General features: G+C 45.9%; 9 protein-coding genes across 20 annotated transcripts in view; 3 read left to right on the top strand and 6 right to left on the bottom strand.

The window, feature by feature from the left end:
* Positions 1–1484: 1484 nt before the first annotated feature.
* Positions 1485–23984, bottom strand: LOC308124376 (zinc finger protein 646). 2 transcript variants are annotated; one of them, XM_080487309.1, is made up of 5 exons: positions 23829–23984; positions 15821–18582; positions 12799–13911; positions 10875–11737; positions 1485–1596 (listed from the first exon to the last, which is right to left on the bottom strand). In XM_080487309.1, the coding sequence occupies exons 2-5, from the start codon at positions 18355–18357 to the stop codon at positions 1586–1588; spliced, it is 4524 nt and encodes a 1507-aa protein (XP_080343435.1). In that variant the 5' UTR covers positions 18358–18582; positions 23829–23984; the 3' UTR covers positions 1485–1585. The 2 variants fall into 2 exon arrangements, with proteins under 2 accessions (XP_080343435.1, XP_080343434.1); XM_080487308.1 differs by lacking the exon at positions 1485–1596 and adding an exon at positions 1717–3687.
* Positions 23985–26474: 2490 nt separating this feature from the next.
* On the top strand, positions 26475–30008 carry thoc6 (THO complex 6). Its single transcript, XM_080487376.1, has 13 exons — positions 26475–26616; positions 27045–27136; positions 27224–27288; positions 27379–27482; positions 27564–27601; positions 27678–27726; positions 27861–27932; positions 28008–28110; positions 28187–28236; positions 28322–28384; positions 28460–28570; positions 28654–28782; positions 29832–30008. Exons 1-13 carry the CDS (start codon positions 26602–26604, stop codon positions 29910–29912), a joined length of 972 nt encoding a protein of 323 aa, XP_080343502.1. The 5' UTR covers positions 26475–26601; the 3' UTR covers positions 29913–30008.
* Positions 29969–42396, bottom strand: med15 (mediator complex subunit 15). Of its 6 annotated transcripts, none has more exons than XM_080487327.1 (18): positions 42235–42396; positions 41115–41208; positions 40309–40360; positions 39553–39576; positions 39281–39436; positions 38773–39104; positions 38168–38524; positions 37451–37540; positions 33492–33617; positions 33288–33400; positions 33061–33188; positions 32741–32875; positions 32227–32290; positions 32072–32138; positions 31776–31933; positions 31540–31706; positions 31366–31464; positions 29969–30343 (listed from the first exon to the last, which is right to left on the bottom strand). In XM_080487327.1, the coding sequence occupies exons 1-18, from the start codon at positions 42300–42302 to the stop codon at positions 30207–30209; spliced, it is 2367 nt and encodes a 788-aa protein (XP_080343453.1). In that variant the 5' UTR covers positions 42303–42396; the 3' UTR covers positions 29969–30206. The 6 variants fall into 6 exon arrangements, with proteins under 6 accessions (XP_080343453.1, XP_080343454.1, XP_080343451.1 ...); XM_080487328.1 differs by having other exon boundaries at positions 37451–37537; XM_080487325.1 differs by having other exon boundaries at positions 39538–39576; positions 42235–42389.
* A 2189-nt stretch (positions 42397–44585) lies between these two features.
* nr1d1 (nuclear receptor subfamily 1, group d, member 1) lies at positions 44586–51735 on the top strand. Its single transcript, XM_080487341.1, has 8 exons — positions 44586–44806; positions 47708–47980; positions 48058–48146; positions 48570–48714; positions 48810–49516; positions 49611–49796; positions 49880–50090; positions 50922–51735. Exons 1-8 carry the CDS (start codon positions 44749–44751, stop codon positions 51140–51142), a joined length of 1890 nt encoding a protein of 629 aa, XP_080343467.1. The 5' UTR covers positions 44586–44748; the 3' UTR covers positions 51143–51735.
* Positions 51736–55189: 3454 nt separating this feature from the next.
* Positions 55190–58481, bottom strand: LOC308124400 (keratin, type I cytoskeletal 50 kDa-like). The gene is made up of 8 exons (XM_080487354.1): positions 57281–58481; positions 56771–56853; positions 56491–56647; positions 56253–56414; positions 56044–56169; positions 55887–55961; positions 55480–55649; positions 55190–55395 (listed from the first exon to the last, which is right to left on the bottom strand). Exons 1-8 carry the CDS (start codon positions 57782–57784, stop codon positions 55281–55283), a joined length of 1392 nt encoding a protein of 463 aa, XP_080343480.1. The 5' UTR covers positions 57785–58481; the 3' UTR covers positions 55190–55280.
* Positions 58482–64448: 5967 nt separating this feature from the next.
* Positions 64449–67688, bottom strand: LOC308124406 (keratin, type I cytoskeletal 13-like). The gene is made up of 8 exons (XM_080487364.1): positions 67621–67688; positions 66719–67159; positions 65930–66012; positions 65699–65855; positions 65438–65599; positions 65208–65333; positions 64905–65125; positions 64449–64640 (listed from the first exon to the last, which is right to left on the bottom strand). The coding sequence occupies exons 2-8, from the start codon at positions 67115–67117 to the stop codon at positions 64544–64546; spliced, it is 1245 nt and encodes a 414-aa protein (XP_080343490.1). The 5' UTR covers positions 67118–67159; positions 67621–67688; the 3' UTR covers positions 64449–64543.
* A 1407-nt stretch (positions 67689–69095) lies between these two features.
* LOC308124284 (uncharacterized protein) lies at positions 69096–82487 on the bottom strand. The gene is made up of 14 exons (XM_080487207.1): positions 81926–82487; positions 75033–75115; positions 74642–74798; positions 74337–74498; positions 74015–74140; positions 73713–73933; positions 73498–73557; positions 71166–71553; positions 70791–70873; positions 70434–70590; positions 70123–70284; positions 69711–69836; positions 69408–69628; positions 69096–69247 (listed from the first exon to the last, which is right to left on the bottom strand). Exons 1-14 carry the CDS (start codon positions 82403–82405, stop codon positions 69160–69162), a joined length of 2514 nt encoding a protein of 837 aa, XP_080343333.1. The 5' UTR covers positions 82406–82487; the 3' UTR covers positions 69096–69159.
* Positions 82488–91332: 8845 nt separating this feature from the next.
* LOC308124375 (uncharacterized protein) lies at positions 91333–103333 on the bottom strand. 2 transcript variants are annotated; one of them, XM_080487306.1, is made up of 9 exons: positions 102696–103333; positions 100975–101103; positions 99745–99827; positions 99507–99666; positions 99242–99367; positions 99017–99157; positions 98630–98853; positions 92068–98498; positions 91333–91928 (listed from the first exon to the last, which is right to left on the bottom strand). In XM_080487306.1, exons 1-9 carry the CDS (start codon positions 102903–102905, stop codon positions 91837–91839), a joined length of 7596 nt encoding a protein of 2531 aa, XP_080343432.1. In that variant the 5' UTR covers positions 102906–103333; the 3' UTR covers positions 91333–91836. The 2 variants fall into 2 exon arrangements, with proteins under 2 accessions (XP_080343432.1, XP_080343433.1); XM_080487307.1 differs by having other exon boundaries at positions 99242–99343; positions 102696–103310.
* Positions 103334–105052: 1719 nt separating this feature from the next.
* LOC308124387 (MBT domain-containing protein 1-like) overlaps positions 105053–108435 on the top strand; it is an 8506-nt gene continuing 5123 nt past the window's right edge. For 2 of the 5 annotated variants that reach the window (XM_080487335.1, XM_080487332.1), the window contains exons 1-7: positions 105143–105327; positions 106586–106853; positions 106967–107100; positions 107186–107288; positions 107758–107837; positions 108064–108181; positions 108265–108399. In XM_080487335.1, the coding sequence (XP_080343461.1) occupies positions 105187–105327; positions 106586–106853; positions 106967–107100; positions 107186–107288; positions 107758–107837; positions 108064–108181; positions 108265–108399 (979 nt within the window). In that variant the 5' untranslated portion in view covers positions 105143–105186. Of the gene's footprint in view, positions 105477–106585; positions 106854–106966; positions 107101–107185; positions 107289–107757; positions 107838–108063; positions 108182–108264; positions 108400–108435 lie in introns of all 5 variants that reach the window. The other 3 variants (XM_080487333.1, XM_080487336.1, XM_080487334.1) reach the window with 3 other exon arrangements.

Here is a 108435-nt window from a genome sequence, read left to right as displayed (position 1 = left end):
AACACTAATGAACAACCATTGTTTGTCAACATTATGAAAAGCCACAATCTGTGAACACTCCCAAAAAACTATTGTCTGTCAACAGTCCGGAAAACAATCATCTGTGAAAGCTCCCAAGAACCATCGCCTGACACTTCTGAAAACCACTGTCTGTGGACAATTAAGGAAGCCATCGTTTCTTGGACATGTTGCGTTTATCAACTCATGAAATTGGTGTTTACTTTATTATTTCCGTCACATCGAATCCTTTATTTAGAAAAAACAAAACATGAAACACATTTTATTACATTCTTGTGTAACTGAGTAAATACTTCCCAACACATTTAATCAACATTCAGAAACTTCTGATTGAAACAAACTCCGACACATTTTAACAAGTTTCTTACAATCTAAATATTTTACTAGGATTTCTGAGCGTTTTTTTTTCCCCTTCCAAACAAAAATTCTCTATATATTTATGAAAAAAAAAAACTAACAAAAAAAGAAACAACCTGAGAAAAAGTTAAATTTTTCTCTTTTTGGATTATGATTATTCAAAATTTGACCAAATTCATGACTCCACAGAATCCGCCTTTCTTAATTTCACAGGTGAAAATAGAGTTTTAATGGATTTTTGGGGGGGTTCGTTTTCAGAATTCTTTTTTTTTTTCCCTTTTAGGTTAAATGTTTGAGAATTTTTTCCGAAGATCATTGATTTGTATCAAGAGTTTTAAAACAGCACTAACAAACAAAATGCTAAATTCAATCAGATAAATTTTTTTTTTTTTTACATATAATTAAAAAAAAGTAAGAATAATATTTAAAAAAAAAAAAATTGTATATATAATAATCATTTGAATTCTAGTGAAAATTAGAAGTTACGTTGAAGTTTCTCGTGGTAAAACTGGTATATTCACCAAAATCTAACAAATATCTAATAAATGATGAATCTTTACATTTTCTTTTTTTTTTCATAATTACAAACACTTTATTTTTTCCTATGGTCGTCTCTTTTTGAGGATTTTCCTCGTGAGAATCACAAACTTTATTTATTCCAAAAAAATCTTTAAAAAAAAAAAAAACCAACATTGAGACTTTTGGGAAAACTTTCAGTTTTTTTTTTCTCGTTTGGAGGAAACTTGAAACAGCTGCCTGAGTTCGAAGCTGCCAACCAAGTTCAACATGAAGCTCCGACGGCTCCGCGTGGTTCATCTGGTTCAGTCAGGCCGAAGTCTTCATCATCGTCATCGTCGTCTGAATGCTCATGTGAGCTAACGTTAGCTAATAGGCACCAAGGCCAGAAATACAGAAATGGAGTTTTCAGGGACGCGACGCAGTGAGATCTCCGTCCACCAGGGGGATGAAAGGTGAAGGTCAGTGATGCGTTCACCGTCTGTGGGAAACGGTGAATTTTTTTGGAGTACAAAACTCCAAAAATCCAGAATCCTTCGAAGATTCGTTGTTTCATAATAATTCTATGAAAATAATAGTTCTTGTGATCCGCTGCAGCTCTTTAGAGTCTCCTGAACAAACTTTCTCGCACCGATGACGCAGATTCAGGCTCGTCGATTAATCGATGACTCAGCACATTGTTAAACGTCGCGTTTCATCTCACAACTGAAAAAAAAATGAAAAGTTTGAGAAAGCTAGATAAATGTTTAACGTGAAATAAAACGTTTGTTAGAAAGTGAAAGTCTGCACACGAGCAGATTTAATGTGTTTTCTTTTTTTAATGAGGCGAGTTAGCATGACTCAGCATTTTCTCATTGGATTCAGCTTTTCAGAATAAAAAAACAACATGAATTATATTTTTGTGTTTTAAAGTTTGGGTATGATTTTAGCTTTTCTGATTCAAATAACATTTTTTTGATTTTCTTTTTTCAGTTTTGTGTTCTGACACTCATAATTTGTTATTTTCCAGCCTTTATTATTTTTAAATTCTTGATTTCTGGTTAAATTCTCATCCGTTACGTTGTTTGTTGTCAATTAAATGGAAAACGTTTCTCTTGAGCTTCTCGTTTTCATGTTACAAGACTCAAAAATCTAGGTTTAATTAAAAACAAACATGAATAAAATATGTGTTAAAAGATTAAAAGAAATTAAGCGCATCAAAACACCAGGAAACTTATTTTGATTAGTTAGCGCCATAATTAATGATGAGTTTTTTTTCCTCACACATCAGAAAATGTTTCTATTTATTAAAAAAAAAAACAAAAAAAAAAACCTACAAACTGAAATGTTCTCATGAAATAGAAAGTTTCAGACTTTTTGTGAAGTTGGAAAATGAAACAGCTGCTGGAGCCCAAAAACGTTTCCAGAGTGAACTGCAGGTGAGCGAATGAAACGCCTCCCCAGACGTCTGCTGAGTTTCCATTAAAACACCCCAACATGTAAAAAACCACAACCCACAATGCACCTGCCGCCGCCTGTGAAGCACCCGTCCAAACAGTTTAAGAAGCGCCGAGCCGCTTCGTAAACTTTTCCCACCGTCCAATAAAAAAGCTGGACGGAGCCACAAAGTCACAGCTCCAGTAAAGTTTCTACAAAAAAGAAACAAATACGTTTACGAGCTACACACCAAAGTCGTAAAGAGCTGAACGCCAATCCTGGCGGGAAAAGTTCACGGCAGCAAATCCTCCGAGAGTCTGAGGTTTTTCATTTAAAAGAAACATAACGTTTGTATAAAGTCAACAACAGTCGGCGTTTGGATAAAAAAGTTGGGGCACCTCTTCACGCAGCGACGCTAGCTGTCCCGCCGCCGTCGACCACAGGCATCAAAGTCAATGCTGGGCCTGTGTTGTCATGGTTACCGACAAAACCGGCGACGACTCTTTGGTTAGCTTCGGGAAGACGTGACAAGAGCTGAAATTTTGACTACCTTGTTGCCATGACGACCACATCACAGACATACACAGACAGCTGCTGTTTGATCCGTGATCAGAAAAATGTTACTTCTACGTCTAAGAACAATACAAGTTCCACATTTTCCGACTATTTACTTTTGCGACTTCAAGAGAAACTTTTCGTTGGTGTGTCTCGGGAGTCAAACATGGTTCCCTTTGATGAGAGTCCTGTTCCGTTCCGTCTGACCCCCTGACGTACACTTTCCCTGTGCACTTCGTCTGCTGCCATCAACCAGCACTAGAGGGCGCCACTCGGTTCAGTAGCAGTTGGCGGTTCATGACCGTCGCCGCCTCCGTCGCAGCAGCAGGAGTCGGTTTGCGGTTCATTTAGGGGGCGGAGTAAACGGAAAGGGCACAGGGCGTGGCAGCGCCAGGCAACCGGGTGTTCAGAATGGTCTGGTGGCGACAGTGAGGAAGGCAGATGGCGCCGCCCGTGGCAGCGTCGGGCTCCTCCAGTGCACCTTCATGTGGTGCCTGAGGTTGGACTTGGAGGAGAAGCGCCGGCTGCACTGCTGGCAGGTGAAGGGCTTCTCCTTGGTGTGGATGCGGCGGTGGCAGATGAGTGCCGTGGACACCCGGAAGGACTTCCCGCATTCATGGCAGCGGTAGCGCTTGGGCTCGGTGTGGATGCGGCGGTGGTTCTTCAGGGACATCAGGTTGGGGAACTCCTTCTGGCAGGAGATACAGAAGTAGGTGCCGGTCTTGTGGCTGTTCTTGTGGTTGAGCAGGGAGCTGGCGTGGCGGTACGCCCGACCACACTGACCGCAGACGAACTTGCCGGAGCTCGAAACCGCCGGACTCAGATCTGAGAGGAGAGAAACACCAAGTTTCAGGTCAGAGTCACGACAGACCACCAGAGTCAGACATCATTCTGCTGAGCAGGGCGCCGACAGTCCACACAAACCGAACTCCATTCAACAACACGCTCAGAGGATTCTAACCGAACCTCTGAAACGGGCCAACGGACCGATAACGCCGGTCTCATGGTTCTGCTGTCGTCAGTCCAATCAAAGCATCTTGGTGTTTGGCCATAGACGTGGAGAATCCACCTGCACCTACTGGAGCCTGACAGTCAGATGATTATCGCCCCCTGGTGGTGGGAGTAATGATGAAGACACCAAAAGCTAGAGAATTTAAAGTGTGCTTTCACAGCTTTCTGCTGCCGTCTGCTGGTTGAAACAGGTCATTACATCTATAACCAGTTGAATTTGATTAAACATGGACTTAATTACTTATTGTGGCTTTGTAATTTATTTATTTTTCTAAACTGGCCCAGGGACCAATTCGACTTGCAGTTCAGGTCTCCCTCTGGTGGTAGTAGGAATAACGACAGCAGGACATGAAGTATGAAGAGGAAGTTTGTGTCCAGGGGCAGCACGGGATTAAGAGCAGGACTTTCACCCAGGGGAACCATGTTCGATTCCCAAGTGACACCAACAGGAAACACAAGTAACATGTTGTTTATCCCTAAGAAAACTACATAAATCACATCAAACACGTCTTACAAATGAACAGAAAACACCCCAACCTTTTTCCTGGAACTTAAATTACATAGTGACGTTTTCAGATATAATTGAATTCTGGTGCCTCTGTTCTCAACTGTACCTCCTGGAACTAAATGTTCGTCTGTGTCTCCCTCTAGTGGAGGTAGTAATGATGACAGCAGCAATGTAGGGAGGCAGCGGTGTAAATGTCACCCAACGTGAAATCTCACCGTTAACGTAGCTCCCAACAGTGTCACATCCAGTTTTCATGGAAGTTCAACTAATGTCACAATGTTCATTACAATTTCCACATACATTTTAGTTTTCCAGTCCCTGTCACAACAGCAGTCTGTCGTTACCATGGCGACAAAGACCCTTAAGCTAACGAGGACTCTCCGTGGTCCGGACAGATCGACACGCCTGGCGGTTCCTAAAGTAGGAGCATGCGGGAGTTTCCACCGACGATGAACGTAGACTTCTGAGACGTTTTGTTGAAGATGGGCTCCATGTGAGGATTCTTCCGCCGCTGAAACTAGTCCCTCTGAGCGTTGACCGTTTGGATTTCAAAGGCTGAGTGGTCAGGTCGTGCAAGAGTTCATCGTAAAGTGACCACCGATCGGTCGGCCCCCATAGAGTTTCTGAGCGGCGACCAGCTGCAGCTCCTCCTCAGGTCTCGACGTCTCATGGCGACAGTCAATTACTCACTTTGCACTTCACGAGATTTAAAGCTTTGACTACAGTTCGGACACGTCAGTCTTTCCAACACGAATCCTGTATTTTCTGATTTTAATGTTCACTTGTAACACTTTGTTAGAGAAGAAAATAGTTTGATTCAGAGGAATATTTGATTGAGGAGCAAAAATAATAACGCTAATGACCCAACGTTAACACTTATATTTCAACCTACATATATTTAGAAAACTATTACATTTTGTATTTGGTATACCTTTAAAAAAATTACTTTGTGTTTTATATGATTAAATCAATGTTGCGGTTGACAGTTTACATATACCATACTTTGGAGGTATTATACGCTATCAGTCATAAGTTTTCAAACGCCATAATTTTTCCAGTTATTTGCTGCAATTCAAGTCGTAAAGTCTGGTGAACAGCTTCAAATGGCACAAAGGCAAGCGGTGAAATGGTAAAGCTTCAATAAAGGTGTTAAAAACCGAGAATGTACATTTCAGAATTTTTCAATTTTCAGGGAACAAGAAATGCGTTAACAACTCAAAGCTGTTGTGCAGCAAATCGCCGAGTGCTGGACGACAATGTGTTGCCACGACCTCGGAAGCATCAGTTGAACTGTTTTGTATCGCAGAAAGTCGTGTGCTGCTTTAAAAATGGCGAGGAAAGGGCGATTACCAATGGAGATCAAAGAAACTCAATACTTTCAGGAAGAGTTCTGGCGGACTCAAAGCTACGATCGAATCACAAGACAAGACTCTGGGAGTTAACAGCTTGCGTGATGAGGCGGCTCGCAGCAAGCCGAGTCGCAGCAAGAAGGAGAAAGGATGGTTCTGAAGTGTGAAGGTCTGGGGCGGTTTCTCTGGGTCTGGGCTCAGGGACTCGTCCAGAGCGAGAAGCTCCCAGAAACCGAAAAGGCTCCTACAGCATTCGGCTGGAACATGCAGTCGTCTGTGGTCTGAGCCTAGATAGAAAACGTATTTCGGGTCTGTAGGATGAACCGCTGACCAAGTCCAAACTACGCCAGAACATTAAAACTTTAAACTGAATAACTAAAAAAAAAAAACTGGAAACATTGGGGTGTTATAAAACGCTTGACCTGTAGCTTGTTCACAATAAACTGCATTTAAAATGCTTTGTCATTAGGTATTAATTGAGGTAATATATGAGATACCAATTTATTTTGTGATTCAGGTCCAGTAGTGTTCAAACAGACCAACACCACCCGTCCATTGCCATCCTCCTTCCATCCTCAACCACCCCCGAGCAGTCGCACTCATCCCAGTGGTGATGGGGTGCTTTGAGGAACTAGTCCAGGGTCACTTCACATCATTCCTGCCTGCAACTTTCCACCTCCGCCAGGTTTTACAGGGTGAACAGGTCCAGAGAAGATGTGTGGGACTGCCACACTCCGTCAACATGTCGATCCATAGCTTCACGTCTGCTCAATGGCAGAGGGTCAGAGCAGGCTATAATATATCCACGACCCCCAGAACCGGGGTTCCACAGGGCTGCGTGCTGAGCCCACTGCTTTACACCCTCTACACCCACAAGTGCAGTAAAGCTTGTAGACGACACCAGGATGGTGGAGCTCAGCGAGCAGCTGGAGCAGAGAGAACAACCTGCTGCTCAACGCCCGAGTCCGAGGAACAGGAAGAAGAAAACTCATGTTCCGCCACCACTGTTGAGTGTGTGGACGGAGGACGAAGACTTTCTGCTTCCTGCAAGTTCACATTGAGAAGGACTTAGCAGGTCCTCATGCTGCAGGTTGAGGAACAGCGCCACCCAGACTGCTGCTGAACAAATGACACTTTGCACTGCTGCCGTCAGGCTGCAAAGCCGATGAAAGCTGATTGGTCAGGAAGGAGGGTCTGGTAACTTACTAATAATACTAACTTCTTGTTAGAGAAACTTAAAAGGCGTTTCAAGCAGCCTTTTTTTTTTTTTTTTTTAATGCTTTGATGAATTTCTTCTTTTTATAATAAACTTTAATAAAGACAATAAGCCACCTAATGAATCATAGATGTTTTCAAAAGATTTTAAATTTTTCGTCACTGATAAAAACCGTCCAATCACGACCCGCCCTCCTCAGGCCCTGATTGGTTGGGGTGAGACATGAGTGGTAATGATTCGATAAAGGTGGAGTACTTGAGTCGTCTTGCAGTACCAGCTGGCACCAGCAGGTGGTGTATGGACGGAGAAACCGCAAAGCCAATTGCTACATAGTGCTAGAAGTACCCAATCGGATGAGACTGACAGTGACTCAACAGCACCACCCAGTGTCCAAAAGCTCTACTTCAGAGAATATCAATCAAGCCGGTTATTATGAAGGGCTGTCAGTTTAGCACAATTAACTTTTAAATAATGTGTTAAAATGTCTTTGAGGTGCACCTGTGTGTATGGTCTCTGATGCTTCATTAACCACTTTGATTCTTCTCCATCACACCTACAACTAACTTGGGCTTAAAAATTAAAAATAGCATGTTGAGAAAAGCCCCCCCCCCCCCAGTGATTAAGATAAAGTGGTTTGCAGTTCTGCCCTCAGTTTCTTCACATTCTCGCTCGCTGGGACACGTTTAAAGGTTTGAGTGCTGCAGCGGCCTGAAGGAGACAGCACAGAGCCAGAGTTTCAGCTATTTATTCTCAGTACTCAGCAGTAAGGGTTATAGTATATGGACAAGTTCTGTTAAGAAATGAATTATCAAAACATAGTTTATAAAAGTGTATAGTAAGCATTACATATATATGCATGGAAACAAAACGTTAGAACTTCAAAACAAAACGAGGTTATAGTCGTTCCAAACCGTTTCTTCTTCTTCTTGGGTGTCTAACAGCTACGTGAGATGCAGGCGGGAAAGTGTCCAAACACAGAAGACTGAAGAGGAGAAACGAAGAGGCGGAGAGTACAGGTACAGTTTGTGTGACCCAGAGCACACGGACTCCTACAGCACAGCACGCTCACTGCACGCCGTTCACGGATTAAAACGAGCACCGCCGCTCCTGGACACGCCCACACGGGCCGGGGCCTTAAGTTAACTCCAAACAAACACCAATAAATACATGGGCTTACCATGGGACATAAAAAAAGGGGGGTGGAGGGTTGGGGTACCGAGGATTCGAGTTCCTCGATAGAAACACAGTAGAGTCAGAGTCCATTGGCTCCACAGCACAAAGAGGAGGAGGAAGAGGAGGTGCGGTTACATCGACACGGCTCTAAAGTCACACATCCTAAAGACTAACGCGGTCCAATACACGTGTTAATAAGAAGAGTCATCGCATAAATACATCTGATCCACACACACACACACACACACTCACGGTTCTCCAGGATCACAACCAAGACTTTTCAAGAGTCAGATCACAACGTGAATCTGAGATCAGATCAGATCCAGATTCGCGTTGTGGTCTTGACCTCCAGGTCACACATGTGGGCTCAGACTGCAGCTCGGACACAGACCTCAGGACTGGTTTGCAAAGTGATTATTATTTACTCTTCTGATGAGCTTGGATTGAAAATTTAAAAAAAAAATTTAATAAAAGAGCCTGAAAAGTTTGTGGACGTTACCTGACAAACCACGTATTTCAGGATCGTCTCACTTCAACGATATTTTAAAACAAATTACCTGTCCCAGGATTTCTCTCCGTTTTCATGCGTTTTACAGCTTCAAGTTACTCAGATACACTGAAACAAGAAAATAGTTGGACCAACTTAAATCAGTCACGTCAATTGGTAATATCTAAATGAATCAAGTTCTTCCAACTTAATCAAATTCATTTAGATATTATCAAGTGAAGCAATTCAATTAAGTTGGTCCAACTATTTTCTTTACCCAGTGGAGCATTTCTAGAATATTTTTAAAAGTTTAATGTGAAATATGTGCAACTTGATTTTGAAAGTTTGATGGCTTTTGTCTTGCAGTTTTGAGTGTGCATTATTTAAAAAAGGTTAAAAGTATGACTTTAATTAGACATCTGATTGATCCACCGGGACGACATGAAATTATTTAAATTCATCAAAGAAAATTTTGGATATTTCTATGACATCACCGGGTGGCACGTAAGCTCCACCCCTATGTTAGCAGATGGGTCAAAGTTTATACGTCATATCTAAAAAGCAATAATAATAATAATATTAATACCTTATTAATACCGTTGTGGAAATTTCTTTACCAAGTTGACCCATTGGTGGCCGGCCACAGTATGGAGTATTTGTAAAAAGCTTTCAAAATAAGATAAATAAGATAATCTGCTCCAATGATGTCTGAGGATGTAGGCGGGTACTGAAGTTAGTATTTAACCGGCTAACTACAATAAATGTGTCTAATTCTATGCTGTGAAACGAATTTGTCACATCACACATTTAACCTTCAAAAGAAAGATGAAACAGCTCGTAAAGATATTCTGTTCAGAGTAGATTCACCCGTTACAACAATTTTTACTCAGAGCACTTTGGTTTTTTCCTTGAGCTGTTCATTATTTTAAGTGTCTTTTAATTAGTGTATCTATAGTTTAACTGCAGGTGGTAGAAATCTGAGTTTGACAGAAGCTACAGCCCTTTGAAATTAATTTTACGTCAAAAAAACAAAAAAGGAACCGTGGATTAAACTGACTCACTGCTGCCACCTAATGCAACGGAATGGCATCACTTAAATTTTCCACTTGAACCACATGAAACGCAGGAAACAGAAAGTATCATGTCGGACCACTTTCAACTTATTCTGAGTTTAACTGAAGGGAAACTTAACTGAAATTCGAAAAACATTAAAAGAAAAAGAAAAAGGAAAAAAAAAGTTTCCTACTTTGATCTGAGAATGAGGTACTGGTGAGTCCACATGTGTGACACACACCCCCACACACATACACACCCACACCCACACACACACCCAAGCACGCACACTCTCCCTTTTAGAAGCAGCCCATCATAGCGTCCGTCTTCAGTTCCCATGAGTCACGGCTGCCTCCAAAACAGGAACGGTACAAAATGTGTGAACGTGGTGAAAACACGGTGACGAGGGCTTTGCATCCACACAAACAGCCTCAGAAACCCAGTGCCAACGGACCAATCAGACGCGGCCACAGCCCCTCCCACCCCCACGGAACCCACAAGTCTCTACGAGCCAGTCCAGGTGCAGCTCGGTCTTGTGGTCCCCTTAGGGCCAGGGTCCACAGTGGTGGGGGTCATTTAAGAGTTACAGGGCAACATGCAGCGAAGGGGGACAGGGCAGCTCACAGACTACATGAGGTTTACAGTCCAGTCTGCCTGTCAGTCAGTACGTGGGGCTGCTCTGTCCTACCCGGCACTCCAGAGATTGGCCTGCCCTACAGGGGCCTCCAGGTTAGCACCATGTCCTACCTGGGCCTTGTGGGGCGTCCTGACCTATTAGGGCCTCATGAGACGTCCTGCCCACAAAGAAGCTCCGTGCCCCTCCGAGGCCTTGCGGGTGCATCCTCGCCAGACAGGGTCTACCCAGAGTGTCCTGCCCTACTGGAGCTCTGTCGGGAAGCCATGTCTTACTGTGGCTTTGTGGGAACATCTCTATGAAGTGTGTGTGTGCACATTCACTATTTGCGGTCCTCTAGTTACGTGTAAGTCCGTGCAGTTCTTGTGTCAGATTCTGCCATCTCACACACACACACACACACACACACACACCACAGCCACACATGGACAAGGGGACAGAGGAAGGCGAGCGGGATGAAGGCTACGCTACGTTTTGGCACATCCAGAAACCTTGACAAGTGACTGCCCGCTTCCCCACAGCACCCCACCACCTCCCCCGCCCTCAACCCTTAGCTCATATGAAGGGGCCGCCGGGCATACCCAGGAAGTTGGGCGCACCTATACCCATGGAAGGGGGCGCCGTGGAGCCGCTCCAGTGCACCTTCATGTGGTGCCTGAGGTTGGACTTGGAGGAGAAGCGCTTGTCGCACTGCTGGCAGGAGAAGGGCTTCTCCTTGGTGTGGATGCGGCGGTGGCAGATGAGTTGGGTGGAAACCCGGAAGGACTTCCCACAGTCGGGGCACTGGTAGCGTTTGGGCTCGGTGTGAATGCGGCGGTGGTTCTTCAGGGACATCAGGTTGGGGAACTCCTTCTGACAGGAGTTGCAGAAGTAGGTGCCAGTCTTGTGGCTGTTCTTGTGGTTGAGCAGGGAGCTGGCGTGGCGGTACGCCCGCCCACATTGGTCACAGACATGAGACTTGACGACCTGGCCGCCGCCTCCTCGGCTGCGTGCTTTAGCCGAGCTGCCGGGATTGAGTCCTTGCTCTTGCATCAGGGTGAGGTCAAGGCCGGACCCCCAGCCCAGCTCCTGGGAGCCTCCTGGTCGGGGCTGCTGGGGCCTGGGCTGGCGGGGCTGTGGCGTTTGACCGTGAGTAATCTCCATGTGGAGTCTGAAGCTGGCCTGCGTGGGGAAGGCGCGCTGGCAGGACCGGCAGGTCAGCTCCCGCTGCTTTTGGTGGACACGTCGGTGGTTGTACAGCTGAGAGGAAACACGGAAGGCCTTTCCGCAGTCGTGGCAACGGTGACGCCGTGTCTCTGAGTGGATGCGGCGGTGGTTCTTCAGGGCGAGCAGGTTGGAGTACGTCTTGAGGCACACGGCGCAGTGATAGATTCCGACGGTGTGGGTGTTCTTGTGGTTGAGGAGGGAGCTGGCATGGCGGTAGGACCGGCCACACTGATCACATCTGTGAAGAGAGGAAGAAGGAGGTACCACAGGGAGGGAGAAGGTGGGGAGAAAAGGGAGATTAATATGCAAGACTGACATCTAATATCACAAATTCAGGTGAAAATAAATGTCAGTAATTGGTTACCACTTTTTATTTATAGATCAAGGCGTTAACTAGCTATCAGCTAAATGTTAAACATACAGGTATATGATCTGAAATCCGGCTTAAAGCTTCTACAGAAGACTACAAAGTGGTGTACCATTTAGCGTTATGGTTACTAAACATGTCAAGCAGGAGAGGACTTCTGAGTGGGTGAGGGAGGGAGGGACATGGGAGGAAACAGCTGGGGATCATGTAGGGGAGCGGGAGGTATCTGCTGCTTCCTGCACTGCACAAATCAAGCAGCGTCAATCACAACTGGACTGATTCAAAGACCTTCTACCTCTGAGGTGGTGACTCGAGTCCGAATGTCATGATGAAGAAATCAAATGAGCCCAAAGAACCTCGACCGAGTTGTCTGTAGCAGTTACGTGAAAACTTCTTTAGAGAAAGATGACCTCTGAACATGTGCAGTGCAGCTAGCTCCAAATCCTCCCTAACTCTTCCTCTCAACATCAAAATGCAGCAGCCACAAGAGCAGATTCTAGACTGATAACGGGGCACTCTTCGAACAAACACAAACAGGGACTCCAGTCAAAATCAGAACAGAACACACAACATCAGTGCTTTCAATTTAATATACGACACATAAAATGCTACTTCAGTCTGTGGTAAAGACGTCTAAGAAAACAATGCATGAAAACAGTACATCTGAACATTAAACGTTTGACTGAAAGGAGCCTAAAAAAACCACAGTGTGAGATATATGCTAACTGAAAGCAAACGGGGTTGACTTATCTGGTCTCTCCACTAATTCAATTTGTCCAAACTTCAGAAAAATCCGAATTCCGGCACGCGTATGGTCCCAAGGAAGCCGGATTGGAGATCATATACCTGTAATAGACATGTAGAGACCTAAATTTATCTTCACTAGTTGTTTTTCGACTTCGAAGAATCACAAACAACTGACAAGAACTCACGTGTACCGACACTCTTCGCCCTCTCCCGTGGGTGCAGTGGCCTTCCTCCTGACATCCATGCCTACCTGGTTGTCCCCGCAGCGGTGCCTGGCCAGGCCCGACCTCCCCTGGAAACTCTTGCCACAGTTGGGGCAGCCGAATGGGGTGGCCCCCTCCTCATGGACCTTCTGGTGGTTGCGGAGAAATCTGGCCAGCCGGAATGCTTTCCCACACGTGTGGCAGATGTGCTTTTTCCGTTGCGTGTGGATGCGCATGTGGTTGCGTAGCGCCATGTAGTTGGTATAGGGCTTGTCGCAGAAGTTGCACCTGAAGTTGCCCGTCTTGTGGGTGTGCTTATGGTTGAGAAGGGAGCTGGCGTGTTTGTAGGCACAGCTGCACAGGTCGCAGGCGTAGGGCCTCTCATCAGAGTCCAAGTCCACGGAGCTTCTCTCCATGCTGATGTTGGTGGAACTGTTGGTGGAAGAGGATGAAGGCAGGTGCTGGGCCGGGCAGTCATGGGCTGCAAGCTCATCGGCAGTGGCAAAGCCTTCACAACACCCATCGCACTCAAAATCCATCTGGGCTCCAGGGCCCTGTGGCCCTTTGCACAGGCCGGCTGTAGTGTGGGTGGCAAGTTGCCTCTGAGTGCGGAACCCTTTGCCACACTCCTGACAATTGTGCTTCTTCTGGGCAAAGTGTAGACGGAGGTGGTTTTTCATGGCCAGCCTGTTGGGATATGTGGAATTACAAACGTTGCAGTGGTACTCTCCAATCTTGTGGAGGTTCTTATGATTGGCCAGACTCCCTGCATGACGGTAGGTCTTTCCACATTCTTCACAAGCAAAGGGCCGGCGTCCACTCTCAGCAGGATCAAACTTCTGGGGCCTGGAGGTGCCAGCTGAGGAATAGGGCTTCTTGAACCCTGGGTGACTGTACTTGACCCCCATCACCTGGCTCTTTGAGGACTCTCCCCTCATTGCCTGCATCTGAGAGGGGCCAGGCTGCTGCTGAAAGCGAGAACCATTTGGGCCGGCTCGAACCAGACCTTTGGCCCGGTGTTCCTCATGGAGGCGTAGGTGGTTGATCAGCTGCTTTTGGATCTTAAAGGCTTTGCCACATTCTTCACACTTGTGCCTGCAGAAGAGTGAAGAACACAACATGACGTTGGCTTTCCCTCACATCAATCTGAGATAATATGCTACCTGACAAGTTTCATTTTGTATCACACTTAATTGTTACTCTGCATTGTGCAATAACTCAAGATAAAATTTCAACGTGAACGTGTTCACACCGCAGGAAAATGCGACCTAATTCCGATTTTTTGTTCACAAGTGACCCATATCCTGTGCTAGTTGTGGCTGTGTGGAAGCTCCAATTTGGATTTTTTCACACCAGACCCAGGCCTCCATCATATGCGGCACCAATTCGGATAGGGATACCAATGCAACTGCCTCATCATTGACGTGCCTGATGTCAGGTATAGGCGCCGGAGAAAGCGGCTCCACCAGAACCTTAAAAGCTGTTCTCGTTTTTCCTCATAATCCTTCTTCGCCCCCTCATCATTTCCTAGATTTTGTCGGCTTGTATTTAACAACCACTTGAAAATGAATATACGCGCTGATCTGTGTTGCCAGAAATGGCGGGTTTCCACAAATTGGAGAGCCAAATTCTCTTACCTTTGGTTTATTTTATGTATTTGCGTGCTTATGGTGTTTTCTTTGTTACTTATTGTAGTTTTACAGTTTTAACATGATTTCTACACAGGCTGAGATTTGGCCAGGTTTTTATTGAGGTGTGTGGGTTGTACATTTTTTAGGCTGGAAACAGTGAGTGACATCTGGCAACCCTGGTGCTGATCGGTATGCCATCAATTTTTACTCCTGTAAACAGCGTGCTCTGTGTGACTTCACGTTGTCTTCTGCGCATGCGCTCTGGGGCTTGAGAACTTTGGTCCAATCACGTTCACACAACAGTGATAGAGGTCGCCTTTAAAATGTACCATTAATGACCCCAGCAAAAAATCCAATCCCAGTAAAAAAATATATGAATAGAACATCAAGACCTGCAGTGTGAACATAGCCATAGAGATGCTGTCTTTCTAAAATGTTCATTGAGAAAAATGAAAACAAGGCAACTTTTAGACCTTCATAAAAGAACCAACATATTATCAATTCATTGGCGCAAAGCACAACCACATCAACACAACATATGATATTATCCTACTTCTGCACGCTGGTTGTGCAAAGGCTATTGTGTCAACATTTACCCTGAGACTCTGTGATCTGGTCTGAGAATAAAGCACAGTTTATCACCACAATGAGCTCACAAGACCTGCATCCACTTGACTTATTACAGGTTTAAAGGCTTCAGGTAGTTAATGGAAGATGTTGAGTCTGAAAACATGGTGCAGGGATTAAAGACTTCAAGTTGATCTAAATACACCAAATGCATTTAATTGACCATGTTGAAAAAAACCACCTTCCCGTGGGCTCACCACCTGCAGGAAGGTTCTTAAATGGTGCAATGTGATCTGGATGACAGTGCTCAGACTGTCACCCCCGCGACCCGGAAACGGAGAAGCGGAAGAAAATGAATGAATGAATGAATGAATGTTGTAGAAAAAATTAAATGTCGAGAAAATGGGTCACAATATGTATTTCAGTTTTTTTCAAGTCATAATAGTTAACATAAATATTTGTTTCTGTCCACCCAGCAACAACTTGTCATCAGACGTCAAGCATAACAGAGCTGATCACGTTCCGCACCAATTCATGGAATATAAATTGACATGGGTTTGACACATTTGACAAACAGTTATCTCACAATAAAAAAGGCATGAATATGCATTAGTTACACGTTTAAAATTTAAGCAATACGTTCACAAATTCCTTTCACTATTTTGAGATATTCTGGATATTCCTACATAAAATCCATTCACAATTTAACACATCTCCATGAGACAGGGGCTTCTCGATGATGTCAAAAATGGGGATTTTAAAGGAAACATCTTTCATTAAGAACTAAAAATAAAGTGAGGACCTACCTCTTCAGGTCAAAGTGAGTCCTTTGGTGATTCTTGAGAGCCAGCAGGTTGTAGTAACGTTTCTGACACACCAGGCAGCGGAAAACTCCAGTTTTATGGGACTTCTTGTGGTTGAGAAGTGAACATGGGTGTCTGTATCCTCGTCCACATTGGTCACACTTATGGGGTTTGTCACTTTGGTCAACCATTGGCCTACGCCCATCGCCTCCAACATCCCGGCTTCCTCCAGCAACCCCACCACTGACCCCCTCTCCTCCAGACATCCCTTTGGCTCCATTCAGGCCTGACTTGCTCAGTGAAGTGGCTCCATTTTTTCCAGGGCACAGGTGGGTGATTAGGTGGTGGCGGTCAGCAAAAAACATACCACAGTCAACACAGATGTGGTTGCGGCCATCCATTTTGTCATTGCCATTGGCTGGACCACCGCCGATACCCTGTTGCTGGCCATCCGGCCTTTGAGGACCATGAACTAACTGATGATTCAGGAGATCCTGTTTCCTGGAGAAGCTCTGGCCACAGGTGGAGCAGATCATCCTCCACTCTTGCCCCAGGTTGGATGGTCCAGGCCCTGTTGGGTTATTGGCATGACTGCGCAAGTGGCTTCTGAGGGCTCTGAGGCTGGCATAATGGTTGCCACACACAGAGCACTGATACACTTCTCCATCATCGTCATCGTCTTTCTCGTTGCTCCCCATCCTCTTGCCTCCACTTTGAGAGTACTGTCGCTGGCTGCTGCCTTGTTTGAGGCTGCTGGACCCCCCAGAGGGCAGGGATGTTCCACTGGAGCTGTGGTAATTCATGTTCCCCATGAACCCATTGGACATGTTGCCCTGCTGCGGCTGCTGCTGGCCACGGCGGGGACACATGTGCGACTTTATGCCTGCTACATCTCCATACATCTCACCGCAGTCGGCACACACGTGTCTGTCGGCCTGCCGGTGAGCAGAGCTGCTCTGGGAAAGCGAGCTGCCATCAAACCTATCGTGAAACTCCAGGGAGTCCAAGCCACTGCTGTGGCCTCCATCGGGAACGAAGTGACTACCATCACCCAGGTTTCCTGGCAGAGAAATGGGAGTGGTGGCCCCGCTGCCTTCCTGGACATAGCTGTGCTGGGAGTCCAGGGTTAGGGGCTCAGGAGATAGCCAGTCATTGCCGTCATTGTTGATGGACTGGTTGGAAGAACGCCCCTTGTGGCTTCGCAAGTGGCTGTGTAGGGCTGCCAGGTGGGGATACTGCTTGCAGCAGATGGTACACTGGTAGTGGCCTGTCTGATGGCAGCGTTTGTGGTTAACCAGGCTCCCTGCATGCCGGTAACTCTTGCCACACTCCCCACACTTAAAACGGCGCTCTCCATCATCTGGAGAATTAGGCTGTGGCACCCGACCTCCAGCAGAAGAGGACACCGAACCCTGTGATCCAGAACCGAGACCGCCTGAGTTGAGGATGGAGCTGTCTTGACCATGGGAGGCGGGGTGGGGGTCATGGGTGAGATAGTGGACTTTGAGAGTCTCCAGATCTGGGTGCCCCGCGCCACAGTAAGCACATGTATAAATGGGATTATTGACTGGGGGGCCCATTATGGGGTCATAGGGTCCTCTTTTCTCAGTGGGCAGGGGAGGTAGGGGCAGAGGGTCTCCCAGGGCTGGGGTGTATGCTGGGGATCGGACCGCACTCAGATTGTGCGGCATGATGCCTGGGAAACTGCGGTGCAGGCCAAGGGCAGGTGAGGCAGAGTTGTGAAGCAGGATGTGTTCCTGGAAGTCGGCCTTATTGGGCAGAGTCACCTGGCACAGGTGGCAAAAACAGGAGGCAGTGTCGACGCTATGAGACTGGGAGCTGGCGCTGCTACTGCTCAGCATAGAGGCCCCGGGGGCCTTGAACTTCGAGTGAGTTCTTTCGTGGCTGTTTAAGGAAGCCAGGTTGCTAAATTGTTTAAAACAAACAGTACACTTAAAAGTTCCTTGCTGGTGACACTTCTTGTGATTCACTAAGCTACCGTGATGCCGGTACGTCCTGTCACACTGGTCACACTTGAAGGGTCTGTCCCAAGCGTCGTCGGATTCAGGCAAAGTTTTCTTTCGGTGGTCGTCTGACACGTGGCTTTGTAGGACACTATGTCCCATACCACTGTTATTCAAATGGGAGCGTCCAAACCCGTCGGAGAGGTCCTGGGCGAGGCCGTAGTCCCTCTCGTCGTGGCCTGCTTCTTCAGACGCCTCCTCGTTCTCCTCCTCTGCGTGGGCACTACTGGGGGACAAAGTATGGATTCGGAGGTGGTTCTTTAAAGCTACCGCATTGGGCAGCGTACGAGTACAAACTGGACACTGAAATGAACCCACCTCGTGAGACTTTTTATGATTGGCTAGGCTAGCTGCGTGCTTGTAAATCCGGCCACACTGTTCACACTCGAAACGTCCGCTCTCTTCTTGCTGATAATGTGCTTTCATATGCTCTAATAGACTTGGAGTACTCGGGCAAACCATATCACATTCTTTACAGGGGAAACCCTTGGCACGACTCATATCATGCATTGCCATAGTACTCTACAGCAAACTGAAGGAGGGAAATCACGGTTCACAACAAAGCAATGAACGGTGATGTGAGGGAGACAGGGGAGGAAACTGGGGGGCTTAGCTAGTCAGCTGTGAGCGGCGGTCGCGGCCATTTTCCCCCCCGAGAGCCGTTGGTGCTGGTGCAGTCAATCTGGGCCCACCTTGAGAGGTGGTGGGCCTGCGGGGGTCACACTGGCCAATGAGGAGTCACTGCAGAAAGAAGAGGGAGAAAACAGACAGAGGTTACCGAATGAGCAACAAACAAGCTGTTTCACATTAACTTCAGTCCAAACTGCTAACAATGCCAACTCACAATCAAGAAATAGATTTCTAAAACACTCTCTGAAGTAGCCTCTAAATTGAACAAATGTGTTTCTGTAAAGCTATCGATACACCAAGTACCACCACTAGTGAGGCGGTCTTATATTCGGGATCCAAGGAAAAAGAGATATGTTCTTTTTTGTCTTTTCTTTAAAGAATAAACCTAATTTGATTTTTTTTTTTTTTTTTTTTTTTTTTAAATAGAGGGATCACTACAACAAAGTGGCTTAAAAGTAGGTCAAAACAATCACCTGCACAGGAGGAGTTATGAGGGTAATTTTAATCTGATGGTAATTAATGCAGGGACTTAAAATAATTGTCAAGCTGCTAAAAAATACAGTCACTGAGAACAACGTACGAAGATGGAGAGAACAAAAACTGTCACAAGTGATGGTACCAGGGTCCTAAGAGTGATTTACATACATAGATAGGAGAATGAATGTATACTGACCAAGAACCAGAAAGACTGAACATAATCAGAGCAATTATTCAGCTGAAAGCATAGAAAATCTCCTAAAGTGCTCAACATCATTATGACTGAGTTTAAAGTCAGTCTGGGCTGGTGGAAAAGATTCATGTGGTATAATGGACCAGCTTAGCAGAGAACAGTGGTCCAGCTAGGACTCAAGACTACACTGAAAAGCTGCTGTCTTTACACCTTTATGTCATCAGTCCGAGGAAAAACCACCCAGACCCCCTCGAATCAAAGATAAAAACACACAGACCTCTGGAATCAGAAACAAACAAAAAAAGCATGCAAACCCACTGAATCAGAGAGGAAATGCTGATCAAACATCTTTAAAAACAACAACAAACATGCCAACATCTAACACTGCAAACAAACAAGTCAGTGATTGAGAATTTTGTTCACACATGTTCAATTTAACATGTTTCAGTAATCAATATTTAAATAGTGTTGATTTGCAAGAGATATATTAGTGGTTTAGTTCGTTTTTACACCTGCTGTAATAACACACACCTTTGTTGACATAGCAAAGAAGAATCCACCATCACAGAACACCCCCCCCCCGCCCATTCAGAGATTAAACACACTCAGAGGCCGTTTTAACAGGCTCATCAGTAATCTGCAGCACACAGCAGGAAGCCGGTCATCTCATTAGAACACACTTTTAGAGCTGCACGTGTCCACAAGTTATATAAAAAAATAAATAAAAAATCTCATATGGGACTGAAGTGACCTCTTCACATCACGAGCATGAGACAAAAGACAACAAACATGACGCACGGCAGCAGAAAGTTTACAAAGAGCTACTTCAGGAGCGACAAGAAAACCCTCAACACAGCTAAACACTGTAAGAAAGACTGACATCCCACACGGGCTCCTACACTGAACCGCCAACAGCAAAACGAACACTGCAGTTTAATCCACATTCAACAAGATGAGAGCAAATGTTTTGAAAGTAACAGGAAGTTTGAGTCTGACGTCACTTTGTATGTGTAAACTCTGAAACAGTTTGCATAATAAGCTGAAACGTGAACCAGAGTTTTACTGAAGTGAATAAATCAGATGTGACTATTCCAGGAATCTGATTACTCCAACTCATCGGATGTTGTTGCTCAACGAGGAGTCCTGAGTTTGTAACGACAGACGGAGGTTTGTTCATGTGTGATCACATCTGCAGCCTCGCCGCTGCACAAAGACCAGGAGGAGCAGGAGGAGGAAGAATAGAAGCAAGCGGAGCAGGAGGAGGAGGAGGGGCAGATGACAAGCAGGCGGAGCAACTGTGGAGAGGAGGCTGGCCTCAAACATAAGGAGAGGAAACCAGAGGAGTGGGGGAGGGGAGGGTGACCGGAGAGGCAGACAGAAAGGTGGGGGCGAAAGAGTGGAGGAGACTATTGCGGGAGAGGAAAGAGGTACAGACGAGAAGGAACGCAAAGATGAAGACAGTTTAGACAGAGAAACAGCAGAGTGAGAGTTTCCTCCTCATCTGTTCTGGGTCAGGTTCTGTCTCCATCTGAACCTCCACCCGAGTCCCGATTGGTTCTCCGACTGTAACCGGCGCCGGTGATTTGCTACGTTAAATGTGACACTGTATTACCAGTGATGGCCACCAGGGGACTCACTATACATAGGTGGGCAGGTTGTTATTCACCACAAGAACAAATCAAGCTGCTGCTGTGGGTTCGTCGCCACTCTGTTGCTGTCAGTGACTCCTGGGAGATTCTTGCGTGTAAATTCTGAATTTTGAGTCAAACTTTGTTTTAACATTTCTCTAGCTACACATTACTGTACTGTACATTCCCCCCCCCCACCCAAAAAAATTAAAAATCAGATTTTCTAAGGAAAAATTTGAGTTTTGATTCGATTTTTCTCTCTCAATGCACTTAAAAATTATTTCAGACATAATATATTGTCATAAGCGCAACTTCGTTGCTGTGATTGTCGTCAGGGAAAAAATGCATATAAACAATCACTAAATCAAAAGTAAATGATCTATCATTTTACAAATTCAAGCTTTTACCAAGGGTTAAGCAAAAGTGCAACAGTAGCTACAGAAACCCACAAGGAATGGTAGAACGGAAAGCAAAAAATGTTAAAAGAAAACTGTGTGTGGAGAAAACTCGAAGTTGCAAAAATAAAAATCGTTTTTAGCTACAAATTTGATGAATTGGTTAAATCGTTTTTTTTGCCCAGCCCGACTACAAATGAACCAAAATCCTCTCAGATCCAGTTAAAGCATTGATGCTGTTGTTATGCTAACGCTGTGTGGTTATACTGCGACAGCTGCTTCGTAAAGCTATAATGACTACATCGTTGTAATAAATGTCGTTAATGCTAATATTGATGCAAAGGGTGTTGCCAAAGACTAACAAATATGAATATTTGATGTATATATATGATGTTTGGATGATTTGATATTTTGTCTTGTTCAAATGAACTCATTCTGTTGTAACAGTTAAGCCTTTCAGATTGAAGTAATACCACCTCTGAACACAAGGCGGCAGTGATTTTTTTTCTTTTTTACGGGACTGATCTACTGGGAAAATAACAGATTTTCAGGTTTTAGTGACTCAGTTTAAAACTTGCTGCATAGCTCATGTACTATTAAAACGAGATTTTAGTTCAATTGTGCAGATTTTTTTTACAACTGAATGAAGTGAATGGTTAAAACAAAATGTGCTAAAGCTGGTTGTCCATCAAATGTCCCTCCAAATATCTGATTTTAAACATAAAGCAGAAAGACAAAGCTAGAAATATGTGAAACAATAGGGGATTTTAGAGACTCACTCAGCATCATCATTGAGTAAAAACATAAATCTGGTCATTTTACCCCTCTGTGGTAAGAAACAGATGGTATTTTGATTTATTAACACTAACAAGACATTTTTAGATCCTTTCAGACTTCAAGAAATCTTTGATAACTTTTTATTTAAAAAACAAAATCTTGAGTTTATTCATGACATAAATTAACATGATTTTAAATCCCTAAGCAGCAGTGCAAGTCATTAATATGAACTATGATGGTCCCAGAGGAGATCCCTGTGGCATGGCACCCGACAAATGTAAGGGACTCTTCAGAAGACAAAAAAATTTAAACTTAATATGCCCCCCCCCCCCAAAAAAAAACTAACAAACAAACATGTCAATGCATATTCTCATTTATCTGGCATCTCAAAACAACAAAATCAGATCACCTGGAAGATGCTTCTCTTCTTATCCAAGTGGCTTCAACAATTTATGCTATTCACAAGACTAGATTTTCTAGTTCAATTGGATAAAGATTGAATTTATTTCCCCCAAAGACCAATTCCAGCTGACCTGATTCAATTGTTTTGAGGGACCAAGAGAAGATTTTATTTAGTGAATATCAAAATCTGAAAGTTGTTTTGAGATAAAGTCTAACTTAGACTCCATCATTCATTCAGTGGTTGTGTTGCTGTTTGTTTCCATGTGTGGTTGTGTTTCTGTTGTTTCCATGTGTGGGTTTATTGTTTGTTTCCATGTGTGGTTGTTTCCAGTTTATTTACATGAGAGATTGTGCTGTTTCAATGTGTGGTTGTGTTTCTGTTGTTTACATGTGTGGGTTTATTGTTTGTTTCCATGTGTGGTTGTGTTTCTGTTGTTTACATGAGTGGTTGTGTTGTTTGTTTGCATGTGCCGTTGAGTGGTCGTGTTGTTTGTGAGTCTGCCATCCTCGTTTTGGCGCTGAACTGCAGCGTTAGAAAGCCGCGCGGAGCCACGGTGCTCGGGACACTTTCTCTCCGCATGTAAACAAACCGCGCGGCTCCTCATTCTCGCCGGGAGACTCTCCGCGGAGGGTCCGCTGACCTTCAGCCGCCTCCTCCCGCTTGGGTTGAGCTTCGGGGGGACAAAGCGGGGCGCCCGGGCCGACATTACCTTCGGCCGAATCCCCCACTTTCACCGGGGAGCGACGCCCCGCCGCCCCGGCCGCGGAGAGGAGCGGCGGGAAGCGATGGGGGGGAGGGGGCGTGAGCCGGGCTAAGAGCTGCGCGGCTGGAGCTGTGCTGTGAGGCGGACATGATGCTCCACCAGCGGGTCTTCAGCCATCAGCCGCTGAGACCCCGTTTCATGGGAAAATGGCTTTCCAGCAGCAGCGAGCCATTTCCCCCCCCCCCCCCCCCCCGCTAGCGGGCTGAGCCACCACCGAGCCCCGATTGAATAAAATTAATAATAAACGGGTTGCAGGGGAGGATCCAGCCGATCCCACCGGTACCGACACGACGCAGAACCGGGCCGCGGTGGACCCGGGCCATCTTGACCACATTTCGAAGCGTTTCGGGGGGACGCGGGAGATAGGCAGGCGGCCGAGCTATCGCTAACGCTAGCGCCAGGCTAGTCCGTTAGCACCCACCCCCTCCGCCCCCCCTCCGCGAAGACACAAACGGAGAGAAAAATGGAAGTTCAGGGCAACAAAAACACTGGAAAAATACAAAAAACACGCAGACCCACGCACTCCCCGCACCCACAGCCCGTTTTTGTACCAACACATCCACGGAGGCTCCTCTCGGGGAGAGCGAGCGCCGCTGCACAGATTAGCATCGCAGCTAACCGCGGGCTAGCCCGGAGCTACACAAAGATCTCGACAAACACACCGCGGCCCCCCGCTCACGGAAAACCGCGTTTTTACAGCCGTTTAACGCGCCGCACTCACCCCTCGATTGGCCTCCGAGTCCGCCGGGTGACCGATGCACTGCCTGGGGGTGCAGAATGCGCCACTCTCACGGATTACTCATGCTTATTCGCCTGGCGCTCCGGTTCAAACACCGACTTTTGCTTCTTGGCTCCGTCCCCTCGCCGCCGCCGCTTCAGCTGCATACTTCCTGCCGCTCCGCCGCTAGCAGAGCGCGACGCGGCGCGGCACGGTCACGCCAACGCGTCATCATGCGCAGAATTAAATGTGGAGATTTTTTTTTTGTCGCCTCTAACTGGCAAAAATGCGGCCCGTCCGTGGGTCTGGAACCGAGCAGAACCCAATCGAACTGGGCCGGACTGGACTGGCGTCGGAACCCAATGACAAGCCGAGGTCATTGTATGAGCTCACCGCGCCAGCCGGCCGATAAAACCCGCATACATGACCAGGAAAGACGCTGAAAACCACAGAAATATCTCCTAAATTAAACATAATCACCTAAAAAAAAACGTCCTGGAGATAAATGACCTCAGAAAGCTGAACCCTCATTTAAAATGGATCCAAAATAAAGCAATGAGAAGTTCACAATCCACCTGAACACATTAAACCACCGATAAATATCCTTTATTATAATAAACCTGCTATAAAACATTAAAGAGAACCACAAAAAGGCGTTGTACTATTAAAAACGGTGATAACGACCATAAAGCATAAGAAAAATTACAACAAGCAATAACATGCAACATATTAAGACGTTGAAAGAATTACAACAAACACAAACTAACCATCAACATTTAAAAAAATCAACATTATCATACTTCACAGACTAAAAAGTACAAAAGACAAGAAACTCAGCACAGAAATCTAAAACAAACATAAAACATAAAAACAACTAAAGATCCACCAAATCACAAATTGAACAAAAATAAAAACAGCAATAAAAGCATGGAAATGATTCAGAACAACACAAAACAATCACAGGCCACAAAAACATAAAGTACCATAAAATCAAAAAATCAACAAAAAGAAAAAGAAAAGGAATCAAGGAATTCATAATATAGCAAGAAATGAATAGACACAAAAGACTTTCAAAACAACTTATAACAAAGAATAACTGATAAGATGCAAGAAACAATCCCACAAACCTGCCCTGAAATAGAATACAAAACAGAAAAAAAATAGATAAAAGGAACTACATAATTTTTTGGGACATTTTAGAACGTTACAGTATAAAGTCTCGGCCCAATAAGCGTTAAACAAGATGATAGCAATAGAGAAGATGAAGATGAAGACGAGGGAGTTGTTGATGATGATGATGATGAAGGCGATGATGACAGCGATGATGACAGCGAAATTGACGATATTGACAATGATGATAACGTTGGTGATGATGACAATGATAGAAATAGAGATGATGAAGATGAAGGTGATGGAGATGATGAGAATAAACAAAAACTATGATGATGATGATGATGATAGCAATGGAGATGATGATGATGGTGTTGACAACGAAGGTGATGATGATGATGATGAAGATGATGATGATGATGATGATGATGATGATGATGATGATGATGATGATGACGATGATGGTGATAATGACGATGATGAATATAGCAATTGAGAGCAATTGAGAGGATTTAGATGAAGGTGATGGAGAAGATGATGATGACGACGACAACAACAATGATGATGATCGTTACGATGATAGCGATGGAGATGACAGTGAGGATGATGATGGAGACGAAGTTGAGTGATCCACATAGACGAGTGACACTGAGACCTTTTAATTCAAACGGTCACAGCGGCGCAGTGGTTAGTGTTCTCGGGTCATAGTGAGAGGTCGTGGGGTCAAGACCTCTTCTTTCTCTGTAGAGTTTGCATGTTGTGTGTGTGTGTGTGTGTGTGTGTGTGTGTGTGTGTGTGTGTGTGTGTGTGTGTCCTGTGATGGACAGGAGACTTGTCCATAAATGTATCCTGCCCTTGCCTGTAGTATGCTGGGATCAGCTCCACAACCCTGGATAAGAGATACACAGATAGATAATTTCAATGGAGCTGAGATGATTAAAAAAAAGAATAAATAAAATAAACTTCCTCTTTGAAAGAAATGATGAATTTACAGTGTGTTGACATGAAGTTTGCTCAGAAGACGTACAGGGACATAAGGTGGGAGAGGATGCAGCAGTGAGTTGGTCCTGAGCCCTGCAGGAGCAGGAGCAGTAGCAGTAGCAGTAGTCGAGGCCAAACGCTCGCCTCATACGCGGAGGTAGAGGTGAAACAACGCCCCCTGCTGGTGGTTCATGAAGTGTTCGAGCAATGTGAGATGTTCAGCAGCCTGAGTTCTTTCTTCTCAATTACATAAACTTCGTTTCAAAAAGCTTCAGTCTCTTCGGTTCATCTTCTGCATTTAATGTATTCACTTTATTTTACAAAAAAGGGAAGGATCACTTGTAATATCTGTATTAAACGACGAAATTATTCTGTTTGTTGTTCGGTGGTTCCAAATAAAGAAAAAAAAAACAGATACAAAGTTTCAGTCCTCCGTGTTTTTATTGGGGATTCGAATGCATTGAAGATGCTTCTATCTTGCTTCTAAAAGGCTCAAAATAATAAAGCATTTTCCGCCGCTTCCTTCAGACTACATATCCCAAGATGCAGCAGTCTCTCGCGACGTCATCTTCCCGCTTCTCACGCCGTCGCATTCCACTAATGGCTGCAGATTTTTGAGTTTTTCCAGTGTTTTTGTGCGTGTTTTCTTTGTTTTAGTGCAGGTGAAGGAGACTGAAGGAGCAGGATGGGTCCAGTCGAGGTGAAATAATCCCACGACACACATACAAACACTGCTGGAGGATTGTTTTGGAGAAAAATGCTCGCTCTTTGTTCGACAATGTTGCACATTTTCATTCATATACTGATCTGCTTTGTTTTCATACAGTGTCGATTTTTTTCTACTGACTATAATTCAGCTAATTTGACCGTAAACGGACCTTTTTACTGAAGCTGAAGCGAGCCTACTGCCTACTGCTTATTTAGGCTTGTGCGGAAGCTCCATGTATGTTTGAGTGTATAGTGGGTATATAGTCACTAAGCAATTTCTTTTGTTGTAACATTGACTCATGGCAGACTCCATTAGAAGTTAATCTAATTGGGCAACACAATGATTGAACATTTCGAAAAAGAGTCTCATGTTGTTTTCAAGTGTTGGTTGATACAGTTATGGTGTGTGTGTGCGTGTAGCTCCTCCACATGTCAGTCTTCTCCCAGAGTTTCTCCCCTTGTGGTCGATTCCTGGCTGCTGGAAATAATTATGGAGAGATCGCCCTGTTCAGGTGAGATGAAACAAACACACTGGAAAGGACTCCAGCAGCTGAATTGTGAAGCTTCAGACTAATTGTGTCTGTGTGTGTGTGTTTCAGTCTGTCTGCAGCTCTGAGTCCAGACGCCTCCGCACTAAACCATAAACCAGTTCTGACCTTCACAGGTGAGCTTGTTCTCAGACCGCCTGCAGCTCTTCTGCATGTGTTTTGAGGTTTTTCGTTCTCTGCGTTTACGTCCTTCCTGCACGTTTCAGCTCATGAGGGTCCGGTGTTCTCTCTGCTGTCCACCGACTCCCAGCTGCTGAGTGCAGGAAACGGAGAGATCAGCTGCTGGAGCTGGAACGAACTCATCAAGAAGGTCAGTTTAAGCTCTTTGATCTCAAACTCTGAATGAGCTGACCTGTGACCCCCACTGACCTCTGACCTCTTCTCTCCTCAGAACGTCAAACCTCTGTGGACCAAAAGACCCAACTACAAGTGAGAAGCGGGGTCAGAAATTCCCGCTACAGGTAAACCGTCTGCTCACTCTGACGTCCTTTAAATCTGTGTGCAGGTCCAGTTTAGAGATCCCAGAGATCAACTCCATGGTCGTCAACACCAGAGTGAGAAACACACACGTCTTCAACACACACACACACACACACACACACACACACACACACACACACACACACACACACACACACACACACACACACGGGCACACACAGAGTGACACTGTTGTGTGTTTTGTCAGGACAACAGTCTGGTGGTTGGAGGGGGAGACAACAACATCCACATCCTGGACCTGGAACATGGAGTCTTTAAGGTGTGTGTTCCGTGTTGGCAATGTGGTATTGTGTGTGTGTTACTATGGTAACTGTGTGTGTGTGTGTGTGTGTAGTCGGTCCTTCAGGGTCACACAGATTACATCCACTGTGTGAGTATCAGAGAGAGGGAGGGGGAGATCCTGTCCGGGGGCGAGGACGGCGCTGTGAGGATCTGGGGTGAGTGACGGCTGCTTTACTGAGGATGAAGGTGGTGAGGATGAGGATGGTGATGAAGGCGATGATCTGTTCACAGACTGCAGGACGAATCGGAGTGTTCACTGCATCGACGTCTACAAGTACGAGGTGAGAAAAACCTGCACTTTGTTTATCTGTCTGCTGGAGGACCGGGTGTGTTCATGTCGGCTGAAACAGGAAGTGTGTGTTTCAGGCGTGTGCGCGGCCTCAGCTTGGTAAATGGATCAGCTGTCTGACCACAGATTCTGATTGGATGGTGAGAAAATACACACGGTGCACTGAAGTCCCACTGGGCCGGAAGACATGCTGATTTGTACTTTTACTTGTGCAGCTGTGCGGGGGGGGTCCGTCTCTGTCCCTGTGGCACCTCCGCTCTCTGTCCCCCACCTCCGTCTTCCCTCTGAGGGGCTGCCAGCGACAGGTCGCCTTCTACCAGGACATGGTGAGGACCACTGTGCGATGCCTTCACTGGGCTGCCTTGTATCAATGTGCGTGAATATGATGCGTTTGCTTGCTGCTCCGTAGATCCTGGCGGTGGGCGACGGTGCGTTTGTGTCCCACTGCCTGTTGGGCGGAGAAGTCAAGAGTCAGATCCCCTGCACTCCTCAGAGCCTCAACACACTGCAGCTCAACACCAACAGCAACGAGCACCGGGTGAGAACCTGAACGCAGCTATGCTGCCTTCAAAACCACTTTGGCATTTTTTTTTCTTCTCCCCTCACCAGGTTGTTTCCAGGTAGAGCGATGATTCTTTAACTTCAGGTACAAATTATCCGCTGAATGCTACAGAGTGTACTCGACTTCATGTACCAGTGTAAAAAAGAATGCTTCACCACCAGTAAAACCAGTTTTAATAACCTTTGAATACAAATGTTGTCCTTTGTCTCAGTGCATAGAGCTACGAATACAGCTTCTTAAAAAAAAATAAAAAACTGAAAACTAATTTCAGCATTATGCCATTTTTACAACACAAGGAATTACAGTAGCTTTAAAAGGCCCTGTTTACATGATGTTTTAAGTGAAAACGCAGAGATTGTTTCAGAAGTTTGGAAAATGATGTAATGGCACGTTACGCCACTAGTGGGAGCAGCTTGTTTTTGTAATGAAACCACCTACACACTCCTATGGACAATGAAGTTGGATTGTTGTTACGGTGACTGTCGACCATGAAAGTACCCAGTCCCAGGAGAATATGGACTGAGAGTCATGACACGACAAAGGAAAACATTATCTATTGAGCATCTGCAGATGAACTAACTGCTATGGCGCATGAACAGTAGCAGTGTATCAGGAAAGGTGTTTTCCAGTCGGAGCGTTTTCAGTGGCTCCGAGCAGCGTTGTCGGGGGAAACATTCACCCAAAACTCAACAAACTTTTCCGTTTTCACCTGAAAACTGTGTAAACGGGGCTTCATTCTTCCACTTTGTAATCTCCGGCCGTACGTTTCAAACCCATGCTTTGGAGGAAAGTCTTTTAATGTATTTATTTTCCACATGAGTTCTTGCATGCATTTATCAGTAATGTTTTCATCCTGAAACTGACAAAGAAGTTCTTAAATGAAGGCGTAAAACCAAAGTTGTTTGACATTTTTAACTGCGTTTTAGAGTCAAGCTGTTGAAAGCAGTTACTATCAAGTATTCCGGGAGTAAAACCATGAAACGGAGGGATTAGTGTTTGATAAGAACGGTGTGTGTGTGTTTCAGGTGCTGACGGTGGGCGGCAGCAGCAGCCACGTCGATGTGTTCACCAACGTGTCGTACAAAGCGTTCTCGCTCAGCTTCTGAGGACAAACTCAAAATAAAACCTTTTTCTACCAAAAAACAAACCAACTCATTGTTTTGCTCTTTGTGTGAATGGATTCTGCGTTCGAGGGTTCAGACTTCGTCTCCGGGGGAAAACAAACAGGAGACAGACTGAACTCTGGAAACTGCGAGTCAACACTTTTATTGTTGTCATGGAAACAGGAACCGTTACAGAGCGGTGCTGGTGCGTTCAGGGAGCAGCGGGACAGACGATGGCGGCCGACGCCGCGTGCTGAGAGGAAACATGCCGAGTCTGGAGGTGAGGTGGGCGGGGCTTCAGGTGGCGGACAGACAGGCCTGCCGGACGCTCTGGGCCCAGGCGTCCAGCAGCTCCGTCACAGAGTGTTTGTCGGGGAGCTGCAGCAGCTTGGACGTCATGTTTCTGTGGACCGACTGCAGGAAGGAATTCGCTCCTGAAAGGTCGAGAACGAACGGCGTCATTTTATGTTTATTTACATTTAAAGTTATTCTGCCAGAAAAAAATCTTAACAATCTACTTCCCATTAAAAGGTCTCACTTCTGCACAGAGAATTAACCAACACACCAAAACAAGACCATCACCACTGGTTGACTAAATCGATGAAACTGTTTACGTTTCACTAACTGACGTCATCTTGGGAAACCTGCCGCAAGGGTTTCTGGGATATCAAAGATGGCGTCAGCTCCAACGACGATAAAACATTTGACCGATTTTGTCGGGGGGAAAAAAAAGCCATTCTTTCTCAAAAGAAACAGTTTTCAAGCCACGAGAAAACTCTTAAATGCTGTGAAACAAAGTAAATCCTTTTGCAAATAGAGATCTTGTGTCGGGATTTTTGCTTCGTGGGTCTTCGGGAGTTTCTGTGACGTTAACATGTCACCAAACCCGGGTATCTTCCGCAAAATATAAATGCCGGAAATACGAGTGGAAAGAGGAATTCCCTTCAGAAAGGTTTTGACAACAAATTAGATGTACGTCAAAAATAAAACTGGCTCCAAATTGTGGTTTTTCTCGTGTGGTAGAGGAACGTTTAAAAAATAAGGCGTCTCTTTCTTGAATAAAGACCACCTCATTTTTTCGGACACATTTCCTGGAAAACAAAAACAAAACTGGTTTGATATTCAGACCAATACCTACAACTGAAACTCTACATTTAACATCGTAAACAAACAAAAGTACAACTTAATTGTAACAACAAAAATGACCTAAAACAATAAGAATGGCTTTATAAACAACTACACTGTTCCAATCAACACTAAAACCTAAACAGGAAGTAACCATGTGAGGACATGGCTGCTTGTTTTATGTAAAGTACAATTAAAAAAACCCATTAAAAGTAGATAAGACACTAATAATTAAAGGCCATGTGATACAAGTGTATATATAAACCAACTAAATAGTGACTTGGAGACTTTATGTTGGGACAGACGATGTGTGGCGTGCGGCTGCTCTCACCGTACAGTTCGCCGTCGTCGGCCCAGAACGGACTCTGGAGCGGATAGTCGGCGGGAACGCTGAGCTGCAGCGGCGGAACACTCGGCAGGTTTTTATCATCTGGAAGAGGACAGAGACTCGTGTGAGCGTCTGGCCACGGTGTGGGCGGGGCCATGGTGTGGGCGGAGCTCTCACCCAGCCTGCAGACCAGGTGCACGGTGCCGTTGTTTGAGCAGAAGGACGGGTCCAGGTTCACCAGGAACTTGACGTCGAGACGGGCGACCTCGCCCTGCAGGATGTTGGGGATGGTCTGCCGCTCGTCGTCCTCGTGCTTCCTCTTCCTGCCCGACACGTTGGGACCCCTGGGGACGGCGACACAGTGAGCCTACGTCACACGGCGCTCCGACTGCCCCAGAGGAGGGGGAACCTACGTGATGGGCGGCCCGTGGATGGCGCTCATGGCGGGCGCGAAGGTTCGGTACAGCGAGTGGTTGAAGACTGGCGAGCGGATGTTGGCCATTACTGCGTCGAGCAGCGGCTGGCACAGGTACTGCTGCTTCGTGGGGACTGGAGGAGGAGGAGGCGTGGGCTGGAGGGGCGGAGACGAGAAGGTGGATGTTGAGGACAGACTTATCGGAGGACATGAGTGGGAGCGAGCCGGCTGATGCTACAAGGCTAACGTAGAGTTCGGTATAATAAAAAAAACCCCAAAAGAACAGGTTGTTACCACGGCCATGTCGTTCTTCAACTTCTCTAAAGCGATCTCACATTTCTGTAGCGTCTTCAGAGGACACCTGCAGGACACACACAATGAAACAGTCACTTTAAACTGAAAGGCTGTCACTGAGGGTGTGTGTGTGTGTGTGTGTGTGTGTGTGTTACCTGGTGTTCGGATCTGTCAAGATGTTCAGTAGACTCTTCATCTTACTCAGGTCCTTCTTTCTGTCTGAAAACACACACTGCAGTTTTTACAAACATTTCATCGCTGTGCAACAGCTGGTGATCGCATCACTTCCTGTTTTCACTGTTGCTTCTCACTCCAATCTTATCTACTGGAATCTTTCCAGCTCAATCTGGGCTCGTTCTCACCCCCTGAATGCAGATCGTTTCTATACTTGAGGACATCACACTAATTACCATTTACCAGCAGCCTCACTCTTAACATTTCCTAGCTTCGGTCCTGATGGCGAGGCTGACGAGTCCGTTTGAATGAAGACTTTGCTCAATTCAGAGTGAAACTTCCATTGTTGTGCCTGTTGATTTACTGTGTCGTGCAGAAAAACAACCGACTGCAGTGGTCATGTGTAGGAAAGCGTTCCTTTCCTGATGTGTCGTAAACAAACCGCCTCAACACGACCACGTTGGTGTGAAACAGGAGCTCAGACCAGCAGCTCACCTTCGTTCTTGTCGATCTTGTTGATCATCCGTCGCAGCGGCTCAATATATTTGGAGAGCTGCTTCAGTTTCTCCATGTACTGCTGGTCCTCCAGAGACGAGGCTCCGGCTGGACTCATCACCGAGCTGGGGTTACCTGAGGGGGCGGGGCCACAGAGGTCAGACTGGGGTCGACTCATGCACACAGTCATACAGTCACACCGCTGGATTACTGTCGTGTCAAGATGAGCTGTGTGGGTCAGTCTGAGGAAGATGCTCTATTATCCATTAGCCGAGATCAACTACGTGACACCAGCTGACAGGTGAGGTGGGCGGAGCTACCGGGGGTGTTGAGCGGTCCGGGGGAGGGGACTCCGTAGTTCTGTGGGGTTCTGGAGGTGGCCGGGCTTGGGGAGGGCTGAGGGGAGGGGCTGGGCTGGAAGCCTCCTGGCGACGGCGTGGGACCCGAACTGCAGAGAGGAGGCGCAGAGCGGTGAGCGGACCGGCGTAGGAAGGAGGTGGGGGGGGGGGGCACAGAGGAGGGAGGACCAGCGCCCCCCGTGTCTTACCTGGCTGAGTTGGGCTGAGAGGTGGGCGGCTGCGGCGAGGGCTGTGGGGGAGGGGGCATGGACTGTGGCGTCTGCACCTGGACCGGCGAGGGCATCATGGAGTGCTGCTGCACCTGTGGAGGCGAGCGGGTGGAGTATGGAGAAGGGCGGTCAGGAGCATGTTTCCACCATCAGGTAGCAGGAGGTCAGAGTCTGGACGAGTACCTGCTGCGTCATGGCCTGGGCCCCCACAGCGGCAGCGGCTGCTGCAGCAGCGTTGGGCGGAGGGATGGACGGGTTGAGAACCGCTCGAGGCAGCCGTGCAGGAATCTGCATCCCAGGACGAACCAGCTGCAGAGAGACACAGAGGCGAGAAGACATCCGTCCCATTACACCAGGGGTCTGCAATCTGTGGCCTTTCTGGAGAGGCTCCCTGAACCTTTCACAAAGTTAGACTCAAACACTTGATTTTGTTTTCATTTTATTGACACAACAAAAGTCATTTTCAAAAGGACTTTTAAAAGAGGCATAACTAAAATGCTAAAATCAGCTAAAACCACAAAAAATGGGGTTAAAAAAAAAAAAAAAAAACTCTGCTGGAACAACTTTATGAAAAATAAAATTTTGGGGGAAAAAACTGCAAAAAAAAAAAAAAAAAGCTAAAATAGTCAAGTTTGATTTGACAGAAAAGATTTGGCTCAAGCTCCAGTTACACAATATCACCACGACGTGGCGTAATGTGAGATTTGTTCTGAATAACTGTGCTATTTCTCTTGCCTCTTATTGACACGTGTGAGACTGTATAACAATTCCTGATTTTTGTTTTATCCAGCACACGTATGCATGCACGTGTACGCACGCACGGCTTCACAACAGATCAGTTTGTGACTTCTGTCCTGCGGCCCACAGGTAAAAATCTTAGACCATTAAAATTGTTATTTCAAAAGTAATTTTCAAGACTTTATATTGTTAAAATGAATTCTCTACAATATGGGAGCCTACAGGTCTGATCATCTGGCCCTGTTTGATAACATCCGAATACCAGAGTTTGGGAGGGTTACTTGTAAAAATGGAATCCATTATTAATGACCTGTTGAAAAAATTGAAAAACTATTACAAAATGACAGTACCAACTAATTTGAGTTACTTTTGGATTACTTAAATACAAAACATACATAAAAATGAGAGTAAAGAAGATTTGTCACTTGATCAGTAAATTTATTTCGAGAAAATAGAGAAACTGGAAATCAAAAGTATTCTTAAAATCAGGCGACAGTATTGAAATCAAAAAAGTACAAAAGGAAATCAAAACAAGTAAAGTGAACTGAAGGCACTACAGCTACTTTGAAGAACACATCATTATCCAATTCACAGAAAGGAGTCATTTTAATCTCCAAACAAATAAGAAAATGAATAATATTAAAGCCACACACTAAATTTGATGACCTGCGATTTAAAACAAGGTCTTAACATCGCACAACAATATCAGAATCTTCAAAGCAGCTATTTTCTTTTTTTTTTTATGGACTGGTGTTTCCATGTGAACAAACTGCAGGTTTACTTTTAATCCAAACCCAACCCGGGACAAAACCTTCTGTTGTAACGAAGCAGCGCGACTCGCTCCACGTCGTCGTCAGACATCCGACTCCGAGACGCGATAAAGACGTTTCCTCCGTACCTGAACAGACGTTCAACTGGAGCGCTGGACTGCAGCGTGGTGTTGTACTTCATGAAGAGCTGCCTCACCAGAGGAAAAGCATGCAGGGACTCCGTGGGCTTCGCGGTGTCGTCGAGGAATCTTCTCATCTCTTTTTCAGCGGTGCTTTTATTGGACCGGCTCTTCAAGAACACAAAGAACTCGTCATCGTTCTTGTCGGTGCCGTCACGTTCATCTTGAGGAGACGCTCGGGATTCCAAAGATTTTGCCTCGTCAACCATTGTTCGATGCATCTCCTCTTTCTCTTTAGCGGCGAGCCAGCAGGAGCCGAACTTTGGCGTGGTAGCCGTCGCCATCTTCGCATCGTGGCTGCTCAGTACAGCGCCAAAGTGCCTGTCGATCGCCTCGGTGAGCGCGGTGATGATGCCGGACGTATGGGTCGCGTCTGGCAGCTTGTCGGTGAGTTTAGACTTCAGGCTCAAGATGGTTGGAATGAGGAACCCAAGGTGGCGCTTCTTCTCGCGCAGCAAAAGATCGATGGACTGAGCGAGCGGCTGTAACGCCGCCACATACTCCCTGAGGAAGGTCAGCTGGTGAGGGCTCAGCCTCTTCACTCCCAGAAGTCGTGCAGCTGCTCTTCATTCAGCTCAATCACTTTGGAAACGGCTATATATTCAAAACACCATCTTGACACACGGAATGGAAACCTTCATGTTTGCAACGTCTTGAGCGGCTTCTGCCGCCGCCGCCGAGCTGCGCGTCTTCTTCCAAATGGACGCACACTTGGTCATTGCTCTTCGGTACACTTTGCGGGAGGGACCTTGTGATGCTGCTTCGTGCACTTCGTTGGTGGCGATAAGGCCGAGCGTGTGCGCGGCGCTTCTGTGATGAGGCGGGAGGATCAAACGAAGCTCTTCATCTCTCCCCTTCTTGAGAATGGCGCCCACGTCCACGAACTGGATTCTGTCTTGCACTTCCTCTTCTGCTGCCTTCTCACTTGTTTGAAACTCCTGGAACACTTTACCAAAGTTGCTTCCACTGTCGGTGACTGTCGCCGTTACTTTGTGTTGGATTTTGTACTCGGCGTGGATTTCAAAGAGTTTTGCCGCAATAAGATCAAACGTGTGTCGTCCCTTCAGCCGCACACAGGCCAGGGCCGCAGACCTCCTCTCCATCGTCTGCTCCTCAATCCAGTGACATGTCACACCAAGGAAGCTTCTGCTATGAGCCGTCCACAAGTCTGCTGTGGTGCACACGTACGTCACTTTCTCAAGTGTTGAAATCAAAGCTTGTGTCATTGCAGAGAATTCCCTGTCGACACGCTGGACGAGAGTCTTTCTGCACATGACGGTTTTGCCGCTGCCGATTCCCTCGACGAGCTTCTTAAATGAAGGTTGCTCCACCAAGGACAAGGACTGAACATCATCAATGATGAATTCAAACACGAGCCTATCGACAACGCTTTGGGATGTGAAGTGTTGCACGATTAGACGTTCTGGTCCCGCTTCATGTTTTGCTTCGTGGGGTTCCTCACTCATCTCCAACTCACCAGTGTCTTCATCAGTCAGGAGCAGGTAACTTTGTGGTTCCTTCTAGAAAATACAAAATTCACAATCAATGAAAGTATTCAGCTGTGAATCAGACCAGAGGCTATAACCCAAATGAAATCCTGGCGGTGTGGGTCGATGAGCTGGATGTTGCTCCAATGCAGAATCTTTATCCATATCAAGCCTTTGTGACGATCTGATTGAGGGGGTCGACGTCCATGTAGAGCAGCGGTGGTGACAGTACAGCCACTTGATGTTAACTTGAGCGATCCGCGTTGAGTCAACTTCCAGCATCGTCTTCCACAGTCCCCTGGAGTTCTTTATGAAGTTAATGTTCCAAACATCCCAGTATCCATGTGTGGCACCAAGTTGTCGACTTTCATGTAATTAATCCAGACGGTTCACAGGTTGGTCAACCAGTTGCTGGAGTTTGGCTCCTGTGGTATTAGTACCAAGTCCTTTCTGTGCCTTGCTCATGTACTGGGCCATGTGCCCGTTGATCATAACTGCTATGATGCCTGACATGGGCTTCCATGTTGTGCAGAGACATGTTATGGATGGGACGGGTCCCTTTCTAGGGGAGTCTTTCATGATTTGGACAGTTGTACTCTGGGTTAACCACTGTGGATGGATCCCATCCCTTAGCAGATGGTTAAAAAAAAACAAAAAAACAATTTTTTCTTCTTTATGATTGGGATCAGATTCTTAAAGATTTGTACGTCTTTATTCTGTGACGGACACATTTATAACTGCGACTCTTCCACCATCTGCATGCTTCCATCTCCAACATCGCAGTGATTTTTTAAAATTCTGCATTTAATATTTTGAAGCACTATGAAGAATCTGCAAACACAGCTGGTGGCAGATGTGTGGTTGACAACAATCAAATGGAAACCGCTCTGTTTTTATCGTTTCAGAAGGTTAGATTTTACACAGCAGAGGCTCTGGGCCCTGTGAGGGTGTGGGTGGTGCTCACTCACCTGTCCGGGTACGGAGGCTGCATTGAGCTGTGCCTGAGCCGCCGCCTGCTGCTGCTGGGCCTGCTGCTGTTGCAAGGCTGCACGGGCCTGCTTTCACACACAGACACAAAACACACTTTATTATCATGTACACCCATGTTTCCTCCATTTTTTTATCAGTAGCAAATGAAAATGTCACAAATGGGACGGATACAGATGTGGCTTCTGTCTGTTTTGATTACATGTGTAATTTGATATGTATGCAGGGAGCTTATGGCTGTGTCGCAAAAAGTAATACCAACTGCAGGGGCAGTGTTGAGCAGTATAGCTCATATGCCACAGGAGAAAGCAACAAAGAAGACTACACCACAATCAACGTTACTCAACAAAGAAGCTTCAAATGTGTTAACAGTTTAGAAACTTCCTCAATACCAAAGCTAAAACATTACAAAGTATTTCCCCAAACCAATATTTATATACTACAAGAGAGAGAAATACTTATTTTAGCAGTTTTGAACCCAGTTTGGATTAGAAATGTTAAACCAACACGATGCACTGCCCTCCACTGGATGATTGTTATAAACCCATGTACTAAGTTAAGCGAGTAAAGGGAGCAAATTTGGATCTTGAGACGACCCCTGATGTAGGTCTCCACCCTACCTGAAGAGGACAGCACACCATGGACTCAGACTTGAAGCTCAAAGGAAAACATCGCCTACAAGTGGGAAGCAGCCTCACCTGGAAGGCCTGAATCTTCAGCTGCTGCTGCTGCTGTTGGCTCAGAGAGTTGATGGGGACGTGCTGAGTGTTGCTCATCTGTCCAGCCAGAGACTGAGGAGCCATGCCGGGCTGCTGCTGCTGCTGCTGAGAGTGTGGAGGCATCTGACCAGGCTGAGCCTGGACCTGCTGCTGCTGCTGCTGCTGCTGCTGCTGCTGCACCATGTGCTGGATGGACTGAGCCTGCACCTGAGCCTGAGCCTGAGCCTGTGCCTGTGCCTGTGCCTGTGCTTGCGCCTGTGCTTGCGCTTGAGCCTGAGCCTGCTGCTGGAGCTGCAGCTGCACCATCTGCTGCTGCTGCATCCTTGTTTGGTGCATCTGTGGAGACATGAACGAGCCACCGCTGTCAGTGTACAGAAACATGTGAGCTCAGAGCCGATCCAGCGTGCTCCTCAAGTCGCAGATCAAATCAGTACGTCAGGATGGAGCTGTGAGCTCATAGGTTGAGTTCAAGTGTTTGTACGTCTGTTGAGGTGTCTGTTGGCGTGTAGCGGTACAATCAGGTGCGCTCAGGTGTCAGCAGGTTGATAGTTTTATTTGGTACACAGTTGTTTTGAGGTGAGCACCTGATTCTGCTGCTGCTGGTTCTGTGCCTGCTGCTGCTGGTTCTGGTGCTGTTGCTGCTGGTTCTGGTGCTGTTGCTGCAGCTGCTGCTGTTGCAGCTGCTGCTGCTGTGCCCGGAGCTGCTGCTGCACCTGGAACTGCTGCTGGATGGCGGCGGCGTTCTGCTGCTGCTGCATGGCACTCTGCTGCTGTTGCTGTTGCTGCTGCTGTTGCTGCTGCTGCTGCTGTTGCTGTTGCTGCTGCTGTGCCTGCTGGAACTGTTGGAACTGCATAGACTGCATGGACTGCTGCTGTTGCACCATCTGCTGCATGGGCATCTGGCCTGGGCCTCCAACTGAAGCGGGAGCAAGAGGCAGGTGAGTACCGATCAGACGCGCACCCACACGAACAGACACACACCCACACGCGACGTGCTGAAGCAGAGAAGAAGAGCAGCCCTGATCAGACGCAGCGAGCATCCACCGGACGCTCTGCACATTTGCAAACACGCCACACCGAGAAAACACTCACGGGCTTGTGGGTTTCCAGCCACCCCTGCCATGGCATGCGGGCCAATCTGCATCGGCCCCATGGCCCCCATGCCCCCCACTGGAGCGCCGGTGGGGCGAGGCCCCATGCCAATGGCACCCGGGCCCCCTGTCAGGTTAGTCAGGGCATTCATGGGATCTAGCAGAAGGGTAGACAACAGACAATATTACGCAGCTCCGACATGCACAGCAGGTAGAGATAGAACAGAGGGCAGAGGGCGGAAGAGAAAAGACCATGACCAGAATTCGCCTTACCAGGACCTCCAAGAGCCTTCTTATCTGTGAGGAGACACACAGCGACAACTCTGATTACAGCAGGCTCAGGTGTCTGAGAGGAAAACTTCTGAATAAAACATCAGCTTCAAATCAGAGCCACAAAACCCAAGAAGGACTCGGGTACTGGATCAGTTCAAATGAGAGCCACAAGCCACACTTTAAGCCTTAAAAGAGTCTGAAAGTGAAAGTAAGCTGAATTTCATATTTATTTGCAGCCAAGTTCATGAAGTTCTAAACAGTGGTTATTTTTCTAAATCTGAACTCCATGTTGGGCATTGACAAAAATGTCAACCACATGTAATACAAAGTTTTATACCTGCTTAAAAACGGGGTTTTTTTCTCCATATAAAATTATTTTGATGTGCAGTCAGTGATCGTCTGTTCCAAGGATTTTTACTGAGCAGTTTCATCATAAAGACAAAATGTAAAAATGCACCAAAATCAATCTTCTCATCCATCATTGGGTTGATGATACGATAAATGATCAGAGTCATGAGAGAACTGGATAATAGCATTTTTTAATGGCACGTAATGCAAAATGGTTCCTAAAAAGTTCAATTGAATGGTGATTTACTACGCTGTAATACAAAAAAAATACAAAGAGTATTTCACGACAAAAAAGGTTTAAAGAAATGCGTCTATGCTCAGTTTAACGTACACACATGCGGTTTGATATTTTCTCTCATTTCGTTTGTGTAAATTCATTGTAATCTGAGTTTGGAGTTTCACACTCACGGATGTCTCTGAAGTGGATGATGAGTCGAGCCACCAGTGACAAATATTCCTCCTGAAGACAAAACATCAGCACAAAGACACTAAATCAGAAACTAGGAAAAGTATTTTTTCAAAATATCATCACTTTCACACTCTGCTCGACAAGTATGAAGAAGGTGGCTCCCGAGCATGTGCAGTTGTATTCAGGGAGCATTGCAGACTCAGTCATCCAGTTCACTTGACAACAATTTGATGGAAACTGTTTGATTTTTCTAGTTCAAGAAAAGTTAAACATTTTATATCAACCATAAGACATTAAAGAAGTTGTAGTTGTCATGTAGGGCCACTAGATGGCGTAACTGTAGGATATAAACATATTTGCACCTTTTAGCTGCTCTTCATCATCATATATATCTCAGTAAGCAAAGTCTCTGATGGGAGACAATGGTGAAGTAAATGGTAATTGCACTTTGTTAGATTCACTGTGTAATCCTCCATTGTTATTGATCTTCTTGCACAAGTGGAGCCGTTTCCAGTGCCATCATCATCATGTAAACAAGGCACGAAATCACTAAAAGGTTTAACAGTTTCTCCTGTAAAACTGGGTCTAAACTCAGCTGAAAGAGACACTGAATATTCAGGTAATGGGAAATACATGCTGCAGAGTTGCAACTTACAGCCTGAGTTCTACGACTAGTTCCACCTGCAGATCAATTTAACGTGACAGGACAGTTCATCCAAACATATCAGACTCAAACAATCTGAACTGAATGAAACAAAGAAAAGAAATAGGCTGCTGGAAGGCGCACAGATCCTGAAAGACTCACCCTGGTTTTGGCTTTGACATAAACATGGTTCTCCATGTCTGTGCTGGACTTCTGTGTGGTGTTAGCAGTTCCTGCCTTCCTCATGGCATCCTCTCTACAAGGGGAAACACACACAGCTGTTAAAGCAGTAAAAGGGTTTGTACAGTTGCACAGAATGTTTTTCTCAACAAATGTTATCAACTCTTGGGATCTATAGACAAGACAAATCCAAACATTTTAATTGAAAGTGAAGTATTAGGAATAAACGTACTCTCTTAATTCAAGCTGCATGGATATATTCTGAAATATATCATTTTACACACATATAACCTCTCACATGGCCTGTCCCATACAGAGTAATCATGTTAGATTGAATGTCAGACACTGATGGTTTACGCCACCAATGTAATCCATGATTTATAAAAATTAGAACTCCTCCCCTGCTAGTTAAATCATTTTAATAGAAGTGTATGCGCATTATGTAACTGTTACACTCCTTTAAGTCATTTTCACCTCCAAAAATGTGTTTTCATGTAACAATTGTTATCCCATGTATTAGGGTTCTATTGCTAAAAACTAGTCTGGGAAAAGGTAACCCCTGATTACCACAAATCCAAATAAAGGAGACACTAATTCACTCATATGAAGTGACAACATTGAATGTGAATCTGAGTTTCGTTTGCGAAAACAGTATGTTTACTGTGCGTTAGAAATCATTATTTTTACTGAAATTCCCAGCTCCAACTGGTGGTGTCAATAATACAACTTCTTTACAGTGATTTTCTCCTGAATATCGTGCAGATTTCTCTCAAGGAATGACGAAGATTGATTCATGATTTCAACAGCAGCTAACGGATGAAAGAGCGTCTGTAGCTTTAGCGGCTAATCGTGCTAAGACTCAAAACAACAATTTCCACGTGCTTTAGCGCAGGAATAAAGAGCTAGCCGTCACTTTCCACGCCGTGTTTTGTATCGCTATGTTGGACTTTTGCTCGGTGTGTTTTCCCATTTAGTTAACGAATTTTTAAATCCCACATTGACGCGCCGTTCCTGCTTATCTGGGCTAGCGGTTAGCTTAGCTTAGCTCCTGAACCCCAGAGAAACACCTCCAAAAAGAGTCAATGAAACGGGTTTTTCTCACATCTGAGCGACGACTTTCTGTCGGAACTGTGGGCTCCTCCAGTCGCTGTCCGGTCCCGGGACTTCCATGACAATATTTCGGATCTTATGACGGATTTCTCTTCTCAAACTTTCAATGTTTTCTCTTTCCCTCCGTCCTTCTTCGGCCGCTCGCACCGTATTGACGACTGCGTGGTTTCTGTTTAAGAAAGGTACCGCCCCCTGCTGGCATCCCTTGTACGCTGCATTTAATAACAATCCGCTTCCTGCTGGTCGCTTCAGTACACTGCAGGTAATACAGTTTTTTCCATTTGCTAAAACACAATTTTGCAAACTTGGCTGGTTTCATCAAAACACTTAAAACAATTCACAAAACCACACACGCAAACTGTAAAATACCTCATATATCCTACAAAATGAAGCACTGCAACCAAAACTACACACAGAATTATCAAAATCAAACTTCTGTACCAAGTGGCACACACTTCATTCATTTTTGTCTGACTAACTACACACTGTTGGGCAAAATGAAAAACAATAATCTTTAGTATACTTTCCAATAATACTTAAATAATTCAAACTGTAGAAATGTCTTCATATTGTTCACACGCACAGAAGCATTTGCAGATACACACATGCTGTTGATACATTTACTTTTTTAATTTTCCACCAAACTAGCCAGAGCATACCTTTCACCACAGTGCTGAAAACCACCCAATATGGTGTTTTCCAGTACACTGGGAAACAATGTTACATGTAGTGTACTGCGTACTGTAGTAAATATTGTACCTCCACATGTGCTCGTCTTAGCTCTTTGCTCTTTTTAAAGTTTTTCTCAAAACTCACATTATAAAGTAGTTTCATTCTCATTTCGTTTCACTTGAGAATTTGAGCCAATGTGGACAGACTGACTTGTTGAATGTTGTTGAACATGGTGTTGTTGTGGTTGATATGGCTTTGAATTTCTTATAATCTGATTTCATTATTTTCCAAAATCAAATTTACAAATTACAGAAACTCCCTCTTTCTCTTCCTCTATCTGCAATGTTGTAAAAAAAAAAAAAAAAGGTTCTCAGCTATGGTCTTGAAACAGTGTTTACTTCCTGATTGAAGTGGTAACAATTAACCATTGTGGTGTTTCGCCAAGTTTAACATATTTTTGTCAAACATGTGACTTTATGTCAGATTGTTGTGTCTTATGCAGAGAACCGTGTTCAGTGCATTAATAAAGTCCCATTTTGAATTGCAAAATGTGTGTAAGCAGATAATGTGTTTAGAGTTTTGAAGACTTAAGAAGAAGCTTTGCTCTCTGTGCGTCATTATTCACAATTGTGCTTTGCATGTCATTTTAGTGTGTTTACAATGGGAAAAAACGGTAACAATCTGCCCTCTATTGGCCGCTTCAGTACATTGCAGGTAATAACAATCCGCCCTCTGCTGGCCGCTCTGGTACACTGTAGCTGTAAACTGCACTTAAGAATACAAAATGTATTAATAATTTAATCATTGTATTAATTCCAAGAGGGAAATCCTTTTACAGCGTTGCTCCCCACAGTATGGAATATAATAAATAGATCAGGCTGTAAAAATATCAAGTATAATATGTAATTGGCATTAAAAACCCAACAGAAACACTATTTACAAGAAAGACTTATAGAGTGTGATGGCCACAGGAAGGAAGGATCGTTTTGTGTCTTTTTTGTGTTGTTTTTGATTTGTTTATCAGTGTAAATTTTTTGGGAGGCTTCTTGCTCATCTGCATTGGACGTTTCTGTGCCGTTTTAGACATTTTCTTATTGAGTGTCTCCTGTATGTAATTGTGTGTGTGTTCAGTTAATTATCAATGATCTTTTTAGGGGCCATTTGTGGCATTGTTGTCTTCATTTTGTTCCTGAAACAAAATACACTATGTTCTGAATACCTTACACACATTTCTATAATGTATATTTTGCCTGTTTGTGTATGTATGTTTTTTTTTTTCTACTTTTTTTATTTCTTTAATATTCATATCTCCTTGTATTGTACAATGTTGTGCTGCCGTGAATTTAACAAACTCTTCCTGGAAACAGTAATATGCCTCTTTTCACGTAATGTTGAGAAAACATGCCACTAAAACTAGACTTCTTGCCTCCATTTCCCACAATCCCCCGCGCGCAGCACAGCGCTGCGGCAGCTCCACGTGCTCGGTGGTTTAAAGGACAGGCGGGGCAAGTAAAGTGTGTCACTGGGGCACGAGGCGCTCCCCGCCGGTCACATGGTCCCGTTTTCTGCCGCGTGCGGCCGCAGTGGCCCCCGCACCATCACCATCATCGTCAGCGTGCGGCTGCGCGCGCGCACCGCTTGAAAGAAAATTTACGTACAGAGGCAGCGAGTGCAGCAGACGGAGGATCATCAGCGCGAGAAGCACTAGAACCGACAGACAGACCCACGAACAGAACCGATATCGCAACCGGGAGCAAAACGATGGAATAGCGCCGTTTTTCTTTAGTCTTCTCTTTGGGTGACGCGGGGGAACGTGGATCTTTAATCAGCCGCGATGACTACCAGGACAAACAACAACAATAACAACAACAACAACAACAACAACAGCACAGGTAAACAACCCGGTGACACACGGGTGTCATCCTCACCCCGGTCGTCACCCCGTCACGCTAAGATCAGACACGCGCGCCTCCGGACGCCGTTTCTTTGACTTTCTAAAGTGCGCTCGTGCGTAAAAGGTGGCCACAGTGGCGTTTAGGGATGTTTGGTTCATTTTTATTCAGGTAATCTTCATGGTTGCGTGTTTGTATGTTTGTTTTTTGCTTTTTGATAAATGTCAGATGGAAGCGCAACGCGTCAAAACGCACCCGCCGCGCCGCACGAGATCGCAAACAGACGCCGCGTCGCGTTGCCGCTGCAGCGGCGCCTTTCACAAGCGGCAGACGGAAGCGTCAAACCGGTTGCTGTTGCAAGGTGGATCAGCCGATCCGACCCGGTTCGATGGGACTGGCATGCTGGCAGTTTCATTTCACCCGATGCCGGTGACGTTTGTGTGTGTGCGTGTCCAGGTGCGCGTAGCGCAGTCACGGGGCCGTTCACCGTGTATCCGCCCCGTGTTCTGAGGAAACCGGGTCACGGTTACAGTCGGTGGGTCTCTCCGCGTGTATGCCTGTATGTATGTATTAGCGCGGGCACGTACGTGCGCGCCGGCCTGTGTTTGGGAGCTTGTGCCGGTTCACATGGTGCAACAAACTGAGCCATGTGCGCTTTGTTTTCACTGAGGTGCGCGCGCTATGATTGGCTGCTGCTCAGCCTGAGCTCATTACATAACTCTCCTCCCTCCTGCTTCTGCTGCTCCTGCCTCCTTTAAGGAGCCATCATGAAGCTGATTCATGTATAAATACCTCTACTAATGGTGTAAGAGGTTTTTGCTCCATGGCTGCATGTGTGTGTGGGTGTTGTTGCCATGGCACCAGGCAGCCTCTTTCTGCTGTTTCACTTTATGAGAATGTATCAGTGGGATGCTTCGTAAGAGTTGTAGTTGATCCCTGAAATGTTACATGTGACTGCTTATCTCATAGATATGGGCCAACAGATCTACTGTGAACACAAAGTTCAAGTCCAACCTCCACAACACAACAAGGTCCATGTCACGTCCTGATGGTAACATCACATCTGACAGCAGTAATGTGGGTGTAAAGGTGGGGCGGGAGCAGAGCCCCATCAGAATATAATGTACTGTAAAACACGGTGGAGGCGCCATCATGCCCCGGGTCTGCTTTACTGCCTGTGTTACAGCAGCAGAATTTACATTTATTAATCAATAGTATACTGTGTGTATGGACAATACCAGGCACCCTCTGCACACCGTCATCAACAACCAGAGGAGCATGTTCAGTGAGAGACTGCTTCTTCCCAAATGTCGGACTAACAGACTTAAGTCCATTGTCCCTCAGGCCACCAGGTCTGTACAACTCGTCACTGGGGAGGGGGGGGACAGAGGACAGAGGGGAAGGAGCAGTAGCCGCTACCCACCTCACCATCCTACATCTCACATACCATAATGCAAAACTGTGCAATACCCAATTGTCTATTCACTGCAAATGATCATACTTGTGCAATAATTCTGTCTGTAACCACAGAGCAGTTTAACGTTCGGCCACTTTCACTCCTATATTTTGTGAGGAGTCTTATTCTTTTTGCCATTTCTATATTTAGTTAGAAGCGGATCCTTCTTTTGACAACATTCCAGAAGCTTTCTGAGACAATCACAGACTGGATGCCGGCCCACCTGGTGGTTCTGGTGGTTTTAGTTCTACGTCGTCATGTAAACCTCAGGTGTGCATGTGTGTGTGTGTGCTTGTGTGGGTGGCTGATGAATGGCGTGAACGTGAGAGCTGGTGAGGAGGAGGAGGGGGAGAAGTGTGGAGGCGGCGCCGACAGCAGCCAGTCAGGTGGCTGTGCGCAGGACTCACGTGGCTGGAGGGCGTGACCACAGCGAGCACACGAGCCTCCAGACCAGCTCACCGGAGGAGTTGGTGTGTGTGTGTGTGTGTGTGTGTGTGTGTGTGTGTGTGTGTGTGTGTGTGTGTGTGTGTGTGTGTGTGTGTGTGTGTGTGTGTGTGTGTGTGTGTGTGTGTGTGTGTGTGTGTGTGTGTGTGTGTGTGTGTGTGTGTGTGTGTGTGTGCGTGGGGTGGATGGGAGGTGGGGGGCTGTAGACTGTCATGAAGCTGCTCAGTGTGACTGTGACGCAATTACACAGAATGCGTCTTTACAGTCTGAATACAAGTACACCAGACCATGAAGGACCTGACTGTGTGTGTGTGTGTGTGTGCAATGCATGTGTACAATGTGTGTATACCCACTGTACTGTGATGGGGCACAAACGTGTGGCTGTGACACGTGCAGACGACCAGCTGCACCCAGAGATGAGGAGGAAACACACACACACACACACAAACACACTGGGAGTTCGCACAGACACTGTTTGCACATGTTTGCACCTAGAGGGTCTTTTTAAATAAACCATGGGGGGGGGGGGGGGGCTTTGTTCTCAGATTTCCTAGAAAGTCTTTGTGTTTTGAACTTTCACTCCGAGCCCGTCCCCTCCTGTCTGTTACCATGGTTACATTAGCAGAGACACATAAAAGCCACAGTCCCCCCCCACCCCCCACCCAACTGAGCAGCTGCTCATGCTTTTGTACCTTTTCGGACGAATGTTCATCCTATGTTTAATCGCACACATCGAAGAAAACGCAAATACTCTCTTCTGATGACTCGTGAACAACTTAAGACTTCGGTGAGACTCAATCCAGTTTGAAACACGAGAGCTTCCCAAGACAGAGAGACAAGGGTGGAGTTTGGAGGAGCAGTTTACAGGAGTCAAGTTCATTTGAGATGAGCCACGTGGGTTTATGAAAGCAGATGCACTGTTTTCACTTTCACAATAACGAAGTTCTTCAGTTATAAATTCTACGTCTCACACCTCCTCCCGTCGTCCTCTCTCTCTGCAGGAGGCGTGATCTCCTACGTGGGCTCCTGTGGAGGCTCACCGAGCAGAACCAGCCCGGTCTCCATGTACAGCGAGAACTCAAACTCTCAGCCCTGCTTCCCCTCCTTTTCCACTCCTCCGTCCCTGAGCAGCGGCAGCAGCAGCTCGGGTTCGGCCGGAGATGACGGCTCCTCCTCCGCCTCCTCCTCCTCAGCGGGGGGCTCTCCTCGCGGGCGGGACGATGGCTGCGGCTCCCTGAGGGCGTCGCCCACCAAGTCGGTGGCCAGCTTGAGCAGTAAGAGTTTGAATGATTCCTTTGAGGCGGATCCAGACGAGCCCGTTCGGTTCTCATCCTTCATGTTTGTGTTTCAGAGCTGAGCGGCTTGATGCTGCTGTGCAAAGTGTGTGGAGACGTGGCCTCGGGCTTCCACTACGGCGTCCACGCCTGTGAGGGCTGCAAGGTCAGGCCCTCCTCCTCCTCCGTGTGTGTGTGTGTGTGTGTGTGTGTGTGTGTGTGTGTGTGTGTGTGTGTGTGTGTGTGTGTGTGTGTGTGTGTGTGTGTGTGTGTGTGTGTGTGTGTGTGTGTGTGTGTGTGTGTGTGTGTGTGTGTGTGTGTGTGTGTGTGTGTGTGTGTGTGTGTGTGTGTGTGTGTGTGTGTGTGTGTGTGTGTGTGTGTGTGTGTGTGTGCGTGTGAGAGATGACGTTGCCCTGTGTGTATGTGATGAAGGTGGGACGAAGATGTGCATGCGTGATGAATATGCAGGTGTGTGAGATGCAGGTGTGTGTTTGATGAACTTGTAATGTGTGTGTGATATCTGTTCGTGATGAAGTGTGGTGTGCGTGATGATGGTGTGTGATGTGTGTGTCGCTGTGTCTCTCTGCAGGGTTTCTTCCGACGCAGCATCCAGCAGAACATCCAGTACAAGAAGTGTGTGAAGAACGAGAGCTGCGTCATCATGAGGATCAACAGGAACCGCTGCCAGCAGTGTCGCTTTAAGAAGTGCCTGTCAGTGGGCATGAGCCGCGACGGTCAGTACTGTCTGCACACACACACACACACACACACCTCAATGTGGTGGCAACATTAACACCACCTCCTCCTCCTCCTCCTGTTCCTCTCACAGCTGTTCGTTTCGGGCGGATTCCGAAGCGGGAGAAGCAGAGGATGCTGGCAGAGATGCAGAGCGCCATGAATAACATGGTCAACAACCAGCTGCAGAGTGACTTCCAGCACGCCAGCCTCTCTTCATCCTGCTCCTCTTCTTCCTCGTCGTCGTCGTCCTCCTCGCCGTGCCCGGGGGTCACCATTGCTCCACAGCCTCAGCCCTCGGCCCTCCCCTTCACCCCTTCATCCCCCTCTCCTCCAGCAGCGGCCTCCTCTTCCTCCCCTCCTCCTCCTCCCCAGCCTTCTCTTCTGGCCCAGCCCCTCTGCCAGAGCCCCTCTTCGACCTCACCTCCGAGCCCCGGTGTTGACTCCACGATCAGCGCCATTGCCCGTGCCCACCGCGAGACCTTCCTGTACGCCCCTGACAAGCTGTCCAAGCCACTCGAGAAGAACAACCACCATCGCAACGGCGAGGCGGAGCTTTGGGGGTCCAACCACTGCCCCAACGGTTTCCATGCCAATGGCCTGAACACCATCTATCGCCATAACAACAACATAAGCACCGGATGCTACTTGACATCCGAGCAGCGCAACACCACTCACCATCACCACGGCAACGGGAGGCGGGTCCTGCACAACAGCAATCTGATTGGAGGAGGCCGATTCCCCGATCATGTGACTCAGGGGCAGAGCTGTGCGGCGAAGAACCACAAGGACATCGTCTTGGTAAGAGCCGTCAGCGCACGCTCTGATTGGCTGAGTCCCGTTAGGTGGGAGGAGTTTGACGATCAACCTTCTGACTGGTGTCCTCTCTTCGCAGGCATGTCCGATGAACATGCAGCCTCACGCCGACCCGTCGAGGAGCCCGCAGCAGATCTGGGAGGACTTCTCACTGTCCTTCACGCCTGCCGTGCGCGAAGTGGTGGAGTTCGCTAAACATATACCGGGATTCAACACGCTGACGGAGAGCGACCAGGTTACGCTGCTGAAGGCCGGCACCTTCGAGGTACGCGGTTGTGACGTCCTCGCGATGACCAGGCAGGAGAAGACACCCAAGATCTGACCGGAGGGTCCTCTCTATCCTCACAGGTGCTGATGGTCCGTTTCGCGTCGCTGTTCAACATCAAGGAACAAACGGTGACCTTCATCTCAGGTGCCACGTACGGCCTGCAGGAGCTGCGGGCAATGGGAATGAACCAGCTGCTGGCTGCCATGTTTGACTTCAGCCACAAGCTGGCGGCGCTGGAGCTGAACGCTGATGAGCTGAGCCTTTTCACCGCCGTCGTCCTGGTGTCTGCAGGTACTACACATAAAGAACACTCTCCATAGGCCCCGCCCTGCCTGTTTGTTGCTGCTATTTAAGAGTGAAAAGAAGAAGATTCCTGTTTATAGCCAGAAATCATTCTTCTTCTTCAGACAAAAGACCAAAACATCAGTAAACTACAAAAGCATTAGATCCAACTAAAGAAATTCGTCATATTTGCAGTCCTATACCTGTGTGTTATCCTCCATCTTTGTAGTCCTATACGTGTGTTATCCTCCATCTTTGTAGTCCTGTACTTGTGTGTTATCCTCCATCTTTGTAGTCCTATACCTGTGTGTTATCCTCCATCTTTGTAGTCCTGTACCTGTGTTATCCTCCATCTTTGCAGTCCTATACCTGTGTGTTATCCTCCATCTTTGCAGTCCTATACCTGTGTGTTATCCTCCATCTTTGTAGTCCTGTACCTGTGTGTTATCCTCCATCTTTGTAGTCCTATACCTGTGTATTATCCTCCATCTTTGTAGTCCTGTACTTGTGTGTTATCCTCCATCTTTGTAGTCCTATACCTGTGTTATCCTCCATCTTTGCAGTCCTATACCTGTGTGTTATCCTCCATCTTTGTAGTCCTATACCTGTGTGTTATCCTCCATCTTTGTAGTCCTATACCTGTGTGTTATCCTCCATCTTTGTAGTCCTGTACCTGTGTTATCCTCCATCTTTGCAGTCCTATACCTGTGTGTTATCCTCCATCTTTGTAGTCCTATACCTGTGTGTTATCCTCCATCTTTGTAGTCCTGTACCTGTGTGTGATGCACCAGCCCAGTGCAGAGTTGTTGTTAATTCTCTCCATCCGTCTCTGTGTTCCAGACCGCTTGGGCATCGAGAATGTGGTGTCAGTGGAGAAACTGCAGGAGAACCTGATCCAAACTCTGCGCTCGTTGGTCAACAAGTCGGCTGTCGCCCCCGGCAACAACCACGCCAACCTGGAATCGCCGCGATTCACCAAGCTGCTGCTGAAGTTGGCCGACCTGCGCACGCTCAACAACATGCACTCCGAGAAGCTGCTGTCGTTCCGCATCGACGCCTGAACACAGTGATCGGTGACTTTTTTTAAATTTCAGCCCGATCGAGTCCAGCGTCATGTTCCCTTTTACATAAAATCCTCACGAACGACTCGGAGACTTTAAAACGTGAACGTTGACCGTGAAGGAAACAGGATTCACCATGAATCTCTTCCAAGAGGACAAACCACATCCGCAACTTCCACACCAGCTAACCTAACAGCACCAGCCAATCAGAGGCGCAGCAGCTCCGACAGACAGCTCCGCCCACCAACGAGGCTGTAATCCAGATGTTTGTATAAAAGATGTAAATAATATTCAGACTTTAGACACAAACTGTACGAAGTGAATTCTGCGGTATTTTATTCTGTGTGATCTGTTGTAAAAACTTCTATATATATATATGTATAAATATGCAGAGAGGAATCCCTCTGTCTTTGTGTTTTTCTGCTGGGCTGCAATAACGGCTGCTTCATTTTTCACTTTATTCTTCTGAGCTGAGACACAAATAGTTATTTTTAGTACTGAAAAATAAGTCACAAACTGAGGCCGGAAGCTAAATTAGCGCTGGAGCTAACAGAGTTACCTATAAAGCTGAAACATTCAATTAAAGCAGGATTAAAAAAAAAACTAGTTATTCAGAACTTTATTTGTTCAATAATTGATTGATTGATGAGACTTGATAAATGAGGTTTAGCGTTCACATTTTGATTTCCTGTACAGAAGAGGCATTATTTGGGTAATTATTTCAGTGGAAAGATGATTAAGTTAATTTACTGTCGAGATTGTTTTGTGCATAATGAAGCAGGTGGAGTAACGTATGAGACTATCTGAACGTTGTTACACTGAGATATGATTGTCTTGAATAACAAAATGCTCAGTCCAAACAAAGGAGGTGTTCTTTCAATACATTAAATCATAACAAGGCGAGGTTCAGGACACTCCCAGTATCATGTAAGTATCTTTAGGCTGAGGAGTCAAACAGTGGACCCTCCGGGGCTGGGAGGATGTGGGTCGACCTGCAGCAGCGTAACCAACTTCTTCTCTCTGATTGGCCGGTTTCTAAATGACATCACACCACAGCTGGCCAATGAGGAGTCAGGAGGAGCAGCATGAGCAGTGTCCCACTTTGAATGAGAGGTGGCTTCTTACATAATGACTTTAAATACAGAACACACACACACACACACTACTACTACAACTTGTATGGTGTGTGTTGTATTTTACTACTGAAGGCTGAAAGTTGTGTCAATCCTGACTTTTATACTAAATCTCTCAATCTGTTTTAGATTAACTCGTCTAACCTAATTGAATCTTTGCATTAGTGTGTTTCCCAGCTTGACATAGAGGCCTTTAAAATAGCCTGTTTGAAGGAATCGGATCATTTTCACACATACAAATCCTTCAGACATGAAGGGATGAAGTCTGAAGATAAATGTCCACAATGCAAATATAAAAACTGATAAATTTCTTGTGAAAGGCAGTGGGGTGGATCATTGAAGTGACGTTAATTCTAAATACTTCCTTTAATATGTGCCTAAATACAGTATCTGTTAGTGGTGTAGTATGTTTGTGGTTTCAGGAAAGATCTTGGCCGTCTGCCACATGTACAAAACCAGAAAGACGATTTAACTCTGTCCATTTCAAAAGAATCATTAAACATATCGAGCGCCACCCTTTAAAACACTTTGCAAACGTCCACAGTGATCCCAGCTGCCTCGTCAGGTTGAAAACCCTTAATTAAACCATGCTCGTCTTTCCAGAACGATTTTTAGCTTAAGTCGATAGTAAAAGTCCTTCAACAGATCAGGAGCCTTGGTTTTCTGCACTGATTCGTAGAAGCTCTCACTTGGTCCAATGATTGTTTACCTTTTCAGTCTGTTAGCTGTTTGAGATGCTTGTTTCTTTACCTTTTAGCCTGCTTGAGTTTTCATCACCGCCTGAATGGAAGATGATCAGCTTATCAGGGGGACATTTAGATTCAGATAACAGCTGGAATTGCCAACAATAACTGATTTAACATTATGATTTCCACCTTTGACAAACACAGTGGGAAGCTAATCTCCTGGGTGGGCCAGTGAACAATGGATGTTCGTGAAAGCCACTTCCTCCTCATGTAGTAATCCTATCACAGGCACACGGCGACCTCCTTCATCCGTTATGCAATTCAGCCACTCCTCCAACAGCAGGATAAAAACAAACCAGGACAAACCCTCCTTGAGGCAGTTGAATGTGATCTTTATCAGTGAGGTGGGTCTCCTCCGGGGTAAGCGCATTATTTGTCCCTACATAGTCGTTGGCTTTTCACAACGAACCACAAGAGGGCGCCACATTACAGGACTTGCATCAAACATTGTGGCTCATGCCACGAAGTAACCAGTTGACTGAATTTGTGACTCATGCTGAAAAATGAATAATTGCACTTAAACAGTGGTGTAATGAAGACGTTACACCAGTCAAAAGCACATGTGGCGTCAGTGTCGCACAAAGCATGTTAGTCGCTGTTCAACGAGATCATTCAAGAGCTTCATCCATATGGAAATGTTGAACGTGCTGCTTTACTTACACATCCATGGAAAAATAGGGAGGAATTGTAGATTGAAGAATTCCAGTTATGGGCAAAAAAAAAAAGGAACAACTTGACATTGAAATAGCTATCGCAGCCACTACGAGAAAAATACAGAAAAGTGTGAGCAAATGAGTACCAAGTGTAACCAGAGCCTGACATGTTCAAACCAGATCAACCAGTCAACAGTCCCACGTCTTCATTTCTTATTGATCCGTCTTGTTTTATCATTTCAGGCCCTGATTTCAATTCACGGCTCTCCTTTACATGCAGATACCCCCAACATGCTTTACATAATCTGTCACAGGCATACAAACGCCACACAGAAAGACCCTGGCTGGTATTCAAACCTATGACATTCTCGTTGTGACGTGAGAGAACGAACCACTTCTCCACCAGAACAATCCCAGCAGAAAATTCTTTACAGTTAATCCACACAGACTAGAAGAGGATATTAAAAGAATAAAATATTACATCAAATGAGAAAGAATATTAAATAATACTAATATGCACAGGGGAGAATTTATATTTACAAGGCACATGGTAAATAAATATATACACAGTGAAGGGTTTGACAGTTCTAAATTATTTCCGGTGCTCCTTTTACTGTCAAGACTTGGAAAAAAAACCCCATCATGCTGGATAGAAACGAGTAAAACTCGCCAACAGAAAAGAAGAAAGAAAGTAAAAGTGATGAAAAAAAGAGTGAATGACAAGGAGCAAACAGGCAGCATCACGTGACGCTCATTTCATTCATTAATTGTTATTAAAGCCGTACCTTCATTTATAAAGGACTTATCACCTCCTGCTTCGATTTAAAGACCAGCTTGGAAAATAGTTTCATTTTATAGACATAATCCTTAAAAAGTGTAGCTTTTACGGCTTCAGCTTCATCTCTCGAGGTTTCTTCCTCTTCAGCTGGAGTAAGAGTCTCTGGACTCGCGAGCGCCCCCTAACATGAGGCAGAAGAACTGCCTGCCTCACCTGCTGCCTCTGAAAGATCACTGAGCATTCAGTAAAGGCAGAGTTAGCAGCTCATTTGGAATCCAAACGTTTTAAGTTTTATTTTTCCATGTTGCGTTTAATGGTTGCACGCCCCCCCCCCCCTACGTAACAGCACCAGACTATTGACTCAATCTGAAAATATAACTGCAAATTATGGTATCTTTTCAAACTAGAACTGGTGAAATTTCTGCAGATTTGAGTCACTTTGACTTTATAGTGTTGAATTTTAGAATCACCACTAGACAATTTTTATTCAGAATTCTTTGTTTCAATAGGATTTTCCTCTTAACTGTGAATAAACTCATGTATAACTAAAGTATGTGACCCATTCCTGTGCAGTCAGTGCATTATTAAAGAGCGGCTTGTTTTGTGCCTTCTGCAGTAAAGACTAGATACTGCATTTAGCATGCACGTTGACACTAAGTCTAATAGGAGCCGTCAGTTTTAAGTGGAGGCTCCTGCTGTTCGCACATTACAATAAAAAAATAAATAAAAGACAGAAGCATCATGTTTGCTTGGACTCTCGTTTTATTGTCGGTTCAGAGTTTCTGCTCAACAGTGCTGAAGAGAAGGTTTCCGATTGGCTGGCTGAGGTCAACGGCCCAACACGGTGCTGGTAGAGCTGGACACCACCTTTCCGTCAACCACCTCCTCCATCACGGTCACCACGCGCTTGGTGGTGGTCCTGGATGAGGATCCGGACGACAAGCTGTGGAGCAAAGGGAGAGCAGATCAGCCAAGTTGCATCTCGCCGTATCTTTGGTTGAAAGGTGTGTGACGGGTGGAACCTCACCTGCCGCTGGTGCTGCTGCTGCTGATGCTGGCCTCTCCGTCCAACAGTCTTCGGTACTCTGCGATCTCCAGCTCCAGACGGGTCTTGATGTCCAGCAGCATCTGGTACTCGGAGGACTGACGCTCCAGGTCGGCCCTCAGCTGAGCCAGCTGCTCTTCAAGAGATGACACCTGGAGGAGGGGGCAAAGGTGAGACCCTCAGTAAGAGTTTAAACCGTGACGAGAGAGTCACAGCGACCTCCAGTGGTCAAAGCCACCAAGAAACAATCTTTCCAGTTTTTCTGATCTGCTGAGTAAGTTGAAATATGAGTGAGGATGAGCGCCTTCCTCTTCTTCATCATTGCTACCATCACAAGAGGGAGCCACAGCTGACCTTCTGACTCCAGAGGTACAGTGGGATGCTCTCACCTGCATCTGGTATCCGGAGAGCTGCATGGCGTACCGGCTCTGCGTGTCGGCCAGAGTTCCCTCCAGAGACGCTTTCTGCACGGGGAAACAAACAATCAGGCACAGAGCGGTCATGTGGCTCGCACGGGGCGTGAGTGCAGCGGTTCGTGAGACTCACCATGCTCAGCTGGGACTGCAGTTCGATCTCCAGCCCCTGCAGCGTTCGTTTGAGCTCTGTGATCTCCGATCGAGACGTCTGCAGAGTCTCTGTGTGCGTGATGACCTCCTTACTGAGAGACTCCGACTGCAGACAAACACACGTCACATTAGGGATTTTTGTATCTTTCAAGTCTCATCCCTTTTCGAAAGTGATGTCACGGCACTCACTTTTGACGTGAACCAGGCCTCCAGGTCCCTCTGGTTCTTGGCGGTGACACCCTCGTAGTACTCCCTGATTTCAGCCATGACGGCAGACAGGTCTACCTGGGGAGCGGCGTCCACCTCCACGTTCACCTGCCCGGTCATGTGCGTCCTCATGGCCAGCAGCTCCTGCAGGAGGAGGAAGAGAAGGGGTCAGACACCACCCACCAAAATCAGAGAAGCCTTCACCTGAAGCCACGCCCACCTCCTCGTGGTTCTTCTTGAGGAAGATCAGCTCCTCCTTCAGGCCTTCGATCTGCATCTCCAGGTCGGTCCTGGCCAGCGTCAGCTCGTCCAGGACCCTCCTGAGCCCGGCGATGTCGCTCTCCACCGACAGACGCATGGCCAGCTCGTTCTCGTACCTGCAGGGGGCGCAGCAGAGTCAAACCTAAAGACTTCACAGCAAAGCTCCAAATATGACCGACAGTGAGTCAGTCATAGCTTTGCTAATGTAATCAGATTTGTTTGCATGGTCCTCGACTCACTTCAGCCTGAAGTCGTCAGCAGCCAGACGAGCGTTGTCAATGCTGAGGTGAATCGATCCGTTCACTCGGACTGCGCCCTGGATCTGAAAGAATTGGAATAAAATTAGATGATCCTTAAGTTTCTCTCAAGCATTTAAAAGTGAATAATGTCAGGAAAAAAAAAACAAAACACTCGGGCCAGATGCATTTTTGAAATACAATTGAACCGTGAATCCGCTGCACAGAAACGTCAGAGGAATTCTGTCGTCACTGAGAAACAGCGGAGTTAAACACTAGATGCAGCCCAATCAACTTTCTAAACATCCAAACTCGTTTTTCTGCCGTTTTTAAACTCTTTGTGCATTAAAGGATTTATTTTGTCACCCGTTTCATTGTGCATGTTTGACTTGTTGATTCATTCTAGTGTTTAATTCTAAAACCTGTTGAGTCCATGAAGTTAAACTTGAACTTTTGACGACACCCCCCGCCACCATTCAGACTCCGTTTCCCCATCACGCCCCGGGGCCTCACCTTGTTCTGCAGGTCAGCGATGGTCGCGAAGTAGGCGCTGTAGTCGCGTTTCGCGGGTCCGACCTTGCTGTCCAGGAACTGTCGGATCTTGAGCTCCAGCTCGGCGTTGGCCTTCTCCAGAGCGCGCACCTTCTCCAGGTAGGTGGCCAGACGGTCGTTCAGGTTCTGCATGGTGAACTTCTCGTTCCCGATCACGCTGTCATCACCGCCGGACAAGCTGTAGTTCATAGAGTACCCGCCGGCGCCGCCGCCACCGCCACCGTAGCCTCCACCGGAGCTGTAGCTCCCGCCGCGGGACACGGAGGAGATGCGCACCCCGGAGCCCGACGCACCGCCGTACACGCTGCGGGCCTTGCTGGCCACGAGACCACCGCCGAAGCCGCCACCCATGCCAAAGCTGCTCCCGTTCATGATGATGCCGCCACCCATGCCGCCGGAGGAGCTGCGCGTCGAGCCGCCGGAGCTGCGCGTCGTGGTGGTGACGGAGCGTGCGTACTGGGACATGATTGAGGCTGAAGGTTGTGCTGTGGCAGGAGGACGCACAGAGAGGAGAGTGAGGAACAGCTCCTGCACCTCCTCCTTTTATACCCCCCGCGAGCTGGCGATCAATCATCAGGCGATGGCGCGCCCGCGGAAAGGTATGCGCACCGGAGGGGTGGCGGCCGCGGGTGCGGCGGGGATGGTCCGCATAAAAAATGTTAACCTTTACACAGAGCTAACAATGAAGAGCTGTGCTCACCTGTACCTCCTCCTGTGGGCTCGGTGACCTTTCCCCAAGCAGCGCGAGGAAGAGGAGGAGGCAGTGAAAGTGTGGGCGGTTAATTACAGCTTGTTAGAAAAACTTCCAATATAGCAAGGAGTCATTTTCTGCAAAGTACAAAGCAAGAAAAGTAGGAACACGCGGTGCTGCAGAGTGCCAGTTAAAGTACTTAATTTAGATTATAAATACTGGAGAGCAAACCCCTGCAGAGTACTTTTATTTTAAAAAGAGTTTCTTTGTGTGAAGGTTAATTAGAAATGAAGTCAATAATCCTCATGAGGGAGAACATCTAGGACATCCATTGCCGGGTCACTGTCTTCTAAGTTTAATGTCTCTCTTTTCTTTTCTTTTCAAGCTCGATGAAGACTTCATCATTACATCCAGGCCTGCTGAAGCAGAGGGACAAAACAGGACCGGGCTTGGACAGCACTGATCTAAGAGGAGAACTTTTACACCAGGGACATGTTTTCAAGGCCTCCTGCTCCAACTCGCCTGAATTTAATCAATGAATCATCATTAACTCTGCAGATAATGAGTTAATTATTACAGTCCGGTGTGTTGAAGCAAGGGCACGTTTAAAACCGTGCAGGGCCGAGGCCCGGGCAGTGGTTAGTGCTCTTGCATCACAGCAAGGGGGTTGTGGGTTCAAGTACAACCCGGGACCTTTCTGTGTGGAGTTAGCATGTTCTTCCTCTGTCTGTGGGGGTTTCCCACCTGACCCGAAGGCTTCGTTCACACTGCAGGGAAATGCAACCTAATTCTGAGTTTTTGCTCACAAGTGACCCATATCTGACCTGTTTTGTTTGCATATGAAAGCTCCATTTCCGATTCTTTTTTTTCCACACGAGAGCCAGGCCTTGTTCATATGTGGTACCAATTTGGATATTTTTCTACATTTGACTGCCTCGTCATTGACATGTGACTGACGTTACGGATCAGCGCCGGAGGGAGCGGCACCACCAAAATATGTCAAATCTGTTAAAAGCTGTGCTCTGTTTTCTTAATTCTCCTTTCCTTCCTCACGTTGTCTCGATTTTGTGGCTGGTATTTAACAACCACTTGAAAATGGATCTACAAGCTGACCTGTGTTGCCAGATAGGGCGGTATCCCCCAATTGGGGAGCCAAACTCTCCTATCTTTTAACTTTATGTCACGCAATTGTGTGAGTATAGCATGTTAATTTGTTTTTTTAACTTTATTTTATGTTGAGCATTTTTACGTTATATACAACAAAAACCAAACATTGACCAAAAAGATAAAATACAAAAAGAGAAAAACAAACAGAAGATAGTAGGGATACACCTGTATTCATATTAAATTAAATTAGGGATTCCACAGCTGTGCAGTGTCATCGAGGCCTCCCTACTGTTCTTTATTACACATATGATAATTTGGTATATGATGGATGGATAATATAATAGGATGGATGGATGGGACCAGGAGAGCCCATCCTTGATCCAGGAGGAGTAGGAGGTTGACCTTGAGATAAGAAGTCGTTAACACAGACCCTCTCCAATGCTACATGGTCATCATCCACATTTAAAGTTATTTAACAGCTTCAGTAACACAAGTCTTGGTCCATGTTGGGATGAAAACTTAAACGCAGCTGGCGTACCTACAGCTATACCTAACATCCATCACCCTACACACACCTAGAACTCAAGCTTGTCCATCATGTGTGATCCATCCTCGGTATGGATGCAGACTCCAACCCTCGCCTTCGCCGTTATCAAGGTGGATTGAGGAACAGTAACTTTCATTCCAAAGCGGTTGGCAGCTCGTCGTTCCATTGGTCTTTTTACAGCCTTGCTGTCGTGTGGAGACAGAAACACGTTAACCTTTCTAGCTCTATTACCTGTGATTACACACGGCTTATCCCCCTCCTCCTGCAGGATCCTACACGTCCGAGGAGTAACATTAGAAAGGTCGCCTCAGATCAATCCGCCTCGTGTGTCTGAGGACTTGTCTCACTGTGAAAGTTCCCCTGTCCCCCGAGGATCTGTCTCGGAGGTTTTCGCACTGCAATTTGCAAAAACGGCTGATATTGTTAAAGTGGTTGTTAATTTGGACCCATGAATAATAAGTTAGGGTTTTGGTAACTTTAACAAGCGTGTGAATAATAAATGAAACTTAATGGGCTTTGTGAAAACTATCTCGGCTCTCTTCAGATTAAATGAATTTGGAGCAAAGTGACATAAAGCTCTTTGTCACCCTGACTGGTGGACCTCCTGGTCCTCCTAATCCGGTCCTCTGTGTTTCTGTCATGTGCTGGACGTCGGTTCGTTGGCATTGTTTTTAGTGTTCGGTCCAGTATTCCTCTGGATAGAAGCTATATTTTCTTCATCAAAGTGTGAAAAGTAAATATTTAAAGCCACTGCTCTCAGACAAAGTCCGGACGTCAGAAAATACAAGATTCGTGTTTGAATGACCGACGGGTCCAAAACTAGTGATTTTAATGAAAGCAGTGACTATGGGCGACCTTTTACAGACTCCAGTCGTGTCGAGACAGAAACAAGTTCACCTTTACAGTTCAGACAGTTGCCTTTGATTGCTCACTGCTCCTCCTCCTGCAGGATCCAACACGTCTGAGGAGCCACCGAGACGAAGGACACCTGGGATCCATCGGCCTCACCTTCCTGTGGGTCTGAGGACTCATCCCGCTCTGAGAGTTCCCATGTTAGATGGTCTGACTCAGGTTTTGGTTTTTGCATCTCTGGCTTTACAGCTCCTCCTCCATCATTTCTTCCTGCAGCTTCTCCTAAATGATGCGTGAATGAACTTTATTGCACAGCAGAGTCGACTCTGGTCTCACAACACAAGGTGACAGATTTGACTCTTAACGTGACGCTTCTGCCGCTGCAGGTGTAGCTGGTGGACCTCATGGTAGATTACTTGGTCCTTATTGTGTTTCTTTCTTCAGGATCCTTTAAACTCACCGCGGGGCAAAGACAACCCACATTTTGTCGCTCTGTAGCGGGTCGATTAGAGGTTGATCTCTGGCATGATGTGATCTGATTTATTGTCCTCCTCCTCCACCTCCTCCTCCTCCTCTTCCTCCTCCTCTCTTCACACCTGTTCCTTGAATAAACCTTTGAATGAAACAGTTTCAGATGAATGTTATCAGACCTGTTTCTACGCCCTGCTGACCTTCATCTTCCCCTGGACCACAGCCAGCTCTGATGAATGATGCAAAGCTTTCTCAGGTTCTGCATGCCGCAAACGTCCGCGAGTCCGAGTGACACCCGAGTGATGGATGATGGATGAACATTCTCCAGCTTGTTGTTGACACTGTGGAGAGGCGATCTCAACTCGGAGGAGCCGATCTGGACGTGGGGACTGGAAAGGGAGAACAGGTGGGATGGAGTCTGCGTGGTGAAGTGATCCACAGGAAACCCCCTGAACCTCGCACACGGGGGCGGAGCTTGAGGGGAGCCCTGCAGGCACCCGGCGCCCAAAGTGCTACAGCCTCTCCTGGATTTGGCCTTTATGAGTTTACTCACACTTCCCGTCATCACCCTGCTTGTTTGTGACTGAGTCAATAAACTGATGGAAAAAACCACTACCTCCTGTAGCCTGTGTTCTCTCCCACTTTCTCTTCTGTAGTCTCTCTCTCTCTCTCTCTCTCTCTCTCTCTCTCTCTCTCTCTCTCTCTCTCTCTCTCGTTTAGTCTGGACATTAAGATAAGATCAACCTTTATTAGTCCCACTCTTCATTAATTGCACAATATGGACGTCCTCAGACAGACCTTCAGACAAACCACTTTCACCTGAACACGTCTGAGACTCGATGTCTCGTCTCCTGTAATGGATTTTTAATGTCTCGGAGAGAAACCAGTTTGTTGGGGCGTCTCCACATTCATTTGAACCCTGCTGACAGATGAGCCCAAATCACTCTCTCTCTCACACACACACACACACACACACACACACACACACACACACACACACACAGAAAATGTTTCTTCTCAGTTAAATATTTTATAATTTTGTTTACTTTTAACGTGTAAAATGGATCATGTAAACAAAACGTTTTAATAACTGTGTGTGTGTGTGTGTGTGTGTGCGTGTGCGTGTGTGTGCATATGAAATGTAGCACCCAACAAAAATGAAGTCTCATATTTCTGAGCAGTGATGACTATTGGACAGACTCCAGTATAAGGCATACTTCACCATCTCCAGAACTGTCACTAGAACCTGTTTTACAGTTCGACAGTTTCCATCAAGTAAAGCTTTGTGAGTTTCCAAAAATGGGAACTCCTGGAGCTGGAGGACTGGAGGGCCGGAGTCCTGCATGTTTCCCCAACAGTCCCGTGCGCCAACACACCTGAATTTAATGATTGAATCCTCGTGGCGCTCTGCAGACAGTCTGATAATGAGCTAATCATTACAGTCTGGTGTGTTGAAGCCAGGGCAAGTCCAAACTGCAGGACTGGAGCCCATCCCTGATCCATACCAGAAGCATGTACGTCAGGTCCAGTCTCAACGAGACATTGTTTGCTTCATGAATGTGATGCCAGTGTCTCTTCCTCCGGCTTCATGAGCAACATCACACAGAGTTTAGTTCATCTGTAGATTTTCACGTCCACCTCGGGTCCGGGGAGACGCTGAAGAATTAAGATTAAAAAAAATTTATAATTCAGCTGGAGTCTGACGATAGACTGACTCTGGAGACATTTCCTGACAGGTGAGAGGAACAGAGAGAACGTGTTGGGACAGACTGGGAGGTTTACGAGAATATAGCCAAAACATTAATTAAACTCAACATCGTGAAATGGATTACAGTGGATCTTCAGTGACAAAAGTACAATGGAATTTGAAAGTGACATCATCGATTAAGATATCCATCCATCCATCCATCCATCCATCCATCCATCCATCCATCCATCCAACCCACCAACCAACTCTCAAATACCAGCTCAACACAGTCCTCTCTAATAGGTTTTTTCTAAAAGGATTCATGTTTAGTCAGCAGAACTTTGTTTGAGTGTTTCTTTTAAATTTGAACACATTCAACTAAATTCTATGATCCTTCAATTTATTTGGAATTACTATCAGAAAGGGACATTTTTGCAAACATAAAACAAAAGGTAGGCGAGCCCTACCAGACTGTATGAAGTAATACTGGGTAGAAAATATTTTATATTTTATTTAGTTTTTTGGCTTGACCAAGTTTTTAACTTGACCTATACTAATAAGTAAGGGTTGATATCATCAATAATGTCGTAGGGAAAGCACTGTAGTTGATCATAACCATATTTAAAACAATGTCAAGGCTTTGAGTTAGTTATTTCATTCAATATATAACAAAAAAAACAACAACAAAAGACTTGCAATCCTCTGACAACTGACATGTCAAGATGCACCACAACACTGTGCATATAAATCTAAAATCATCACACCTCTGCTGTTACTCAGAAGATTATGTAACTGCAGAAACACCCACAAACAACTAACCGGGCAAATTGCAATATTGTTCTGGTATTATGTGACCTGTATCCTTAAAACTCTTGCAGAGTATAGTGATGAAAATGTCAATATTTTCGCAAAAGCATATCAAATACTACATAAGATTACTACAATCTCAACATAAAGCCAATTTCAATGAGACCGTCTGGTGCAAAAGACAGAGAAATGTTCCCCCCATAAAACACCATTCAAAGTGCAATCAATGTTTTATTTGAATTTCTTTACGATTTGCTTGGTGGTTTGTCTGGATCGAAGCCTCTTGCGAACCGGTTTGGTCCCACGGGGCCTTATGTTTGACACTCCGGCACGAGAAGCTTTCTCGACTTCAGTATTTTCCATTCTCGTGGGGTGATCTGGACCTGTGAGCTTAACGAGGACACAGCGCCATCTGCTGTTCTCAGTGGGAAAACACCACAATGAAAAAGAAGGAGGCGTGCAGAAGAGGTGACGTCACGATGCTTTGTGATTCGCAAACCAAAATATTTTACATTTTGTTATGATCTACTTTGTGGCAGTAAGGAAATGGTGTCCTCCGTAAACAAAGTTGTTGTGTTGTGACTTTTACTGTTGTTTTATTTGCATCGAATCTTCTGGGACACTGAACTTTTGCATTGAGTTTCCATTAAAATCATACATTATATTGGATAATAGAAAGTTATCTCCGTGAGAATGTGTGTGTGTGTGATTCCTAAATAAGATTTTCTCTAAAATATTTTGTTGGTTTAGGAATATTCTCAGGTGGTTTTTTTCTGGAATCAAGAAGATGTTGCTCATCAAAACTAGTAACACATTTTTTTTTTAAAACATTTTCATTTGAGTGCTGCCCCCTGCTGGTTAGTTTTTATTCATTCATAGTTTATTTTTGTTAATAAATGGGGAAATCTTTTTTTTTTGCTTTGAAAAACCCCAAACTTAAAAAAGAATCAAAAATAAGACAAACCCTCAGAACTGAACTTTTATTTAGTTTATGTTAAACCAATCACACAGACACTGGTTCCGTTTCTGATCCTGGTCCTGGTCCGGGTCCAAGTCCTGGTTCTAGTCTTTGTTAAACTTGTTGGTGGACAACACATTTCCATCAGAGTCGACTTCCTGCACGATGGTAACCACTCGAGTGGTCTTTTCTGAAGCAATGCTAAAAAAAATAAATGTAAAGGTCACTTTATTATTGTCATTCAATTAATTTAATTTAATATAAACGAGAATATTTTCAGTACACTGCTAGTAATAGTAATATTGTTGTAGCAGCATCAGACGCATTAGAATGAAACACACTAATACTACATTAATGTGAACTGTAAACCACTAACAAAATGTTGAATAATAAGAGTCTTCGAAATGCTACATGAGTAAAATGTTATATGGGTAAATGTAGAGGTGATCCCTGCGGCGCCCCCACCTGGTCAGCTCTCCATCCAGCAGACGCCGGTACTCTGCGATCTCCAGCTCCAGCCGGGTCTTCAAGTCCAGCAGCACCTGGTACTCCTGCTGCTGACGCTCCAGGTCGGCCCTCAGCTGAGCCAGCTGCTCCTCCAGGGCCAACACCTGCCTCTGGTAACCCGCCAGCGCGGTGGCGTAGTGGCCCTGCGTCTCAGCCAGCGTGTTTTCCAGGGAGGCTTTCTAAAAGGAGGGGACAGGAAGTGAGTCAGCGGGGGACAGGAAGTGAGGAGGGAAGGTGAGAGGAGGTGAGAGGAACACGTACCATGCTGAGCTGTGATTGGAGCTCGATCTCCAGACTCTGCAGCGTGCGTTTGACCTCTGTGATCTCCGAGCGAGACGTCTGCAGAGTCTCTGAGCTCACGGCGGCCTCCTTACTGAGTTCCTTCGACTGAAATGCAAGAAGGGCCACATTCAGACCCGGCGGTAATGTGCTTTTCAGACGATTAGATCGTAACGACAGACTTGTATCCAGAGCGTTTATTGGATGCTGACCTTGGCCTGGAACCAGGCCTCCAGCTCCGAGTGGTTCTTGGAGGCAACGGTCTCGTAGTGCTCCCTGATACCGGCAATGACGGCGGACAGGTCCGTCTGTGGAGCGGCGTCGACCTCCACGTTGACCTGACCTCCCATCAGAGAGGACAGAGCCAGCAGGTCCTGCAGGAGCACGCCGTCAGAGTCCATCTGAAACCCCTTCCCCTCCCCTCCCCTCCCCCTCCCCTCCCCTCCCCTCCCCTCCCCTCCCCCACCACTCACCTCCTCGTGGTTGCTCCTCAGCTGCACCAGCTCCTCCTTCAGACCCCCCAGCTGCAGCTCCTGGTCCCCGCGCCCTGCCGCCAGCTCGCCCAGCGCCTTCCTGAGCCTGGAGACGTCTACGTCCACAGACTGACGCAGAGACAGCTCGCTCTCAAACCTGAAAACACAGACTCGCCTGGTCCGTCACTAACCTCCAGGCCTGAACAAGCTCGACTTCTCCTCAACACTCACTTGGCTCTGAAGTCGTCCGAGGCCAGTTGTCCGTTGTCGATGGCGAGGAAGAGCGCGGCGTTGTTACAGTGAGCAGCATCGATCTGCAGATTCAACAAATGTTTTGTTTTTTAAATGTCTCATTCAAAATCTGTTATATGCCATGGATGTGAAGAAACAGCACCTAATTCCACAGCGATGTAATGTCTCCCTCTAGTGGTGGTAGTATTGTAATTCATGCTGTTTTAACTACAACCCTAAAGTGATGATCAGACAGCAGGATACTAATATTAACAGCTGGACTGATAGCATTCCTGGTAGTTCCCTACGTTCAGGTATATAACAAATAAAAATGCAGAGTAAAAACAAAAAATCCTGATCAACTCTGGAAGTCAAAACTTAATTTCAAGCGAATGTCTTCACGTGATCTCGCCTGTTATAGCAAACACTTGCTAACCCTCACCAAGCTGGATGTTTGTTTGAAACTTGGAGAACAAACAAAGTTTAGTTTACTGAGCAAAGAAACTTCCAAACATGCTTCAGGCAGATTTCAGCTGTTTGTGAAAAACAGAGTAAAAGTCACATTATTATTTCTTCATTTTACATTGAAAAGTCTGAAGGAAACCAGAGAATTCAAGTTTCATTTATCCATTTTAAATCAGACTTTGGGTTTTATCTTTCTACTTTTCGATTTCTTTTTAAAATACATTTTTATTGTACCATGAAGAATGAAATTAAATCTGCACCGCTGTTCCATCTGTGACTGTGATGATGGACCTGATGACCAACATGGGACCTGACAGCGCTCACCTTGCCCTGCAGCTCTTTGATCCGGACGTAGAAGGTGCCGAAGTTGTTTGTGGCTGGCTGCACGCAGCTGTCCAGGTGTTTCCGGATCTTGAGTTCCAGCTCGCCGTTGGCGTCCTCCAGCTTGCGGACGTTCTCCAGGTAGGAGGCCAGGCGGTTGTTCAGGTTCTGCATGGCGTCCTTCTTGTTCTCGGCGACGTTCTCCAACAGGTTTACCCCGCCGCCTCCCCCGCCGCCTCCACCGCCTCCTTGAAGGGCTTTGGAGATCCGGACCCCGGATCCCCCGGCGCCTCCGTACACACTGCCAGAGCTCCCCAGGCGGGAGGACGCCACGCGGGAAGTCATCCCGATGGAGATCTTGGAGGAGGACTTGTAGCCGCTGCGGTTGGACAAGGAGGTCATGTTGGTCTGTTGGTCCTTCAGCTGTCAGCAGAGACTGAGGACCTGAAACAGACATCCCGACCTTCTTAAACCTGCAGCTCAGAGGACAAACATCCTGGAGGCCCGAGATCAAACAGGTTGGACCTCAAAACAGACCTGAGGTCTGTTTATAAGTCGCTGCCCTCAGCCCTGGATCAACACTTCTAACAGCCAGCAGACGCTGTTATGGTTACACAACGCTTCACGCAAATATACATTTTCATGTTATATCGTATCTACAGGCAACAGGAGGGGTTCCTGTCACCTCGGGTGTCAAGCAGCCAAAATGACGAGATGCAAACATTTCACTTTATTACAATGTCTACCAGTGCGAATAACCTTAGTGAGGATGTAGGGAAAACTAATCTTACATTTTTAACCAAGGACACAGAAAAACCAAAACCTCAAATAAGTTATACATAGGAAGCAGTTTTCTGTAGCTTTAACCATGCAGGATTATGATAAAGAAATGTACGGAATATTACTGTAAGGTGACTCAGAACAGCAGGTAAGGATTCTCTCCTCCTCCTCTTCCTCCTCCTCCTACTCCTCCTCCTCCTCACTGCCACTGGTGTCATCAGGTCGACCAATCAGGGGAAGGCAACAATACGGTTCGATTTGCATTCCTGCTGTCATTATTTGCTTAGGAGTACAGGACACGCACGCACGCACGCACGCACGCACGCACGCACACACACACACACACACACACACACACACACACACACACAGTTGTAATGCTCAAAAAAATACAAAGAAATAGAATGGACATGGACACACAAAACACACAAACATAGGAAAACCTCAACAAATCAAAACAAGAACGCAAATACCACAAATCCATCACAAATTCCTCACTCTGCTGCGCCCTCTGCTGGACTAAACTGGCTACTAGAGGTTTTAAAAGAACAACAACACATTAATACACTCTAATCCGAGGCTATTTTGAGTGGGTTGCACTGACACATCACTGGATAAGTCTCACAAGTGTTCCCTATATTATGAAACCAAAATTATTCAAATACACCTCGTGGTTGCAGAGATAGACTCTTTTCATTTTGGGTGTGTAATATTTCAAGGAGAAGCTTGAAAACGAGGCTTGGTCCTACAGACCATAATTGGTTAGATTTCATATCTCCTCCAAGCTCGACGACTGCAATGCACTCCTCATTGGAATCCCTGGCAGGAGTGTCCAAAGGCCACAGTACATTCAGAACGGCACTGCCAGGGTCCTGATGAGGGTGTGTCAATATGAGCGCGTCACTCCCGTCCTCCGGTCCCTACACTGGCTCCCCATCAAACAGCAACAAATCAACTATAAAATATGTCTCCTCACTCACCAATGCCTCCATGGTGCTGCCCCATCCTTCCTCACAGAGTCCCTAACCCCCCCCACACCACCAGCGGACAGCTCCGCAGTACATACAGTCTGAAACAAAGCTCCGCAGCATGGGGGCCAGGCCTTCCACACTGCGGCCCCCAGTCTCTGGGACACCCTCTCTGAACACCTCAGGCTTCCTCAGACAGTGGACTCTTTTAAAAAACATCGAAAGACATTTTTATTCAGACAGTCCTTTTTTAACATGTCTGTCAGATTCTTTAAAAATTGTGATTAATGGCCAAACAATGATTATGTTCAAAGATATTAAAAATATTTTTTATTTCTCTGAACGCATTAGTGATACACACTTTATTACTATTTATTTATGTTATGTCTTTGTTGAAGAAATATTTCAGGTAAATTCATCTTGCCTTGTACATCAGTCATGTTTCATGAAGACTTGTTGTGAATGGCTGGAGAATAATAATATATATATATGCCTTAACTGTAGTGATTGGCCTGGCCTTTTGAATTGTTTTCTTTGGACACAGCTGGTGTAGAAGGAGATGAGCTCTTACTGAGGTCAAGTTTTACAGAGAAGGAATGAGAACCTTGAGAAACACACGGACACAAACAGGTCAGTTCATCAGAAGCTTTTTATTCACATTCTGTGAATGGTTGGTGGCGTGTTTACTCCGGCTGCTCAGCTCTCGGTGACCACTTCGTCCTCGACCACCTCCTTGGTGACGATGATGACTTTGCGTGTGGAGGAAGTGGAGGAGGAAGAAGAGCTGCAACACAAACACACAAAAAAACGTTGATCTGAGTGAAAAATTGACATTTTTGGGGGGGATTTTCTGAAAAAGAGTGCAAATATGAGTTTTTGATATATTTCCTGGGTGTTTTCATGTTAGTTTGTAACTGTAGGAAGAAGCCCTGCAGCGCCCCCACCTGATCAGCTCTCCATCCAGCAGACGCCGGTACTCTGCGATCTCCAGCTCCAGCCGGGTCTTCAAGTCCAGCAGCACCTGGTACTCCTGCTGCTGGCGCTCCAGGTCAGCCCTCAGCTGAGCCAGCTGCTCCTCCAGGACCAACACCTGCCTCTGGTAACCCGCCAGCGCGACGGCGTAGCGGCCCTGCGTCTCAGCCAGCGTGTTTTCCAGGGAGGCTTTCTAAAAGGAGGGGACAGGAAGTGAGTCAGCGGGGGACAGGAAGTGAGGAGGGAAGGTGAGAGGAGGTGAGAGGAACACGTACCATGCTGAGCTGTGATTGGAGCTCGATCTCCAGACTCTGCAGCGTGCGTTTGACCTCTGTGATCTCCGAGCGAGACGTCTGCAGAGTCTCTGTGCTCACGGCGACCTCCTTACCGAGCTCCTCCGACTGAAACACAAGAAGAGTGCAAATGTCAGAAGCAATGAGAATCGACATATTAATTTTTAAAATTTTAAAAACCAAATAAAGACCAAAATATAATTTTCATGCTTGTAGATGAATCTGTACCATGTATTTGTATATGTTATATAGCCACCTATATGTAAGTATATACCTACCTATTATATATTTTTATAATCTATTTAAGTCGTGAGATATACCTGTATATAAATGTGTACTTTGAAATGCAGTGAAGTCATGTATACCTCCAATTGTGAGTTTATGACAGACTCACCTTAGCCTGGAACCAGACTTCCAGGTCTCTGCGGTTCTTGGCGGCGACGGTCTCGTAGTGATCTCTGATTTCGCTCATGACGACAGACAGGTCCTGCTGAGGTTTGGCGTCCACCTCCACGTTCACCTGTCCACTCATGTTGGCACGCAGAGCCAGGAGGTCCTGCAGGGGGCGCACACGTGTCAGTGGAGGCAACGTAGAGCCACAAAATCTCACTTCCAATACATTGCTTGCGTTATTTTGATCAAAAATCATGAAGTTTCCTGAGTGCGGCTAGTTAGCATTAGTATTTGTATTAGTGTGACACTCACCTCCTCATGGTTCCTCTTGAGCTGGATGAGCTCCTCCCTCAGTGACTCCACCTGCATCTCCAGGTCCGACCTGTTCAGTGTCAGTTCGTCCAGGACCCTCTTCAGTCCGGCGATGTCTCCCTCCACGCTCTGGCGCATGCCGAGCTCGTTCTCGAACCTGAAACAACGACTGGCAGTGAACGTCTCACCCAAACACACTGAGGCAGGAATAAACCTCAACAGGAAGTAGGACCTTCTTCTCTTTAATCAAGAGAGTGAATGGTAATCAAGGTTTTGAAGAACCACATCACCTCAAACAACTTAGCTGGCTTAACTTAGCATAAAGGATTTCTAACGGAAGACCAGTGGTGTACTCACTTCACTCTGAAGTCGTCGGCTGCCAGCTTGGCGTTGTCGATCGCCAGGTACAAACCTCCATTTGAGCATGTGGCATTCAAAATCTGAAACAAGAAGAACACTTGATGAGCTGTAGAAACCAGGCAGTCGGGCAAAAAGCTGCTGTTTGTCTCATTCTTAGAAAATCTGTGTTTGGAGCTTCTTCTTGTTTTGACATCACTTCCGGATGCTGACAGAGTTAAAGGGTGAAACAAGAGGCCTCGCCAAGCTGGATGAGCTGCGGGTGTGGTCGAGGATGCTTGCCATGTTTACCTATGATCTCATCAAGTTACAAACATACAAACGCTGGACTGAGGCCCTCTGAACCAGCTCCCAGAGCTCCGGACCCAGACTCACCTGGCCTTGCAGTTCTCCAATCATCACCATGAAGGCGGTGCAGTCGTGGCTCTGGGGTTTGGTCTTGCTCTCCAGGAACTGTCTGATCTTCAGCTCCAGGTCGGCGTTGGCGGCCTCCAGCTTGCGGACCTTCTCCAGGTAGGAGGCCAGGCGGTCGTTCAGGTTCTGCATGGCCATCTTCTTGTTGTCGGTGATGTCGATGGCGTCGGACAGCTCGAAGCCCTTTGCAGCTCCTCCAGCCGAGAAGGAGGAGGAGAAGCTCCTGGGGCCGCTGACACTGGAGATCTGAACACCCTTGCCCCCGGCGCCGCCGTACACGCTGGGTGCCCTCATGGAGCCGATGCGGCCGCCACTGGAGAAGGCCATGGAGCGCTGGAAGCTGGACATGCTGGAAGTGTGTGCCTACTCTGGATGGAGACAAATGCAGCAGTTGCTGGACGGAGCTGCTTTTATGTCTCCTAGAGAAAGGGGAGGGGTCGAGGTGCAGCCCCCTGCTGGCCCCGGGGTACCACGATACTACCGAGCCAGAAACAGCTGCAGGAATTTATGAGGCCAGGTCCTTCAGCCATAACTCCGTACATATTTACCTGAACTCCTTGATGCAGGCTCACCACCCCCCTAAAAAGATTCCTTCTGTCAGGTCCTGACAGGCCTGTTTTTGTTTGAGGCCTTGCAGTCTTGGTGCCCCCCCCCTCTATTGTGCAATCAAACAAAGAGGAGCTGAGTTTTCTGGTGGAGGTGGTCAAACAGGTTTACTGCAAGGGGGAGAGATGCTCCTCCTCATATTCAGGTGCCACGTCAGGAAAAAGGCCTCAATCATGGCAAAAGTATGTTGAAATACTTAAGCTAAAACAGTTTAAAAAGAAAAGTTTCAATACAGTTAAAACAAATGTCAAAAAGATTTCCAAAGGAGTGAATATGTTTGAATGAATTTCTAAGTTATATAAAGTGACAACATTCCTGAAAGGTTAACAAAGTCTGTAAAGTTTAAAGTTAAAGAAAACTTATTTCAACATACTTCCTCTAAAGTTAGCAACTTCTATGACGTCATCCGGTGTCTCTAAAGTGAGGGATTATATAGGAGATTACATGTGCAGAAGTATTTGAGGGAATTCATTATGCAGACATCAGGATGTGCAGCACAAGAACAACATGAATACCTGGTTGACAGTTTAGCTTTCGGATGATTGACGTTGTGTAAAGTCTATGTGTTTAGTGTCATTGTCTCAGTGAGTGAAGAGCAGACTGGAAAAACAGCCGCCTCCTTCTGAAGGAACAGACCTGAATGAGTCCTGAAACATGCACACATTCTTTAGTGCCACTTACAGAAATTTAAAAAAGATCGAGTGAAGACAAACGTCCTGTTGGGAGTTTATTTTTCACCTTCTGTCCTACGAGCAGCTGAAAGAAATCCGAGGTCACACAGTTTCACTGATTATCAGTTTCCTTCGCAGAAAACAGGCGTTAGAAGAATCCCTCAAAATACTCAACGTGGAAAGTATCAGGTTCTTAATATAAATATGACTAATTGCAAAACTCCATTATTGATTTTTTATAAATGTGTTTCATGTAAGTGAAGATACTATTATCCAGAATTGTATGGAATGAAATAATTAATCATTGTTCTGATTATCAACTTCATGCCGCCTCTGAAAAAAAAAAATTTATTTCCTTGTTTGCAGACGACTCTCCACTGTTCATCTGGGTTATGAGTAAGCTCGTCTTTATATGCTTTAGATAATGTTTGTACAGATGGAATAAAATGTTGTTTCTAAAATGAACTGTAGAGGTTGGAGATTGAATATGAAACATATTTATTTTTTCATGTAACACTGACTGTTAAAGTTCCTCTTTTACACCGATGACACTGTACTATCACAAAATACTCAGCTTTTCATGGATCTACAAACATAATGTATTCTACTTTTATTATGTTTCCAGAATAAATGTTTCAAGTAAATTTAACTTGCGTTATAGTGTATTTTAGCCATGTTAAACTTTTTAGCGTTCACAGAAGATTTGATGGTTTTTTAGTGGCGTATGTGATTTTGAAAATGACTGAACTCCAGGTAAAGAAATACATATGCCATAGCTCTGGTGATTAGCCCGGCCCTTTGTACTGTTATTTTTTGGACACAGCTGGTGTAGAAGGAGATGATCTCTATCTCATTTGAAGGTTTTCACCGAAGGAACAAGAAGTTTAAGAAACACACGGACACAAACAGGTCAGTTCATCAGAAGCTTTTTATTCACATTCTGTGAACGGTTGGTGACGTGTTTACGGACTGTTCATGGCGAGTTGACCCCTCAGCCCTTGGTGGAGACATTCTACTCATCAACCACCACCTCCTTGGTGACGATGATGACCTTGCGTGTGCTGGTGGTAGAAGAGCTGCAGCAACAAACAAACAAACTGGTTCACACTCACATTCTGACTCTATATTATTGAAGTGTCTGTTTTAGATGTGGATATGGATTTATGATGTAAGTCCTCTGTGTTTTCATGTCAGTTTGTAAGTCTAGGAAGAAGCCCTGCGGCACACCCACCTGGTCAGCTCTCCATCCAGCAGACGCCGGTACTCTGCGATCTCCAGCTCCAGCCGGGTCTTCATGTCCAGCAGCACCTGGTACTCCTGCTGCTGGCGCTCCAGGTCGGCCCTCAGCTGAGCCAGCTGCTCCTCCAGGGCCAACACCTGCCTCTGGTAACCCGCCAGCGCGGAGGCGTAGCGGCCCTGCGTCTCAGCCAGCGTGTTTTCCAGGGAGGCTTTCTAAAAGGAGGGGACAGGAAGTGAGTCAGCGGGGGACCGGAAGTGAGGAGGAAGGTGAGAGGAGGTGAGAGGAACACGTACCATGCTGAGCTGTGATTGGAGCTCGATCTCCAGACTCTGCAGCGTGCGTTTGACCTCTGTGATCTCCGAGCGAGACGTCTGCAGAGTCTCTGTGCTCACGGCGGCCTCCTTACTGAGCTCCTCCGACTGAAACGCAAGAAGAGTGCAAATGTAAGAAGCAATGAGAATCAACAGGTACGCCGACGACACCCTGCTACCTGATAGAAGTCAATGCTTTAATATATACCTAGTTTATGTTACTATGTATTTTTTGCTGCTGTGATCTGATCTTTTTTTACCCATTTTCATCCTGAAGTCCAGATAGAGTTCATATGGGACTCACCTTAGCCTGGAACCAGACTTCCAGGTCTCTGCGGTTCTTGGCAGCGACAGTCTCGTAGTGATCTCTGATTTCGCTCATGACGACAGACAGGTCCTGCTGAGGTTTGGCGTCCACCTCCACATTCACCTGTCCACTCATGTTGGCACGCAGAGCCAGGAGGTCCTGCAGGGGGCGCACTCGTGTCAGTGGAGGCAACGTAGAGGCACAAAATCTAACTTCCAATACATTGTTTGAGCTGTTTTAATCTACAGGCACAATGTTTCTTGAGTGTGGTTATTTAGCGTTAGCATTGGTGTGACGCTCACCTCCTCATGGTTCCTCTTGAGCTGGATGAGCTCCTCCCTCAGCGACTCCACCTGCATCTCCAGGTCCGACCTGCCCAGTGTCAGTTCGTCTAGGACCCTCTTCAGTCCTGCGATGTCTCCCTCCACGCTCTGGCGCATGCCGAGCTCGTTCTCGTATCTGAAACAACGACCAGCAGTGAACATCTCACCCAAAACAAAGGCCAATGAGAGACTAATTTACCAGAAATAAACATCTGCTTTGATCAAGAATTATAATAATAATATATAAAATGTATTTGTCTCAATGGATTACTAAATATTACATACTCATGTTCTCTCGATGTTTACTTTTCCAAATCATTATTGAGAAAATGTTTATAATTTATTAGGTCAAACTTTTTGATGTACTCACTTCACTCTGAAGTCGTCGGCTGCCAGCTTAGCGTTGTCGATTGCCAGGTACAAACTTCCATTCGAACGTGTGGCACTGAAGATCTGAAGCCAGAAGAGTAAGAATTGATGATATGTACCAAACAGGAAGTAGGATGAGGAGATGCTGTTTGTCTCATTTGGAGAAAACCTCAGTTTTGGACCTACTACCTGTTCTAACATCACTTCCTGTTCTATTAAACAAGAGGCATCGGCGAGCTGCGGGTGTGGCCGCTTGCTATCTTTACCCATGATCTCATCGAGTTACAAACATACAAACGCTGGACTGAGGCCCTCTGAACCAGCTCCCAGAGCTCCGGACCCAGACTCACCTGGCCTTGCAGTTCTCCAATCATCACCATGAAGGCGGTGCAGTCGTGGCTCTGGGGTTTGGTCTTGCTGTCCAGGAACTGTCTGATCTTCAGCTCCAGGTCAGCGTTGGCGGCCTCCAGCTTGCGGACCTTCTCCAGGTAGGAGGCCAGGCGGTCGTTCAGGTTCTGCATGGCCATCTTCTTGTTGTCGGTGATGTCGATGGCGTCGGACAGCTCGAAGCCCTTTGCAGCTCCTCCAGCGGAGAAGGAGGAGGAGAAGCTCCTGGGGCCGCTGACACTGGAGATCTGAACACCCTTGCCCCCGGCACCGCCGTACACGCTGGGTGCCCTCATGGAGCCGATTCGGCTGCCACTGGAAAAGGCCATGGAGCGCTGGAAGCTGGACATGCTGGAAGTGTGTGCCGACTCTGGATGGAGACGAATGCAGCAGCTGCTGGATGGAGTTTTCTTTATGGCTCTTTGAGGAAGGGGGAGGGGTCGAGATGCAGCCCTGCTTAGCCTCAGGGTACCTGGACGCCACCAAGCCAGTAACACTTGTAGGAGTTCATCAGGCTAGATCCTTCAGCCATGACTCTGCACATATTTACTTGAAGTCCTTCAGACTGATGCAGTGTCAACCCCCCAACCCAAAACAAATTCCTGCTGTCAGGTCTGGACCGGCCTGTTTTTTTGTGTGTTTGAGGCCCTGCAGGCTTCTGTGCCCCTCTGCTCTTATTGTGCAACCAAACCAATGAAAGTTGACTTTCTGATGGAGTTGGACAAACAGGTTTCCTGAGAGGAGAGAGAGGGGCAACTCTTTATTTTCAGGTCCCAAAGCTGTCATGTTGGAGGTGGAGGAGCAGCTTCAGCATGGGGTGGAGGGTTGCCAAGTACCACGATCGTGCCCCGAATATACTCTGTCTGTCCCTCCCCCACTTTGGCTGCAGGTCCTTCATTAGGGCCACTACTAACCCTCCATGTCCCCATAAACCACCATGTCCAAGTCGTCCACGTCTCCTTCTTGCAGACCCACTCCTCTCACAGTGACATCCCGTCCCTGCTCTAACAACTCCATGGACTAGGTTACCAAACTCAACCCGTCAGGGTGGAAAACCATCATTTTAATGGATCATTTTTCTAAGATGGTCCACTGCCCAAACTCACCTTGGCCAAGGACCCAGTTGAATTTGTCCTGGGAGGGAATTCCACCTCCTCATTACTTTGAGTTCTGTCCTGCCTTCTGGCGATCACCCTCAGACCAAAGTCCAGTCTGAATGCTTTAATCAGGTCCTCGACATGGGCCTCCACTGCCTATTTGGCCACAACCCAACATCCTGGGTCAGGAAAATAAATTGGGTGGGGTCTGCACACAAAGGTCCTCCCTCTACATGTACTGGGTTTTCACCCTTCATATGTGTTAAGGGTTTCCAGCCCCCACTGTTTCCTGTCATGGAAGTGGGAAGTTTGGTAACCCCTGGTATAGAGGTGCCACCAGGGATGGCTCACTGTCTTCCATAACTTCCTCCAAGCAGCAGCCCCCAAAACAAGGTACACACGGACCATCGCCACACTGTAGGTGGAGGGAGGCGGTTGTGACACTCAGACAGGAAGAAAGAAAGGTGAAGCGGCCTGCTGGAGGGTGTCACGACCCACTATTGGGGCCATTATTGCCTCTTATCAAAGGCAGGAATTCTTGACACAATGTTTACTTTTGAACATTATTAATCTCTGCGATGCACAAGAAACTGATTGTTTCATTAGAAGCTGAAAAGTCATTTCACTGTGTTCAATGCCCTTATTTTAGGATCCATTCTGTCAACAGCCGAGCCCAACCCTACCTCACTGAGCGGACTCAGGCTCATACTCCCACTCGTTCTCTTGGGTCAGCTGATCAGCTGCTCCTGAGAGCGTCGAAAAGCAAGCATAAGCTGAGAGGGGAGTCCCCCTTTGCAGTCATTGCCCCGAAGCTGTGGAATGACTTGCCCCTGCCCATCAGACAGGCCCCTTCCCTGGCTGTTTTTAAGACACGCATTAAAACCCACCTTTTCTCTTTGGCCTTCGAAACCATGTGAGCTGTTGACTTTTTTTTGTATGGCTTTTAATGATCTTTTAAATGTCTTTTATACTACTAATGATTTTCCATCCATCCATCCATCCATCCATCCATCCATCCATCCATCCATCCATCCATCCATCCATCCATCCATCCATCCATCCATCCATTTTCTCCCGCTTATCCGTTTTCGAGTCGCGGGGGTGGCAGTCTGAGCACTGTCACCCAGATCACATTGCACCGATTAAGAACCTTTCCTGCGGGTGGTGAGCCCACGGGAAGACTCATTTGTTTTAACTGCATTTGTTTTACTGTATTGGCTGTATCCTTTATCTATTTTATGTAAATGTGTGAACCATGGATTTTTACATCTTATTTATTCTTTGAACTGCACTTTGGTCCACTGTGGTGTCTTTTAATGTGTTTAGAAATAAAGTTGAATTGGATTGGATTGCATTGAATTGGATTGGATTGGATTGGATTGGATTTTATTGGATTGGATTGAATAACTTTATTATCACCTTAATCATTATCAGCCAATGTCAGTGAAGATTTGTTATCAGCTCCTACAGGGATACATTGTGCAAAACAACAATGTAATAAATGTCAAGATTAGAGATTCACCACCAGGGGGCGAGAGAGGTGAGTCCGCTTTAACTTACTGAGGTGAAGTCAGTTATAGCCCTTCCTCACTTGACAGAAGAGTTTTCCTCACTGAACACCTTAGCGCTGCCCCCTCAGCCCTGTCCTTTTCGCCCTTGCCATGGAACCCTTGGCTGAGGCCAGAAGACAAGACCCAACAATTGGTGACATAAATGTGGGCGGAGCCCAGCACAAGATTTTACCTTATGCAGATGATGCCTTGCTGTACGTATCAATGCTTCTGACCCCTGTTCTACAACATGTTGATGTTATTAGTCTGTTTGGATCCTAAGTAAATGATTAAGAGAGAGTATGGAGTGATAAGATATTTAAATTTCTGTTTTAAGCTAGTTTAAGTTTTGTATTTTTCTTTTGTGTTTAAATTATGTGGGTTTAGTTACTTTCCTGTTTGTTGTTCTAGTTTTCTGAATAAGAGAAGTTGCTCTGTAAACTTTGGTTTGTGCTTGGTAAATACAGTCATCATGATGATGAAGTGAAATGTATAATTTGTAATTGTAGTCCGCGGTTGCGGTAATTATCTGTAACCTTATGGTTAACCGAAGCTGAAACTGATAATTATGATGATGAGTTTCCTTTGATCTCTATCAATGATTGATGGATTTACTTCAGATCCAACATGTTTAATGAGCAGAAGTGTAAAGTTAAACAGTTTATAAAAACTAACCAATCAGCCCAATATGGACCATTTAAAGATAGAGCAGGGACGGTTACTTCATTGTGTTTTTGTCTAAATAGTTTTATTTTCCACACAAAGAATTTTACTAACTCTGGTAGATATCGGATTATTCAGGAAAACAAATATGATGTATAACCAAGATAACTTTGTTGTAATAATAATTGTGTTTATAAAGTGTTACAAGAGCAGTTTATTTATTTCCAAGTAATACTTTTAAGTCCTGTGGGCTGTTTTAAGTAAACATGTTAATTTCAACTCATTCATTGTCTATTTAGATGGACTCATACATTTCCACAAATAGCTTTATTTCTTAATTCAGATTTTTTTTTTTTACTTGATTGAACCCCTTTTTTGTTTTTCCACCATCTTTATTGGATGAACTGCAGCCTTTTGCTGAACAAAAGACAAAACAGACAGTGTTTTATTTTGAAGCACCACTGCAGACTTTTATTGAGTGATGGGTCTGTCTGGGAGCGCCCCCTGTTGGAACTCACTAGGACTCGATGGTCTCCGTGGACGAGCTCACCACCTTTCCGTCCACCACCTCCTCGATGATCACGATCTGCTTCTTGGTGGTGGTGGAGGTGGAGCTGGAGGACAGGCCGGAGGAAGCGCTGGACACCATGGAGGAGGAGGAGGTGGAGATGCTGCAGGAGGATCGAGAGCCACGAGTCAGAGGGATTAAATTGTACTAAACACATCAGAAAAAAGAATCGTTTCTTATTGACTTAAAAGCCAAAAAGTCTTGAAATCACAAATTAAAGTTTTTTACATATTTCATTGTTTTTGTACTTTGTGAATAAATGAGACTATAATAATAAACATTATTATTGTGTTATTGATGTATCTGTAGATGCTATTAGCCAGAATAATCCAGCATAGAATAACAAAGCATTTTTCTGAATTTTCAACCTCATGTCACTGCTGAGGCGGCTCCTTTTGACTCCTTGTATGCAGACGACTTTCCAGTGTTCATGTACGTTATATGAGAAATTATCCTAGAAGGGTAATCGTATTATAGATGGAAAGTTCAGATTTTCTTAAGTGAACTGTACAGTTTGGTGATTAAACATGTACCCTATATCTTATTTTTCATGCGTGACATATGTCAGTTAAATGTCCTCTTTAACACCGATGACACTCTACTATTTGAAAATATTTAGCCTTCAATCGATAAATATATTCTATACTTGTGTATGAATTGTTATTACAGACAAAATGATCAGTTTGAAATTTGAAAGGTAAGAAATATGGAGTTAACACAGAAACCAAGTTTGATTTTATTTCAATCAGTATGTTGATTCATCGCCACCTTATTTCAAAGATGAATGAGAGTTTAAACTTTGAATCACTGACATTATCATTATATATCCAATTTTTTTTTCAGAGTTTGATGCTTAGATAAACTAGATAATGAAATGAATGTGTTTCTATGTATTTTTGTATAATCAGTTTCTGGGAAGCCTCACCCTCCCTCTCCTTCCAGAAGTCTCCTGTACTCGGCAATCTCCATCTCCAACCGGGTCTTGATGTCCAGCAGCATTTGGTACTCCTGCGACTGATTCTCTATGCTGGCCTTCAACTGCAAGAGCTGCTCCTCCAGCATGGTGACCTGGTTCTGGTAGCCTGCCAGCATCATGGCGTAGCGGCTCTGCGTGTCGGCCAGTGAACCTTCCAGCCCGGCTTTCTGCAGGAGAGAGGAGCAACTCAGTGTTTCACGAGGCCACGGACACGCGTGGAGGGGAAGTGCCTGCTATGTGAGCCGAACAAACCATGCTGAGCTGTGACTGCAGCTCGATCTCCAGGCCCTGCAGCACCCGCTTCAGGTCCGTCAGTTCTGATTTGCTGGTCTGTATGGTTTCTGTGTTGACTGCCACTTCTTTGTTGAGCGCTTCTGACTGTGTGGAGACAAAACCACCGCATGGTCACTGAACACTGTATTTTCAGACAGACAAATACTTCGCAGTATGTTATCTAAATATCTTTCTTTGTTAATGCAAAGCTAGATAAGAAGCCTTCCTGAAGCTATCATTAATTTCTTTAGTTGTTTCTATTCTGATAGCTTTGACTGTTACTCAGATATTTAACAGGACATTAAAACTCCAGGTGGTGCTATAAATAAAGTGAGGGGGATTCCTTCTCTGGGGAACATGCACACCACTGTAACTTGTTCGTGCTAATTACTTCTGGACCATCACAAGTGTCTCTGACCTTCTGCTGGAACCAGGTCTCCCATTGTTTGCGGTTCTTATCGGCGAGCCCCTCGTAGTACTCCCTTATCTCCGCCATGATGGCGTTGAGGTCGACCTGTGGAGTGGCGTCCACCTCCACGTTCACTTGTCCAGTCATCTGTGTCCTCATGGCCAGCAGCTCCTGCAGGAGGAGGAGTTGGTTCAGACACCATCCACCAATCGGAAAAACCTTCACCTGAAGCCACGCCCACCTCCTCGTGGTTCTTCTTGAGGAAGATCAGCTCCTCCTTCAGGCCTTCGATCTGCATCTCCAGGTCGGTCCTGGCCAGCGTCAGCTCGTCCAGGACCCTCCTGAGCCCGGCGATGTCGCTCTCCACCGACAGACGCATGGCCAGCTCGTTCTCGTACCTGCAGGGGGCAACATGATGGCCACAAACCCGTCACTTCACCAGATCAATGGGGACTATGAAGGACGTTGATGGAAAGATAGATTGATAGATAGTCTTGCTTCAGATTCCTGTCCTGCAGACACTGAACATGAACTCAACAGGATGCTGAATAGTTACTATAAATTCATCTTAAAACAAAAACAAAGGTAGACCCAATGTTAAACCCTGGGGAACTCCACAACTATGTTAATGATGCTATGATCTAATAAACTCTTTTAGAAATATACTTTGCAGATGATTTACTCCTGTGTTTCATGAGTCATAAATAAGATCTCACGGTAATGCTCAGTAATGCTTGGTTCACTCACTTCAGTCTGAAGTCGTCAGCAGCCAGCTTAGCGTTGTCGATGGCCAGGTAGATCCCACCGTTGATTCTGGTGGCATCTTGAATCTGGACGGCAAATGAGAACAAAGGTTAGAAAGTTTACAAACTCTGAAGATCTGTTGTGTGGACGAGAACATCAGTGAAATGTCTTGTGTCTGTTGGACCTTCATAACCTGTAAAAGCCTTCATGGACGGAGGCGTTCCTACCTTCCCCTGCAGGTCTGCGATGGTGATGAAGTAGGCGCTGTAGTCTCTGGCGGATGGCGATGTCTTGCTCTCCAGGAACTGTCGGATCTTCAGCTCCAGCTCAGAGTTGGCCGTCTCCAGCAAGCGCACCTTCTCCAGGTAGGTGGCCAGACGGTTGTTGAGGTTCTGCATGGTGGCCTTCTCATTGACGGTGACATCCATGCTGCCGCCGCCACCACCACCACCGCCGCCGCCGCCACCACCACCGAATGCGAGCATGGCTGCACCGCCACCGCCACCACCGCCGCCACCTCCACCGCCTGATCCAAAGCTGCTGTAACTGTAGCTGGATCCACTACCTCCACCTCCGCCAAAGCTACTACGGCCGCCGCCGTACATGCCAGCAGAGGATATGCGAGGCGAAGAGGAGTAGGATATCATGGACTGAGAAGACCGACCTCCTCCACCTCCTCCATACATCCTGCCTGAGAAGGAGCTCATGATGCTGTGCTAGGGAGAAGAAGGCTGTGGTCCTGCTACAGCTGCAGAGGAAAGAGTGAGCAGCTCCACGAGAGGAGGATTCTTTATAGAGATGGAGGGCACAGAGAGGAGGAGGAGGAGGAAGAGGAGGAGGAGGAGGGGGCAAGATGGCGAGCTTGTGCCAAGCCCGGGAGGAGACACCTGCCCTGCTTTCACAGGTTTGGGTGTGTCTTAGAAATGTGGAATCCAGCTTTTATCTGCGTAATTACAGAGCTTCGTCACGCCAGGTCTTGCTGAGGCGCTGCAGGGTTCATCACACCTTCACCTCACCACAACCTCCAACCCTACATGGATCACACTGCAGCCCCCCTGCAGTGAGGGGCAGCACACTGTCAATGTGACACCCCCCCATCACCTTATCAACATGAAAACATGAACCACTGGTTTTAGTCTGTGAGTGGAAACACACATACAGAGGGAGAACGTGCAAACAAATTCAGACAAATCATCCATGAGGCAAACCACTAAACCACCTGAGTGCATAGGTAGTTTTATATTGTGTAAAGAATAAAGAGAGAGAATGGCTGAGGCTCGATGAGTTTCCACTCCTTTTCAAGGATGTTGTCACGTAAATGTGTCTGTGTGTTTCAATGAATGTCCAGGTCAACACACACACATCAGTGCACCGGTGTGTTTGTGCACTGTGATGGTCTTCGCTGGTGGCACCGCACGGCAGCGGTCGGTTCTGTTGTCTCACAGCATAAAGTTCCTGGTCCAAATGCCTAAAGAGTCTGCAGGAACAGTGTGTGACTGCAGCACTTAATATTTAGTAATGATATCGTCTGAAAGAGGTTTTTCTTTTTTTATTCTTTTCAAGTACGTTCGGTGCTGCAGGCGAGTTCCCATAACACACACACACACACACACACACACACACACACACACACACACACACACACACACACACACACACACACACACACACACACACACACACACACACACACACACACACACACACACACACACACACACGCTTGTTTGCCCAAGGGGTGTGTGAACCAGTTTCACACAACATAAACACACACAGACGAAGTAGATGATGCTACTGTTGTTTCAAATAACAGTACTCTTTCTCTGGTCCCTAATATAGATCAGCTGTGACTGGACCCTGCATTTTGTTTCCCCAAGATGTAGAGCAGCTTTTTGACTTGTTTGTCATTTTTATGCTTTTTTGTGTCTGTCTTCAGCTGGGACATAATGGTAAAGGGATTTCACTCATCAATCGGCATTTATTTATAAAGGGCTTTACAACACTCAAGGTGACCAAAGTGAGTGGAAACAGACAGTAAAATGAGAAAGAAAAGAATTAAAAGAGAACAAGAGTAAAAACATACACTATATCAACAACAGTAAAATCAAATAAAATTAGATAAAATGTCACTATACTACTGTGTATTGAAAGCCAGTCTGAATAAAGCGGTTTTGAGCCTGGATTTCAAGAGGCCAGAGTCTGCTAAGGCACGTATGTCAGGGGGTGGTTTGTCCCAGATCACAGAACTGTGAATCACATTCACACACCAATGAGGTGCTTAGTCCATCCACTGTGGGCAGTGTCTTGCTCAAGGACACTCTGACAGAAGGACAGAATCGATCCTACAACCTTCCGATTGAGAGTCAACACGCTCCACCAGCCGAGCCACAGCAAAATTCACATATAAATTCATTCTGGAATCCAAAAGCGTGATCGTCGTTTTCGACTTGCACATATGACATGTTTTTTTTAATTTTTTTAAATCACAGTCTTCCTGCTACGAGGCCTTTTGTTTAGAATCTGAGGTCAGAGTCCTCCGTTGAGTACAGGGGAGATTTATGAAGGGGCGAAAGGCAGTGACCTGATTCAGTCTGTCTCCTCGTTAAATGAGAATCAACGGAGGGAGTCCATCCCTCCAGGGTTGTGTTCAAGCATCTGAACGAGTCCTGTGGCCTCGTAAACCTGCATGCGGCACCTCCTCCGCCTGCAGGTCCAGCTTTACATAACAGAGCCTCGCCTGACGCTGAGGGGGCGGGGCCAGCAGAACACACAGGTGTGTCTCCGAGCTGTAAAGGCTTGCAAGACTCTGGTTTCTCTGCACTCAATTTCAGTTTGTCCAGGGAAACGTCCACACTGAGCTCAGAATACACAAAAAGGGCCTGAAAGTCACATCAGCCATTGGTATCTGGATGAGATTGTCAAATCTGAAGCTTTAAATGCTGTGATTGGTCCTTCCTGTTGGTGTCGATGTGAGCTGGCATTAACGCTCAGGGGTTGATCCACACTGTTAGATGTCCTGAAAGTGTAAAACGTGTTCAGCTGATCATTTACAGAGTTCTACAGAGTGTTGTATGAAACTAAAGAAACATATATTTGTATGCAGATGACATACAACTGTATGTTGCTTTTAATTGTGAAAACTCACCTGAACTTCACTCTCAAAGAAAGTAGATTAACTTCTTCTTTTCCATAATTAAAATTAACATGTCCACTCTGTAAGTTGTGAAGTTTGTATCTTTTTCTGTTTCAGGGAATCCTTGGAAATAGTTATAGTTGCTTATTAAATAAAATCGAATTGTTAAATTGTTAAAAGTCCTCCCTCTTGAATTGTTCATGTTTTCTGGTATATATTATAAGTTATTGTTCCACGTCGTTTGTCATCAACTTGTCAAATAGTTGTAACTAAGTTGTGTGCGTGCTCGATTCTGGCTGCTGAAAGCCTTCACTTGTGTGAAGTTGAAGAAACGCACCGATTCATGCAAATAGCGCACTCTTTACACCAATTAACCTGCGTGAAATATTAAGCTTGTCTTGAAATCTGGAGGTTTTAAAAAGTCTTGTCATTGTAAGAATCCACCAAATATACTGTAGGGAATCACGGCGATCCACAGGGTTCTGTGTTAGGGCCCATTTTGTTCATTTTATCCATGATTTGTGTTGAAAAAAAACCCCCACAGAAAGCAGAAAGATTTTTTTATTCAAACTTAAAATTTGTCATTTCAGTAGGTGCAGTTGGGCCCTGCTTCCTTAGTCTCATATTCACGAAGCACCACAATAACGATTTTGGCTCAAATTATTTCATTTTGTTTAACTTTGTGTCTCCGTTAAGGACTCACTTTCCCAAAAAGTAAAGATGATATTTGAAATGTAAACATGCACATGGTTGAAGTTTGTTTTTTGTGTGTGCATCTTCTTCAGTTACATAAAGTCTTTTTAGTTAATCCAGCTCCTGTTTCATGAAACGCTGAATGCGTCTTGTTTGATACTGACAGAGTTACACAATCCTCCCCCCTCGCTGCACAGCCCCCACCTTCACCCCCACCCCCACCTGGGTGTGTCAGCAGGTAAATTCTTCACAAGTTTTTCTGAAATCGCCTTTGGGGCTTCTCGTAAATCCTCTCCTCTTTCTGTCTTTGTGCCTCCATCAATCTGTCAATCTTTTTCTCTCTCTCTTTTTTTTTTTACAGGTTTTCTTTTTATTTAGAGCCAAGGTAAAACAGCTTCAAATTCAGTTATTCAGGGTTTTACTGCAGTGATAGTACAGATAAAACCCAGAGGAAGTGTTTCACTGAAAAGGGATTTTTATTTTGATTTCTTTATTTTTAAATTTGCCCCCACATTCACGATTTCACATCCAGGTATTTTCTGGTGAGATGTGATAAACTGGGACGAGTCCTGATGAAAGTCTCTGCACATAAACTCCCTAAAATTCAGTTTTTACTGATTTTATCCCCAACTGTAGTTTTATTGTCCTCCTTTAAAAAAAAAAAAAAAAAAGGCTAAAATGTCACCGTTCTACATTTCTGAGTTTTTAAAGATTTCTACAGAAAAACCATTTTCCTCATAAACCCTCTGCTCCCTTCACCTCTCTTTACTCTTTGATCTCTTAACCCATTGCTTATATGTCGAAGGCGCAGCTTCTTCTTTTTCACGACTTTATGTAACCTGCAGTGCGTGTGTGTGTGTGTGTGTGTGTGTGTGTGTGTGTGTGTGTGTGTGTGTGTGTGTGTGCGCACCGTTCAGGTTTGCTCCTACCTGTCGGCTCACGTCTCACCTGCACAGCTTCATGTTTCTGCCATAAAAGGAGATGTCTTCGCTCGGCCTCGCAGGGATTTAAAGATGAGGCTCTGATGTGAAGGAAGAAAGTAGATCATCCTGTCATATTCAGTCTCTGCTTCACAGTTCAAGTCTTTTCTAAAAAAAAAATGACCAAGAAACAATTTAGGTCAGGAGTGTCTAGCACATTCTTCATTGTGCAGGATTGGTAAAATAGTGCCATTTAAACCTTTAAATTTAAACTTTAAAGTTTTTCTTTGTTGTGGTGCACAGTATATGTGATGGGAATGTCTATGTTTTGAATGGAATCTCAATACAAGGCCAATTTTGATGAAACCTTCTGCAAAATAGGGTTAGGGTAATATTTCTTAAAAGGAACCTATAGCTGTTGCATTATGCATGTTGTTACTTGTCAGAGTGTCATCCGATGTGCAAGGAACTTGTCAGCAAGGTAAAAACATCTTTCCATACTGATTAGTCAGTTAAAAAGACACGATACCATAAAGTAAAGACAACAAATTTAACATAATTCAACCTCGAGATCAAAAGAAAATTGCTGACTGAGGAGGTAGAAATTTCACAATCAGTTCATCATGCTGTCCACTGATTTACATTTAGTGACTAATATAATCAGGGTGGTTTTTATTAACAAAAAAGAGGAAGATGAGCGCACTTTGCCTTGTTTTGAGATACTTTAATGATATGTAACCAACAATCCTGTGGTTTGGATCGTAGAGATAATTCACACATACGCAGGGAGAACATGCAGACTCCACACAGGTCTGGTCTCCCTGCTGTGGAGTGACAGGGAAAACCACTGCACCGCCGGCTGCGGTTAAAGCTGCACGGTGGGAACGAATAATATTGTTTTTGACAATAATGTGAAGTTAATGATGGAATAAGTTGAGCCCAAAGGCCACAGAACTGGTTTAGAATAGTTTGTAATGGTTTCTGCTGGTTCTTTTTCATGTACTGCCAATTCTACTGCTCAGATCTGAACACTGAGACCTGAACACAGATATCGGAACACAGATCTAAACACTGAGACCTGAACACAGATCTGAACACTGAGACCTGAACACTGATCTGAACACTCAAACCTGAACACTGAGACCTGAACACTGAGACCTGAACACAGATATCTGAACACAGATCTGAACACTGAGACCTGAACACAGATATCTGAACACAGATCTGAACACTGAGACCTGAACACTGAGACCTGAACACAGATCTGAACACTGAGACCTGAACACTGAGACCTGAACACAATTATCTGAACACAGATCTGAACACTGAGACCTGAACACTGAGACCTGAACACTGATCTGAACACAGAGACCTGAACACAGATCTGAACACTCAGACCTGAACACTGAGACCTGAACACTGAGACCTGAACACTGAGACCTGAACACAGATATCTGAACACAGATCTGAACACTGAGACCTGAACACAGATCTGAACACTGAGACCTGAACACTGATCTGAACACAAAGACCTGAACACAGATCTGAACACTGAGACCTGAACACTGATCTGAACACAGAGACCTGAACACAGATCTGAACACTGAGACCTGAACACAGAGACCTGACCACAGATCTGAACACTGAGACCTGGAGACTGAGACCTGCACAATGAGCAACACCTCATTCACCCCGAACTAACGCAGAAAAATGTCAGAAAGTACCAAACTTAACTAATAAACCAAATCATTTCTAATGATGTAATTAGTAACTGCAACCAGTTACTAAGGCTCACTTGTACAACAGTTTTTTCACTCTGTGTGAAATCTTAACAGCTAAACTTTATTTAACACTTGAATAACTTCAGATGAAAGTTTCTAATTAGTTTGGAGGACTTTAAGTTTTTGGATGGAAAATCTTTAAATCGATTTTGTTCGGGCATGTGTGTGTGTGTGTGTGTGTGTGTGTGTGTGTGTGTGTGTGTGTGTGTGTGTGTGTGTGTGTGTGTGTGTGTGTGTGTGTGTGTGTGTGTGTGTGTGTGTGTGTGTGTGAAAACACGGTGGTGACAGTTAGTCTTGTTGTGTTTGGTTCACGTCCAGATTCAGATAAAAGCGGACCGAATCGAACAATGAGGTTATTTTCCTTCACATGTCAGAGAGTGACAGCTCAGATTCAACTGCTGTCACTCACACACACACACACACACACACACACACACACACACACACACACACACACACACACACACACACACACACACACACACACACACACACACACACACACACACACACACACACACACACACACACACACACACATACATATGTGTGATAATGTTACGTTAGCGGGCCAATCGACTCTTGTTGTCAGTCACACCACACCCAGCTGTTGCCGTGACAACAGTTAAGCTGAGGTGACATGCAGTGGCGACGCCCACACCCCCCCAGGGAGCGCTGTCAATCAATCCCGCAGCCTCTCAGGGCCTCGCTGGACGTGTCAGCTCTTAGTTGCTCCAACATCGACATCGTTTGCAATGCAGGTTCCTCATTCTAGTTCATGTTTTTATGCATTCCGGGAGGGTGCAGGAGGCACATGGAGCTTCTCCCTCGGCAGGTTTCTGATGAGTCGACAAGTGAAACCTGCACAAGCTGAGTTTCACTCCAACGTGGCTCCGCACACTGACAAAGAATTCTAAAATTCTCCTGCTTGGTTTCACTGTGAGGAGTGAAAGTTGGCTTCAGATCAGAACCCCCCCCCCCCCTTCCCTCCACCCTCCATCCTCCACCCTCCACCCTCCACCCTCCACCCTCCACCCTCCACCCTCCACCTCCCCCAGGGCAACTCTCTGACCTGCTCATACCTGATCGGGGCGGAGCTGGAACGCCTTCGAGCCTGCAGGGACCGTTTCACTCTGTGAGAACGTTCCACTCGCAGCACCTCACTCCAACTCCAATTTGTATGTTTATCTGCAACATGTTAGTCATTGAAATTTAGTACTTGATTACATTTGCCAGCTCCATCTTTAAAAAAAAACTAAAAAACAGTTACTCTTCTACTTACCGCAGATGAAAAGTAACTAGTTACTTAGTAAATATCTTCCTGATGCTCTGCCTTATTACTCTATTATGGTGGCCCTGCTTTAGCATGTTACCTGAGCTGCAAGCGACCAGTACTCATGTACTGGTTGCTTCTTTAAAAGTAGAAAGGTTACTTCAGTAGCTACTGCAAATATGAACTAACTCATTATTTTGTAGAGTTAGAGTAAGCCTTTCTAGTCTCCACACATAAAAAGCAACAGAGAACCCGGGTTTGGGGTGGGGTGGGGGTGATGGGGTGTGGGGGGCCCATTTAAGTTCATAAAAGGTCCTAAAAGAAAAGAAATTGTACTTCTGCATTCACTTTATGTCTGTCTTGTTCTTAATAAATACAAATTGTACAGTAAAGACACATACTTACAACAAAACTTAGAAAACATTAATTAAAATGGTTAAACATAATAATAGAAAAGTAACTAATCATTTGTTCAAGTTACTCTTGTGTTCCCTTTATGATGAACTGAGCTTTAGATTACTATTTCCTTACTGTAACTTAAAAAGTTACTATTTACGCTTTTGTTGGTTTGTAATTGTCACTATTTACCCTGTCACTGTCACCCTGCATTTACTCCAATAGTTGCTTCACCAACTTAAAGATTTTGGTGATATCTACTGTTAGTGTGTCCGGTCTTAATATTGTGCACATGTCAGGAGGACTGAGTTAGTAAAGGATTACTGAGGCTCCTCTAGTAAACAGGAGTTTATTATATTAGTAATCTACCTCTATAATCAAAACCAGGGAGTCTACTGACACTAATGTAACTAATTTAACTATAACTGAGTTACTATGCCAATCAGTTACTAACCTGTTACTTTTAAAAGTAGTGGAGTAACAGTAACTAGTAACTTTTTACAGTCACTCGTTACTTAGAGCAGTGTGAAACAATCAAAAAGGGAATCCAGAAGTTATGAACAAAGCAGTTTTTCACATCTTGTTACTCAGTGCTTGTTCCTAAAGAGGAAGTTTCTCTACAACCTATATAAAGACTTCATGTTTGACTCCTCCTACTCCTCCTCCTCCTCCTCCTCTTCCTCCTCCTCCTCCTCTTCCTCCTCCTCCTCCTCCTCCTGTGTCTGATTCCTGCAGCTGTCATTCTGCCGTTGATGTCAGGATGAAGAAGGATCTATGCCGCCCTCTTGTGGTCTTATTGGGAACTGACAGCACCTGCACAGGTGAGGCAACATTTTCACCACGGAAATCTCCACCACGCCCCCCGGCGAGCTCAGTTGGTAGAGCATGAGACTCACAGTCTGAAGGTAGTGGGCTCATGTCACACGTCGGGCGCCACCTTCCTGTGGGCTCTCCACCCACAGGAAAGGTTCTTAATCGGTGCAATGTGATCTGGGTGACAGTGCTCAGACTGCCACCCCTGCGACTCGGAAACGGATAAGCGGGAGAAAATGGATGGATGGAAATCTCCACCACCCCCTGGAGGGCTTCTGTAGGTATTACACATGAGTTTTATTTTCTGAGTTCCATGAACTGTTCTGTTCTTCTGTCTCGACATGATGAAGGAGACAGACGAAGAGGCGCGGCCGTCGTCTTCGTCACTGTCAAGCAGCGATCAGCTGCAACATCTTCCACTTGATTGTCTGCATAATACTTCACATACTGTATGCAAACAAACCTATACAGCCTCCTTAAAATCTCCTTCAAATCCAAAGCAATGTGATGGAAAACTATTAGCATTAGCAGTTAGCATTAATCCATACGGTCACTTCCTCTATGGACTTCATCCTGCTACCACAGTTCAGTCCATGTACAGAAGCAGTCTTTAATCTGACAGGTTAATCGTATGATTTTTTTTATTCATTCAAATTTATTCCTGGTGCACAGCTTAACGTTCAATATCACAACGGGCACAGAGGAGGACAGTTCTTCTTTTCAATCAGTTTTATTATCAGATTTTAAGTACAATCGAAGAGGAACCCACAGCGGTGAGGACAAAGTTTGGGAGTGAAACTTTAAAGACGCTGAGAAAGAAAGAACCACTGATTCCACCAAACGTGACATTTCACAATAAACAAACAACAGAAAGTCTAGATTCTGGATATCATATTTAAGGTATTAATAAGAGTATTTTAGAGAAATATGTGAGAATTTGGGAGAGTAATATGTGAATATTCGGGAGAGTAATATGTAAGTATTTGGGAGAGTAATATGCAAGTATTTTCGAGAGTAATATATGAATATTTGTGAATATTTCCAAAAGCTAAGTATTCATAGCTGTGTTGTTTTTTTTATTATTGTTTCTTTCTTTCTTTCAAAGTTGAGCCGGCTTCCTTTCAGCCAATCACAGATTCATGATGTCATCAGGGTTTTCTACGTCGTCGCTCGTGACTCCGACGCCTGTGGTCAGCCATCTTTGAAGGAGAGGCGATGCAGCTGAGAAGAGACAAAAAGATTATTTTTAATTTACATCTGTCTTTATTTGTATTTACAGGACACTGTTGTTTTTAATCATGTTCATTGTTTTGCTCACCTGTAGCCTGTTGATGTTTGTTTGTTTGTTTGTTGTACCCACCTTTAGCCTGTTGTTGTTGTTGTTGTTGTTGTTGTTTTTTCTTCTGCTTGTCCTTGCTCCGCTCCCTTCCTGCTGCTGACATTAGCAGCGCCGCCATCTTGCAGACGCTGATTCGCTCCTTGTGGCTTCCGCTCCCGCTGCCGGTACTTCTGATTGGCCGGTCGCTGCTGGTAATGACCCGCCCCCCTGTGCTATTGACCCTCCCTGACCCTGACGACACACTGACCCTGCCTCCGGCCGCCCCGCTGATCCTGTCGTTGCCACTGCCGCCTGTGCTGCTTCTCGACCCGCTACCAATGCTGCTGGTTCGATGTGCAGCAGCCGCGGCGCTGTGCAGCCACCCTCCAGGGACCCTGGGGCTGGCATTGAGACTCTTTCCTGCAGGACTCTGAGCACTCTGGCTCACCCAACCAGGCTGACCGGGCTGACCAGGCCCTGCAGAACTGCTTCTGTGTCCTCCTGCCGAGCTGTAAACAGGTTTAGTGTCCATGCTGCCGGCAATCCTTTGGTTCCCGACTGGACTGTTGAGTCGACCCCCGCTGCCCAAACTGCTGCTGCGCTTCATCGCACCACGGGAGCTCAGTCTACTGCGGGTATTGCTGACCCTCGGCCCCCTCGCAGTGTAGCTGCCTGGTGGGCTGATCACCCGCCACTCTGAGCTGGGTGGACCACTCAAACGTCCACTTCCTCCATAAACCCTCCACTCTCCGCTGCCATCACCAAACCGCGTGGATCCTGGAGGGCTCATTGGTAGCTGCGGGGCGGCTCCCACCGATCCTGGAGGGCTCAATGGTAGCTGCGGCGCGGCTCCCACCGATCCTGGAGGGCTCAATGAGAGCTTCATGGCGGCTGTCAGGTGGTCGTTCCCCTCTGGCCAGCGGTAGTTATCGCTGCGGGCCGGACGTCCACCAGTCCCCCCGTAAACAATCCAGTCACTACTGTTTCTTCTTGCAAGCCTGCCTGTTTCTGGTGGGCTCATTGGTCGCTGGTGTTCTGTGATCTGTGTCTGGGTTAAACCTTCATTGTTTTTATGTCCAGCTCCTCCTCCATAAACTATCCATTCTTCACTACCACCGCTGCTTCTCCGTCCAAACCTGCCTGTTTCTGGTGGGCTCATTGGTCGCAGGTGTTCTGTGATCTGTGTCTGGGTTAAACCTTCATTGTTTTTATGTCCAGCTCCTCCTCCATAAACTATCCATTCGTCACTACCACCGCTGCTTCTCTGTCCAAACCTGCCTGTTTCTGGCGGGCTCATTGATCGCAGGCGTTCTACGCTTTGTGTCTGGGTTGAACCTGCATTGCTTTTATGTCCAACTCCTCCTCCATGAACTATCCATTCGTCACTACCACCGCTGCTTCTCCTTCCAAACCTCCTAGTTTCTGGTGCACTGGTCCCAAACCTTGAGATGCTTTCATCATTTCCCTCATTAACTGAAGTTCCTACTCCATCCAGGCTGCTTTTACGTTTTAGATCACTTCCATAAACTATCCACTCCCCACTCCCAAACCTCCCTGGCCTTGGTTGGCTGGTTGAAAGGGCAGACCCTTCTGACGTGATTTCATTGGATTGTCTCAGGTTGCTTCCATAAACTATCCACTCCCCACTGCCTTTCCTGACCCCTCCGGCTGTTACATCGCTGGCTCTGCTGGTCGAAATCCTTCCTGCCGGTACACTGGCTCTGGTTGCAATGTCACCTTCACTTTTGTACTCTTCTAGAGAGCGTCCAGCGGTTCTCACAGGTCTACGATACAGACCTTCAAACCCGAGCTGTTTCTCTTTGTCTGCGATGATACTCTGGATGTTTGAACCCCCAGATTCCAAAACTCCACCACTGCTGGCCTTCTTCAGGCTGCCCTCCTGACTGATTGGTCTTTTTAAAACATTTGGGGCTTTACTTTCCTCAAATACTTTAAATTTGTCTTCCCCTGCAGTATCTGTTCTTTTGCCTATTTCAGGTACAATGTTGTCTTCATCTTTAGTTGACAGGATGTATGTCTCGACAGGTATCACGAGTGCATTTGCCTCAGTTAGACATGCATCGTCATCATCATCACTGTCGTCGTCTTCCGGAAGAACTTCCATGGGACTCAGGAAGGTCTCCGTGTCACTCGGGCTAAGGAATGTCTCCAGATCTTTTGGCCTATCTAGACTCATAACATTGTCATCTGGGTCGACAGGAAATAGCGTTGGATCATTCGGGCTCGTGAGAACGTCAGCTGGACTCAGACTTGTCTCCAACCTAACTGCCTGGTTTTCTGATGTCACGAGTTCTTTTGGGCTCAGATTGTTTTCTTTTGAGGAGAAACTCAAGGTGACTCCAGAATCTGAGTTACTGGCCAAACCTTTTGACTCCTGTTGAGCTGGCAGTTCAACCAATTCCTTGTCTGTCTCAGCTGAGTCTGTAAAGCGGTCCCTGGAATCACTGGGCTGCTCTTCTTCTTCCACTTTTACCTTCACATTGTCTGAACCTGCACTTTGACTCTCTTTGCTGTCTGAGCCAGCGGACGTATCTTCATTCTCCAACAGCTTCTCTCTGTTCACTGCCGGACTTTGCTCCAATCGATCCACAACCAAATCACTTCCTGTTTCTTCTTCTTCCCTCTTTCCTTGTCTTTCTACATTCTTGCTATCTATCCAAGGCTGAGCATCAGCTGGACTGAAATGTGTCTCTGTGAGAGTTAAACTCTCTGCAGGATTCAGGATGACCCCAGAATCAGATGTACTTGAAGATATTTTCGACTCCGTCATATTTATCAACACAGTCTGCTCTGATGGATCGACAGTCTCACTGTGCTCCTCTCCCAGAATCGTCTTTACAGTCTCCTTGTCCTCTGCAGGAATCTTCTTGGCAGTCTCATTGTCTTCCTCTGCCAGAATCGTCTTTACAGTCTCCTTGTCCTCTGCAGGAATCTTCTTGACAGTGTCATTGTCCTCTGCCAGAATTGTCTTTACAGTTTCTTTGTCCTCTTCTGCTGGAATCGTCATTACAGTCTCCTTGTCCACTGCAGGAATCTTCTTGACAGTCTCATTGTCCTCTGCCAGAATTGTCTTTAGAGTTTCTTTGTCCTCTTCTGCTGGAATTGTCTTTACAGTCTCTTTGTCCTCTGCAGGAATCTTCTTGACAGTCTCATTGTCTTCCTCTGCCAGAATCGTCTTTACAGTCTCCTTGTCCTCTGCAGGAATCTTCTTGACAGTGTCATTGTCCTCTGCCAGAATTGTCTTTACAGTTTCTTTGTCCTCTTCTGCTGGAATCGTCATGACAGTCTCCTTGTCCACTGCAGGAATCTTCTTGACAGTCTCATTGTCCTCTGCCAGAATTGTCTTTACAGTTTCTTTGTCCTCTTCTGCTGGAATCGTCTTTACAGTCTCCTTGTCCACTGCAGGAATTTTCTCAACAGTTTCATTTTCCTTTGTCAGAATTGTCTTTACAGTCTCCTTGTCCTCTGCAGGAATCTTCTTGACAGTCTCACTGTGCTCCTCTGCCATAATCGTCTTTACAGTCTCCTTGTCCTCTGCAGGAATCTTCTTGACAGTGTCATTGTCCTCTGCCAGAATTGTCTTTACAGTTTCTTTGTTCTCTTCTGCTGGAATCGTCATTACAGTCTCCTTGTCCACTGCAGGAATCTTCTTGACAGTCTCATTGTCCTCTGCCAGAATTGTCTTTGGAGTTTCTTTGTCCTCTTCTGCTGGAATCGTCTTTACAGTCTCCTTGTCCACTGCAGGAATCTTCTTGACAGTCTCATTGTCCTCTGCCAGAATTGTCTTTAGAGTTTCTTTGTCCTCTTCTGCTGGAATCGTCTTTACAGTCTCTTTGTCCTTTGCAGGAATTTTCTCAACAGTTTCATTTTCCTTTGTCAGAATCGTCTTTACAGTCTCCTTGTCCTCTGCAGGAATCGTCTTGACAGTCTCACTGTGCTCCTTTGCTAGAATCGTCTTTACAGTCTCCTTGTCCTCTGCAGGAATCTTCTTGACAGTGTCATTGTCCACTGCCAGAATTGTCTTTACAGTTTCTTTGTCCTCTTCTGCTGGAATTGTCTTCACAGTCTCTTTGTCCTCTGCAGGAATCGTCTTTACAGCCTCTTTTTCCTCCTCTGCCTGAATCTTCTTTATGATCTCATTGTTCTCTGCTGGAATCTTCTTTATGGTCTCATTGTCCTCTGCCAGAATTGTCTTTACAGTTTCTTTGTCCTCTTCTGCTGGAATTGTCTTTACAGTCTCATTGTCCTCTGCCATAATTGTCTTTACAGTCTCTTTTACCTCCTCAGTCTCTTTGTCCTCTGCAGGAATCTTCTTGACAGTCTCATTGTCTTCCTCTGCCAGAATCGTCTTTACAGTCTCCTTGTTCTTTGCAGGAATCTTCTCGAGAGTCTCATTGTCATGTGACGGAATCTTCTTTACGGTCTCATTGTCCTCTGCCGGAATCTTCTTGACAGTGTCATTGTCCACTGCCAGAATTGTCTTTACAGTTTCTTTGTCCTCTTCTGCTGGAATTGTCTTTACAGTCTCCTTGTCCTCTGCAGGAATCGTCTTTACAGCCTCTTTTTCCCCCTCTGCCTGAATCTTCCTTATGATCTCATTGTTCTCTGCAAGACTCTTCTCTACAGTCTCATTGTCCACTGCCACAATTGTCTTTACAGTTTCATTGTCCACTTCTGCTGGAATCGTCTTTAAAGTCTCCTTGTCCTCTGCAGGAATCTTCTTGAGCATCTCATTGTCCTCTGCCGGAATCTTCTTTATGGTCTCATTGTCCTCTGCAGGAATCTTCTCTACAGTCTCATTGTCCTCTGCCAGAATTGTCTTTACAGTTTCTATGTCCTCTCCTGCTGGAATTGTTTTTACAGTTTCTTTGTCCTCTTTTGCTGGAATTGTCTTTACAGTCACATTGTCTTCTGCTGGTATCTTCTTTATGGTCTCATTGTCCTCTGCAGGAATCTTCTCTACTGTCTCATCGTCCTCTACCAGAATTGTCTTTACAGTTTCATTGTCCTCTGCCAGAATTGTGTTTACAGTTTCATTGTCCTCTTCTGCTGGAATCATCTTTACAGTCTCATTGTCCTCTGCAGAAATCTTCTCGAGAGTCTCATTGTCCTCCTCTGCAGGAATTTTCTTGACAGCCTCATTGTCCTTTCCCAGAATCATCTGTACAGTCTTGTTGTCCTCTGCAGGAATCTTCTTCACAGTCTCATTGACGTCCTCTGCAGGAATCTTCTTCACAGTCTCATTGACGTCCTCTGCAGGAATCTTTTCTACAGTCTCATTGTCCTCTGCAGGAATCTTCTTCACAGTTTCACTTATTGACTCGTCAAACTTTAATAAACTCCGATCAGATGTTTGGACACTTTCTGGACTGACTACAACTTTTATGTGTTCATTCTGAAGACTCTGAGGGATGGAGGAACTCATACCAGAAGTCGTCACGGTAGCAGAGGTTTTGAAGTTCACCTGAGCTGCCGACTCTGTTTTTGCCTCCGGAGGATCCACCTTCACCACCCTGCTTTCATCAATGACCTCCGCTCTGTTCACGTCAACTTTTAAACTCTCGACACTCTCAGTTGGAGTCTCAGAGTGACCACCGTTCTCTTGGACTGAATCTTCCATGTTTAGTTTGCTTTCAGTCGCATCAGTCACAGCTGGACTCGAACTGAGGGTAACTCTTGTCTCTACACCTACCTCAACATTACCGTCTTGAGCTCCTGTATCTTTGTCATCCAACAGATTGAGCTCATCAGAGACTTCAGAAAGCTTGACTGATGCAGGAAACACTTTCCCTTCATCCCTGACCACTTCTTGTGGACTTTCTGACTCTTGAGACGCATCCTGTCTGAGATTGTTGTTAGCCTGGGAAAAGCTTTCTATTGAAGCTGATATCACAGTTTTTGTTTCTTTTTTTATGTCTGCAGCTGAATGCTTGTCGGCATTGATTGTTGACTTGTGTGTAACTAAATCAAGTCTTTTCATTAGTTTTGGTCCTTCGTGTGAAACAATTTGTTCAACCTCGACTTTTGTGAAGTTATAATTCTGCTGTTTACTCGGTGGATCAAAGGTCTGAGAAAGTTTGGTATCAGAGAGAAGAGAGGAGGACGTTTGTGGCTCAGAAGCTCTGACACTGGCTTGTTTGTCTGATTCTTTTGCCTGAGACTGAACAGATGATGAGTTCTGCTGGCTGGTCAGGTTCTTATGACAGCTGGAATCCCACCCTGTTCTAGAAAGAGCACTTTGGAAGGAGTAGCTCTGGTTTGAAACGTTACTCGATATTATCGCTGTTTTCTTCGGTCGGACGTTGTGACCGGCAGGACTGGAGAACATCTGGACCAGGTTGGAGCTCATATTTCCTCCCCGAACAGCCTCTAGTGTGTTGACTGCGATGTTTCCACGTCTGATCGTAAAACAGGAAGCGGCTGGTTGGGAGGTTAAGTGTAGAACTGAAGCCCTGTCAGGACAGAGGAAGAAGAACAGCACAAACAAATCAGAATCCATCAACAACAGGATTATTCTGTTTTCTGAAATTGGAAGGTCAGTGAGGGGGTGCTGGTCTATCTGCTGGGTTTGAGCCTCTCTCACCCCTGGTGGCTCGGTGAATCAAGCAGCCTCATGTAGTCCTGGATCTCGGCCTCCAGTCGGCTCTTGACGTCCAACAGGACCTCGTGGTGTGCAGCCTGCTGATCTGCAGCCTGAAGCACCGAGTCCAGATCCAGACAGAGGCAGTCTGCAGTCTCCTGCAGAACCGTCAGCTCCACCACAAAGTTCTCAGTCTGCTGCCGACCAGAAGTCTCCAACATGGCATTCTGCAGAAGACAGGACAGCAGTAGTTACAAACACCAGGGGACAACGTTTGTGATTACTATGTTATTAGGAACCCTAAAAGATAAAACTTAAAAGTGAAAGTAACATGTTTCTGCAAACCACCAGGATGTTGGGGTGCTCTCACAGCTCAGTCTTTGGCCTCACCTCCCTCTGTAGGTGTTTCAGGTCTTCTGTCAGATGTGCTGAAGTCCTCCTAAGATGCTCCAGCTCAGCTACCTCCAGTGATTCGGCCAGGTCAGAAGTCACATCGGGAGCCTGCAGTATGGGCTCCTGAACAGAACACACCTGAACAGAACACACCTGCTCAGACTATTCCTGCTTTTTGGAAAGAGGCTTTTTTTCTTTCTCATTAAGAGCCTTGGAGCATACCTCAGTCCAGGATTCAGCGTTAATCCGTCTCAGCATGTCCAACTGCTGGATCAGTTCTGATGATTTGGCAGTCTGCATCGCCACGGAAACGCCCCCCGACACCTGGTTCAGCAAAGCCTGCTTATCCTGATGGGTTCACACCAGAGAGGTGATCAGTGTGTGTCTGTGTATGTGTTACCTCGGTGTGTTACCTGTATATGTTATCTGTGTGAATTATCTTTCCGTTACCTATTTGCGTTACATGTATGTGCCACCTGTGTCTTACCTGTAGGTGGCGCTCCTGCAGCTCCTGCAGCTCCTGCCTCTGTTCTCTCAGCACCTCCTGGAGCTCGGGCAGCTTGTGGACGTTCAGTACCTCGTGCAGGTACCTCAGGTCACTGTTCTCCGCCTCCACGCGGCTTCGCTGCTGGTGCTCCTGCTCAGACCTGCACACACAGTGGAGTGTCATGGTTAATGTGCACCTGAGCAGGTGTGGGCGGGGTGTAGGTTGTGTGTGGGCCCACCTGGTGTTCAGGTCGGAGATGGCGAGTTCGGCTGCGAGCAACTGTAGGTTCAACTGAGCCCGAGCTGAGAGACAGTCCATGATCTGTACGAGAGGGTCGGGGTTACACAGAGGGTTGTGGCCGAGATAAACTTGGGTCAGTTCTCTGGTCATTTTCCGTGCACAGATTACAGGACTCCAAATTAAATCTGGATTTTATCATCAAAATGTGGAAATTCGAACTTAGAAAATGTTTTTCTAATGTTTTCTTGAATTTCATTACTTGTTTGAAACAGTCAATTTCTGATTTTGAGGCACCTCAAACTTACAGTGTATGAAGTGCAGCCTGGCCTCCTACTGGCTGAAGTACTAACTGTTTTTTACTGGTATCAGTGACGCACAGAAGGAACACCAGCTGAGGACATTTAGGCCCTGTTAGGCCCACGCAACATCCTTTTCAAGTGAAAACAGAAATCTTTCATTGCATTTTGAGTGTCCGTTTCCACGACAACAGTGGTCGGAGCCTCTGAAAACTTTTTGAAAACATCTCCTAAGGCCGAACTTCTCAAAAACTCTATGCCTCCTTGGGACTTGATTATTTTCGACTTGAGAGGATGTGAGTCAACTCAACTGTCACTAAGGAGACAGCCATACGAGTTTGTTGGCTCATCTGGAAGAATTTCCTTTTGTTTGTCATGAATGGCGTTAAAGTAAATAATTTAATTCTGACATTTGAAACTTGTGCAACCTGTTTGACCTTTAAAGTTCACTGAGCGCCTGAGGACATAAATCTGGTCTCACCAAGAGAAAAACAAACCACAAGGTTGCTAATAGTTAGACAGTAAGAGTTATCGATAGTAGTAATGTTTCCTGCATTAGAAAACCCCCCTCCGACCTCCTGACCCCCCTACACACAGAAACACAGTTATTTCATAAACAGCAATTAAAAAACCCAAATTAATGCTTGTAGTAAATCAAATTTGAACGATAGTTTTGTGGCTCTTTGTTGTTATTGTTATTTATTGTAATATTTCAGAATGAAAAACAACTTCAGAGTTTCTGGAACTGAAGTTGTGTTAACACGGTGTACCATAATAAAATGTATCTGTTAATATAAAATCGAACAAGCAAGGGTAAAATACGACAGGATAAAATAGAATAAACTGAGTTGAATTTGAATGACGTGCAGAGCGAAGCAGAAGTCTGTTGCCATGGCAGCAGCAGCCCGGCGCTCTGATTGGCTGGTTCTGACCTCCTCCTGCAGGAAGGAGGCGCTCCTCAGGAGTTGGTCAAGCTCCTTCACGTCCGTCGGGCACCTCTTCCTCAGCTCCTCCTGAATCTCATGCTCCAACCTCTGATTGGTCACCGATAGAAGCTCCACCTTCATCCAACCAATGACAGGAAGCAGTTGAAAAACTTCCATTTGCTACTTTCGTGAGGTCATAAGAGACACAATGTCACTACAGATCACTCATGACTTAAAGTTACTAATGATGTTATCACAGCCTCAGACAAAGTTAACCATGGAGTTCCACAGGGTTCTGTGTTAGGACCCATACTTTTCACATTATACATACTTCCTGTAGGAAATATCATTACAATTGTGTCTATTACTACGCAGATGATACGCTAATCTATTTATCTATTAAACCAGAAGATACTGACCCATTTGTCTGCTCCTCAACTCAGATAAATAGATCGTTTTCAAATTTGGCCTTTGCAGTGCAGGTAGTGACAGAAACGATCAGGAGAGATCATGTAACTCCAATATTAGCTTCTCTTCATTGGCTTAGTGTCAAATCTAGAATAGAATTCAAAATCATTATTTTAACTCTTAACAACCAGGCTCCTTCCTATCATAACACTTGTTTCTCAGAGTGCTGGCATTACGGGAGGTTTCTACAGTTTCTTAAAGTCGAACAGGAGTCAGAGCTTTCAGCTCTCAGACTCTTCCCATGTGGAACCAGCTTCAGTTTCAGTTAGATCTGGTTCAGGCCAATCCGGACCATTTTCTAGTTCTACTGCTGTAGGTTTAGACTGCTGGAAAGCCTTAACAGCACTGAGCTTCTCTCCATACAGTGATGTTACACTGCATGTCACTAACACATGTTCTCTCTCTCTCGCTCTCTCTCTCTCTCTCTCTCTCTCTCTCTCTCTCTCTCTCTCAGCTCTTCATCTTCAGTTCTCTTAAAATAAGGAAAATCGTTTCCTCAGCCACCTGAGCAGAGTCGTCTTCTTTTGTTTTTGACATATGCGAACACAGTGGAGGGAGCAGGCTGCCGAGGTTGCTGCAGCGCCCCCTGTTGGATGTCTCTGCATGTTCTCGTTCAATTCAAAAAGAAACTGAATCAAGTCAACAGGACGTCATCTGTCTGTCCTCATCATCTCATGCTGTTCACTTGGCTGCTAAGTCTCACTTCAGGTATTTAAACTCTCTCACTGAGGTTTGAAATAAGAATGGACAGCAGGGTGCAGCTCAATAATGCTCTGTTGTGTTCTAACAACTGTCATTATACTTGTACTAGCTCAGGTATTTAGGTAGTTTTTGTGTTTTGTTTTTTGGCATCAATGATGGTAGAGAACCTGCAGATCAAGATTAAATCAAAATATAAAAAGAAAAATCTTTATTTTAGTATTTGTTTGATATCGACATCAGCATCATTATTATCAGAATTGTTTGAATCTCTTATATGATAATAGTGAATGTTGTGTGGTTCTGGATGCAGTTTTCCTTTATGGCAATAACTGTGGGTGATCTCTGACAATTATTGCCGGATTAGACAAAACATTTTACATTAAATTCATGTCTCAAACTCACAGTATTGAAATTATATGCTGAAGAATTGCATAAAATAAGAACCTGTACAGAGGAAGTATGTACTGTTAATATTTCCCAGTTATGCTGGAAACATTTTTGTAAAATTGTTCCTACAGAGGAAGTTTTTCAGATTTGCTCTTCCTTGGAGGTCCTACCTGCTGCAGATATGAAGCCAGCCTCATGTTCAGCTGCTGCATGGTCTGTTTCTCTGAGGATGGACTCAGGCCTCCGGTGACCTCACAGTGTCCCGCAGGAGGAGCAGGAGCCGTGCTGTAGTGCACCGTGCCTGCAGCCCCATGCTGCAGGTGGTAACCCAGAGCGGTCCGGGATGACTGGTGAGCGCGGAGAAGCTGCCAGGGACTCATAGTCCAGTCTGACCATTCATGTGCACAGAAGAAACACTATTTCCTGCTTCTTCCTACAGTTTCCTGTCTCTTCTTGCTCCTCACTGCTTCTTTCCCCCGCGACTTCCTGTTTTACCTTCTTCTCCTTACTACTTCTTCCTTCTTCCCATTACTTCCTGTCTCTTCTTGCGTCTTCTTCTCACTACTTCCTCCTCCTTCTTGTTTCTTCTCGCATCTTCCTCTCACTGCTCCCTCCTTCTTCTCTTTTCTTCTTGCATCGTCTTCCCTCTACTTCCTGCTGCTTCCCGTCAGTTCCCCCTGCTTCCTGCGGCTTCCCGCTGCCCCTCTGTTGCGCTGGACTCCTGCAGCGGTGACTCCGGCCTCCTTTCTGAACCTCTGAGCCTCTGAGCCTCTGAGCTTCAGCTCTCCTCTCTCAGGTGTGTCGCAGTGGGTTGGGTCTGAGATGACCTTTTAATATAAGAGATTTTAAAACAGGTTTCGGCAGGATGGCGTCCCGGCCTGCACGCCATAATTGCTCCTGAAGGTATTCAAGTTCACACTCGTTCTGCAGGTGTGCAAGATTACAGTGAGCCATCACCGGAGGCCCGAACGCAGTCTCACGGCCAGCTTCAATAAACAGGAAACCTGCAGGAAGCCTGTAAAGGTCAGCAGCTCATCTGTGTGTCAATCTGCATTCACACCTCTTACACACATTTTACACACCTTTGACACATACTGTTTACATGTGTCACTTTGGCATTGCACATGGTTTATAGTGATTTTGTACAGGCGTTACACTGTTTTGTGCATGTGCTAGTGATTTTACACATGTTTTACACAGGTTGTGTGAGTTACAATAGTTTTGGACAGTCTTCAGAATCGTGCCATTGCACAGGGACACTGGCAAATGTCCCTGTAGAACCACTTAAAGGCTCAAAACTTCTTCCTTTATGCAGAGAAGTTAGAACATGTGTTTCAAATGTTATGTGTACCTTGTGTTTTCATGGGTTGTTGATTATTACATCCAGTAGAGTGAAGGGCACATTGTTGGTTTCATGTGGGACAACCTCACATCCAAACATCAATGAAACAAGTTCAAAACAAGTATTGTGTCCAAGGAAGTATTTAAGAGTTGGTCTGTGGAAATAATTTATTGCTTTGTGTTTTCAAGACGTTCCTAAACTGTTCACGGAAGTCATCTGAAGATTCTTGTAAGATATGTTTGTATCGCACATATTCTCACAGTCTTTCTTCAAAGGGATTCATATTTCTGTTGTTATTTTCTACAGCGCACACAAATACAGATGTGGCTTCTTTCTGTCTTGTGCATTTATTACACTGTATGTATAATTTGGTTTATTTCAAGGGAATTTACAGGCATGGAACAAATAGAGCAATACCACTGATGACCTGTGGGGGCAGTATGCAGCACTCTTCGAGGAAAGACTGTGAATGTGTGTGTGAATACAAAGAAGCCTCAAATGACTTCGGTGAATATTTTAGGAAAACGAGCACAACCAACACCGCCGCTAGTGGCAAGGAATGCAAACTATATTGAAATTTTTAAAACAAAAAAGCGAAATCCATGCATTATCACTTGAAACGTTGTTGTGTGAATGGAGCCTAAAGCATGTGAAGAGCTATTGTATACTGCTCAATACTGCCCCCACAGGTCTTCAGTGGTACGGCTGTGTACTACACAACGTTAACTCCCTGAATACATACCAAATTACACATGTAATGAACACAGAAAAGCTTCATCTGTATCTGTCTGAGCTAAAGAGGATATTGGAGCCTTAAGGCCAATATTCTCCATGTGCAACCAGAGAAAGGAACAAAACAGACAACAGAAATAACAATGCCTTCAAGGAAAGACTGTGTGAATGTGTGTGTGGCTACAAACAGATCCACAACATTAAAACTTTGAGATGATCCGTATGAAATCTTTGGAAACGTCTTCATCTGCAAAGTTGAATACGTAACTCAAGAAATTATCCACAAATACTACCTGTTCACTGGATTTCTGAATTCGAACCGCACTGCATTCTACTGGATGTATTGACGAACACGTGTACTAATTTACATGCGTCGATCAATGGTGCATGTTTGGGGTCTTTATTTTGTTGCGGGACCCCTGGTTGTCCGGCAGGTGTCGTTGCAGGACCCCCGAGTGTCCTGCAGGAGTAAATAAAGCGCTGCAGCTCTTTTATCTCATCAGCGGTCCGCTCGCGAAGCAGAAGCAGGAGCCAATCAGAGCGCAGCGTGGCGGAGAGCACTGAGGAGGAGAGATGTCTGCCGCTGGATGCTGACGGAGCCTCCAGCCGGACTCCTGCGGACTCCCGTGGACTCCTGCGGGCTCCTGCGGGTTTTCTGTTCCTCAGCTCCGGCCCTGCTCCCCGGCCCTCCTCCCCGGCCCGGCCTGATGGAGAACCCCAGAGACCTAGTGAGTCCGCCGGCTTGCAGAGCGCCCGCTGACAGGAAGCCCGAGCGAAACCCCGCCGAGAAACCCGTGAATTTAACCTTCGACTGCTCTCTGACAGAAAACACCACACATTGAAACAACAATCAACAGTTGTGCTTTACGGGTCAAATGTACGTTTTCCATCGGCATGCATGTCTTACTTGAAATCTGTCATAAATTTGGTAACATTCTATAAATGTCCTCGCTTCGTCTCCCGTCTTCAAAATCTCTTCACGAAACTCCATTCACATACAAGCGGCTTTAGAATTAATAGCTCTTTCTTCAAGACACGCTTTAGACGGGACACTTTTATTAAATATTCACAACAATTTATCCCATAACATTTCATTCGGTGCATAAATGTTATGATGATCAGGTTCTTATGAAGATAAAATGTATTTTGTTATTGTGTTTCTGTTGTCCCGCTGCATTCATTGTTTACCGTGGTTATATATCTGAATGATAAAATCAGCTTTTATTGTTCTTACTCTGTTATTACACACCCTGCTGGGTATTATTACTGTTAGCCGGGGTGCGCGGTGATTACAGCTGAGTGACAGGCAGCTGAAGGCAGTGTTACACCGGCTTCTCCCGCCGTCAGGACCCGGAGTGACCTGAAGTCACCGGAATGCTGGAGGTCATCAGCAGCACACTGCAGTCCGACGGTCCCTGAACGCATCCTTTGTCACTTGAATAGGTGTCAGAACTGGTCTCACACTGGTTTCAGAGCTTGTCGCACACTGGTTTCAGAGCTTGATTCACACTGACTTCATACCTGGTTTTAAGCTGGTCACAGACCTGGATTTTTTCTAATTTTAGATCGAGATTAAAGCTGATTATGTACCTGGTATTTTTATTCTGGTTTCACACTGGTATCAGGTTTCACACCTGTTTTAGACCTTCTCACTCACTTGTTTTAACCAGGTTTCACAGTGGATACAGACCTGTTTTTAATCTGATTTCAGAACTGGCTTCATTCTGGTTTCACACCTACTTTCACACTGGTGTCAGACCTTCCTTTATGCTGGTTTCAGGCCTGGCTTCGTTGTCAAAAACATTTAGAAATAACTGTGTTGTATGTGGAGCTATATAAATGAAGTTGAATTAAATTGAATACCTGGTTGTATGCTGGTTTCATACTGGTTTCACACTGTATTCAGATCAGATTTCATCATGGTGTCAGACCTGGTTTTAGACCTAGATTCAGATGTGATTTTATAATTTGACCTTTGACCCTCAGGTTGAGCGCCCATCCAGGAAGAGGCGGGACTCGTTCGGGATGATGGACAGTGTGGAGGAGGAGCGCAGCAGCTGCAGCAGTGACTCCAGCGGAGGCAGCGGGGGGTCCAGCCCCGAGGACAGTGAGGACGACGAGTCAGGGGGAGGAGAGGGAGGAGACGGGCTGACGGCGCTCACTCCCTCATCCTCTTCCTCTTCCTCCTCCTCACTGACGCTCATCAAAACCAATGGACAGCTGTACACCTACCCTGACGGAAAGGCCGGCATGGGTCAGTCTGACTGGGTCGCTGTTACACCCTTCACCTGCTGGACACTGAATTCACACTAAGCGCACTGCGCACGTTGTGGTTGTGGTTGTGTGTCTGTATATGTGTCTCCTCAGCCACCTGTGAGATGTGTGGGATGGTGGGCGTTCGCGATGCTTTCTACAGCAAGACTAAGCGATTCTGCAGCGTCTCCTGCTCCAGGAGTTACTCCTCCAACTCCAAGAAGGCCAGCATTCTGGCCCGGCTGCAGGTAGGAGCCCCAGGTGCATCAGGAGGAGCTGGTGAACAGGCGTCGCCCTCCTCCTCTGACTTCTCTCTCTGTCTGTGGTTTGTAGGGGAAACCTCCCACCAAGAAGGCCAAAGTGCTGCAGAAGCAGCCTCAGATGACCAAAGTGTCCTACAGTCAGTCAGGCCAGCAGAGCTCCTTCAGGAGGAGCGGTGAGTCCAACACTGGCCACATGCAGACCACCACATACACTTCCTGTCTCAGCTTCTCCATGTCACAGCGGGGGTGCCCCAGGGCTCTGTTCTAGGTCCCACCTTATTCTCTTTGTATATAAATGATAGTGCTGATTTTGCTGGAGGTCCTTTCATTCATCTTCACACTTTTGACACAATGAGTTTTCATCAGTCTCAGTCCAAATTCATTAAGACTCAACAGGCCTTCTCTAATTTAAAGCTCATGTTAAACTGAAGAATGGGTTTGACGATTTCTGTATATAATTATATAGGTACCTGGATAGGCATCACATATCAGTGAGTTACAGGGTAAAGTGTATGTGAAGCTTGTTTATTAAAAGTTAGATAAAGTAAATGCCCCCCTCCTAGTCGAGAGCGAGGTCACTGAAAAGTGGGTGGAGCCTCAGCTCAGTGACCACAAAGTAATGCTGTCTGTGATTGGCTGTAGCCGCTGTGGACATGTTCGACTGGGGTCGTTACCTTGGAGACGGAGAGGTGGCAGGAGCACCAGTCAGCTGTTTCAAACACGTGGGTCGACAATACTCAACATACACAGAAAACATGCACAATACACACAATAGCACATTCAGAAGTCACAAATCCACAACACACAAATATTCGTCATGCCTTTGACTTTGGGAACCCTGTTTCTCATTTCTTTTACTTTCTGTTTTTGTATGTTGTGTGTTTTGTTTTGTTTACAGTGTGTGTGTGTGTGTGTTTTTAATGTGTTTTATTGCGTTTTGGTTTGTAGGTCCCGATGGGGAAGTCGTGGAGTGACATTGGTGAAGGAGTCAGAGTTGAAGTCCCGAACACAGACAGTGGTCTGTCTATGAAGGTTTACTGGATCGCCGGTATCATCAAACTGGCTGGTATAGATACATACACACACACACACAATTACACACAGGCGCACCCACACACAGACCAGGCAATTGTGTGTTTGTGTGCGCAGGTTTTAAAGCCCTGATGAGGTACGAGGGCTTCGACAGTGACCCCTCCAGAGATTTCTGGTTGAATTTGTGCGTCCCGGACATTCATCCTGTGGGCTGGTGTGCTGCTGGTGGGAAACCGCTGGTCCCCCCGCAAAGTAAGGGACACTTAATGTCTGACCAGGGACAGACAG

Source organism: Lipophrys pholis (assembly GCF_963383615.2).
Source record: "Lipophrys pholis genome assembly, chromosome: 19".
NCBI classification, from domain to species: domain Eukaryota; kingdom Metazoa; phylum Chordata; class Actinopteri; order Blenniiformes; family Blenniidae; genus Lipophrys; species Lipophrys pholis.
This window is presented reverse-complemented; position numbering and strand designations above follow the sequence as displayed.

Coding starts and splice junctions, on each gene's coding strand:
- med15 (XM_080487325.1), bottom strand. CDS start 42,302: ATGGAAGTCCCGGGACCGGACAGCGACTGGAGGAGCCCACAGTTCCGA. Junction 38,525..38,772: donor ACCAGCAGCAGCAGAATCAG/GTGCTCACCTCA, acceptor ATGTCTCCACAG/ATGCACCAAACAAGGATGCA. Junction 32,139..32,226: donor TTGACAGATCCGAACACCAG/GTAACACACACA, acceptor TGTGTCCTGCAG/GTGTCCTCTGAAGACGCTAC.
- thoc6 (XM_080487376.1), top strand. Junction 27,483..27,563: donor GGAACGAACTCATCAAGAAG/GTCAGTTTAAGC, acceptor TTCTCTCCTCAG/AACGTCAAACCTCTGTGGAC. Junction 28,111..28,186: donor CGGCGCTGTGAGGATCTGGG/GTGAGTGACGGC, acceptor ATCTGTTCACAG/ACTGCAGGACGAATCGGAGT.
- nr1d1 (XM_080487341.1), top strand. CDS start 44,749: ATGACTACCAGGACAAACAACAACAATAACAACAACAACAACAACAAC. Junction 44,807..47,707: donor CAACAACAACAACAGCACAG/GTAAACAACCCG, acceptor CTCTCTCTGCAG/GAGGCGTGATCTCCTACGTG. Junction 48,147..48,569: donor ACGCCTGTGAGGGCTGCAAG/GTCAGGCCCTCC, acceptor GTCTCTCTGCAG/GGTTTCTTCCGACGCAGCAT.
- LOC308124406 (XM_080487364.1), bottom strand. CDS start 67,117: ATGACCTCCTTGTCCAACCGCAGCGGCTACAAGTCCTCCTCCAAGATC. Junction 65,600..65,698: donor TGAGGAGCAACCACGAGGAG/GTGAGTGGTGGG, acceptor GTGCTCCTGCAG/GACCTGCTGGCTCTGTCCTC. Junction 65,126..65,207: donor TCCAATCACAGCTCAGCATG/GTACGTGTTCCT, acceptor CCCTCCTTTTAG/AAAGCCTCCCTGGAAAACAC.
- LOC308124376 (XM_080487308.1), bottom strand. CDS start 18,357: ATGGCAATGCATGATATGAGTCGTGCCAAGGGTTTCCCCTGTAAAGAA. Junction 13,912..15,820: donor ACTCACTTTGACCTGAAGAG/GTAGGTCCTCAC, acceptor ACTCTTCTGCAG/GCACAAGTGTGAAGAATGTG. Junction 3,688..10,874: donor AGGTGCGCCCAACTTCCTGG/GTATGCCCGGCG, acceptor CTCTCCTCTCAG/ATCTGAGTCCGGCGGTTTCG.
- LOC308124400 (XM_080487354.1), bottom strand. CDS start 57,784: ATGTCCCAGTACGCACGCTCCGTCACCACCACGACGCGCAGCTCCGGC. Junction 56,854..57,280: donor TCGCTGACCTGCAGAACAAG/GTGAGGCCCCGG, acceptor CAATTCTTTCAG/ATCCAGGGCGCAGTCCGAGT. Junction 55,962..56,043: donor TGCAGTCCCAGCTGAGCATG/GTGAGTCTCACG, acceptor TTCCCCGTGCAG/AAAGCGTCTCTGGAGGGAAC.
- LOC308124284 (XM_080487207.1), bottom strand. CDS start 82,405: ATGAGCTCCTTCTCAGGCAGGATGTATGGAGGAGGTGGAGGAGGTCGG. Junction 75,116..81,925: donor TCGCAGACCTGCAGGGGAAG/GTAGGAACGCCT, acceptor TTCTGGCTTCAG/ATCTTCAGTGCCACACGTTC. Junction 73,934..74,014: donor TCCAATCACAGCTCAGCATG/GTACGTGTTCCT, acceptor CCCTCCTTTTAG/AAAGCCTCCCTGGAAAACAC.
- LOC308124375 (XM_080487306.1), bottom strand. CDS start 102,905: ATGAGTCCCTGGCAGCTTCTCCGCGCTCACCAGTCATCCCGGACCGCT. Junction 99,828..100,974: donor CCTCCTTCCTGCAGGAGGAG/GTCAGAACCAGC, acceptor CCTCTCGTACAG/ATCATGGACTGTCTCTCAGC. Junction 91,929..92,067: donor ACAACAACAACAGGCTAAAG/GTGGGTACAACA, acceptor GTCTCTTCTCAG/CTGCATCGCCTCTCCTTCAA.